Genomic DNA, 123,477 nt, shown 5'->3' on the forward strand with positions numbered 1-123,477 from the left:
ATGATTACATCGTTACTGCATTTAGCATAATACTCGTACTGCTAATACTGGTTTCCATAACATATTGGTAATACCAGAAAAAAACTTGCGATTACAGACAATTGTATTACCGCGACTGAGTTACCATCATTGGAGCTTGTATAATTTACAAGCACTTATGTTATCATTACGTTCCACATTTTGACATGCCGGTATATTTGTTTGTTTAGACATTACATAATGTTTTAGGTCACGATGATTCATCAGTAAGGCAATACGTGGGTTCAATTTGACTACAAAATATAACTGCTAACATATTGTCTAATTGTACTATAACTGATGTAACCGGCGGTTGTTACTGTGTAGAAAACGTTTCGACCGCAAAAGGTCGCAAGTTCGAAATGCGGTCAATAAAAGTATTATAACTAAAGAACGAGTTTTCGTGATTTTTTTTATAATTACATTGAAAAATTTGATTAGATTTTTGTAATTACACACGCCGATATCGTGTACAGTACAATCAATAGACAAGTTAATTAGTGGAAAGAAAGATAAAAAGCAATTGCATAAACCAATTGATTGTGTCGGATTGCGCGGTAAATCGTTTGGTCTGATGCTAATTCTGGTAGCCGGCTGCCACGCTCCAGACATCGTAACGCTATCACGATATACACTTACATAAATTCGCTATTATGGTGTCAACTTTATCACAGCAATTAATTTGTTATCCATTTGCTTAGGCTTTTACTGGTTTAGTTACCCAGATTCTGCGAACGTTCCACTTTTACCTACTTGCTGGATGGCTTATTACACTATTTCCTACGGATATGAACGAGTTCTTACATAAGCCACGGTTGACTGTAGTAACAAGCCGTGGCCAAAAGTCAAGTGGAGCTCAATGGAAACAATAGCTTATTTGTAGACATGTGAGCGCCAATACATGTTATGCTGGAGCTCACTTTCGCCCAACCTGCGTGTCGAATGAGCCGGTTTCACAAGACGCGGCCTATTGTACCCGCCTCATCTTGTCTTGCGACATAACGAATATGATTAAGCTCCTCGCTGACATTATCCTCAATGTTAATATCGAAAACTATCAGCCGGTCTCGTGCGCTTGTTTTCAGAAAGCATGCTTAATGTACAAAACTATCAAGTTCAAAAAGTCGTGATCAGCATTAGAGCCATCTTGTATTAGATCCAGACTCTTTTGTGAGATTAATTAGATTTATTTTTCGGTTATAGGTCGTTTGTGCTGTGTTGTCTCTTACGACAGCTCTTCCCCAAAGGAGAGTGTCGCTAAAACCGGAGCAACAGCAGATAGATGACCAAGAACCAGCTGAGCAGAACTACAACAACTACCAGCCCCAGCAGGAATACAGGCAGCAGCAGCAGCAGCAGCAGGCGCAGCAGGAGTACAGAGCTAAGCCAGTGGAAGACTTCAGGCCTAAAGTACAGCTGGACACCACCACCTTCATCCCCATCATCAGCTTTGACAAGGAACAAGGCACTGATGGCAGCTACAAGACTTCGTAAGTGTTAAATGTTCTTTCTATAACTGTCCTAATAACATGTCAAAATAAAGGCTGAGGAATCTCATGTTGTTAGTGCTATTTTTTAATAAGTAATACAATGCTGTCTTGTTATATACAAACTACGACCAGGCACTATAATTCTATTAAAATCTCAAAAGAATTTAATGTAATGTCAAAATATTAGTGAAATGTAAAATTTGTTAGTACTTAGCAGTCATTATAAGAATTGAGGATAATTACATAAAATTGGATTTTCGCAAAAGTTCAGAAGAAATGTCATGTCAAACTATTCAAAAACACGTAAAATTATGCTGGCACGCAGCTATTATTATTCACTGTAATATTTTGCATAAATCATGAATAAGAATGGGCGTAATATGCGTTATTATGCAAATGAATTGATGGCATAACATCGGTGATTTCAGGTACGAGACCGGTAATAACATCCACGCCGAGGAGCAGGGCTACTTGAAGGATGTCGGCGCGGATCACGACGCTCTGGTGCAACACGGCTCCTACTCCTACACCGCCCCTGACGGCCAGGTCATCACCGTCGAGTACACCGCCGACGAGTTCGGATTCAGGGTCAAGGGCGACCACATCCCCACCCCTCCCCCAGTTTCACCCGAAATCCAGAAAGGTCTTGACCTCATCTACGCCGGAATCAAGGCTAATCAGGTAAGATTGAAAGACTCGCTGAATCAACTTAAGCAATGACACAATATTTTCACCAGAAATGTGGTTATGTAATGTATCCTTTTTGCACAACGTTGGCATTGTGCAACATATTGCGTGCATCATTGTATTGGGAAAAAATGCGGAAGATCATCGTAGGTTTCGTATAGATCCATAGTTTTTTATTATTCAAAAGACCTTGACTCGAATCTAATAAAGATTGAGTGTAATAACCATATATTAAATTCGACCCACTCAGATCAGGTCGTTATTTAAACCAAATTCAAACCATTTTTATTTATTGCTGTAACGAATAGAATAATTTAACATTTACATTCATGTTTTAAATATTTTCAGGAACGTAACGCTCTGGAAGCTAAAAACAACCCTGAAGCCGCAAGAAACCAAGAAGAAAGGGCAGCTCTTGACTACAAGGGACAATACTACCAGCAATAAACACACGGCATGAAACTGCAGAGTCGGACAAGAATTAAGATTATTTAAAGTATTGTTAACACATGCAAGAACAAAACACGCTAACGCCATTACTCGTGCAACCATGTGTTTGCTTTTCCAATGTAATCTCTGAAGTATTGCGACCATGATCTTAATTCATATGACGAATGGAATTCAAAAATATGTATGTGGCATAACTGATTACTTAGGTCGAACTAGGGGCAATCGTAATTCGTAATACTCTGTGAGTAAAACAGTTATCACGATTGTCATTACAGTATTAGTTAAGATGTTGTGAATAGGTACAAATGGGTGCTTTAAATATTGTTTTAACAGTTGTGTTCTGTCAATGGATAACATGTCACCTTTTTTTTTGCAATAATAATATGACTGTAAACAAGATTAGGCTGGGACTTATTGCTGAATGTGTTGAACTTAATACTCAAGGGGTTTCACTATTTTAGTTGTGTTCGAGATTAATCGATTAAGCCCAAGTCCATCCTGGGATGCCTATTAGTTTAAACTGCCTAGTGTAAGTACTATTAAGAGCTGATAACAACAATTTTGTTATTAAAGAGATCACTCACCTGACTGATGACGCGCCTACGTCTTTGTTATCCGCTTTAGTCATGCATCATCAACCAGCTGCATGTCATATAGAATTGTGATAAAATTACGAGGAGGTCTTATACTTATTTCTATACTTTTGTACATACCTTATTAACTTATGTAACTGTTTACATAAAAATAATAAAAATGTTATAATTTGTTTTGTTATTTTCTTGAATCAAAGCCTCAGGTTTTCCTATTTTTAATGATAACTAATTTTATACACTAATAAAATATATGTACCACATTTTCCTAAAGATAACACTTATGCTAATAAATAGGTTAAGCAAATCATAGGTAAGTTGTAAAATTATTAGTACAAATACCTACATACATTTAAGGCGACTGACGAAAGTGCTGTCTACAGAAATTTTGTTGTTCCCCAAAAGTGTGGTTTTGTTCCCCCCAGTCGACGAAGCACATCATGACATCGTGCCCTGCGTGCCCAAACAACTGCACGCGGGAAGATTTAATGAAGATTACTGACAACGCCACTCTTGTAGTGGAGTTTTGGGCTGACACTGTAGGTTTGTAGTCGACACGACAAGAAGAACAGAATAACATTTTATCTTTAAAAATAACTAAGTAAGAGTTTTTTTTAAGTAAGAATAGACGACTTAATTTAGCTTAGTTGAACGTATTATGGTTGGCGTAGTTGAATAAAATGACAACGATTATTGAAAAGCTTTTATTTAATGTAGGCTACGCCTATTGAATTTATCTGCGTTATTCATGTTAGAAGTTTTGTGCAGGATGTCAGTCGTGTGACATTAGACCGCAACATATGGTCTAGCACTTACCTACCTCAGTCAGTGGCAGAGGTATGGGAGCGGCACGGGAGGGTCTTTTGATACGTCAAACGTAAGCGAGACTTCACATAAATGCTTCTTTGTATGCTCTGTAACGCTGCCATCTTTATAAAAATAGCAATATTAGCTGATGTTAGAACTACACCTATTTAAAATGAGTAAAAACGCCTGGCATCATCTCGAAGACAAAATTCACTTCACTGAAATACATTACTGTTCTTTAATGGCAAGGTATAAAAATAAAATAAATAAACATAACAAAGAAACCATAGAATACGTAACGCATAGTTCATAACTTTTGAGGGGTAAGTATTAAATAAGAACAAAATCATGGAGTACTTTGTTATACAAAAATGATTAATAGTTTTGTAGAAACAGCTTGATCCCGTCATCTTGATGCGTCAAAATAACGGGATCAGTACCTATTGATCTTTAATACCGTCTGGACCAATAAGAAAATGGCAAAATTATACGAGTATTTGTAGGTACAAATAGGTGCTAAATGAGTACAAAAAAGATAGTAACGTCTGTTTAAAACAAGAAGTGATCCCAACATCTTGACACTTAAACAAGCAATTAGGTAGGTACATCTAGTATGTTTTCTTCTAAGGATTTTTATTAGGTTATATATTTTCTAATACATAACTTGTAAGTTGGTTCATGGTTTATTTATTTTATTAAAACTTTTTGCACATACATACAAGTAATTAATGCAATGTGGCGGAATTAATGCCGGATGGCATTCTCTGTCAGTCAACCACGGGTTATGCAAAGAAATTTAGGCGGTGCAAAAAAATTACAGTTTGGATAATACAAAAGGTTACATAAAATAAATAACATATAAATATAATACACATAGATACATAAATATAATAATATTATAGGTGTACACATCACTTATGTCTGAGATAACGAGAAATAAGAAAAAAGTCACCATTCTTCAAAATGGTTGCGCAGCCTTTTTGAAAATTTTGGAAGATGTCGTTCCAGAGCCGTACAGCAGAGACTAAGAGATGGACATGAAGCCGATGCTATGATGATGGTTTGTAATGTGCTTATTAGGTAGTTATTGCTCTAGAATTATAGAGCACATTAATAATAATACTAATAACATTAATATTAATAACAATAGTATTCTTGAGAATATACAAAAGTAACTGACTCGTAGAATTTCGTAGGTACTGCCAATAAAAATATAGACTGTATTCATCACAGGCAATATCGAATTCTAATGGTGAAAGAATTTTTCAAATCGGTCCAGTCTTTTCAGAGCCTATTCAATTTGAACAATTAGTTTATGTGTTAATGTGTAAAGCTGATCAGTTATTTGCATAAAATTAATTTCAGACATTAGCCCTGGACACAACAAACGCCCTGAAACAAATTTGATGGGGTATCGCCTTAATTCATCAAACTGCATGAGCAAATTGAAGGGGAGAGTGGACAAAGGTGTTATCTGACAAAACTGAAGAATCGACTTTTTTGCATGAACATAGGTTTCAAGTGATGATAAAATCGACTAATGAGCTCAAAACACGCAATTTTGTTACGTGTCAAACCTTAACAAAGGTGTTATCTGACAAGCATTCATACATTTCAGGATTCAAATGTGGTATGAGCAAATTAACATTTTCAAACACTCATAACTCATTTTGTTAGTTAAGACCTTTGTTACGCATGGAAATAAGTGCGTTATTGGTGGTTATTTCATTATTTCCGTCAAATGCCACACGTAGAACTGGCTTCGGTGGGGTCATCGTTGGTCGCGGTGTGCATTTCACAACACCTTCTATAGTAAGGCTGTCGATTTCGTGTCAGCGAGGAAATTTTAATAGATTTATTTAGGCACTGAGTATTTTATTTACAGTTTTTATTCTAAATAGGTACTTTTATAAAGATAAGATATACCTACCTATGTATAGATATTGCTATATGCATGTACATTGTACACAAATTAAAACAACGAGAGATACAAATAACGATAAAGCTCTGTCAGCGCAAAAAGATTATGATCCTACATGTAAAGGCTCCTGATGAGACTCTTTTTACCCGACTGCGCCAGAAGGAGGGTTACTTAACTACGATTAAGCTTGATTGAAGATTAAGATGAAAGCGAAAGGTCACTCATTGACTGACTCACTCATAACGAAATCTCAGAAAGTACAAGTGCTAGGAGTCTCAAATTCGTAGGTGCTCACTAAGACGGGATTTTGCAAAATTCAATCCCTAAGGGGATTAAACGGGATTCACGCGTACAAAGTCGCGGGCGGCCGCTAGTAACAGATATTAAGGTGTAGGATTTAATTTCACATGAATATATTATAACAGATTGAGTGCCATCATGGTTACATCAACCATTTTTACGCTTAAAAACCAGTTTCTTTGCATTTATTACAAGTATAACCCAAGGCCTTCAAAACACGTACGCATCGGTAGGCTGGCACAATCAAACGTAGAGTGCTAAGAGACTTATTATAAAGCTGAAGAGTTTGTTTGTTGCTTAAACGCGCTAATCTCAGGATCTACTACTACACTACTCAACAGCTTTGCTTTAATATAAGGCTAACGTGCTGTGATGTCCTCTTCAGTAAGTAAATAAATATAAAGTAGGTACTTACCGTACGTATGTTTTACTCAACAAACATGAAGTTACGAGAAAAAGGAGATTATTTATTGGTTAAGTAATTCATTAATGAATGCTCATCTCAGTGTTTTTCAAGGGATCCTATTTGTTCCATATAATGTAGTTAAGGTGTCAATGTCTTTTATAAAAGGAAGCTGGAATGGTTGAATTTTCAGATAGTTCCAGTTTATTCTGTAACATCATTATTGGTACCGTTTGAAAGAGCTCGTGAAGCACTTTCAGAATCCAGTAACCAACTGGTTACACACAACAAACAATAAACTATACAAGATATCGACAAACTTGTCGATATCTTGTATAGTTTATTGTTTCTACCCTTTAGATCCATTAGCCAATGTTGCCCAGAAGACTAGCGATGAGCAGCGGGCGATATGTTGTTGGTGGTGCTGGGTATCCTGGCTGTATGGGTTGTTCAGGGCCACTTGGCTGTCCTGGTTGTATCTGCTCGATCTCCGGTCGGTACCCGTTCTCGTCGGCGGTGTAGGTCACGACGTAGCGCACGCCGTCGGGCCCCACCCACTCGTACGATCCCTCCACCGCCAGGAATTCGTCCTCACGACCCTTGTTCTTCAGGTCGCCTTGGCTTTCATGTTTGGTACCGTCAGACTGCTCGAAGCTGTAAACATATTCATAATTTGACAATAGCTTAATGGTCGGCTTCCGGACTAGCCGAGGGTGAACTACGACACAAACAATAATTAATTATTGTATAAATAAAAATCTTATAATAGACATCTATTGTGAAAATAATGTTAAAATATTTATCGATCTACGCCATGGTCGAGTCACTAGCTAAGTGCGATTTTAGAAAGATTAATATTTTTTTCAAGCTACACAGGCTCGGATCTGAATTTACGAGTAGAGGTTTAATTATTGAATTTTTTTACTAACTCGAAGTGATAGGACCCAGAGCCATCGTTCACGTATTCAGACCATAGGAGCTGGACGTCGGCTGGGGCTGCCGCAGCCAGAGCGACAACACTGAGTAAAATAATCTGAAATTTAATAGTAAAACAAAACAACAATGTCATCAAAAGAAAATTACTTTTTATAAGTTATGGATCACTGTCGTAGCACTAAAACACAATTTTAAAATCAATTTTAACACAGAGTAAATAAATAATAAGACTGAGTTGTACCACCTAACTTTGACCATAACTATGACTATAATCGGTGCTTTTTGTATGGAGTTTGAGATTTTTGACGTTTGTCAAAGTTAAAGTAAGATGGTGCAACCCAGCCTTTATTTGAAATTTAACTGAACACTTATTTTAGTGCACAATTAAAATAACAAAAAAACAATAACTTAGACAACAAATAGGTAAGGTAAAGCTAAATACAATATTATAAATAAAAAATACTTACCAGCATCATTTTAAATAAGCAATACTTTGACCCATCTGATAAAGAAATATGATCATTTTACGAACGCTGCTAGTATTTATAGCCTCGTAGTAATAATTTTATTGTTAGAGGCATGCTAAATATTCATAAGGATGAAGGTGAAGGTCTTCATTGTATAAATATATTGATGATTGGTAATGCACATCATATCACTTTCTTGTGAGATGCAGGACAAACGCTTCTCGATTGAGGGTAACACAACATACCGATTAAGCGGAACGATAAGGAAACATAACACCAAATAGCTCTACATCCTGCAACTGCTGAGCTCTTTGCAAAATGATAGTGAGATAATGCACTATGTTATAAAGGCTCTAGTGCACCTTAGGATCACAATGTTGGGTATTGGAAACAGGCATGAGTCAAAATTATTAAATTATTACAAGATTTATAGTTTTTTGGGTTCCGTAGTCCTGACAAGGAAAGGAACCCTTATAGTTTGGATATGTCTGTCTGTCTGTCTGTCCGAGGTTTTGCTTGGAAACTATTGGCACAAGGGAGCTGTAATTTTGTGGAGGTATGTATATTAATCACGCCGACAAAACGGTAAAATAAAATTTTGATAAAAAAAATTTTTTAGGGTAACAACCCCTACATGTAAAAGGGGGATAATCTTTTTTCATCTTCTGCCCTATCGTGTGGGGTATCGTTGAATAGGTCTTTTAAAATGGCTTAGGGGTTTCTAAGACTATTTTTCCATTTAGGGATCTGTTTCCAAATTATTCTAGTTTAAAGTGCCAATTTTTGCCAATAAAAATATAGACTGTGTTCATCAGATTCTAATGGTGAAACATTTTTTCAAATCGGTCTAGTCTTTTCAGAGCCTATTCAATTTGAACAATTAGTTCTTTCGTTTTTATAATATGAGGTAGAAGTATATTATCTATGTAGATAACAAGTTACAACTAAAATGTAAATGTGTAAAGCTCACCAGTTACCTATTTGCATAAAATTAATTTCAGACATTAGCCCTGGCTGGACACGACAAACGCCCTGAAACAAATTTAATGGGGTATCGCCTTAATTTATTAAATTGTATGAGAAATTTCTTACATTACGCATGGAAACCTCAAAGAAGCAGATGCTTAAAATAAATTTAGTGCGTTATTGGTGGTTATTTCATTACTTCCGTCAAATGCCACACGTAGAACTGGCTTCGGTGGGGTCATCGTTGGTCGCGGTGTGCATTTCACAACACCTTCTATAGTAAGGCTGTCGATTTCGTGTCAGCGAGGAAATTTTAATAGATTTATTTAGGCACTGAGTATTTTATTTACAGTTTTTATTCTAAATAGGTACTTTTATAAAGATAAGATATACCTATGTATAGATATTGCTATATGCATGTACATTGTACACAAATTAAAACAACGAGAGATACAAATAACGATAAAGCTCTGTCAGCGCAAAAAGATTATGATCCTACATGTAAAGGCTCCTGATGAGACTCTTTTTACCCGACTGCGCCAGAAGGAGGGTTACTTAACTACGATTAAGCTTGATTGAAGATTAAGATGAAAGCGAAAGGTCACTCATTGACTGACTCACTCATAACGAAATCTCAGAAAGTACAAGTGCTAGGAGTCTCAAATTCGTAGGTGCTCACTAAGACGGGATTTTGCAAAATTCAATCCCTAAGGGGATTAAACGGGATTCACGCGTACAAAGTCGCGGGCGGCCGCTAGTAACAGATATTAGGTGTAGGATTTAATTTCACATGAATATATTATAACAGATTGAGTGCCATCATGGGTACATCAACAATTTTTACGCTTAAAAACTAGTTTCTTTGCATTTATTACGAGTATAACCCAAGGCCTTCAAAACACGTAGGCATCGGTAGGCTGGCACAATCAAACGTAGAGTGCTAAGAGACTTATTATAAAGCTGAAGAGTTTGTTTGTTGCTTAAACGCGCTAATCTCAGGATCTACTACTACACTACTCAACAGCTTTGCTTTAATATAAGGCTAACGTGCTGTGATGTCCTCTTCAGTAAGTAAATAAATATAAAGTAGGTACTTACCGTACGTATGTTTTACTCAACAAACATGATGTTACGAGAAAAAGGAGATTCTTTATTGAGTAAGTACCTAATTCATTAATGAATGCTCATCTCAGTGTTTTTCAAGGGATCCTAATTGTCCCATATAGTTATTGTGTCAATGTCTTTTATAAAAGGAAGCTGGAATGGTTGAATTTTCAGATAGTTCCAGTTTATTCTGTAACATCATTATTGGTACCGTTTGAAAGAGTTCGTGAAGCACTTTCAGGATCCAGTAACCAGTTTGTCGATATCTTGTATAGTTTATTGTTTCTACCCTTTAGATCCATTAGCCATTATTTCCCAGAAGACTAGCGATGAGCAGCGGGGGATATGTTGCTGGTGGTGCTGGGTATCCTGGCTGTATGGGTTGTTCAGGGACACTTGGCTGTCCTGGTTGTATCTGCTCGATCTCCGGTCGGTACCCGTTGTCGTCGGCGGTGTAGGTCACGACGTAGCGCACGCCGTCGGGCCCCACCCACTCGTACGATCCCTCCACCGCCAGGAATTCGTCCTCACGACCCTTGTTCTTCAGCACGCCTTGGCTTCCATATTTGGTACCGTCAGACTGCTCGAAGCTGTAAACATATTCATAATTTGAAAATAATGCTTCAAAAATAATCAAATGAAGTGACAATAGCCTAATGGTCGGCTTCCGGACTAGCCGAGGGTGAACTACGACACAAACAATAATTAATTATTGTATAAATAAAAATCTTACAATAGACATCTATTGTGAAAATAATGTTAAAATATTTATCGATCTACGCCATGGTCGAGTCACTAGCTAAGTGCGATTTTAGAAAGATTAATATTTTTTCCAAGCTACACAGGCTTGGATCTGAATTTACGAGTAGAGGTTTATTTATTGATTTTTTTACTAACTCGAAGTAATAGTTCCCAGAGCCATCGTTCACGTATTCAGACCATAGGAGCTGGACGTCGGCTGGGGCTGCCGCAGCCAGAGCGACAACACTGAGTAAAATAATCTGAAATTTAATAGTAAAACAAAACAACAATGTCAATTATTTTTATAAGTTATGGATCACTGTCGTAGCACTAAAACACAATTTTAACACAGAGTAAATAATAAATAATATCCGGTGCTTTTTGTATGGAGTTTGAGATTTTTGACGTTTGTCAAAGTTAAAGTAAGATGGTGCAACCCAGCCTTTATTTGAAATTTAACTGAATTAAAATAACACAAAAACAATAAGTTAGATTAGACAACAAATAGGTAAGGTAAAGCTAAATACAATATTATAAACAAAAAATACTTACTTACCAGCTTCATTTTAAATAAACAATACTTTGACCCATCTGATAAAGAAATATGATCATTTTACGAACGCTGCTAGTATTTATAGCCTCGTAGTAATAATTTTATTGTTAGAGTCATACTAAATATTCATAAGGATGAAGGTCAAGGTCTTCATTGTATAAATACAGGGTGGAATTTTGTAATACCACCTGGAGGGAAAGTACTCTTAATACTGTAGATAGAAAATTTTACTGAAAGAAAACATTCCTTTATTTTTGAAAAGAAAGAGAACTGCATTCAAAGATTTTCGATTCTTTGTCGAAAATTCACTACCATACCATACAATTTTCTGTACACAATTAAAATAATTTAAGATTTCATGCTTTTCCTTTCATCTGATTTATCAAGTTTCTTAGAGAAATTTCATCCTTATACTTAACCCTAACGATCGATGTAATAAAAATACAGGGTGTAATTTTTAACAGATTTTAGTTGGTTCGATTCCCGGGTGTGGCAAGCAAATTTTTGGAAATCTTTGAATGCAGTTCTATTTCTTTTAAAAAATAAAGGGTTCTATATTGGCTCACATAAAATTCTAAATCCTATTCTTTGTCTTACTACCGATTTGTGTTCATAATAATCTCTCTTCATAATTTTATTTTTCATACTTTTTTTATTCATACATTTTTATTACTACCATCGGAGCTCATAACAGTTAGTAATCATATTTTTTTTATCAATACTGTTACTACCAAGAACCATTTCAAATACATAATTTTTATTTTCAGATCTGTTTTCTTCATAACATTCATTGATCATATTGTTTTAATTAATAATGTTGTTACTAAGAACATTCTTAAACTCATAATGTTGTTGTTCAGAATAATTTACTTTATAACCGACATACTCGTATCTTTAAAAAAATCAGTATAATTTAATAGAGTAGATAAGCATGCAGAGCATGCAGCATGAAAGCAAGCATGCAGCATGCATTGGTATCTCCTCGTCTCCGGCGCTGCGGGATGTGCAGCCCTTCCGCCCTTGCGTAACGAGGCTCAGGCACCCACGCTTGCTTCCGCAGCTTCGGCTTTTTGGATCGCCATCGGCGCCTTCGGCGCCTCGGCGACCAGCCTTAGCCGCTCCAGCTCACCCGGGCGCCCGAGCCTCGTTACAGCGGGCGAGGGCTGCCCTCCCTCCGCGCCTCCGGCTTTTAAATTACACTCTAGGGGTAGGGCAGACAAGACTACGTGGAGTCGGTTTTGCAGCGATTCGTTTCTGTCACGTTAGTTTTGTGGCACAAAATATTGCCTGTTTTGGACCATTTCAAATTAATTTAATGTTAAAATACGATTTAATACGAATATAGACATCATGATTTTCAATAATATGGATAAATACACTTATGAGTAATAAATTTATGAAAACAAATATTAGGATAAATCACATTTATGAATATTATAGTTATTTATTCGAATGATTATGAGTTTCGATCATTAGGATAGAAAAATGTATGAAAACAAATATTAGTAAAAACTAAGTGTATGATTAGTGACATTATGAATAACAATGATTATGTTTTTAAATATGTACGTTTTAAATTTTTTATGAAGAATGATCATTATGGTATCAAATTGTATGAGAAATATTTTCGGACGTCCAATGATAGGAATTGAAAAGTTATGTAAGAAAATGCGCTACCCAAAATTCCACCCTGTATAGGTATATATTCACACTGCATGCAGTTAGTACCTACATTAGAAAATCAAAATGTGATATATCTATTTCCCCACAAGGCTAGAGTGGAGAAATGGGGGTGAGCCTGGCATTCCTGGCTGTCCTGGCAGTCCTGGTTCTCTTGGCTGTTCTGGTTGTCCAGGTTGTTCCTGCTCGATCTGCGGCTGGTACTCGTCGTCGTCGGCGTTGCGCACGACGTAGCACATGCCATCGGGCCCCACCCACTCGTACGAGCCAGCCACCGCTACGAATGCGTCCTCACGACTTTCGTTCTTAACCCTTAAGTAACATCCTTATTTTTGGTTACACTTTGAACACCCTGGGGTAAAAAAAATACCCCAAACGGAAATTGAAAAATTTTAAGTCAATATTTAATATCAATTTAATTTGTGACTTACAATGTATTAATGGACTCACTTAATTATACTATTGCTTTAAAAGAACGTCTATCTAGCATAAAGAAACATCTTAAATCAATCATAACAAAAAACAAATAATTTTTCATTGGCAACTAATAGTCTCCACAATGGTCTTCTAGAAAAATCTTGGAAAGCTATTGTGGGAACCAAAAATTTACACTAATCTGACATTGAATAGATGTTTTATACATATTTTAAACACAAAATAAAATTAAACGAAAATTTCTGGCTTTATAATAAAGCAAAATAAAAACACTTATTTTTTTGTAAACTTATGAAAAAATATTTTTTATTTATTTTATTCCTAATTATTTTTTCATAACACATCAGACACGCTGAATTATTACGTAATTATTACTTTTGAGTTCTATTACTGTGTCGAATTTATGAACGCTGTGTTCTGAGGGGATGTCTTCAAAGTTCGAAAAATATTATGTAAATCAAGCTCTATTTATTTCTCTGCATTCTCGAGACAACGTGCTACTTAATCGTCATATAAATTTTTAATCATTTTGTTTCAATATTGTAAAAACCTATTAATAACATGTTAGGTGAAGATAAATTAAAGCATGCGTAACTAACACCCTGGGGTAAATTTCCACCCCACCTACCTGTACGAGCCAAACGGATGATTTTTTTCATATCCCGCGTCTACGAGTTTAAAGCGCACACTCTGCATTGAGAATACACAAAACGACATTGCACTAGCTTCGGTAGAATAAAAGATATGTCAACTTTTATGCGCCTGGGGTAAAAAATTACCCCACGGTGTTACTTAAGGGTTAAGCACGCCTCGGCTCTCCCGTCTGGTTCCGTCAGACTGCTCGAAGCTGTAAACATATTCACCATTTGAAAAGAATGCTTCAAAAATGACCTAATGAAGCGACACTAGCCCTATGGTACTTAATTACTACCGGACTTGCCGAGGGTCGGTGGTTTGAACCCCGTGCCAGTACTCGCGCAGTGGATATTACAGATCTCAAGCTCGCGGGACTGACAATGTCAGTCACATTGTTCGCAGTAGTATCTAGTAGTATGCTATAATTAGCAATTAGCAACAAACAATATTTTGTAATGTGAGATTATTTTAAAATAATAACAATAAAACATATTAAAAGTACCTACTATTCAGTAGTTGTGAAATAATATTGAACGAATTTAGAAAGATTTTTTTTCCAAGCTATGCAGGCTCAGCTGAATGTAGAATGTAGAATGTAGATGTTTATTAACTGATTTTTTCGCTTGTTCTTAAAGAGTCACACCCAAACAAGTAACCTGTTACTCGTTGGGAAAAAAAATCCTTTGATATCAGGATATAAGAGCTTTCATTAAAAAGAAACAAAGAACGCGGGTTCGAATCCCACCGCCGCTCGACTATTGTGGTGAGCCCACTCGTAACACAAGCTTATTTAGCTTAACACGAGGGGCTAAGGGGACTATTAGTAATTTGGGCAATACAAATTGCTAATAATCTTTAAAAAAAAACTCAAACCGTCGGAGCTGCACTTCGGCTGGGGCTGCCGCGGCCAGGGCGACAATACTGCATAAAATAATCTGAAATCAACCGACGAAAACCGAGAAACGAGAAAACGTCATCAAAAGAAAATCGGATTACTTTCCTATACTATCTTAGCACTAAAACATAATTTTAAAGACACTTATCAAATAGGTTAGTCATGACAAAGTTGTAATTTTTTTGTTATTTTTAGACAGAGTATTTTAAATATACTTAATTAAACACTTTTATTTTTGTACACAATTAAAATAACAGATACCTAATCAGTAACTTCGAGTGGTAGGTAATGAAATTAAATATTAGGTATAGATAAAATTACTAACCAGCTTCATTTTAAATATGATTTTGATAGGTACGTCTGTTGTAGAAATAACAATATGATCATTTTACTGACAAGGCTAATATTTATATCCTCATGGTCATATTGTTAAAATCATGCTAAATATTCATAAGGATGAAGGTGAAGGTCTTCATTGTATAAATATTATACTGATTTGGTAATGTAATGGTAATGCACATCACATCACTTTCTCGTGAGGTGCAGGACAAAAGCTTCTCTATTGAGGGTAACATAACATACCTACCCATAAAGCGGAACTATAAGGAAGGTAGTTCTAGGTAGGTACAATCCTGCAACTTCTCAGTTCATTGCAAAATAATAGTGAGATAATGCACTATGTAATAAAGGCTCTAGTGCACCTTAAGATCACAATGTTGAAATTGGAAGCAGGCAGGAGTCTAATCAGGCAGGAGGATAAATCTTGTATTAAATTATTAATACTATAAAAGGAGAAACTGACTGACTGACAGACCAACGCACAGCCTAAACGGCTAAACGTAGGCACTTGAAATTTGGAGGAGACGTAGCTTAGGTACCGTAGAGGTGCACTAAGAAAGGAATTCCCGAAATTCCCACGGGAACGGGAATTAGCGGGAAAATCCTTTTGTATGAAAAATCTAAACCGCTTAAGTTAGACGCTTGAAATTTGGCATGCAGGTACCTTAGTAAACTTAAAGCTTAGTTACAACAGGATATTCCAAAATTCCCACGGGAACGGGAGTTAGCGGGAAAAAACGTTTGTATGAATAAATCTAAACCGCGTAAGATAGATGAAGGGGTAAAACGGGATCCATGCGTACGAAATCGCGGGTGGCCGTTAGTATTTTTATAAATGTTTCTTTCGAATGTAATCAACGTAAGGTAGAGCTTTTACTGTAGTTTATGAGTACCTACTTGTTTTCATGTTTATGATAAAGCTGGTGCTTCACCGTAAAATAGATAGACTCCCAGTGCTTTGCTATTGATAATGAACAACTCACCTATAGCAAGGGGGTTTTTTCCAGAAAAATGCATTCAATAACATTTTTATCTACATTTAGTTTCATTTAATTGGATTAACATGAAGTTGTAAACGGAATTAAATAATATCCGGTCGACTATTTTCAGATCATCAGTAAAGAGAATGACATCAGGCTTCGACATCGATTACGAAATTATTTGAAAAGAAATGGACCCGAATGCAAGCCTTGTGAGACGCCCGATGACGTCACAAACGCGTATCAGATGTAAAACCCTTTAAAACCGAGGATCGCTTAACTTGAAAAAAAAAACAGGTAAGATGCAGACAAATTTTATTGAGCAAGCTACTTTAATCTCTTCTTCTTCTTAGTCGGGCACTCTTGTCAGAGTGGTCGTGGTTGCGCTGACGAGGTACATGGTGGCGTGATGTTATCTCCGAGGGTAGCTCTCCTGGCGATGTGCTTCCATTTCTGACGGTACTTTAATACAAACCACTAATTCCACCGTGGTAAAGTTTCGAAGTTAAAATTTTGTGATCCACCCTGTCAAACGCCTTACTAAAGTATAGGTCAACAGACGAACTACAATCAATAGATTCAATAACTTCCGCAACAAAACAAGTTAAGTTCGTTGCAGTCAAGCGAGATTCGACACACCCATGCATGATCCTGCCATTTTTTATTTTTGTTAAGCAGTTATATTAAAAAGTAATGAAAAGCTCATAAAAGTTTATTGTGAAAGTTTAGGTAACAAACAATCAATCATGTACCCGCTCTACGGATATTTATTTTATATACTTTTATAAACATCTTTATAATTATGTAGAACTATTATTAGTTCACAAATTATTTTTATTAATATTTTCATTAAATTAAGTTTGTCAATCAGTTTCTATTACAATGGTCATTGAGTTGCTATGGTGTCATAATACTCATAATATGTCCTTATCAGAGACTACTCAAGATGCCCAATATTTTGTTAATGCAAATTATATCTAACAAGTTCTTATCCAGTAGATTTAAACGGGGAAAATAGCTGTCAATAATTTACAAGGTCAAATAACTCGTTAATGTCTGTTGTTAATAACAAAGGATTGCTTTATTATTTCTCAATCATCAGAAGACACAGTGGATAGTGTATTTTTAAAAATGTAAACTTGTACCGAGTTGTACTTTAACCGTAACTATAACCTTAACTAGTGTTTCTTGTATCTAGTTTGACAGAATTTTGACGTTTGTTAAAGTTCAAGAAAGATGATGGTGCAATCCAGCTATACCTAATGATGCAAATTTTTATTATGATTTTCCAAGTTGAAGAACACTTTGATGTTTATTACCAACGCGACGTCATACTTAAATCTGGAAGTGCGACTCTACACTAATATTACCTATCTAAATGAGCAGACATGCACACAGTTCTCATATTACGATCATTGCCCGCTTGATACTTATCACCCTGGGTGTAAATTCACCATTAGAAAGTTAAATAATACCAGCTTTTATTTTGTAACGATATAAAATGTGATATGTATCTATTACCCCGCCACTAGGCTAGCGAAGACGAGGGCGGGCTTACTATAGTCATAACCTCGAATGGGTGTCAGGCCTATTCCTGGGTATCTTGGCTGTACGGGTTGTTCAGAGCCTCTTGGCTGTCCTGGTGGTCTAGGTTGTATTTGCTCGACCACCGTTCGGTACCCGTTGTCGTCGGCGGTGTAGCGTACGACGTAGCGCACGCCGTCGGGCCCCACCCACTCGTATGAGCCAGCCACCGCCAGGAATTTGCCTTCGCGACCCTCGTCCTTCAGCAAGCCTCGCCTTTCCTGTTTGGTACCGTCAGACTGCTCGAAACTGTAAACATATTCAACATTTGAAAAGAATGCTTAAATTAAAATATAGATACTTAACCCAAATGAAGCAATAGCCCATGTCGGCTGCCGGACTTGTCGAAGGTCACTAGACAATTGCGGTTTTGATTTATATTTTTCCCAAGCTACGCAGTCTCAAGTCTGAATTTAGATGTTTATTATCTGATTTTTTTACTTACGCCAAGTAAAAACTCCCAGAGCCATCGTTCACGTACTCAGACCATAGGAGCTGGACTTCGGTTGGGGCTGTCGCGGCCAGAGCGACTATACTGAGTAAAATAATCTGAAATCAAACGTAAACAACACCATCGAAAGAAAAGAATGACATTAATAATTAACATTTATAATATTTTTACTAATGTTGTATTATTTTTACAATGCTGAAGAGTTTTTTTGTTTGTTTGGTTGACGCGCTTATCTGAGTAACTACTAGTGCAAGAAAGCATTTTTGGCGACCGAAGTTGAACTACTGCCACTGGTATAGATGAGAAAGGTGGTGAGCTGTCAAGACTAATAAGTGGTGTTGAAAGTAAAATAGTTTTTTTCCGGAATGCTGAAATTAATTAAATACCGTTACTACCGTTCCATGTCAAATTATGATTGTCAGAATAAACAATATAAATTAAATGATGTAAAAATCAGAGATGTTATGAATATCCGTAACCGAAACCGGTATAATATTATTCCAATATCAGTAAACCATAACCATAACATCCCTAGTAAAAATAGTTGTATTATGATGAAAAAAAATAACTTACGAGCTTCATTTTTAATATTTTATGATTTTGACAAATCTGTTGTAGAAATATGAAGATTTTACGAATAACCATAATATTTATAGCCACGATTAGGTAATTGTTCGAATCATGCTAAATACCTAATAGCCATATGGATAAAGGTGAAGGTCTTTCTTTTAAATCTGTTAATATCACGTCACTTCAGACGTGAGATACAGGTCAGGTTTACCCACAATGGATTAAGAATTAGGTATTCTTTCGAATGGTGGTAAATACAACATACCTACTGCATAGTTGGTATTTTTGTGTAAACAAAAGGATGCAAACGAAATTACAAAATAATTTTACTTAATAGATAATTTATTTACAGTTTGAGAATTATTCAGTCGTATGTTTATTAGCCTGCAAGGCTGGCGAGGAGGCCTGCGGGGACGCCTCCTCCGGGGCCCTGCTCGATCTCCGGCTGGTACCCGTTCTCGTCGGCGGTGTAGCGCACGGCGTAGCGCACGGCGTCGGGCCCCACCCACTCGTACGATCCAGCCACCGCCACGAATGCGTCTTCGCGACCCTCGTTCTTCAGCACGCCTCGGCTTTCCTGTTTAGTACCGTCAGACTGCTCGAAGCTGTAAACAGATGCTATGTATAAAAATAATGCATATAATAGTCCAATAAAGCGACAATAGCCCAAGGGTGTCAGCGCCCCGATTGCGCTAAAAATTTTCAACCGCAACGCGACTGGACGACGACGAACGAACATCAGCTGTTTTGACAAATTCGTATCGCGGAGCCAGTTCAAACGAAACTGTAACTTAAAAGGGGCGCAACTGCACCTTTACGTAAAAGATGACAGAAAGCTACTTTTTCTCAAACGCAATCAAACGCTCACGTCAATTTGCTGTTTTAGTCATTTTAGTATCAAAAATAAGGTGTTTGGACTTTTAATGGAAGACTTTTAATGTAAATCCGTTGTTTGCGCGTAAACATTACCGCGTTACCAAATTGCATGTCAGCTGGAATGTTATTGGAGTGTGACTGGAAGGTAGACTGGAGATGAATTGGAGACATTACAAATTAGCGCAATCGGGGCCCAGATTCCGAACTAATCGAGGGTAGGTAGTTCGAACCCCGTCGCCAGTACCACAACCAGTACTAACTAGCACAGTGGTTATTGCACACCTTAAGCTCGCGGGACTGACATATTTTTCAGCAGAAGTATGCTGAAGAATATGTCAGTCCCGCGAGTTTATTAGCTGCTCACTAGATTTAATCAATATTGGGTAGAATAAAATTGTAAAATCGTTTATAATTTTCAAAACCTATGTATAAAGCAGACGCGGCAAAACAAAATTTTTATGATGAAAAGGTTATAAAAATAAAATGTTAGTTGTGAAATACTATAGATTTATCAATGTACGCCATCCCAATCCCATCCCAACTAATATTATAAATGCGAAAGTAACTCTGTCTGTCTGTCTGTCTGTCTGTTACGCTTTCCCGCTTAAACCTCGCAACCGATTTTGATGAAATTTGGCATAGAGATAGTTTGAGTCCCGGGAAAGAACATAGGATAGTTTTTATCCCGGTTTTTGAAACAGGGACGCGCGCGATAAAGTTTTTCTGTGACAGACAAAATTCCACGCGGGCGAAGCCGCGGGCGGAAAGCTAGTAGGTCAATAAAAAGTATCGAGTCACTAGACAATTGCGAAGTTAAAGAAAGATATCATATAATTTTTCCAAGTCAAGCAGGCTCCATGGTAAATTTAGTTGTTCATTAAGTAGCAGAATGATTAAATAACTTACGAGGTGTAATAGTTCCCCAAGCCATCGTTATTAAACTCAGACCGTAGGAGCTGGACGTCAGCAGGGGCTGCCGCGGCCAGAGCGACAACACTGAGTAAAATAATCTGAAATCAAATGAAAACGTCATCAAAACTCCACAATTTTCGCAAATAATCACGACAAGTAGTAGGTACCTATCATTATTGTTATTTTTACACAGAATTTTAATTTTATTATTTGTACACTTTCTCTACGAGCTATGTGCCCCGCCCACTGCCACTTGATTTTAGCAATTCTGCGAGCTATGTCGGTCACTTTGGTTCTCCTGCGGATCTCCTTATTTCTGTTTCGATCAGGGAAACTCCGAGCATAGCCCGCTCCATCGCCCTTTGGGTGACCTTGAGCCTTCTTATGAGGCCCATAGTAAGCACACAAAAATTACTAACCAGTTTCATTTTGAATATTATTTTGACGCGTCTCTTAGTAATATGAAGATTCTATGAACACAGCAAATATATATAGCAGTGTATTTAGTAATAGTCTAAGATGTTTTTATAGTATAGATACGTTATACCCGCTCAAGAATGGCAATGCAAAAGAGATACAATTGGACCTCTTGCATTCAGTCGTACATGATCGGTTGCCGCGAACAGCCACGAATGCACTTCCCGATTGCCTTCCTGATTGATTGATAATATGCCTTCGTGTGTTTTTAGTTGATGTACAAATTACACTGCCACTATTATGAACCAGAAAAATGTGTCATTTCATTCGTAAATACAGTTTAATTAGTAAAAAATTAAATTTTAATTTTTATTCAATTTGACAAGGGTTGACGGTTGAATTTGACATTTGAGCTAAAATCTAGAGACCACTGCCACAGGGGAAGTTGGGGCGAATATCTATCACTTAAGAACTCTGCATTTAACTCACGGAATTGTTTTTCTCTAGAAAAGAATATTATTATAATTATGTATTCCTGTGTTGACACGTATTCATCCGAAATCGATAAAATCAATGCTATGGCTATTATTACTGTATGATTATAATGATTTATGATCAAACGAAAAAGACTTACTCGAGGAACAAAATTATAGCAGAAACGAATAATAATAATTATTTATTATTATTATTTATCCTTGGACATTTTTACAATACGCTTCTAGTCCCAAACAAATTTGATGTACCTGTATAAATGTACAGTCTGCTAAATCAAAACTGTGGTTAATATGAAAAATATGGGCGGACTATGTTTTCCTATGGAGGATTATATTTCAAAGCCTGGTTCTATATTGGCTCACATAAAATTCTAAGTCCTATTCTTTGTCTTACTACCGATTTGTGTTCATAATAATTTCTCTTCATAATTTTATTTTTCATACTTTTTTTATTCATACATTTTTATTACTACCATCGGAGCTCATAACAGTTAGTAATCATAATTTTTTTTATCAATACTGTTACTACCAAGAACCATTTAAAATACATAATTTTTATTTTCAGATCTTTTTTCTTCATCACATTCATTGATCATATTGTTTTAATTAATAATGTTGTTACTAAGAACATACTTCAACTCATAATGTTGTTGTTCACAATAATTTACTTTATAACAGACATACTCGTATCTTAAAAAAAATCATACCTATATAAGATAAGCATTCAGAGCATGCAGCATGAAAGCAAGCATGCAGCATGCATTGGTATCTCCTCTTCTCCGGCGCTGCGGGATGTGCAGCCCTTCCGCCCTTGCGTAACGAGGCTCAGGCACCCACGCTTGCTTCCGCAGCTTCGGCTTTTTGGATCGCCATCGGCGCCTTCGGCGCCTCGGCGACCAGCCTCAGCCGCTCCAGCTCACCCGGGCGCCTGAGCCTCGTTACAGCGGGCGAGGGCTGCCCTCCCTCCGCGCCTCCGGCTTTTAAATTACACTCTAGGGGTAGGGCAGACAAGACTACGTGGAGTCGGTTTTGCAGCGATTCGTTTCTGTCACGTTAGTTTTGTGGCACAAAATATTGCCTGTTTTGGACCATTTCAAATTAATTTAATGTTAAAATACGATTTAATACGAATATAGACATCATGATTTTCAATAATATGGATAAATACACTTATGAGTAATAAATTTATGAAAACAAATATTAGGATACATCACATTTATGAATATTATAGTTATTTATTCGAATGATTATGAGTTTCGATCATTAGTATAGAAAAATATATGGAAACAAATATTAGTAAAAACTAAGTGTATGATTAGTGATATTATGAATATCAATGATTATGTTTTTAAATATGTAGGTTTTACATTTTTTATGAAGAATGATCATTATGGTATCAAATTGTATGAGAAATATTTTCGGACCTCCAATGATAGGAATTGAAAAGTTATGTAAGAAAATGCGCTACCTCAAAGCCTACAGTCAGAAATGCTACTTCCCGATCCCAAAAAGATTGCAATTTGTATAAATAATCGAATTTTAATGTCTTTTTAGGGTTCCGTAGCCAAATTGCAAAAACGGGACCCTTATAGGTTCGTCATGTCTGTCTGTCTGTCTGTAGCTAGCTAGAGAATATTCCACTTTTAATCTCAGGGTAAAACCTCATAAATTTTGCACATAAAAATAATCCGGATTTGAAAACTCATTATAAAAGACAAAAAAGGCATAAGACTCAAGTTGATTTAAGGGAAAATAATAAGTTACGTTTTGTCTTGCTTTTGTTTAAATATTAGTTTGATAGTTCATTCGAAAATACAATTTAGGTTCTCTATATCTGTGAGGTTCACTCTACCCCATTCTCCTTTTCTGTGCAAAATGTCAAAATGAATAGCTGTCATAAAATAGGACTACTTGCGCCATTTTAAAATACAATAATGTATAGTTCCAAAATACTGGACTGTCCTGTCGATGACATTGACAGTGGGGCGCCACCGTCAATACCGGATCGCTGGTTCCGATGTTTGCCATGTTGGAAACCATATAGTTGAACGATGGTAGCGCCCCCCTGTCATTGAGTTTGGTGGGACAGTTCAGCGTGGGTCATCTATAGGCGCATAACGTGTCTATTTATATGATATGTCATTGGTAATAGTTCGAATCTTGCTAAATATTCATAAGGATGAAGGTGAAGGTTTTAATTTTAAATGCCTACAGACTGACAATGCCCAACCCAACTCATCATTTCCATCATGTGAGGTCAAGGAGGAGGAGGAGGAGCTTCTTTTCAACCGACTTCAAAAAAGGAGGAGGTTCTCAATTCGACCCGTATGTTTTTTTTTTTTCTATGTTTGTTACGCGATAACTCTGCCAATTATGAACCGATTTGAACAAATTTAACTTTTTTCGGCGTATAGGTAATACCTCAAGGGTGGTCCCATTTAAATTTAATAATAAAAAAACAACCCCCAAGGGTGGAAAATTGGGGATGAACTTTTTTATACGCAATATCTCCGCCGATTATAAACCAATTTGAACGATTATTTTTTTGTTGAATAGGTATTATCAAAAGGGTGGTTTCATGCGAATTTGAAGAAAATATTTCACCCCCAAGGGTGGAAAATTGGGGATGAACTTTTTTATACGCAATATCTCCGCCGATTATGAACCAATTTTTTTTTGGTCTCAGTGTACTGCCTACCTTCAGTGGTAACATCAAGTTAATAATTAGTTAACTAAAAAGCAAGAAATAAGTAAAATTTTATAAAAAAAAATAAAACCGACTCCAAAAAACCTACACTAAAACGTAGAAAAATAATTACTAATTACCTACTTATTTATTAGGACGAATTATTAATATTTATGTAGGTATACCATGATTGATACTTTTGGAGTCGGTGCAGGCAAACTTTACATGTTTCATAATCTTGGCACCGACTCCAGAAGTATCAATCATGGTATACCTACATAAATATTAATAATTCGTCCTAATAAATAAGTAGGTAATTAGTAATTATTTTTCTACGTTTTAGTGTAGGTTTTTTGGAGTCGGTTTTATTTTTTTTTATAAAATTTTTGTGGTAAAATAACATACCTACGACCAAACGGTCTGCACCCTGCAACTTCTCGGTTCTTTGCAAAATAATGGTAATTATTATTATTTTTACCATTATTTATATTATGGAGCCGAGATAAGCCGAGCATCTCACATGATGGAAAATTATTGTGAATATTGTTGTGCATATCGGTCTGTATTTAAAATTAAGACCTTCAACTTATTTATTTACAATGCATTAATTAAGTTATTAAAAGCTCCAATGCACCTTAAGATCAAAATGTTGTATATTGGAAGCACACAATAATCAAAATTATTGAACAATTTTATTTGTAAAATATTTTTACAAAATAATATGTTTCTTTAGAATGTCAATAAGTTAGAGATTTCATTGGATCATCTCGTCTTTCTAATAAGGTATGAAAAGTTTCACTGCACTACTTTCTGGGACACTTGTGACAAAAATACATTTTATTTCTGAAAATATAACCGTTCATTTATTCGAATTTATGATTTATCACGGTTTAGTGTATAAATATAACATGTAACTTTGTGATTTTATATACCTACTCTTTTCATGCTTTGTTTTCATAAATATTTTAATTACTCCATGAGTTTTTAATAGGTATATGACCTGTCTGGCCTGCGTGCCGTAAAGGCCAAAACCACGGTCCCATTGGTATGGATCTGGTAAATTAGACAGAGTCATATTATGCTTCTACAGTGGAAACTGAATGACCTGGTGATGATAAGAAAGTGACCTTAAATTAAGGTAAACCCTCTTATTATCTTTTATACTTACTTTTTGAAATCAAATAAATTAATTATTATTCTATTCTATACTCCTAGAAAAAGCGCATAGCAATAACGCTGCCAGTCTACATTTAATCTGATATATTCAAAAGTTAAGTCACAGTTATTTAATTCTCCTTCTACTCGTAACTATTTAATGTTTTATGAATTTATTTTGCAATATCCTGTTGTAACTAAGCTTTAAGTTTACTAAGGTACCTACATGCCAAATTTCAAGCGTCTAACTTAAGCGGTTTAGATTTTTCATACAAAAGGACTTTCCCGCTAATTCCTGTTCCCGTGGGAATTCTTAAGTATACTATAACCTGCCCAGGAGTATGAAGAATAATTGTACCAAGTTTCGTTAAAATCCGTCGAGTAGTTTTTGTTTCTATAAGGAACATACAGACGGACAGACAGACAGACAGACAAACATTTTACTGGTTGCATTTTTGGTATCAGTATCGATCACTAATCACCCCCTGATAGTTATTTTGAAAATATATTTCATGTACAGAATTGACCTCTCTACAGATTTATTATAAGTATAGATAATTTAAGAAGTTGTTATTGTCTTACTACAACGAGAACGAAACGTCCCATCAGTGATATTGACAGGGGGACGCCGTCAATACCGGATCGCAGTTCCGATTTTTGCATGTTGGAAACTTTAAAGTTGAACGATGGTGGCGCTTTCCTGTCAATGAATTTGGTGGGACCAGTGAATACCTAGGTGCATGGAGGTGTATACGTCAGTGAATAGGTGGGACACTAGAGATGTGTAAATCCGAAGTGTTTGATAATTATCATCATTTTAATTTAATTTTGATACAAAATAAAATTTATAAAATCAGATTTGTATTTAAATTAAAATAATTAAAATAACCCCATTTACCTAACACCCTGTAGAGCTCAGTGGTTTTTAGATTTGTGTTGTGTGTCATTTTAATTTCATTCAGTATTTTCAACTTTGAAACTTCTCCAATCCCCATTTATAAAGCAGCCCAGAGATCCAGTAAAAACAATTCTAATCTATGATGATGACTGACAACTGTGCTGACACAGTGACAACAAAAACTGACATTGAGAAAGTTTGTTATTTCTATATAATTTTACTGAATAATTATTAAATCAAGTATACAATGAAACTCGCAGGACCAAATCATCCATTTGTAGTGTGGGCAGCTTGCTTGTTGTGGCTCACTTCAATGTTTGCTATAGCTTGGTCATTGCTCTTATTTTTTTGTAAGTTACTTACTCTAGTAATTTGATCTCCCGCTACTACCTACTACTGCTTGTGCGTGGCAGGGTGCTCCCACATCGTTATTCAAGTTTTGTATGTAGGTACACCTACGGTATTTGAGATTCTTTTTCAGGCGTTGGTGATATACTATTGATGACTGGCACAGACTTGGTCAATGCATTTGTACTGCTGTCTGGAATTATCATGCTTCCGACGAATGTCAGCATGTTATGCTCCGTTGCAAATAGCAGGAAAATTGAGTTAGACATTTTATCAATCCTGTTATTTTGTTAGGGGCTAAGCTAGTTAGTTTTAATTCATGTATAATTATTACAGCCACAAAGCAAAGGTAGTATGTTGTCCACTATGGCTGAGTATAGTCTGGGTCATAATAATTAATTTAACCGCTGCAATTATCTGCATGATAAAAATATATTCATGTCGTGAATTAACTACCAAATATCTAACTAATGGCATGAAACAATACAGAAGTGTTCCGAAGTACAAACACTTCATGGATAATTTGCAGTGGTCGCTGAAATGTTGCGGGGTAAGGGAAGCAAAACAGTCGTGACTTGCTTTTGATTATGAAATTCCCAATGACTGTTTATTATTTTTATTATTTTTCAGCTTAATTCTTACAGCGATTGGTTTTCGCATGACTGGTATGACAAAATTCGTGATTATGAATGGGATCCTTCTTTGGAGAGACGCAATTCCATCATAAAGAGAAGCCCCTTAGTGGCAGATAGTGTGCCCTTGAGGTTTTTATTAAATACCGAACTGTTTGTTTTTAATTTATTTATTTTTTGGCTCAATTTATTGGTAGGCAGTCAACATCAAATAGTTCGTGACACCCTAAGTAGCCAAAAAGTTCTTAGGTTGTGTTGTCAATACTTTTTGGCCACTTTTGGAGTCGCGAACTTTTTGACGCTGATTGTGCCTTATAACAAAATAACAGTTGCTGTAAGAGTGGATCCTGCATATCGAATTATCTGACAGAATTGGGGACGTACTCAATAAACACAACTGGTTGCGGCCCTTTATTGTATCGTATTGTGATGATCTCCATGAATGGTCACCTCGTAATGTTCCTGTTGATAGTCATTATTGAAGTAAGTTAACCAGCATTTTAGATCGACATAACTTCATAATAATAAGTACTTATCGTTGGTTCGTTCGTTTCAGCCCAATGACGTACACTCGGTACACTGCTGGACAAAGTCCTCCTTCAAGGATTTCCATAACGACTGGTCCTACGCTGCTTGCATCCAGATACTTCTAGCGGGCTGCGACCTTCACCAGATCGTCGGTCCTGTTGGCTTTAGTGGGCCTGCCAACACTACGTCTTCCATCCCGTGATCGAGAATTTTTCTGCCCCATCGGCCATCAGCTCTACGAGCTATGTGCTTTGCCCACTGCTACTTGATTTTGGCAATTCTGCGGGCCATGTCGCTTGCTGTGGTTTTCCTGCGGGTCAACAACAATAAAAACAATCATCACCTTTATTTAGTATATCTTAGAGGGTAGATACAAAACAATACTTAACGTGACGCGTCATGCAACTGTGATTTTTTGTTTCTTTTTTTTAGATTATTATTCTGAAATTAATAACGAAGAAAGAAAAGGAGCTTGGAAAAGTTAAATGTAAGAGGAAAACGGATGTCAGGCATATCATGTCTGTGAAGGATAACTTCGATGCTTCTAGTGGTTCTTGCCAGCTGAACCCTGAAGATAGTGATGAAGTTGAACAACCAATTCTGCCAGATTAATAAATAAATAATTTAGTTGAACTAATTGGTTTAATTTTATTTAACGCGTTCTGCCGCGCGCTGGTGTCTTTGTAAAACAGCTTAGAGCTTACAGGGTGTTACATGCTTTCAAATATAGATGACCTACACTGAAACGTGACTGATCTGTCCCACCAAACTCATTGACAGGGAGGCGCCACCATCGTTTAACTACACAATTTTATCGATGAAAATCATCTATAAAAAATTTCCCTTCCATAAATTACGACCTTAAAGTTTGATCACTACATGCCCGGACACACTGTATAGTTTCCAACATGGCAAAAATCGGAACCAGCGATCCGGTATTGACGGTGGCGCCGCTCTATCAATGTCACGGGTGGGGTTTGGGTCTTTAAACACCATTATTATTATTTATTTATATCGACAAAAAAGATGTCAAAAAATTTTTGAGACTTATTTTTTATAGATTTTTTTTCTTCCAATTACTTATTGTAAAAAAAACGTAATAACTTTTAAACTAAGAGGTATATCCTGATAAAATAAAAACAGTAATAAAGCTAAATAACAGGCGATACTAAAAATACATAGTTAAAACGATCATAGCAAATGTTGTGATAGGGATAAAGACATGAGATTTTTGGTTTTACAAAAGTAATACGATAGATAGAGAATAACACAAAGTAATAAAAACCACCTGATGGGGGCATTATTTGGAGAAATTTATCAAATAACCAAAAAAACACGAATTAAAATGCAGATTTTTCTCAAAATGAATAAAAAAAAATATTTTAATTATTTGTTGCCATTTTCTAAGTACGGTAGGTATACAGGGTGTTTCTTGTAAAGTGTCAAGACGAAGGCAGGTGATAGGTGAGGACTAGACCTATCGATTTCACCCCCATGTATGTTCTACGATTTTTCATAGTTTAGAAGTTATCGTTAATTTTGTGATTTTTTCAAATTGTATGACCCAGTAGGCTTTAAATTTTTTTATCTTTTTTTTGGGTCGACTTTTCTCAGATTTCTTTTTTTTGACAGATTCCCTATTAATTGCAGATTTTTGAAAAAAATGATCAACTTCCTATCTTTGATGCAAGATACAAAATTTTTGCTAGAAACATAAAAAAATATGCTTTTAGCGGAACATCCTAAAATGTTCAACTTAAAAGTTAAAAAAAAAAAGAAATTCCATAGGTCCAAAATAATTTAAAAAACTGCGCAGTTTTCTGAACTTTCATAATAACACAAAAAAACATGTACTTAATAGGCCATTATTTTCTGTAATCGCTCCACTAAAGTGGTAAGTCGGAGATTCCGTTACATGTTTTTGACTTTCTTAGGACTAACTAATGTTTGCAATTCTCTAAGTTTACGTTACGTAGAACACATTTAAAGACAATAACTGAACAGAACATTTTTTTATCCACAACGAGGAATCTCTTGCCATTCATCTGACCTGATGGAAACTGATGGATGATCAGCGAGCTTCACTCGGAATCCTAAACCACAGAGGAGTTGGCTGTCCTAAATAGGTGGCCTTACCACTAGACCACAGTGGTGGTTGTTACTTTACGATTAAATTTGATATACCTACATATTAGAGTGTAAGAGAAAGGGAAAGTGTGTGTGAGTGTGTGTGTGTGTGTGTGTGTGTGTGTGTGTGTGTGTGTGTGTGAGTGAGAGCAAAAATGGGTGTAATAATTTAATTTAAAGTAAATGTTCAAAATGTCCGCCGTTGACCTGAATGCACATTCGACAACGCCGCAAAAAAAATCTTTGTAAAACCTTCTTCTTCATTTTAATTTGGTTTTGTGCTTCAGTCAGCTTTGTCCGCAGTTCATCAATATTTTCATATTCCCTATTGTATACCAGATGAAGGGCAAGAGCTTCCTCGTTGTGGATAAAAAATGTTCTTTTCAGATATTGTCTCTAAATGTGTTCTACATAACGTAAACTTAAGGGATTGCAAACATTACTTAGTCCTAAGAAAGTCAAAAACATGTAACGGAATCTCCAACTTGCCACTTGAGTGGAGCGATTACAGAAAATAATGGCCTATTAAGTACATGTTTTTTTGTGTTATTATAAAAGTTCATAAAACTGCGCAGTTTTAAAATTATTTTGGACCTACGGAAGTTCTTTTTTTTTTCAAACCTTTAAGTTGAAAATTTTAGAATGTTCCGCTAAAAGCATATTTTTTATGTTTCCAGCAAAAATTTTGTATCTTGCATCAAAGATAGGAAGTTGATTATTTTTTTCAAAAATCTGCAATTAATAGGGAATCTGTCAAAAAAAAGAAATCTGAGAAAAGTCGACCCAAAAAAAAGATAAAAAAATTTAAAGCCTACTGGGTCATACAATTTGAAAAAATCACAAAATTAACGATAACTTCTAAACTATGAAAAATCGTAGAACATACATGGGGGTGAAATCGATAGGTCTAGTCCTCACCTATCACCTGCCTTCGGCTTGACACCTTACAAGAAACACCCTGTATATGTATACAGGGTGTAAAAAAACCTATCACGAAGACTGAAACTACGCCTTCTGTACACCCAACCAAGTAATATTACAAAATATTATTGGTGGGAAATATTTTTTATTTTTATGATTAAAAAAAATACAATATTCCGCAGCCCGCAATGTACAGCGCGCCACGCAACGCAATGACCGTGCCTATGTGTGTGTGAGTGTATTGGAGCGTACGCGCTTTCCCGCCACTACCTACCGCGACCGCAGAAGTATTTTGTACACAAAATTACCAGATTATTCACTTCCTACATTTAAAAAACACATTCCTTTAGCATTTGTTTAGGTTTAGAACTAAGTACTTACCGACTAATCCCCTTCGACGTCGTCTGGAATCGGCCGCTCCAACCGGACAAGTTGTGGCTCGAACTGACGGCCTTCCACGTGCAAGCAAACGCGTGCCAGGTAAATCGTGTTTTGATGCGCGCTCCAGTATTCCTTCACGTACAGACCGGTATTTAAGTTCCTCAAATCCGACACAATACACGCCTAGACGAGGCCACAACGAGGCGGACGGAGGCACAATCGGCTGATTGTCCAACAGACGTTGTACAGCCAGAACAATAATACGTGCATCAGTACGGTGGTGCGCTGTAGGATGTTCAGCCCGATACCTACAGCCTGCAGGGCTTCAGATGCGTTTCCACGTGCCCTCCCATAACAGTAAACCATGTTTACGTACTCACGAGCACTGTACGTATGGTTAGGCATCTTTCTAACACACATTCACTATTACCACACTCACTATCACACGTTCACACACTAACTATCCGCACGAGAAAACAATCAAAAGTCGCAAGCGCATTCGACGGCCGAAGAAACCGAACTGGCCGTGCGAGCAACGCGTGGCGCGAGCGGCCCCTCGCAACAAAGGTACTGCCCCGCGCGGCGAGACTGACTGACCAATAACAGTCAAGCAATACGTCTATCGAATGTGTCGTCGTGAATCGGTAGCGCTTTGTTATTACTCTTCATTTTCAACTACAAATTTACGTAATTTTTAACTTAACAAAAATGTAATTTCATCACTTTAGTACAGGCAAGTCTATCAACGAATGAGATTGTAAAAGCGGCGGCAAAAATACTTTGATTAATCTTTGTTAACTAAAGATCCGTCCTAGCATACTTAATAATAATTAATGCTTTAAGCAAGCTTCCAAAATACTCAAATTTGAATGAATTGTAGATGCGCAATCGTTATTAATAAAACAATAAGAATATCAATACATTTTGATAGTTATTCCGTGTAATAAAGTTACGTTCATTTAAAATAATCACGAACAAGACGATGAATCTTTTTATGTTGAAGCTTGGAAGTAATTGGTATGAAAGAAGTGCTTAAAGATATGAAATTTTGTTTAGTTTCTAAAATCAATCGAGTTTAAAAATAAAATCTTATCTTTTAATCTCCCATCGAAAGTGAAGGAGCAAGAGTTTGCCAGTGTGTTATTTCTAGGCGTTCAGATTGCAGTAATAAGTAAGTTAAGTTTTATTTTATTAATTACTATCGTAAAGACGTAAAATTTATTAAGTTAGAGAGCTAGAAATAATGAACCTGTGTGTAAGAGCATTTGTCATTTGTTTACAGTACTTTTTAATGATACAAGTTTATCACATCTGCTTACTGCCTGTGATTAACGATTAAAATTACGTTTATTTAGAATCACGTGCATAACCATTATTTATTTCAAGTAAATTATGAAGAAAGGAAGTAATGAGTATGGAAGGAAGACTGAAAAAAGAGACCTTTTTATTTAGTTGCTGAAATCAATTAAGTTTAAAGAACACACAATCATCACTCCTATCGAAAGTGAATGCCTTAATCAACGATAGGAGTAACATTGCCAGGTGTTTACTCTAGGCGTTTAGAGCGGTGTGGTGTAAGCAATAATTTGAGTTTTACTTTATGAATTTTATTACTATCGTAAAGACTTAAGTTATTGAAGTAGAGAGTTATTAATGTAAAGAATGACAGGCCTCATTCAAAAGATCATTATTCATCTGTTTACGGTACTTTTTAATGATACCTACTTACGCTTATCACACTTGCGTAGCTAATAAGACCTGTGATACTACATTGTGATAGAATAACGGTTATGCGTAAAAGCACGGTTTAGTTAACAACCTAGGTTCTGTAAGATTATTTAATTTGCGGAAAGAAACAAATTCGTGTAAAGGGTTTTCATTAATTAAAATGTAATTTATTATTTTTTAGAATAAAAACTAAACTGGTAAGGTGATATTAAGGTGTAAGTAACTAATTTAGGTACTCATTTCATTTTTACAAACTAGGTAGATTTGGATTAAGCTCAGTTCAGTTGGTCCAGTCGTAGTCGTTGAACTCACAGTAGAGTTGAATGACTCATGGGCGAGCGCGGGTTGCGGTTCGGGGCGTGGGGGCAGCGCTTGAGCGTGTGTGCGCGCGCTGCTATCCATTTCTTATTGTAAAGACAAAAGCCTTATTGTGACGAAAATACTCAAAATTTTAATAAGGTTTCTTAGAAAAAAAAATTTTAAACAACGAATTGAAATTGATAATGTAAAAATCTTGAAAAAAATATTCTGACTTTGACCTTCAATATCTCCTAAACCACAAGTTTCCCAGGTATGGTCCCAAAGAAAAAAATGATCCCCATGATGTGGAGAATAAGTAGTCTTCGGCTTCGGGATAGGTTTTTTTACACCCGTTATTATGTATTTTTTTTAGTATCGCCTGTTATTTAGCATTATTACTGTTTTTATTTTATCACGATATACCTCTTAGTTTATAAGTTATTACGTTTTCTTTACAATAAGTAATTGAAAGAAAAGAAATTGTATAAAAAATAAAAACAAAATTTCAATTTTTTTTACCTCTTTTTTGTCGATAAAAATAGGTCTAGTTTCACCTATTTCCATATAATAATATTATGCACTTTATCAAGACTCGCACTGTATTTTATGACCTACACTCATGGAGATACCTCCATGCCTACACTGAACTGTCCTACCAAACTCAATGACAAGGGGGCGCCACCATCGTTCACCTACAGTTTCCAAAATGGCAAAAATTGAAACCAGCGATACGGTATTGTCGGTGGCGCCCCCTGTCAATGTCATGGGTCGGATAGTTCAGTGTATTGGATCTATGTACGAGGGGCGGCTGAAAAGTTTTGAGCCTAAGTATGTTCAAGTGTTATTATTGACTTTATTTTGATTGAATTAATTTTCCAATAACCTCCTTAGTATATGTACAAAGTTTCATTTCATTAGCGTCATCACGCTTTTAGTAATTAATCCGTAAACATCACCATGTCTCAGTCATCCGCGCAATGTACGAAATTGAAGTACACAGTTGTCATAAAATTCCTCAAAAAGAGGAACAAAAAGCTGACGGTAACATTTGAAGAGATGTCTACAGTTTATGGGGAGTCTGGGCCTTCATTTGCCACCATGAAAGATTGGATCCGATAGTTCAAGCATGGCAGGGAGTCGCTAAAAGATGACCGCAAGTCAGGGCGGCCAGATTTCGCCATTAACAAATAAAATAATGAAAATTTAAAGAATCTTGCTTAAGAGATCAGCGAATTAAGCTGTGACAGATAGCTGAAGCTATAGGCATTAGCAAGGAGCATATTGGCGATATTTTTCATACTCATTTACACATGAAATAGGGGTACGCGCGATGGGTGCCAATAATGCTCACGGCGCTCGACAACCAGCGTCGAGTCACAACTTCGCAGGAGTTTTAGGACATCTTTGGTCATAATCCTAACAAATTTTTTTCTCACATTGTCACGACTGATAAATAATAGATCCGGCAGTACGATCTAGAGTCAAAATAAGAGTCAATGCAATGGATTCAAAAGGGAAAACGCCGCCGCGGAAATTCAAAGTGGAGCGATCGATACCCAAGCTCATAGCCACTATTTTTGGGATTGTGGAGGAATTTTATTCATTGACTACCTACTTAAAAAAAACTACAATAAACGGGGATTATTATGCTGTACCGCTGATAAGAGTACGTCAAGTGGTTGTTGAAATATTAAGAGGCAAACTGGTGAAAGGAAATCTGTTATTGCAAGACAATTCGCCCGTGCACACCGCGCATGTTGCATGACTTGCCCCGGGTAAAACTGGATTTCAAGAAATTAATCACCCACCACACAGTTTAGTCCGAATCCCTAGCTATTTTGTCTAATTCTCAAATTGGAAAAAAGTCCTCCAGGAACGAAGATTTTTGAGTGACAAAGAAATGAAGGCGGCGTTAAAGGCTCATTTCGAAGGCAAAGATTGCGAATTTTTTTTCAGTGGGTTAAAAGCTCTTTTACACAAATGTAAGAAGTCCGTTGTAGTAGAGGGAGATTAAATAGAAAAATATATTTTTTATACTTTTCTATCGGCATTTTTAATAGCCTAGGCTCAAAACTTTTCAGCCGCCCCTCGTATAATGGTGGGGCACCATGATTAAGTCAGAAGAAAATCTTTTGTCACGAGAGGTGCGATTTATTTGACGCGGAGTGTAGATTAGTGGAGTGGGTTATTTTGTTTACATCATTCATTAATGTGCAGTTTTACGATTAATACCACCTTCATGAGACTATCTGTATAATAATGAACGCCTTTGCTACAATAACCTGTGACAATAACCGAAATATTTTTTGGGTCTGTTGATTGACCAATAGGAATGCTATAGATCAGAGCCCCGATTACGGTAACTTTTAACGTCAACAATCCAGACACGCTTCTCGATTCTGCGATACGATTGGTCAAAACAGCTGACGTACGCTGTTGAACGACCAATCGTATCGCAGAATCGAGAAGCGTGTCTGGATTGTTGACGTTAAAAGTTACCGTAATCGGGGCTCTGGGTACGGAAACTTCCATACTACGATCAAACTTGCTTCCAAACAGCGACTTCAGTCGATAAATTCCAATACTTTTTTTTTTTTTTTTCTTCTTTATGGCTCTCGCGGATTGCGTTTAGCCACGACGGGGTTCTTGATTTTTGCGTTCAGTTTTGCCATAAGTTTTGCGGACATTGCGTTTAGACAGGGTGGGATTGGGTTAAAGTTAAAAGGTAGGGAAACGAATCAATTACGGAAGGAAACGGAACAAAGGATGGTTTTCATAGGATCAATTTAGGTGTGATATAAGTACAAAATAATAAAAATAAAATAATATTTACATAAGTACAATATACATTACTATTTACAATTTTATATTATTATGGGTAATAAATTCGGCTAGGATATTATAAACATCAATGTTATTGGTATATAATAGGCAAGTGATGGATGTAGGAAAAGGAATTTTAATGGCTAAAAGAGAACTAATAAAAGAGGAACGATCATATAGGCAACAGTAAAAAAATATGTGATTTAAGTCTCCGACGCCAGAACCACAAGTGCACGAATCATAATCAAGTACTATCGGGGACTCTTCCGCCTGACCACTTTGTAGAAATTTTAGCGTAAGCGCATCGCTCCGGTCACGTGCTCACCCCGTCTCTAATTGGTTACGCATTTTACTATATTTTTACTACGACCAATAAGAGACAATCAGGGCTTAGGTTGCAATACGAAATACCATTGTGCACTTTATTGTCATACGGTTAAGGTTTAAAACGAAATGTTTCTTTTTCTTTAATCTTTCTTAGTTTTAGGCTGAGTTGCACCACTTAACTTTGACCGTAACTATAACAGTAACCGGTGCTTTTTGTATGTAGTTTGACAGATTTTTGACGTTTGTCAAAGTTAAAGTAAGATGGTGCAACTCAGCCTTAGAATTTTAATAATAGAATTTGGTTACAAACAATTAGATAATGTATTTTTTTAATATTGTGTTTTTATACGAGGTCTATCTGCTTTTTCCTTTGGCGAACTGTCAACATATTCTCGCCTTTGTTTTTTTGTGAAGTTTTGTGATCAATAACCGATTGATTTTGTTTTGTGTTGACCCGTGCTATGAATTGGACTGTTTGATTGCCTTTTTATTGACCTCCGCGCGATTACTGAACCATGCCTCTCAAAATAATTCTTAATTCTTATATTTACTTACAAACTTATCTACAATAAACATTGTTAACTGTTTAAGTATTATTTAGTTTGAAGTTTAATTGTTATTGATTTAAGACCTTGTGTTTAGACAATGTGCAATAAAAAATTGTATTTGAAATAAAACTAACTTAATATTATAATATTTACGATAACCAATTACCTGGATCATTGCTACCTAGTGCAATATTTGTATTAAATTGTAATAACGTAGTTAGATAAGTGTTTCTTTAAAACGGAAAACAAAAGTTGCTAATGTATTAAAAATAAATAGAAACCTATTATAGGTTTTTATTTACATTCAAGGATTTAAGAAAGTTATTATGAAGTTATCTTACATGTATTTCTTGCCTTAACTAGCTAAACTAATATCACGAGATTTACACTCTTAATCTTAATATCAACAATAATTATAGAAAGGGCTACTTTTTTCTCAGGAAATTGCACAGTTACCTCGGAATGTGCGATACCAATTTTGTGACCCGAGCGGGCAATCGCTAGTTCAAATTTTACACGAAGCCCCATATAATATTTTGTAGCGATTCTTTATTGGGTTTCAAATTGACTAAAATGCGACGTTGCCAAACGAGCGCTACGGATGCGGGTAATAATCAATACTCAATCCTAAACGCTTTACATAGAGCTTGGTTTGCAAGGGTAAACATCTACAGTGGTGCGCCGACGCCGCTTAGACCCGAAACATGAATGAACGAGGGCGTAGCATAATCGAGCGTGTGTGTGCAAACAATTTAGGCCCTTAAGGTGTCAAGGCGTCCGAGTCCCCGATAGTACATGAATTTTAGCCAAGTGTGCTGGAGTGCACACGTGACCAAGTCGCATTCTAGTTAAAATGGTAGTAACTGTTTTGGAAAGATTAATTTTAACAAACCATGGTTTACAAAGGATGGATGGTTGAATGAGCTTGTAATGTTTCCCCTTAGATTGGCTAGTGAACTCCCAATTCTCATCCCAGGCAGATTTGAGATAAGCTTTGGGAAGGGCTGCCGTTAAGTCATGGCAATAATTTGTGTACGGATGTATATCTCCACACTCAACCGCTTCATTGGCCAGCTTATCAGCTTTATCATTTCCTGGAATATTGGTATGACTAGGAATCCACGCAAAATTAATTAAATGACTGTTAAGACTACATTTGTGAAGTAATTTCCTGCATTCTGTAATAATAGGATAATTAGTATTGTTCTTAAATGGAAATTTATGTAATGCCTGCAAAGCACTTTTAGAGTCACAAAATATTACAGTTGTGTTTAATTTCATAAGGAGAGCATACTCTAAAGCCTTAAACAGTCCAAAACATTCTCCTGTAAAGACTGATGATTCTGGACGGAGTTTTATTTTCTGGACAATATGATATTGTTTAGCGCCAACGCCAACATGACCCGTTGGAGAGTGCTTAGATGCATCGCAATAGATATGATGCCAATCGCCCCAGTGTTCGTCTACGATCTGATTGAACTTAATGTTAGCATTGTAGTCATCCTTATGTATGTCTAGGTTGAAATGAATTGTCGGAGTAAGAATAAGGGATTCAAAATTTACAGAAAATATCGGAAGAAAGGAGGTTCTGTGGACTGGGGCTTGGATTGATATAAATTTACGAAAACTAATAATCACACAAGGAGGAGATTTACGTGACCAATAAGAGGAAGTATCAATTAAATCATTAAGTCTGTTGAGTTTGCTATATATAGGATGGTCAGCAAATTGAAGTACACGGAAAAGATACTTGTCACATAAATATTGGCGGCGTAATTTCAATGGGGGCTCAACACATTCAGCTTGCAAGGCATTGATTGGACTCGATTTCATAGCACCAGCTATAATCCTTAGCGCTTTAGATTGAATCGCATCCAATTTACTTAAACCAACTAAATTACAAGGCTCTAGATAGAAACTGCCATAGTCAAGTACACTTCTTATAATAGCATTGTATAAAAGTCTTAATGACGCTGGGTGAGCACCCCACCAGACTCCAGAAACACATCTTAAAATATTTAAAAGCTTTTCAGATTTTGCAGCAATGCTATAACAATGAGGAAGCAATACTTTTTAACTACCCTAAAACGCTTTAGATGTCGCTGCTCCTGTTTCCTTCATATTTTCATTTTTTTCTTAATTAAAATATATTTCAGAATATTGTTAATTACAATGTGAAAACTTTTTTTAAAATGAAATTAATTTGTTTTAATTTAAAACTGAACGGTGACATTTTTTGTTATAATTTACATAATAGAGTAGTAGAAATTACTATTTAACATATGGCAACTTTGTTTTTCCTCCAAAATGGCCGGTGTTGTTTTTGTTAGGTTGAATGCATTCTTGTTTTCTTAGCCATCGTTTATGAGTTCTGTGGCCCTATTAAAGTATTGAAGAGTCGAGTCAAATTCAAGTTCATTCCTTCGTACCTGCTGCTGTTCTGGTTCATCGGAGTTTTGTTCGTTCCTTCGTGAATCGCGAAGAAACTTTCTGTTATGTTCACAAGTGATCTGAGTTTTCTCAAAGTGCAAATGCTTTTTTAGTGTTGTTGAAAACTTTGCGAAAAGACGCTTTTGGTGTATAATATTATGTGTGTTCATAAATAAAGTAAAATTATTAAATTGAAAAGTTTTTGTTTATTTGCATTTCCATGTGCAATGTAGAATTTTTCCAAATCCATTGTTTTGAAAATAATACAATACGTACACCATAAAGATAAATACTTTCAAAATAATGGATTTGAAAAAATTCTACATTGTACATCAAAAAAACAATAATTCTTTGAAGGTTATGAGGGCCTATGTGTGCGTGAACTGTGTGTATGTGTGCGTGAACTGTGTGTATGTGTGCGTGGACTTTATGTATGTATGTGTGCGTGGACTATGTATGTATGTGAGCGTTACGTACGTAGGTTAAGTACAGGGAATTTAACACCAGGCTGTCAATTAGTAGGTTCAAAAATTTGACAGAGAGGGTTCTCTATTTCCTATGTATTACTTTTCTCTATGCTATAGATGACCCACGCTCACAGATATGGATAGATGCAGCATGTGTCAAAACTTGTATGAAGCCGAGCGTGCCACTTTTTAAACGTCATTAGTGTCATTTTAGCGAATTTTAGTGATTGCCGCAACGTAAAAGTAATCGTATCATCGTACTGCATTTGCATAGTCATCGAATGATATCGTGTGACTCGATTCGAAAATTAATTAATTACTATAAAACTGATAATTTGTTAAATACAAAACCAAAAACATCTTTATTTACCTTTTTAAAATAAATTAATTCTTACAAATCGTCAAATCTCGTTATTTTTTTTACCCTACCAGCGTTTCAAGACATACATTTGTCAAGTGCATGAATACATGCATCAGTGTGTGTCTTATTGTTATGAGTAAGTACGGTTCCTTGGGATCGGTATGAGTGCACCACATACAGGGACCATGGTTTTAACTCTTAAGAGTACATCGCAGGATATGTATTAAAAACAATGCTACTTTATACTTCTTCTACTGCTACTTTATTCTAATTAATTATTTGTTACTTGTGCTGTTTATTATAATTCTCAATCCGTAAATAATTTCTTCTTTCTACCGTGTTCGTACTACTGTCCTCGTAAAATCATCGTAACCGATTGTTGTAATCGGATTACATGAACATCACTCGACCATGTATGTCCATTTGGACATATCGGAATGGCACGCTTTGACGATCAACTTGCTGTATCTACTCTAATCCATATCTGTGCCCACGCTGAACTGTCCCGCCAAACTCAATGACAGGGGGGCGCTACCATCGTTCAACTATATGGTTTCCAATAGGCATGGAAATGATTGCTATTTTTCGTTCATTTTCATTTCATGAAATGATGATTTTTATTCATGTGAAATTTCACAGGCAATGATTTTTATTCGCTGTGTTAAAATGTAGCTCTATCATTTAATGTGCTACTTTTAATGAAGTATGAATTATGATGGATGAACAATTGCCATTTAGCTACCTATATTAAATGTGACTTAATATCTGTTTGATTTTATGTCGCACAAGTCCACACAACAAAAAAACAAACAGTTCCACAGCACAGTACGTATGCTACAATCAATTAGCGCGCGACTAGTGAAAAATATTTCATTTCATTGTAAACAAATAACGAGCACGTTCCGACCTGCTATCTAATGAAATCATAATGAAATCACAGTGAATCATGACAAGGAAATCTAAACCTTACATCTTTGAGTTTAAAGTTCATATTTAAAATGCCCAGTTTCGTCCGTCATCACATCTCTCGTCCTTTTCTAACACGCACATGATCAAATCATTCCTTCTTACTCGCTCGGTCGCTTCGCAGAGCTGCGCTCACGGACTTCGCTCGAATGAATGAATGAAATTCATGTGATTCGTGATTTCGTTGACTGTGAAATTATAGCAGTCTATGTGAAATAAAATAGCAGGTGTGATTAATGAAATTCATTTCATATGATTTTTCACCTGCTATTCATGAAATGTTCCATGCCTAGTTTCCAACATGGCAAAAATCGGAACTAGCGATTCGGTATTGACGGTGGCGCCCCACTGTCAATGTCATGCACAGGACAGTTCAGTATTTTGGAACTATAGTAACTGGAACAGACTGTAAAGATTAACCAACAGAAATCGATTCGGTGACATTTTGCATGTTAGTTCTTAAAAATATCCGGCTGTCACAGGCTGTCAATGCCTACTTGAAGCACAAACTATGTATCCCTATCTCGCTCTCTGTGGGCAGACTCTCTCTTTCTAAATAAACAAAAAATATAAATTTGCTGAAATTCAATGAAACTCAATGTAAAATCTTTATTTCTTGACATAGGTATCATTAAATGATAAGTGTAAATACTGGTAAAACGTTTTAGGAAGAAATTACTGTAAAAAATGAGAAAAATGTTTACAATGATCCAATGTCGGAAATCACGAAATAAACACTTACGCGTGGAATCTTATGTCACTTCTAGAACACCACGTACTACCGCAACCACGCACTACAAAATTTTGCACCATTTCTTGTGATAAAACAATGATTATTTCCTGTAAACAATCTCAAACGAAATTAACTGCATAATAAACAAAAAAGGAAACAACCGCCGGATTGGACCGATGTTGCCACGTTTATGGGCATGAAGCTAAAGATAAAAATGGAGGCCAAACTTGGAACAACAACTTGAGTCAAATACCTACTTATCTCTATCTCGCTCTCTGTGGGCCGACCTCTCTTTTTAGTGTGGACTGTAGTATTGCTATCTCCTTATTGAAATCTCCTAGTAAATTCTTCGAAATAGCCAATTCACTAACCAAATCAGAAGTTAAACAAATAAATAATTAAATATTTGAACTACGATTACCTAGTTAAATTAAAAATCACAAAATTGTCGACCGTTTAGGCTTAATGTGTTGGCGAATCAGGGAATTACAATCCCAATTCCGGGGGAATCGGTACCATGTGGCAACATCGGCCCAATCCGTGCCATCATGGCGGTTGTTTGCTATTTTGTTTATTAGGCAGTTAATTTCGTTTGAGATTTTTTACAGGACAAAATCATTGTTTTATCACAAGAAATGTTTTTTCCTAAAACGTTTTACCAGTATTTACACTTAACATTTAATGATACCTATGACAAGAAATAAAGATTTCACATTGAGTTTCATTGACTTTGAGCAAATTTATATTTTTTGTTTATTTAGAAAGAGAGAGTCTGCCCACAGAGAGCGAGATAGTGATACCAAGGTTGTGCTTCAAGTAGGTATTCGGAGTGTGACCTCCATTTTTATCTATAGCTTCATGGATAGAGGTATGCTCTATCTATGCTGTCAACTAAGGCTGTCAAAAAAAACTCGTCACGAATTTGGCAATATCGCGTTTTGGGTTAGACTTTACCACAAAAACATAAATAGGTAATAAATCTATTACTGTTAACTGTGCTACCAAACTCTATTTTCTGTTGATTGAAATTGGTGTTCATAATTTTATGCTACTGAACATAACCTCTAAACGTTTCAGATTTTAGTACGAGATGGTGTTTTTAACTGTTGCAAATTGGGTGAGAGCTCGTGGACCTGATGAGTATTGGAGAAAACGGAGGATATTCAAATTGGCAGCTCATTATATCGGCAGGCGAAGAAACTGTTACTCAATTGCTGTTCGTAATGTTCATCGTGCCTTAGCTTATGCTACCAAGGCTAGACAATTGAAGAAACAAGATATGATAGACCTGTGGAATACCAGAATCACCGCAGCATGCGAGCAACACAATATCACATATTATACTTTGAAAGAAGGATTAGACCGGGCCAATATAATGCTGGACAGAAAATCATTATCAGACTTGGCTTCTTGGGAACCGCGTACATTTGAATCTTTAGCAGCAGTCGCAAAACAAAAAATTGAATATGATGGCTTTATAGACGGAACAGACAAGAAACATCCTACAGGAGTTAATTTGAACCTGAAAGACGTAATGTTAGAAGCGTGGCTAAAAGAAAAGAAGTAGTTATTTATCTAATTTTGTAATTGTTCACTATAGTACCTAAAATAATAAATAATGTAGTTACAAAAGAGTCAATTTATTTACATTTATTGGTTTTCTATTTCTTTTTTTAATTTGTTTGTTAATTCTTTTTGTTTTTCTAATATGTAAAGATTTTCTATTTTTCTTCTTTGCTGACGTTCTATATCTCTGACAACACCTTCATGCATTTTTTCTCTGAAAAATAAATGGGTCTCTATTATAATATAGTCAATAAACATAAATCTGTATGCGCTACAATATCTGCCGTTTTCAGTTATCAGAATGGAAGTGGGAAGAACAATCATACCAATATGATACAACTCTGTTGTTGTATTTTACCTACATAATCTATACAGCTCTTCCTCCATAATATAGTATTAATGAGAAAGAGAGATGGAGGATTCACTGAATTTCATTGACCTACCTGTCTGCTTGTTGCTTTATGTGTACGTAGGACACTATTCCAACAGTCACAGCACATGATAATCCTAAGACCAGTTTAGATGTTTGGGATGACATCTTATTCTTAAGAAATCGGTTCTAATGTCTGTAATAATAAATGAATATTTAGAAAGTAAGATAATACGAGGGTGCCAACTTTATAGGCTAAAGTTAGTGGTTAGGTAATCTCATTCCCAAAGACGACGTATAAGATAAATGTAGATGAATTACATCAGCATTTAGGATGGCACATTATTTAAAGTTCTTTAATAGCATTAAAATAACTGTTTTTTTTTATTGCGAATCGCGACCGCACATTTGTTTTCCTATTTTGACAAGCCTCTGTCAAAAACATATGTAAGACTGTCAAAATGACATTAACTTTTTTAATTATTTAGTTACAGCGCTGGCCTTAATATTCATGGCCATATTTTAATAAGAAATCCATGCATGTAATTAAATTTACTTTTGAGCTCTGGGCCCCTATTGCGATAAATATTTTCAACTACAACTCAACTAGACGACGAACGAAACTTACAAATTCGTATCGCGGTGTCGCTAGTTCAAACGAAAACAAAACGCAACTGCTTCTTTGTTTAAAAGCCTGTAAAATAAAAGCTATAAAGTTATTATTCCTCCTAAAAGCTGAAAGAAAGCTACTTTTTTCTCAAACTCAGGTCTCGGTCTCAAATCTTCACGAATTTGCTGTTTTAATGAAAAAATAAGGTGTTTGGACTTTTATTGGAAAATGAATTCCAATGGAATCATCGGAAAGAAGAAAAGTTAGAGATGTTTTTATGATCATTGGCAATCCATTATCACCATTTTTTTTAAACCGAATTCTAAGTTGAATTTTTTAATCGTAGTTTGTATTTTGTTCAAGTTTGGCGGCTCGTAAGTCTCGTAACTAGCTATCCAATCATTATCTGGATTTGAAATTTATTTTATTTAACTAAAGATATATTAGATATTATAACAAATAAAAAAATCGGTTGAAAACACGCGAGAAAAAAAAAGAAGCAGTTTTTAGGTTAAATTTCGGAAAAAAATTAATAAAAACATAAATATAAAAAAAAAACCGCGGCTAAAAGTAATATTGAGCCCTTACAGATAGCGCAAAATAAACTAGTGAAAGCTTTGTTCCATTACGATTTTCTGACACCCACAGAGAAAATATACAAAGAAACCAAAATTATAGATGACCCACGCTGAACTGTCCCACCAAACTCAATGACAGGGGGGCGCTACCATCGTTCAACTATATGGTTTCCAACATGGCAAAAATCGGAACCAGCGATCCGGTATTGACGGTGGCGCCCCACTGTCAATGTCATGCATAGGACAGTTCAGTATTTTGGAACTATATGACCGTTAAACAGACATATACGTCATACTTTACCTGTGTATTGGTTCGGAAAATATTTACTAAAGAAATCCATAGTCAATTAACATTTCTACAAAAGAAAAATATGCACACTAAAAGTCTGCGACGCATGAATGACTTGTGCTTACGACCTCCAAGAACAAATTATGGAAAGAAAAACATTATGTATGAGGGTGCAAAATTGTATAATAAACTACCTAAAAATATTAAAGAAGCCAAATCAATGTCTTTATTTAAAAAATCCCTTAAAATTTATATTAAAAATAATTTTGAAAGATAATTTGTAATAAAATATTTATATTAAATTATTTAAAAAATAATTACAACATTAAATATATTTAATTTTTTACACATATATACTTATCTACTAGTTAACTTGAAATCATATAAATACATAACATAAATTAAATCAAAGTTTATTTGAATTTTCTGCACAAAACTGTTGATGAAACACATCTTTACCTGAGCGTAGTTAGAATAGGCCACTTCCATTCCCGCGCGGTTAACTCTGACTCTGTGTTCTACGTTTAGTCGGACTCGGCGCGCGCTAGCTGGCGATATTTACGGATCGCGCGCAATTTGTGAAGTACCCACTTATAGTTAGTTTATGAAATTGTTTGTTTATCTTTTAGTTTGTACGTATATCCAAAGCATTTATATTGTATTATGTATTATATTGTTACAAAATATTGTATCTGGGGGCACGGCAGTGCCCCCACCAAGTCGAGCAAAAAAGCGGCACGGCCGTACCATCCTTTTCTCGAAACAATTCAGGCCATTTTCGACCGCCTGTAACTTCGTTGTGGATAAAACTAGAAGGCTGAATTTTCATTAGCTATGCAGGCATTGTAAAGACACGGTATATTTAAAATTTCATTCAATTTGAACCAGTAGTTTAAGAATTATAACGGGTCAAAGTTACTTAATTTTGTCACTCACTGACTGACTCACTGACTCACCGATCATCAAAACTCTAAGGCACTTCTAGCAGACCTAGAAGCTTCAAATTTGGAATATAAGTAGTGTTTGGTGTATGAATCAAGGAAAAACTAAAATATTTGGGGGCACGGTAGTGCAACCGCCAAGTCGAGTAAAATTTTTCAATTTCGGTCCAGTTTTCTAGATACATAACTGCTGTCTACAAAATACAAAAAGAAATGATATTTGGGGGCACGGTAGTGCAACCGCCAAGTCGAGTAAAATTTTTCAATTTCGGTCCAGTTTTCTAGATACATAACTGCTGTCTACAAAATACAAAAAGAAATGAGATCCCATCAAAAACAATACTTGTCAAAAAAACCAAGTCTCGCAACTCAGTTGTTCTACGGTAAAAAGTTGTGAGATCCATGTAATACCAAGTCCAGGCCAGGAAATCTTTAACGTTTTACATAAATATATTGACTTGGCCATCGCATGAAAACACGTGTAAATAAAATTATTTAGTGCGATGGCCAAGTCAATAATTTATGTAAAACGTTAAAGATTTCCTGGCCTGGACTTGGTATTACATGGATCTCACAACTTTTTACCGTAGAACAACTGAGTTGCGAGACTTGTTTTTTTTGACAAGTATTGTTTTTGATGGGATTTAATTATCTCACGTTAAGTGAATTTAATATAATTCTTGTGAGAAATAATAAAGATCTTAAAAAACCACAAAAAAAGTAGCTCACTTAGGGTCAAATGGGCGAACTTGTATTCTTAAAATTACCTCACCTATACACCCACGAAAGGACAGTGCCAATCCATGTATGGAAGTTGGACCAAGTGCTGCCCAGAATGAAACCATAGTGCATTTTGTTCCTCAGGCCAATACTAATTTATAAACCGAAGCGCACTGAAATCTATACCTGGAGTTAAGAGAAAAAAAGAGTTTTGTTTTGAATTATTTACATACAAAATATCATCGATGTATACGTACTAAGCATAAGATTTTGCGATTGTGGCATTAAATAACACGCGTATCCGTACACCTTACTTTAGTACGACTTCGACATTCTTTATAAACGATCAAGCGCTGTTGCAGTAGTTTACTTACTTGACAGAAATTAATTATTTCCAAAATGGAGCAAGAAGTTTTAGCTTAATAACTCCAATAATCGATTGTAATACACCAATAAATTGATTTTTTGCAATGATCTAGAACTAAAACTTCTTGCTTCATTTTTGGAAATAATGAATTTCTATCAACTTACCAAACAATTAAAACAGCGCTAGATCCATAGCTGGGCACCGTTAATCAAATAGTTAACTTCGTTAATCGTTAAACCGTTAATAAAAAAATTAACTTCGTTAAACGTTAAAACGTCACATTTACCATGATTTAACGCAAGTTAACGTTAATCGTTAATCCGTTAACACATGATAATAAAACGAAAAAAGTAATTGTATGCAAGGTTCAAATAACGGAAGTTAATGAGTCCGTTAAATTATTCTAAGTCCGTTAATCGTTAATCCAATACCTACTATTTACCAAAAAGATACAGCAGGCACGCTGAAAAACACTAGAAAAACGCGTTCTGACAAGTACGTTCGGGCTTCCAGAACTTCCAGAACCCAAAACAACAGTTTTTGTAACCAGAACGAAACGATATAAAAATGCATTTTTTTATTTATTTACAAGCTTTATATTGACTTGACTTGTTAGTATGTGTGGGACAAATCTTGCAACTGAATTTAAGACCAGTTCTCAACCGATTGAGCTGAAAGGATGGTGCCAGGGTCTGGACCAAGTGCTGCCCTGAATTAACCCATAGTACATTTTGTTCCTCAGGCCAATACTTAAGTGCTAACCGGAGCGCACTGAAATCTATCCCGTTAGTTTTGTTTGAATTATTTACATGCAATATAACATCGATATAATTATAGTTACGTACTACGCATAAGATTGCGCTACTTGTGCAGTATATCGATGATATTACATATGTACCTATAATAATATGTGAATAATTGAAAACAAAACTTTTTTCTCTTAACTCCAGGGATAGATTTCAGTGCGCTCCGGTTTACACATTAGTATTGGTACTAGCTCAGGCTACAAAAGACTATTGAACTATATGTAAACTCTAGCATAATAAGTTCTTATAATGTTCTTATTTTATTGAATAAATTATTATTATTATTATTATATGTAAATATATTTTATCTCAGCATTATTATTATTATTATTTGTTCGTATATTTTATCTCAGCTTTGGTGCTGGTAAGGGGGCGTCCATAAATTACGTGACACAATTTTGGCTATTTTTCAACCCCCCCGACCCCCTTGGTGAGATTTGGTGAGATTTTGTCTGACCCCCTCCCCCACCCCCTAATCTCACGTGATATTTTAAAAAAATCCGAAATTTTATAGTTTTGGAGTAATTTAACTGAGCAAGTTTTTTTTGTGTGCTTAGTGCGAGTTCGCATTTACCGTTGTCGCTAACGAGTGCATCAAAAAGATCTATAAAGTTTAAGATTTTAGTTCTTGAAAGTATCTGCTAGGGACGCTGTACAATCATCATACATTTAACGATCGATATAAAGTCGCACTAAGCCCACTGATTACGAATAGATCCAGAAAAACACGTGTATTGACAGCGGTTAGTACTAGGGTCTAATTGTTTTTTTTTTTTTACAGAAGTACCTACCTAGTCTAATTATTGTTCCTTTCTACATAATCTAGCAAAATCGATTTTGATAAAAAAAACTTGTTTTATAATTTTCTTAATTTCGTCATTTATTCTGCATTTTAGTATTCACACATGCAGACGGAAGCATTGTTAGTTTTATTTGTTTAGACGGTATAGAATAAAATGACATTATCATCATAGAAAATATAATTCTTTAGGGTCCCATATTCTTGACAAGGAACCCTTATAGTTTCGATTTATGTCTGTCTGTCCGAGGTTTTGCTTGGAAACTATTGGCACTAGAGAGCTGTAATTTTGTGGAGGTATTATGTATATTAATCACGCCGACAAAACGGTAGAATAAAATTTTGAAAAATCATTTTTTTAGGGTACGAGGGGCGGCTGAAAAGTTTTGAGCCTAGGGTATTAAAAATGCCGATAGAAAAGTATAAAAATTATATTTTTCTATTTAGTCTCCTTCTACTACAACTGACTTCTTACATTTGTGTAAAAGAGCTTTTAACCCATTGAAAAAAAATTCGCAATCTTTGCCTTCGAAATGAGCCTTTAACGCCGCTTTCATTTCTTTGTCACTCAAAAATCTTCGTTCCTGGAGGTCTTTTTTCCAATTTGAGAATTAGACAAAATAGCTAGGGATTCGGACTAAACTGTGTGGTGGGTGATTAATTTCTTGAAATCCAGTTTTACCCGGGGCAAGCCCTGCAACATGCGCGGTGTGCGCGGGCGAATTGTCTTGCAATAACAGATTTCCTTTCGCCAGTTTGCCTCTTAATATTTCAATAACCACTTGACGCACTCTTATCAGCAGTACAGCATAATAATCCACAATCCCAAAAAAAGTGGCTATGAGCTTGGGTGTCGATCGCTCCACTTTGAATTTCCGCGGCGGCGTGTTCCCTTTTGAATCCATTGCATTGACTCTTATTTTGACTCTAAATCGTACTGACGGATCTATTATTTATAGTTCCAAAATACTGAACTGTCCTATGCATGACATTGACAGTGGGGCGCCACCGTCAATACCGGATCGCTAGTTCCGATTTTTGCCATGTTGGAAACCATATAGTTGAACGATGGTAGCGCCCCCCTGTCATTGAGTTTGGCGGGACAGTTCAGCGTGGGTCATCTATATCAATAGTGACAATGTGAGAAAAAAAATTGTTAGGGTTATGGCCAAAGATGTCATAAAACTCCTGTGAAGTTGTGACTCGACGCTGGTTGTCGAGCGGCGTGAGCATTTTTGGCACCCATCGCGTGCTCCCCTATTTCATGTACAAATGAGTATGAAAAATATCGCTGATACGTTCCTTGCTAATGCCTATGGCTTTAGCTATCTGTCACAGCTTAATTCGCTGATCTCTAAAGCAAGATTCTTTAAATTTTTATTATTTTATTCGTTAATGGCGAAATCTGGCCGCCCTCACTTGCGGTCATCTTTTAGCGACTCTCTGCCATGCTTGAACTATCGGATCCAATCTTTCAAGGTGGCAAATGAAGGCCCAGACTCCCCATAAACTGTAGACATCTCTTCAAATGTTACCGTCAGCGTTTTGTTCCCCTTTTTGTGGAATTTTATGACAACTGTGTACTTCAATTTCGTACATTGCGCGGATGACTGAGACATGATGATGTTTACGGATTAATTACTAAAAGCGTGATGACGCTAATGAAATGAAACTTGGTACATATACTAAGGAGGTTATTGGCAAATTAATGAAATTTAGTGCGAGTCAATAATAACACTTGAAGATACTTAGGCTCAAAACTTTTCAGCCGCCCCTCGTAGCTCCCCTACATGTAAAGTGGGGATGATTTTTTTTTCATCTTCTACACCATCGTGTAGGATATCGTTGTATTATAAAATTTCATATCTAATAAAAATTCCTTAGAAGAAAATATTAAAAGCGACTTTAGATGAAGTAATTGCTTGCTTCTGAAATATATTGTGTTAACGACGGACAACTACGGAACCCTACACTGCGCGTGGCACGACACGCACTTGGCCAATTTTTTTACTTAAGATTTAAACCCAGTTTTCTGGCAAACTCTATTTCTCTATTTCTTGCGAAAAAAATTACGTGATATTTCCTGAGACCCCCCTCTCCCCCACGTGAGATTTAGTGAGGTTTTTGTTGACCCCCTCCCCCCCCTAAAAGTCTCACGTAATTTATGGACGCCCCCTAAGATTAAAACCAGATACGGGCCAAGCCAAGTATCTGATCTATAAGTTATTATTATTATTATTATTGGCCTTAGGAACAAAATGCACTATAGTTTCATTCTGGGCAGTACTTGGTCCAACTTCCATACCGATGGCTCCTACGTATAAAGGCGAAACTGCCGCTTACGCCTTTTTCCAATTATTTAAGCAATGATTTCATTTTGCTCTAATCTATATAACGTCAGTAAGAAAAAAAATTTTTTTTCCATTAGATACAAAATAAAATTTTAGGCAAATAGGCGTATGTGCAAAACTACGCCACGTATAAAGCCCAATCATACGATTCGTCAATCTATACGAGTAGTTGCTTACATAAATATATATTTTTTATAATCCAAATCTTAAATAAAGCCACGAAAATATTTAGCAAATTGTTTTATTTATAAATTATGACACATTATACTTATAGTTATTTAATTTTTAGCGTTAAGAGTCGCATCTCAAACTAATTTGAAAATTATAAATAACCTCAGAATACAGAACAAACCAGAAGGAGTGTTCGATAACATTTCTACGCGGCAACTTGTGTCCAAAATACTTCCCCTCCCGCGCCCCTCTACCCCCTTTAGTGTTACTAGCGCCGTGTGACACCCCCATTTTTGGGGTAAAATTATGTAATTTTTTAAAGAGATGTTAAACAAGTAAAAAATAAGTAAGTGAAATAAGTACACACGGCCACAGTGTTAACTATCCATTTCCGTTTTTGCTCTCGCTCTTATCAAATGGTGATTCTTTGCGATAGAACGAGACGACATGACTGGCCATAGGCATAGATAGTACCTACCTACCTATGAATTTAATTTTTACTCCGAAGTAACTAAGTGTAGATGATTATTTATTTCTATTAAATAGTGTAATATACTATATGTAATTATGTAGGTATAATATGTTATTTAAAAGTCAATTACAAAAGTCGAATATAAATTTTAGAATGCCAAGTAAAACAAAAAAGAAACTTAAGGTTCTTTATTATGTAAGTAAACATATCGACAACAAAACATTTGTTTACGGCGCAGTAGTGCTTTTAGTTTAACTTTTCTTGGAGTCAAAAACAGAATCCAAATCAAAAACATCACCAATACTTGAATTTGATTGCGAGGCAACTCTGGCTGTGTATCCTGAAAGAAAATCAGAGTAAGTATGTAAGCAATAATTAATTACTTAAAATTATTATTAAATATACAAATATTGCTGCTGCTGATCTGTTGATACCAATGCCTTACTTTTGAATAAATGGGAAAGTATGAAATTCGATAGTAATTTATTATCTCCTCATTATTAGGGAGTAATATTATAAATTAATTCAATATATTAAAATCATCAAAATCAAAAATATTTATTCAGTTTAGACCACAAGTGGCACTTATAATTTAATTAATCAGGTTGTCATGTCATGGATGAAATTACACTAAAAACTAATTAAAACAAAAAGGATGGGGAAAATATTCCATTATTCTGTGGTAACGCTAACAAAATTAACGCGTGAATTTTTTATAGACAAATGTAATTCAATATAAAAAAGTAGGGTAAAATATTCCGTTGACCTGTGGCAACACTTACAAAATACAACCGTGATTTTTTTTGAAAATTATTATTTAATTAAAATGAATTGGAAATGTGCTACTTACGGATAAAACATGATCCCATGCACTTTCTTCGTAATTCCAGTAGCATTCTTACATGTTGGAACGGCACAAGACGGCATAATTTAATTATAAAGTGTCAATCTGACGGATATGTAAACAATGCGCGCGCCGGCCATTGACTAATTGCTCTAAAGTCAAATTAGTGCGATTTGGAGTAATTTATATGAATACACATTTACGCCCGTTGACGGTTTCTGGTTTGTTCCGTATTCTGAGTAAATAACTTGAAAAAATCTAACTGCCTAAGGCATCGTGGGTTCAATTCCCGCCTTAGGCAGTTCGATTTTTTCAAGTTATTTATAATTTTTGAATATATGACACATTATGTTAAAAGACCTAACTAAATCTCGAGCACAGTATATGGGCGTATTTGCGTTAAAACGTAATAACGATACATTAAACAACTTTTTCTAACTGTTTTTTTATTGATATAGCACATGATAACAATTAAAATAATTACATGCATAAATAAAGAGAGTAATCGCTTAAAATATTATATTTACGTTGTCATTTAAGTCTCTTTACGTTGAACAATATACATGAAATTATAGAAATGTGACGACGTAAAAGGGCAATGCGTAAAATCTCAAAATATATAAGAAAAATATAAAAATTGATAACAGCAGTAGCAAAAGCATTACATGTTAAGGCTAAATGTGAAATTTCATTAAAATCGTTTTAGTAGGTCAGAAGATATGACCCAAAAATATGGTTCTGGCCACTAAAATGGCTCTCCTGTAAAATTTACTTTTTTCACTTACGCCAGTATAGGTACGTAGGAGCCATCGATACATGGATTGGCTGGCACTCTCCTTTGGCATGCAGGTATATGTTATGACGTAGGCATCCGCTAAGAAAGGATTTTACGAAACTCCAAGGCGGTAAAACGAGATCCACGCGTATGAAGTCGCGGGCGGCCGCTAGTACTAAATAATATTCGAAATATTTTTATCGGTTCATTCAAAACTTTAATTTGATTTTGAAACTGTATAATAATACCATTATAACTAATTGAATATGTAATAAAACAAACGTTAGCATTTTTTTGTTTAATAAAATCTGTACAAATATAAGGAATGAGAGTAGGTACGAGACAAGAAATTTTTATTTACACAGTTTATAAATAAAATATAAAGTAAGAATACATTTTATGAGTATTTCAATCAGTACATCGTAATTACAAAATACAATACTATAAAAATAACTCTCACTTAGTCCTATAACAGATTCAACAATTTTTTATAATTTAAAGAAATATATTTCTTTCTTCTCCCTGTAACAACATCACTGAGGACAGTCACGATCACTTTAACAACTTGTCACCAGACTGGTGTCACTTTGTGTCCCTCGTCTGGCGTATTTAAAGCTTTTGGCGGGTCTAAATGTTAGACCTAACACAATAACAAGTCCAATGTTGGTTGTATGGCACAGCTACCTGCCGCAGTTGTCGTAGAAACTGGCGGAGCCACGGTTGGGGATCTCAGCAAATTCACGTTTCGGCGTACACAATTTGCTACTGAAGTCTACGTTTCTTTTCCTGAAAAGAATAAATTACGGTTACGTAATGATATATACCTAGTCGATTTTATGCCTAAAGCCTGGTATCCACCAAGGCGGAGCGCGGAGTGGAGAAGTGTGTGAAACATGCCTCACTCCAACGATGGTCGTATTGTAGCGATTTTGCAACGAGCCGAACGTCCACCGCCGGCTAAACTAAGTTAGTTTAGCTTAGCTCGCATAGTTGAGCCAGCTTTTCATACATGTGCGTCCACCGCAAAATGAAATGAATGAAATGAAAAACTGGCTCAACTATGCGAGCTAAGCTAAACTAACTTAGTTTAGCCGGCGGTGGACGTTCGGCTTTAGTCTGTGAACCTACAACGACTTGATAACCGTGTCAGGGGTGTGGTGATGCGAATGAGTCATAAAAATCAGACCAGGAATCGAACCTGGGACCCACTGCACACAACACGCTACTCGTGTTCTCCACACTTCAGTTATTGTGAAAGTGAGTTATGTTCGTCATTATTTACTAAAACATTAATTAAAAAGGTTATTACCCTCGACTTGGTAATTCCATTTGGTCAACGGTTACCGACTTGACGTAGAGCCGGTCATTGCACCACAGGATGCAGAGCGATCGCGGCTCCAGTACATTCATGTCGTACTCCCACGATAACTCCACCTGGAGAATCAGAAAATGCACAATTTTGTAAGAAAACGTTTCAGTAACGTGTGTCACGTGGTATTCGCTGTGGTCTTGAGTAGGTAGCTTGTATGTTTAAAGCATGATTACGAAGTTGGTGGTAACGACACATCTACAGTTATATATCCAGGATACTAATTGGCTTTTATGATTTGAATGGTAAATCCGCAACTATAATATTTTAAATAACTCAAACTATCAGTCGTATAGGCGCAGTCACTTCGCATTTTATTTCAGCTTGAAGGCATTGACTCAACAAAGAAAGTCGAAGTTGTAAAGAGTTACAAATGATGCAATGTAAGAATTTTACCCCCTAAACTTAGCAATATTCTTGAACTCGTTCAAACACGTTACCTTTCTGCTGTCGAGAAAAAAGTCAGTCTTAGTTGATGTCGGTATAGGACAGCAATATTTTTATACAGGCGAGTAACAAAGCACTGAAACACTGATAATGCAAATAAGTTATGTAATTTCCACGTCACAGACGTGAAAATGTTCACCAACATTACCAGTTCTTTGTTAGTTAGTCTTTTGGCAGTGAGAAACTTTATTTTATTAGATATTCTACATACAATATAAATAAACAATAATTATCACTTTATTTACCTTCCTAACTTTACCTCCCATATCCATGGGATGTGTTACTACAATTGTGTACGATGTGCCATGTTCTAATCTGAAAAATAAATAAATAAAAGTTAAATTAACAGTCGAAGTTAATTTGCTTATCGTCATATAAGTAGGTAATCGTAATTACTTTTCACATAGCACTTACTTAACATAGTTATTTGGTGTTAAGTCCATCCCTCGGATAACCCCGCGATCTGACAGAAGAGTCACTTTTAAAAAGCCCTGAAAAATTACAGCAATTAGTCAAGAATTCAAAGTTAAGTTGAAACAATTTAGTTTAGGTACTTGTTTCACGTAATCCATTACCTGGACCCAAGATTCTGCTCCTTTAGGATTTGCTAGCTGAATAGACACCTTGTAGTGTCGTTCTGAAAGAATAATTTAGATTATTTATTGTATGAATACCTAGTCCTAGGTACTTAACAGTTGTTATTTAGACTACGTACGGCAAAATGGTTGTTCTTTGCCAGTGCTTAGGTAGTACTTGGCCCCAATGGTGTCGTGCTCCTCTGAAGGGTACACTTCGTTCTCGGTCTCATTATCTTTATTTGTAATCAAGCCGGGAGAACTGTCAGCATGGAATCTGCAATAACCTTTGAGTAAGTAATCAACTTGGCTATTAGTTTCAGACTAAGTGCTATTATTCTTAGAGCAAAAGGTACGTACCCCATTATAGCGCAACCATGACCGCAGTGGAAACATTTTCCATCTAAGAAGTGCTGGTATGACGGACATTGGTGTCCTAAAAATATTCATAAATTAGAAACGCATAAAAATACAGGACACAAATAATTTCAGGAGACTTTCTATCTCTACATTTTTTGTCCGTTTCATTACCTATGTAAGGGCATTTCCCGTTTATTGACTCGGTGAAGAGTTTGATAGCCCTTACGTGGTTGCAAGCGACCAGTACTCGAGACGCCTCTTCGAGGCCTTGCTTGACGAGGGTCAGGGGCACTAGCGGTCCCTCCGTGAGGTCGCAGCCAGGCTGCTCCTTGCCGTTGTTAGGGTAAAAGTCCAAATGTCCGACCGGTTGCGACATCCCATATCCTGCCATAAACACAAAATCTGTCGCACGCGCGGAATAAACATGTCGATAATTAGTTGAGATGCAAATAGATATATATAAAACTATACAATGAATGATGAACCTCAAAGCGAAAAGCGTATTTACATAAATACATAAAGTGGGTTAGTACATTATCCAACGAGAGCGATAAAGCTATCTATAATACAAGTTCATTCGCTTAGTTAATATATTACGCATGCATATTGTAATGGAGGTGCGGTATGGATTATAAGAAGCATTCGTGTTCGTAAATTACGATTGTATTGCGTTAGAAGGATTACCTAATAGAAAGATGCTCTTTCCGTCAGTGTGTATAACGTCTACAAACTGCGCGTCGGTGGGGTCCAGCCGAACGTGCGTCGGCATTCCTTGGAAGTATGGCTCGGCGGGGTCTAGCCCTGTTATTCTTCCTAAGCCCTACAAAATCAAATGCTAAATCAAAGACAATATGAAATTCAATATGAAATAATTACCATTTTCAAGACAGTTGGGAACTGTTTCAAGCGGCCACTTACTTGTATTCTCTCTCCGGCGTAGCCAGCTGTGTGAGCTCCTAATGAATGGCCTATGATGTGGACATCCAGTGGATTCAGGCCATGTTCTTTCTGCAATTAAAAGTAGCATCGTGTAGGTAAATACATCAATAACATCTCTTAACTTTAAGTAAAGGCAAAAAAAAACTTCCGGAATCTCAATGTGTTAAATCTGCTCAAGGCTTCGTGTGATTTTAATTTCAGGAACAAAAGTAGGTATTGACATTTTTTTAAATTAATATGCGTTTAAAAGTATCTTTTCTCTACCGTGATCCTTAGTGTTTCAGGGTGTAGGTATGTATGAACCCTCGTTATTACTAGGTACATTGAAACGTCACCTAGCAATACCTGGCTATACGGTTGCGTCGTTTTGTAGATAGGTGCTATTTATAGCTAACGGAAAATTGCCCTATGAGGTCTCCTGAGGTACTTAGTGTCAGTTTACGTCAAACGCATTCGATATCGACTGCGTAAAAAAGGCTGAGTTGCACCAGCTAACTTTGACAGTAAATTTAACGATAACCGGTGTTTTTTGTATGGAGTTTGACAGATTTTTGACGTTTGTCAAAGTTAAAGTAAGATGGTGCAACCCAGCCTAAATGTATGACGGATTGCACAGCGCCCCTAGCGGAAACTTTCAAGAACTAAAATCTTCATACATTTTTTAACGCGCTCACTAGTGAGGACGATTGATGAGTTTACTCACACTTAGCCCACAGTTTTTTTTAACGACTTACCTGTAATGTGTTAATAAAATGCGCCACCTCTAGCCCCACAAGGCGGGTGTTGGCCGTGGCCTGCGTGTAGAGCGGCAGACTGCCGCCCGCCCAGTCCACCACCACCACGTTGAAGTCTCCCGCCTTTACCAACTCGTCTTTCATCTCACTTACCTGTAATATTGTGGTTTGTTAAAACTTTGGTAGCCACTTAGGTGTTAAATTGACAAGAGCTAGTGAACGCCAGACCCACGTCATTTTAAAAAAGCTGAAAGTTTGCCACCTTGATAATGATAATGATTACTAACATTAGCATTTAAGGTGTGTTTACTAACCACACTATGAACTATGAGTTGTTCGAAATAAAAACTTTTTCGTTCGTTCGTTCGTTTCAGCCAAATGACGTCCACTGCTGGACAAAGGCCTCCTCCAAGGTTTTCCACAATGCACGGTCCTGCGCTGCCCGCATCCAGGCTCTTCCCGCGACCTTTACCAGATCGTCGGTCCACCTAGTAGGAGGCCTGCCCACGCTACGTCTTCCAGCCCGTGGTCGCCACTCGAGAACTTTTCTGCCCCAACGGCCATCGTCTTTTTAATTAAAAAACTTTTTGTTTATTATTTTATTTATTTATTCTCCCATTAAAGGTTAGAATGTAAGTAGTTTTCTCATCAGCCAGACAGTTTTGACAGTTCCAACTCCTTGCCAGACAATCTTTTTAGGATAGCTGCCAAAGCCACGATGACCCAAACTTCATGATGCACCAACATTCTAACCTATATTGGGAGCATACGTTGACAAACTTTCAACTTTTATAAAATCACGTCTGGCGTTCACCAGCTCGTAGTCTATTGGTATCTAACGTAGAAAAAAGTGTGGGTGATTCTGGTGCTACAGCAGTCAGTTTTTACATGGGAGTGATTTTTAATAGAGCTTTCGATATTGGTCCTATAAAAAAGTGTTTGTATTTGTTGAAGCCAGGATTGCACCTTTCAGTAGTTTTTGAAAATAATACACGTAGAGGCAAAATAAAGTCAATAGCATCAAAGGATGAAATTCTGCAATAGTATAATCAGACGGGAAACTCGAAACTTTGGGAATTCAAAATGGCGTGATCATCTATTATACTAAGTTCGTTCGTTATTGAACAAACTAGGCCTCCCCCTAGACTAGCGGACCGGTCGCGAGCCACCTGCATGTTAGTAAGCCGTCTTGCCATTTTTATTAGGTCATCGGCCCACTGTATGGTAGGACACACTTATCTACGCTGCATCTTTGCAGTTTAAATAAATAGAATTACCCAGTTGGACAGTGGTGTGTCAATGAACCCGTGTATGATCATCTTGGTGAGCCGCTGTGGATTAAAATTGGACTTCACGATGGTCTTGTTCACATTCACGTTTAGCAACTGTCCGTCTGTGGGATTCTTCTTTGTATAGAGAATGAACCTGAAAAAGAATTTCATAAACTGATTAAATTATTAAAAAGCATTTCCCTACTATATTTTAATGATTAAATTCGTTGAATAAAGTAGATTCTGTCTCATCAAATCGGTCGCATTTCACCGCGTAACAATTGATTTATGTATGTGTCTCGATTCGGGGCTTATTTTGCTAATGCAGTTCAATCACTTAACTAACTACTACCTACATTACTTAGCGTGTTATCTAAATTACAATCAAAGGAAGAATAGTGTAAACATACCTTGTATTGATAACAACTCTGGGCAGAGGAAATACGTTGAAAGGCCGGTGGATTAGGTGGTACCAACTCCTTGTGATGTTGAGGCAACCGAGGTCGTCGTAGCATCTTGTTTCATTTTCAACTGAAACGAAATAATAATAAACCAAGTAGAAATAAAAATACATCAACTGTGACTGATTTAATGTTATTAGACGGAAACATCGTTAAGCTGTAAGTTTAGCGTTAATTAATTTTAACTGTATCAAATTCTCGTGTCGCATTGTTTATAACAAATGGCTTTATTGATTCTTATGAAAATATGTTGTGTGTATCGAAGTGTACATTCAGTCGGTAGGTCTGAGAATGGGACAAACTATTTTTCATACCCCCAGGTTATATGTATACCAGGTTATTTAAGGATTTTTCGCAGCTAGTTATGTATCAAATTATCTCCAGTTTAGAGGTGTAACACTCACATGGTAGCCAGGGTATGTTGACCTCTATTCTGTCAGATCGAGCCCAGTTGAAGGGGTCTAGGATGCCTCCGAAGGCAGGCTGTAGACCGAGCAATATGCACCACAGCATCACCCGTAGGTGCCTGTCAGTCAGGTGCAGCCGTCGCATTCCCTGGATGCACTGAAACAAAAGAATAATGCTATTTTAGATTCTGAAAGAGTACCTATACTCGTAATTTTTGTTGCGTAACTATACCTAGTTGATAATTAACAACTTGTAATATTTGAGTCAGCCCAGAACTTTAGGGTGGTCTCGGCTAATACTGTCGGCCCCACATTAGGTGGGAGCGTGTTGGGTCCCGCCGTGTAGGGCGGGCGGGACGTCCGCGGAAGGCGCCATGGTCGTTTCTAGTACCCAAGGCGCTATGCGGCAGAGTTAGTATACCCCAGGTTTTTAGTGGGTTCGAGCCCCCACATAACATGCCGTCCCCCGGCGGTAGGTATGGATAGGCCATTTTTCTGGGTAAAAAAAAAGAACTAGAGTAGGTACTATATGTTTTTTTTTATGTGGTGTGCAATAAAGAGTATTTATTATTATTATTATTATAGGGTTAAGTTGAGAATAATGTTTTTCATCTTCCCATACAATTCTATTCTACATCGACGTTAAAGTACGGAATTAACTAATCTGAAATATTTGATGATGTAACGTGTCAATATAAAAAATAATGATCTTGAAAAAACTCTACATACTCTGTATTTAATAGCTTATACATTCTGGGGCTCTCGCTATCATTCTTTCCACCAATGCACTACTGTGTAGCTAGGATCTAGATCATGGTCGCCAATAAAACCACCACAGTTATCTGCCTAGTTAGTAATTACGACAAATTAGATTTGATTAATCAAGTTATCATTTCAATTGATACGTTAGCTCCGAATAATGAATGACTGTGTTATTACATTGTTAAAGTTATATAAACTACTGGGACAGTGATTGACTGCACTCATAAAAGTTTAATTTTTATTTTATTAATCCCACTCAGAAAGAAGATTGCTTAACTGATAAAGCTTCTGATATACATCTTGTTACGTAACTTTCATCAATAGCGGTATAACGAGGCTGCAAGTTGTTGAAAGTGTGATAAAAGTGTATTCGATTCGTATCTTTTATGATTCTATTGACCTGAAAATGGGCTACTCGGTCAATTTACGTCGTTTTGCAGTTTGACAAATGCTCAATTATGCCATAATTCTAAGGCAATACAATACAACTTAGTTATAATTTCAATTTGATAAAAAGGCGATCATGAAATCGAATTTACCATAAAGGTAACAATGTCTTGACCCAAAGTTCATTTTAGTGACCATTACCTAGATGTGAAAATATTACTGAAACTTTATAACTTCTGCAACTAAAAAGTACCTATACTATTATTGACAAGTAACTAATACTTACCTATTTGTTTTATAATATTCAGCCTGGATGGAAGAGCATCCGACAAAGAGCTCTACTATTTAAATTCCTATTATGGACTAAGTTAATAAGGAAGTCTATGTTAGCAATATCTATTTATGTATCACTGCATAATAAGTCTTAATCCTTTGTTGCAATGGAGTGGTACACACATAAAGCTACTTGGATCGTGATTAGCGATAAATAGGGACATTACATTACATATCGTGATTGGGAGCAGTTTTCCGTAGCAATACCTGCCACCTAGAATTAGCAGTTTCCTCTAACCCGCGGTATTTCCGCGGTCCCATGCGGAAGGTAGTCACAATTTACATAATAAAATAATAACGATTTTTAATTAGAAAGTTTTCCAACGAAATCATAAGGAAACAAGTCTTCATCTCATTTGTTTTTGTTATTATGGAGTAAGAAGTGAATATTTAGATGAGAGATTCTTCTTCTATTTAAAATTTCTGTAGTATGTAAACTAGTAAACAGCAGTTTCATATAATAACTAATTACTTACTTAATTAAAAGATTCCCATAAAAACAATGACCTTGCAATACAAATGGTAGTTAGGTAATTCTAACATCTTTGCTGATTATGATGTTTTATTAGACAATCACACAAAGTAATCTCGTATCTGTGCAAAAAGATAAGATTTTTTACTGTTCAGTGTGTGAACGTGCCTACATTGTACTAAGTATGGCATTGTCATCACAAATTGTATGCAGGACTTTCTCCATTAAAACAAAAACTGAAAGGCCTTCATATTCATGCGAGCTGCTGCGTAGCTAACTAGCTTCTAACATAATAGTACCTACATTTACAAGTATGTATGTATATCTAAGCAAAATTGGTTACTTACTTAGTTGAAGAGAGTTTTAGGGGTTAGAACTTTCGTTTTTAAAAGACATTGGCGTCATTCATGATGCCCGACATGGGCATCCTATGGCTCCAGCTCTTACTGGAGTTAAATTAACAATGGACATTATGTTAGATACTAGGTGCGTTTGTAATATGAGCTTAAAACCTGTAACGTAACACTTGGAGTAAGCAAGAGAGTTGAAAAATATATTCAGTAGGTCAAATGGTCATATAGTAACAGTAATTATTGCCATTAGTTTCACTTATTGTTTTATGGTAGGTAGGTATTTCGATAGATCGACCTTGGCGTGTTGTTACGGCTTTTTAACATGGGTAGCTATTAAAATTACAGTTATTGTAACGTATCTCACCATTCAGTTTCGTACGTTTTGTCGAAATCCTATACGGTAACTTTCATTTCATTTGTTAATCTTCGAACGTCTAATAGAAATATTGATATAAATATGCTATGCAGTATTTTGTACGTATTCAGTATTTTAATTTAGCGTGGGTATCATTATTTTAATTGCACCATTGATTTGTTATTCTAAAAGCTGCTTATTTGCAAAGAGTCGTGACCGCCTTCGTGTCCTAATAGGCTGGGTTCCATGGACTGATAGTGCGCCAAGGCAACGCCGCGCCGGCCTCTGCGACAAACGATATTATATCGATTATTCGGTTACGATTCTTAATTTACGAAACAGAGTATACATATTTTATAGAACAGGTTTGCTCACATTAAAGAAGAATTCAAAACACGCTCAAAAGCGTTGACTGTGAGGTGGCTCTACATTACATAAATGTGTCTGTTCATTTTAAGGAAAACTCAAAACCGGGAGTAAGAAAAATTGAGCTTTAATTTTTCTGGATAATAGTATGATGTAACCTGGTTCGGTCTTTAGAGATTTGAGTTTCAATTTTTGCTGGTACAACTTATATTGATCAATATTATGAAAAATAGTTGAAACTTTATTTGGAAGGCTTCAGAGAATTACATAATTATCTCTAATTTAGGATTATTTTAATTCAACGTCAAGACAGTTAAATCTATTTCTGTTACTAAAAATAAGATGAAACACATTCTAATATATTTCATCTATACTAAACACATTAATATGTTAAGAAGACTGCCGTTTTGCGCACCCGCGCCTGGGTATGTTGTAATGGTGGCTGCTCTTGTATGGAACACACCTTCATACTAGTGTGCCAAGGCTGGGTGGACTAATTATTTGAAGACTTAAGTACTCGATAAATCGGTCAATGGTACTGATTTTAAAGTATAAATAATCTAAAGCAAGCTTAAACTTCCTACTGAAGACAGAGAGACCTACTTCACGTGATATCAGACTATTATATCATACTATCTATAGTATAAGTTTGTCATGTAAGTTTCCTTAACTGATAGAAACTAAACGATACGCAACTAACCCCTCCTCTCTTTGCCACCATTGCAACTCCAGTATAACCAGCCACCAATCAAACCCAAACACTTGAGAAGAAGACTAATCAGTCATCGATACCCGAGGGGTATTCAGGGAGAAGAATATTGGTAGAGCGAGAAGTATAAAATCAAATTCTCTTCGTTACCAAGCGGGAAAAAGACGCCTGAAAGGTATTAAACTTTTCTAAGACCGGAATTGCTTTCAGGGCATATGGAAAATCTTGACTGGTGTGTTACAAACACCTGGATAGCATTATGTTATATTATAATGCTTATCGTAATGTTAATTCAATTATCGTTCATTATTTCACTTTTCATAATAGCATTAATAAAGTAAAATTAGTCATATCTTTCATTACAGCACAGAATATTATTTATATTTTCTCAAATTGTCAGAAACAGTAAATTGGATTATTGTCGACAACAAGGAGCCACGTAAGCAATTAAAGTCGTACTTAACATTTTCTTGCCGTTAATTAAGTTGATTGATAATGTTGTACTGAATTACTAAACAATAAGGCATATTATGCTATATCGTAATAATGAAAAGCGTAACTTCAGATAGGAAGGAAATACCTGAAAATTGCACAAAATTAGAGTTACATAACAAAGTTGCTTCTAATGGTAGATACATTATAGTTAAACGTTTTGGCACAAATTACTGGAAGGTCGATTAGAATTGCCGTTTTCATGCTTAATTTACTTTAATACTTAATCAATCTTCATAAATCTAACTTGGTATTTACGAGAAGTACATATGACGATACTTTCAGGTAGGTACTTAGAGTATTGAAAAATGTTTATTGATGTAAAGTAAATAAAAACAAAATATAACATTTATAAAAATAACGAAGCAGTTTTTCATGTACGAGTATCATTTAATGCTACTGACGGAATGAATTGTAAACAGTGTCCGGTACCCAATAGTCAATTGGAATTAAGCAAAAGAAATCAGTTTCGATCATCGTTCCTTTGTTTATATTAGACATAGTCACGAGTTGAGTTACAATTAAAATCTGATAGTTAATAAAGCAATAATCATAACAAATTAACTATTCATAGCGTCGATAAGTAAATCTATGACATAATTTGATGAACGCTTTCACTAATCAATAAGATACAGAGTGGAACGATTGAGAGATAAATGGCGGAAGATGGAGACATCATAAGAAGGTGATAAAAAATGTTTGTTCGGGACAAAAACGAGTGGCTTCCCTGGTCGCACGGAAGTGGACCGCGGTGATGCAACGCTGATATAACTGCACTAATGCCACAGTGACATTAAGACGAGTGCTCGCGTAGAACAGGACCAGGTTAGTCTCACGCACCATTGGCTATGGCAAGTAGGGTTATGGCGTAAAACGAGCTACGTAGAAAGCAACGTTATTCTTGCCTTCTTTTTAAGCAAGCATTTTTAAATACTTATGTTGGTGTTATAATAGCTGAATCCGTAGTTTGTAATGCGTCGGTCGAAACTTTAAAATATTTTACATAGATTTTAGTCTAGATTTAATAATGCGAAAGTGTCTGTCACTTTATCTTTACGTTTACCATTGAAAAGATTTCAATAAAATTTTGCAGGGATATAGATTGCAGCCTGGAAATTATCTATGAGTATTATTAATTTATAAGCCAGGGAAGGACTTAATACGTTCACAAATTAGATGTATTAAGGATGCTTTTGGTTCTAAAACCTAGCCAAAGTCTCGCGAAACAGTTCAAGTATGACATAACAAATATAACAATGTTCCAATTTGTGAGTCGATTAAAATCTAGAGATTCCAAGTCTTATACGGTCAATACAATGTAACGAGTTACATTGTTTGTAAAAATATACTTAACAAGAGTGTTCTCAGCCGTTTTCCAATGGATAATGTATAATAAATACAGCCAGGTACTTTCTGAATAATCAATCATTAGCGTGCGACTGCCGAGTGATTGTTGAGGTTTATGACAAAACACTATTAAGCGAGAGTTATGCCATAACCACCATGATACCATACCCATGGTGGTCTGTGTGTAAATATTATGTAATTAGGTAGGTATATTTTAAAAACTTGGCTTGACACGCTACCGCGTGTCTAGATTCTATGGTCTAACTAAGATACTGACTATGGAATTATTATGGAAGCAATAAACCTTATTGAGTATTGACTCTTTATTTACAACAACTTGTTACTTATTTATAAACAGTATTTTAAGGTCGACAGCAAATCAACCTACCACAAAATGTCGAATTTCTCCATTTAGTTTTGAATTTTAATACATTCCATAGTAATAAAGCTCAAAATCAATCTATGTAGACAAAAGTAGTTAGGTTGTTTGCCATAATATAGCGTTTTACCAATTATATCTGTTAAGTCAGATAATAACACCATATTTTTAATGGTCAAACTCGTGTAGTTTCAATCATAGGGATTGAAAAAGGAAGGTTGAAGGTGGTTTATAATGACTGATCTCGAATGATCCTAAAAGTGATGACTAACTAGGATTATTATTACATTCTGTAGCTATACTATAGTAGAGTTTGGTTGGAATTGAGGTTCGGGTTCATCTTTGGGCTTCGGCATGAAAGGAGAGAAAAGAGAACAGACTTTATCCTCATAAAAACAGGAGCGCATTTTGAAACATTTAATTTGTTAAATATATGCGAGCCACGTTTTGTTAATTACATAAGGGCAAATAAGGAAGGAACAAAATAATTAAAAACATGTCTCACGTCTCATTAAATTGTTTCCCTTAGTATCGTGGACCTTAATATTGACCTTCGTTTGTTTTATTTGTTTTGTTTATACTTACTTAATACCTATACATTTCTCGTATATGCCTTACTAAAATAATACAGATTCTACTGTTAATTAATAGTAAAAAATAATACTGGTTTGTAAATAATTAGCAATAAGTACGCGAAAATTCGGTAATGCGTGAGTAAGGATGTTGCGCCTTTTTATGTCTGTCAAATAAATAAGTAAAAAAAAGTTTATAAGTAGTTTACAAGTTACAACAAACTGTACCTATTGCAAGTAATGTAACAACATTAATTGAAAAAATTTTTGTTGATATTTTTCACCGCATTCAGTTTTTATATTCCGTTGGCCAAAATTAAAATCAGGAGTGTAGTAGGTAGTATAAAGAAGTTTTTTTTCCAACCGATGTCACATAGAATTGACCAAATATTACGCATTTGGAGGCACATAAGTAAGGTATATCAAATGCGTTATATAATAATCGCTTGTTTGTTTTCATTAACTCATCCAAACCGCTGCCATAATCATTGCCATTCACTTAAAAACACAATTTAAAGTGAGTCAACGATCGCTGGAAGTGTCATAAAAATAAATCAGGTCATAATGTTTTAAGGGCGTCGCACACTTATCAACCCGGAAAGGGCTCGTAACCGTAATAACTCGAGGCGGTCAGTATTCTTTGTGTGGAACTTCATACTGCAACGCACGCTTAGGCTGGATTGCACCATCTTATTTTAACTTTAACAGATGTCGAAAATCTGTCAAACTCCATACAAAAAACATCGTTATCGTTAAAGTAACAGTCAAAGTTAGTTGCACACAGCCTTAGTCTTATCCGCACCGTAACCTAAACGCCTCGCGATTGACAGCGCGTGATAGGCGATGACAGCTCGCGAAAGGCGATACGGTGTTGATCCCTTTCCGAGTTGATAAGTCTGCTATGGCCTTTATTCGTTTTTATGTAAGTTTGTTTTATGTCCGATTGTTTTTATTTATACGGCGTTGCGTCAGGTCAGCGATCGAGGTAATGGGGCCGCCAGTCGGCCGCAACGTACGTCGATTAAGGTTCACGAACGAAGAAACTATCTCTACAGAGCATATTAATATTAACTAATATTACATTACTCATGTAGATATTATTATAATAATAAGTACAAAATAATAGCCGCCGCTAGCCCGAAACTAAACAAAGCTTGTACTATAGGTACTACAACAACGGATATAAACATTCATAAATACTTTTTAAAAGGATAATATTATTGTACTTGGTTGTATGTATGTGGATAATTTTTTACAATAACAGTCTGATTGTTTTTTTCCTACATTGGTAGAATGAATGTTTAATTTGGTTTCATTCTGATCCCACATTATTCAATAAGTACCTACTTTATAAATTACGCAATTTTAAGCCATAGTTTTCTAATAAAACTAATAGTCTTAATTGATTTTTTGTGTATTTTTATTTCGAAACAAGACGCTTCTAGTAAATCATAATATTGACTGTCTATTCGTAATATCAACGTTGGAAATTTTGGCATGATTACTAATAATAATAATAATAATAATGACGTTTATTTCAAACATACTAATGCGAGCACGTCTGCACTTATGTATATAGATGGGAAGTTCACATTGTGAATCAGCCATGCGTGTTGTGACATTAAGTTTGTAGAATAATATCACATCAATAGGTTTGTTTGTGGAATATTTATCTTCAATTATTTTTATGCAACTGTAGACTGATTGCTCTTATCTACATTTATGATTTATTTAATTATTTACTAAAGACGCAAAACAGATTACAATTAAGTAAGATTTTACAAATTGTATAGCACGTAAACTTATGGGCTAAATTGTAACCTTATATTGCTTTTCTTTTATTCACAACAATAATACATTAGTGAAAAAACATTTTTTCTCAAATAACAAAAACATTTTAACTACTATTTATGTTAATAATGCGTTTTATTTATTTAGATTATTTATTTTACCGTTTTATTGAGTTTCCTGTATTTGACCATTTCTAAACAACTGAATACTAAATTAAAAAATAATAGGTTTTAAAAGAACTCTATAGTACGTATAAATGAACACACAAATATAACAAGTAGTGTTACGTCCGTATTTACAAACATTACTATGAGGTCTCACAGTGCGCGTGGACGCACAGGGTCACACACGAACCAATCACAGAGCTCTATTCAACGCTGTGCGTTCGATTTGCTGCTTCACTTAAGCAAGCATCGTTTGTGAATACGGGCATAAGTAGTGTTAGTAATTTTCAATCGCGTGTTGTAAGCAGCTACCATATTGCGTGTACTTCTGTTTACTAGATCGTTTACCGTTCTTCCCTGTATTATATGATCGGTAAAGCATACGCACTATGATGATAGCAGAGTGTTCTAGAACGAAGTGATTGTTCCTTCATTCCAAAACGAACATTTGGAAATAACCTTGAGGTAGGTACATAACTCCGAGTGATGAAACACCGTTGGGTGCAAAAATGAAATTGCCGGCGTCATTCAAACAAAAGTACGTGCATAATAAAATTGTTTTCATTGCAAAACTTCAGTTGGTTTAGTTACCAAAATTCGGTATAAGATTAGTACCTATTTTCAATTGCATATATTTTGTTATATATTTTTATTAAACTTCCAATAATAAGAGAAAAAATATGGTAATAAACATTCTATGAGTGTATGGAAATCCTTGGCCTTTGTCCAGCAGTATACATTTTTCGGCTGAAACGAACCAACAAACGAAACATTATATGAACATATTTTTACTGTGAAAATCAAGTATTCCAAATGAGTTTAAGACATGAAATAAGATAAAATAAAATATAAATCGTTATTCTCACGAAACGTTGACCCTCCGATTGGGTCGTAATATTCGTAACGGTTATTGAATTACACCATTACGTGCACTACGAAACCGCGGCCTTCCAAATAAATCATTCGTGATTGTTGCATTGACATTGCGCGCGCGCAGCTCCGTACAAGAGACATCAACGCGCTAGCGCTCGCGTGCGCTAAGCGTATAGTTCGCGCTATTAGAGGCAAATTGGCAATTTTGTAAACAAATAATGTCCAGCAGTGGACGTCATTTGGCTGAAACAACAACAACAATGCTGAATAACATTGACACCAAATTATCTGCAAAGTGATACTTTGAGGTCTATCTTATTTAAAAGATAGCCATAATGACATACATTTTATGATCGAATTTCTGAGTGATTTAATTTCCGTTAAAACTAAGTTTAGTCCATAAAATAAGTATGGTAATATACGTAGTTATATTATATTCTTTAAATTTCTTCTTTTTATCTTGGAAGTAACTATCTGTAATGATTAGTGGATCAACCTCATATTCCGTGAACTGTAGCTGCTACGGTGCGCACGCGTCACTTTTCGCATCGTTTGCTTTATCGGGTAATTTTCTAGTTCTAGAAGTTTGACATGTAAATTATAGAACATACAATGTTTCTTTTTCATCGTGTGTCAGTAACGAGTATTTGATTATCTTAATTTTCTAGTTTTTAGCATAGATAATGCTTTTACAAACATTTTTTTTCACTCGTAGCACGCACGGTTCAATGTTTAAGAAATTATTGTTTTTAATGGTTATTCTATTAATATTCAAATAGTAATAAGACTTTACAATTATGTTACTTTATAATCAAATTCATTTTATCTTCACGATAATAAGAACGTAAATAAGGCGAATTAAACGTATTCAAATTATCACTTTCACACTTAATTTTGCTATCAAAACCAAATAATAAGAGCTAATGTAATATTGTGCCTTACATTATACTTTGTTATGCATAGGTAAACATTGATGGCACGGTAATACTATCATACAGTATTGTAACTTCATATAAACGGACGAAACGCGAGCTTTCCTTCGAAATTCAAATCTCGGTATGCGCTCGACATGCAAAAGTCGGGGGTGTCACGAATGTGCCACAGTAATAAACGGACGATGTGTTGTTTTATAAACAGTAAGCGCTCTTTTTTTTAATAAAAATTATTACAAGTACCTATTTATACAGGGTGTTAGGTAAATGGGTTTATAAGCCGACACTAGGCCATGTTAACATTAAATGGTATGGTGAAGTCAGTGATATCATCATTTTATTTTTTTTAATTTTCATACAAAATAAAATTTATAAAATCAGATTTGTATGAAAATTCAAATTATTAAAATTATATTATCAATTTTCTGACTTCACCATACCATTTATAATTATACACATGTTAACATGGGCTAATGTCGGCATAAAAACCTATTTACCTAACACCCTGTATAATAATCAAGCATTTTGTTCGCCTCATTTTACGGTCGCAAATTTATAAGATTTGTTACTAAATCTTAACACAAATATTTTTTTTTTATTAAATCCTAAACAACATGCATGTTTATCCTATTTCAATCACAAAATATGTATTTTGTTTGTCAAAATACAATCACAAAAAACATTTACAAAACTAGATAGAAATTCTAAGTAGGCAGATGTAATGAAAATAGGGTCTGCAGGTGAGCAGCCCTATCGCATGTTGTCATACCGTGGACGTTCCGCGCGGCTGTTGACATTTATTTTAAAAATATGGTCGAGTTGGAATACTGTATAGATAGTATTACCGTGTTGATGGCTACAATGGAAAACAACCCAGAAATAACATAATTTCTATCTTGGGCATCGAGGGGCAATGTGGTCAGCATTGAAAAGAGATTGTCTTCGGAGGTCTAATAATATGTTGGTATTTTATCACAATCGGTATATCGGTTCTATTGAAAATATTTTAAAGTTCACAGGTTTCTAAATGGCTATTGTTAGACGGTGTTTTTGTCGATTATTCTTGTCAAATAAATAACAATTAGCTAGGTACGTAAAATCACTGGCAATTAAATTAAACAACAAATACTATATCAAAATTAGTATGTACTCTAGTTCACAGCGTTAAAGCACATAAAAGTCACTGAAAGCTGAATGGATATCCAATTCTGGTAGCCCAATGGTTAAAGCAGTCGCCGGGCAAGTGAAAGGATGTGAGTTTGTACTCGTAGCTTTGCATCCCAAATTATTATGAAAGTAGATTGTTTCAAGTGAAAAATCGTGTATTACTCGTAAATGAATTACAATTAAATTACCGTTATACAATCAGCGGACCAGCTACATTTCAAATAAAAGGTATAACTTACTTTTTATTTTATCACTGTAAACTGTATAATTAAGGAAAAATCGTAAATGAAATGATTATTAGATACAGGTATTCTTCTGTGTCAAAATTATCTCTTGAAATCATCAGATATGGAACATGGAAAAGTTGTGATCATTACAAGTCTTGACTTGAATGGATTAGCATTTAATCTCACTCATGATCGTAATATTTTACAGTAAATATGTGTGACATGGTGCACGATATGTGCATAAAAGACATGTATGGTACAGTGCAAGCGCAGCTTTCCCTTGCACCTGTCAACGCGGTCACTGTCGCGAATATAGCACACTCGACCGGTCGCTGGGCCGATACTGTGAGCTGGTAAGAGCTTGTCGCTGTACTTACAGTAGTGCAACTACAAAAATGCATAAATGATTACCGTTCTTTTAAAAATGTTTACGGCTACTTTTCTTGTGCGGTAAACAAGTTCGGTTGATGGTAATATCTCGTTCTCTATGATATGTTTTGTTTTAAAAACTAAGTTATGTATTCTGGTAATTATTAGTGGTATATTTATATTGTAGGTATATTTATATAACATTTAATTTCAAGGTGTTTAAAGTACAAGTAGCTATATTATGTAAGTTGTCAATACTTCGCGGCCTTCACCTTTCGTCTCAGTGTAATTAAACATTGTCATTGTATTGATGAGGTAAGGACAAACAATTATATCATCAAGCACGAGTAAGGCCCTGATGCCGGCGTGGTTTTCGTGCCGGCGTGGTTGAAAAATTGAAAGTTCGTGTATTATTGGCCTTATGGGCTGTTGCAGACTTGCCCCAAATAGAGCATTGGGCTCACAACGCTCTAGAATTAAAATTTATAACCCAGCAGGATTCCAGTATTTTTTTGCCAAGACTTCATAACTATAGGTCAGCTTTCGGCACCTTATGTCAATTGTATAGTGACACTCTATCTTTAACATTGGTTGGCCACTTTTTTATACTCCTACTCGTAAGTGCATACAAACGAGCTCATATTTGGACTAACATTACTATTGCGATGTTTTTCGAACTGGGAGACGATGCTCTTGTTTTCGCGATGAGTGACCTGAATCAACAACTTGAGTAAGCTTAAGTTTGACCTAAGTGCTCGCAAAGAATTATAATGATGACGACAGCATGACAAGCTAAATATTGCTGCATCTTACGTAGCTGTAATAGCTGCTATTTTGCAACAAAACTGTGTAGTCTTTTAAGTTGTCGACTGTACCTACTAATCTAGCAAAAGTGTGTTTTTAGTATAAACCAATATGCAGACAGAAATAGCCAACTTTTATTTACCTTGTAAATTGCAGCCAAATATGTGGATCAACGCTCTAAAGTTAGACGTTTAACTCTTGGATAGAATTAATTTACATTGATTTACCTACTTATCTGAACTAAGAGAACGTTTGACGAAAAGTAAGTGAGTAGATACCTTAGGAAAAGCTTTTATTACCCTATGTTGTGTTGATGAATTGATGTGCAATACTTGTGAACTAAGTACATGAACGGAAATGTATGTAACACAGAATTTCATTTGCAACACGCGTAGGTGTTTCTAATATTTTAACAATAGAATTTTCACGAGTAAACCTTGAATTGCTACGGTATTGACAAATTACAAATAACTTTGTCGTTATGGAATATTAGTAATAAGTAGTCGTCGGAGTGAATAGAGAGGGATCTGTGTCAAGACTCTCAACTACAAGTACTCGGGCCAAACATTTACATAACTCGTACTTGGTCATAAACAATATGAATTGTGGCAAATTATACGAACTTTTAAGGGCTCTTATAAAAGAAGTTCTGTATGACTTCAGGGTTTTGTCAAAAGTTTCGAACAAGGATTTTGTATTTTCGTCTCTTTTCCATAAACTTATCTCTTATTTTAGTCTCTTTTGTGAGGTGCAAAGTTTTGCACCTCGTTTGTACTGTGCAATTTCAAACCAATTTCGGTATGAATGTGCTTCGTAAACAGTTTCAAGACGATTAAAAATAGAAAAGTCACTTTGTATTGTAAACACAGTTTGCTATTTACACTCGTAAGGCATAATAAAATAAGACCAATGCTCAATTTCAATCTATCGAACTAGATATATTAGGTAGTTAATATAAACGACAGTCGTAGAACTGCTTTCTAGTCGAAGGCGCAGGCGCAACGGACGTGTTATTTCATCTGTTAGAATTGCAATTCAAATTTTGTACTGGTAATTGTAGAGGCAGTATTTTATTGTATTTAATTTATACCACGCACAAGTACTTTTTTTGATGAAATTCCAATATCCATGTTGGCTTTCTCCGCACGATTTGGTAATAAACCTGTGAACTATAATTATCTAGCTAACTCAACCGGTGAATTAGAATTATAATTAACTTCTCGGGATGATTAGATAATACTTGTAAACTATAGCGTAAGTGATTTTATTAAGTAACTATCACAAGAGAGCGTTTCGTCGGATCAAACGATAAAATTAATTTTAATTGTACTATTGAATTATTACCATCTTTTGCTGCTCTAATACAAACAACTGATATCTAAGTCTACGTAATGATGCCTTGAGAAAATACCTACAGCCAATAGAAAACACATGTTGATTCAAAGCGCTTGCCGCTCAAAGGAAAATGTTAGACATCAAGTAAATGGCTTTAGTGACTTTAGTGCATGCATTTGAGAGTGTCACTTTCTTGCACCTATGTCGTTTGACGAACTGTAAAATCGAAGAGGCAATAAATTACCCGTAGAAAGTGAGGGTTCCCACGCTTTATCAGATGCCTCTCGGGTGAAATTTGGGTCGGGTGAGCCAGGGGCACGCATGAGACCTGTTGGTAATGGGGTCACAGGAGAAAGCTCCTTGTTTCTCAGTAAGATACGAGTACAATAGGCGACAATAGCACATCATTGTCGGTATCAGATCGGACTGGCCGACAGAGATCTGAGGAACGCGGGTTCGGACTCCGTCGTCCGCTGGACCAGTATGAACCACGAGGGGTTAATGGGACTATTAATACTTTGTACCTACTATTTCTTCATGTTGGATGATTCCAACAACATTCCAGCATAATCCAGTAGTATGAGCATTATAATTAATATACTATGTTTATATTTACGAGTATTTGCACTATTAGAGCCAGCCAAAGCATATATCATAGCGTTGTCGCAATTTTTGATTGCCCGATAAAACGTAAATGGCCGTAATTAATGTTTCCAACGTAATGCAAGCAGTTTAACAGCTACATTTAATACTTTCTAAAGTGGATTAGATAATAGATGTGTATATTTAATCCGATAGCCATCGCCATGTGCTCTGGACTGGACTAAGCTCACGCTATGATCAGATTACCGACCAAGAGTTACGGGATTGTTGAATAATAAGTATAATAACACCAAGTAATATCAGTAGCAGGCAGCTTAGGCACAACGGTAATGTCTTCGTTCCGTACAAATTAATTGTATTAAAGGTGTAGATATCGGTAGTCTCGTAGTAACTAGCTAGAGAAATGTTGTTAATAAAAAGCTCTTTTATGCAACACAGAACACACAGCAGCCAACTTGTGATATTCCCAATTACACTCAGTGTGTTAAAGGAAGTATTTTTATGATTTCTGGGTAGATACGAGTATAAGCAACTGGAAACATAAATAAAAAAAAAAAACTTAGTAGTCTGCGATACCACAGGTGATAAACAGTAATTGTGAGTACCACAAGTAGGTATGTGCGATGATGTTTTGTACAACACCGTTACCACTGTCCGTCTTCCTTCATCCAGGTATTTTACCGCAGCTAGTCTTTACTACACATGACACAGGATGACGATAAATACAGCTAGTTAGCGGTCCTTCCTATGCTTTGGTCATGGCAAAATGGCCAGTTATTATAAACGTCATGTGGTAATGAAATGTCAAAGTTAATACGAAATGCCACTAGACAAATTGCACGTAATGACTAGAATTGTCCGCGGGTTTGCTGCAAGTAGTTATTATGAACATGCATCGATCGGTTCTATAGGTTCTCTTCCGTGTTAACGGTTCCTACTTCGGAACGTAGGGTTAGTTATGTAACAGGTGTGTGTTATGTTATTCCAATTAACTTAAAAAGGTTTGAATTAGTAGTGGTGTACCACCATTTACGATGAAAATAGGAGCGTACTTACATTTCACGCGTTGTTATGCCGCTGATCTGGTGAAATATTTCTTTCTTATCTGTAAAGAAAGATATAAAATATTAATTGAGTAAAATTTTCAATAATCCCATCGATGATATCCCATAGGTCAGAATAACATCATCTGTGGGATCAATCTGCCACTAGCGGAACTCTACCATATTTTTTCAAGAGCAACCCCACTTGGATCAAATCAATTAAAATTGATTAGCAATGTTACTACTTTCTTTTGCAACGGAGCTTAGCTGCCCGTTCATAATTGTATTACAATTTAATCAAAAATATGTTACGTATTATCAATATCAATTTATAAGAAGACCAAGGATGGAAACGTTAATGATTTCCGAGTCTCTACATACATTTTAATTATATAAATCACTTGCGACGTCAGGTTTCGGGTGCCGATAAAAAGTCGCCCGGTACCTATCGGTGAAAGTTGTGTTATAAATATAATAATGTATGTGTAACTTAAGCAGTGAAATTGTTATGTCACAACTGCATAATTTAATTAAGATCATCGCAGCAAGTGCAATATGCGTTCGATTACTCGTATATTGATATCACATCGGCTTTGTAAATACGATCCAGTAAATGATGGTTACATCGATTAAACAACATTGTTATTGTTCCAAATGGCTCACGAAAGTTAAAATTGTGTTTGTAAAAGTATTTTTTAAAACAAAACAAAATACTAAGGCAAGGTACTAAAGAAAAAGCAGCTCTACTACCTACTTGTATGCGTAAAGGTCATTTACTTTTTATAATACGGTCCGTTTAAAATTAATTTTCTGTTAACAGAAATTTTCAACGCCCTCTTTTGCGTAATAGACGCCAATATAATTTAGTTACGTAATCTCTTCGCTTCATTTCTTTTCTGTTAAATGTATTTCATTATAATTGAATGTCAATACAAATGTATGGTGATCTGGGTACTTATAATTCAATAAACGATCCTCGTGGGAGGTCTAGATTCTTATCTAACTAAATCATGGTGTTTAAGTACATTTTAAGTGTTTCTATTGAACAATGTGAAACTTATAAAAGGCTCTATAGAGTGTATAATAAGAACATGTCTCTTTTTTACAACGACAATAAGTAGTAACATAATGTTACTACAATTGGAAAAAAATATGTGTGCCTAATTGGCCTGAAATGCTACCAACATAGTAGTATTTCTTTATGAACGTATCTTACGTTTGCTTTTGTCCCACGACATGGTATTCGCAAAATTAATATTTAAATCTTAATTAGCACTTTAGTTTGATCCACTTGCATAGAACATGCCAGTATTTTCCGGAGCTGAGAATGAGTCCACGTTGTACGGATACCGTTGCAAGACACAAAAAGGTGGAATTTTAAAAAGCAATCCGAACGCGCTCATTGATTAGGCAATGATGGAAACTGTGTCGCGAGTCTGAACCAGCGGAGTGCAACGCGGAAAACAAACTTCAACGTCCTTGGAAAAAAAAGAAAAACATGAAGAAAAAAAAAACGCTGCATGCAAAGACAGTCATCTTGTGATCTACCCCAAAAATAAAATGCCAAATGTGACAGTTTTTATGTCGAAAGATGGTCGAAAAGCTATTTTTTTGATGGAGTTTCAACGGATTCGATTTATGATTCTATCAAAAAGTGCCACTGATATCTAGAGTGCTTTAACAGTAGCTTAAAAAAAGTCATGAAAAAATAAACGCAGCACGTAAAGACATCTCGTGATCTGATTTTACAGATTACGTAATAAAATGACAAGTCACAAGATGATAATCCTAATGAGAAGACATGGTTTGAAAATAACGACTCACAAAAATAACAAAAACACAATTATGCACATACATGAGAGTTAGAATTTAACATTATTTAGTTTGTGTCAGCATGTGTAGTAACTTATTTGAGTTTTTTTTAATTAGTAACCAGTAGTTTTGGAGCCTATTCAATACACACAAACAGTTAAATTTTTCCTCTTTGTAATATACGATAACTGTCAGTGTAGTGTGTAATATCATGATATTTTACAATGTGGTTTTCTTCTCCTTTAAGCCATCAGCATAGAAAGCAAGTGCAAGACCGAGGTCAAGTACCTCATTTCTCGAAGAAACATAATATTCTAATACAAAAAGTGATGATCTGTAATAAAACCAAAACCGGGCTTTATTAAAAGTCCTAGTTTTCGTGTGCTCTCGATATTTTATGAGGCTCTAATTGAATTCAGTCATGTAATTTTTTTAATTGCTGAAAACCTTAATTATAACTAGAATCGGTTAGTTAGATCATTTGTTAGTAAAACTGTAGTGGTTGATTTAAATAACAAACAGTGCATCAAGCTGCAGTCCAGTGGGTCAGCCGCAGCGAAAGTATTTGTTTTCTCTAGAGACGAGGTCTGGTTCGGACCGTATTTAATTTCTTTTTCCAGCAGCTTGATGAAAGTAGAAAATCGATTGCTTTCAGGTTGAAGGTGTCGAGTGTTTTATAACAAACATACAACATTTCGACAGCGAAAAATATGTGAGAATTAATAAGAAATTGATCAGGATTAAAATTCAAATTTTTAATCACATGTAGGCCCAAATATAGCTTACCCTATCACCACTTCGGAACAACATTTCGGTTGGTGCTAAGAAGTACTTTGACCACTTACATTAATAAATAAACTTTAAAAACAACTTTCCTACACAGCTAAAGAACAGTGTGCCTACCATGAGTTTACGTAAGGTGAGCTCGCTAGCGAATACGTCAAAAGATTCTATGAAGATTTTATTTCTTGAAAGTAGCCTCTAGGGGCGCTGCACAATATGTCATACATTTAAATGTCATTTTTTTACGCAGTCGCTAGCGAGCACACCTAACGTAAACTCATGGTAGGCACAGTTAATATTTTATTATACTCGTAAGTACTACTATATGACTCAGATATTTTATTTTCATATTCAAATTGCGATTTGCAATAAAGTACTAAGTATTTCTTAATGCTCCAATTTTAGTAACTTGAAGAATTTATGTATTAATTAAGCATTTTTGTTAACTTGTAAATTGCACTTGTATACTAAATTGTGTCGTATTAATTGAACTACAAATAAACCGCCTTTTGCCTGCTTTATTCGCTCTAGTATTCTCATGCTAGTTTTTTAATTGCATTAGGTATGCTACATTACTGCTAAGTTAGTTAACGATTCATACGCTATCACTCATCCATCAAGCAACCATTGGTTGATGTAGATATGGACTATATATTACAAGCTTTTATTAAGTAAAGCATAAATGTGTTGTTAATATTGACGTGGTTTTGTAATATTGATTGTTATTGAAAATATTTCATGTCTATAATGTATTATTTTAAACGAAATGTAAAAAGTTTGTTGGGGTAGTTTGCAAAAAAATCTGAAAAAAAATGCCCATGACTTTATTTAATAGGGCTACGAAGTTTTAAGTTGATAATGAAGAGAATTGGTCGTACATGCAGGTATGATTGGAAACATGAGTGGGCATGAAGTGCATTACGTAATGCGTCAGATAATGTCACACAACAATAAATAGGTCAAAGGACTATGCTTGAAATGTAAGAATAACGCCCGTATTCACAAACATTACTATGAGGTCTCACAGTGCGCGTGGACGCACAGGGTGACACACGAATCAATCACAGAACTCTATTCAACGCTGTGCGTTCGATTTTCTGCTTTAATTAAGCAAGCATCGTTTGTGAATACGGGCGTAAGAACCGTACCTATTATAAGTAGATAGCACCTTTACAGTAACGGCGCCGGCGCCAAACACTCATTATCAAGATCTGACGAAACAGCTGTTCAAAAAACGAACACTTTATTCAACAATGCGTCAAATGCATTAGACATTACTTTGGCAACATTGCAATCCATCTTCGTAATGGATTGTTGCAAATAGACCAACAAAGGGAAGCCTTGCATGAAGATGGGTTACAGTTGCATTTTCGTTTATGAAAAATGTCTTTTGCAACGTGCGGAAACTAAATCCTTTGTTTGGCTACATTGTGAGACACTATACTTTGGGAGCATCGAACTAGAACTCAGTAACGTAACTGCTATAGTGTTATGTCACGATGTGTACCTACTCGGATTGAGGTCGGTAATGCGCCGGTCATTAGGCCGCAATTTTCGAGGTCTCCATTATATTAAATTGTTTAAGTTGTTGATGAATTGTCAAATAAGTGTTTTTGTTGATCCATTTTTACTAAAGAAATTTATTGATATAAATAACAAGTTTACCTATATTTATTGAGGTCGTATTTAACTGTTACGTACCTATGTGCATGCAAACATTAGAAGTTACCAAAATAAACTTATTTAATTAATATGAAGTTTTTTTTTTTTTTTATGTGATAGGAGGCAAACGAGCAGACGGATCACCTGATGGTAAGTGATTACCGTCGCCCATAGACACCCGCAGACCCAGGGGCGTTACAGGTGCGTTGCCGGCCTTTAAGGTAAAGATACGCTCTCCTCTTGAAAGCTTGCAGGTCGTATCCGTCCGGAAACATCGCAGACGACAGTCCATTCCACAGTTTGGTTGTACGGGGCAGGAAGTTTCTAGAGAAACGTACTGTTGTGGACTGCCAACCATCTAAGTGATGGGGGTGGAAGTGCTGTCGGGTAGATCGGTGGCGAAAAGTGGCGGCAGGAATAAGTCCGGATAATTCTTCGGAGCACTCCCCGTGATACATGCGATAGAAGATGCACAGTGAGGATACATCTCTACGCAGCGCCAAGGGGTCAAGCCGATCCGAAATGTCCTGGCAGTCAACGATTCGAGCTGCTCTCCGTTCAATGCGGTCCAGAGGGAGAAGCTGGTACTGGGGCGCACCTGCCCAAAGATGAGAACAGTATTCTATATGAGGCCGAACCTGCGCCTTGTAAAGTTGCAGAGGATGGGCTGGAGTGAAATACCGTCTCGATCTATTGAGCACACCAAGCTTCTTCGAGGCTAATTTAGCCTTACCCTCTAAATGACCACGGAACTGGACTTCGCTCGATATGTCGACACCAAGGATTCCGATATTGGCTGAGGCAGTTAGGGGAGTGCTCTCGAAACAGCGGGATACGACAAACGGCAACTTTTTGGCGGTGAACGCGCAAACTTGTGTCTTTGTAGGGTTAAATTGGACCAAATTGCGTCGACCCCAGTCTGAGACCTCCTTCAAGGAGGTTTCAATTTCGGACACAAGTTTGTTACGGCTCTCAATGACGTTCTCCCGAGAGATATTTGCGCGGCCGGTATAAGCGGCATCAACCGTGCTGTCGTCCGCATAGCAATGAATGCCGCTAATTTGCAGCATATCATTGATATGCAGAAGGAAGAGCGTAGGCGATAGCACACAGCCTTGGGGGACACCAGCATTCACAGACATAGAGTCTGAGCATTTGCTGTCGACAACGACCTTGATGCTTCTGTCTGCTAAAAAGCTGGCGACCCATCCGCATAATTTCTCGGGAAGCCCATAGGAAGGGAGCTTCGAAAGAAGCGCTTTGTGCCAAACCCGATCGAAGGCCTTCGCCATGTCCAAACTGACCGCCAATGCTTCCCCCCTAGTCTCGATCGCCTGTGCCCAACAATGTGTCAAGTAGACCAGAAGATCACCAGCCGAGCGACTTCCACGGAAACCGTACTGTCAGTCACTTAGCAACTGGTGGGCCTCTAGGTACCGAAGGAGCTGGCCGTTGATAATGGATTCCATTATCTTCGAGAACAAGGAGGTGATTGCTATCGGCCTATAGTTGGACGGATTTGAGCGGTCACCTTTTTTAGGGATCGGGTGCACCATAGCTGTCCTCCATGAGGTCGGGACTATGCCAGAGAGGTAGGAGAGCCGAAAAAGGCGCGTTAAAACCGGTGCTAACTCTGGAGCGCACGTCCTCAGCACGATAGGAGGGATTCCATCGGGCCCACTCGACTTATGGATATCCAGGGAAAATAGATCCAGGCGTACTGAGCTTTGGTGGAACCGGATATCCGGCATACAGCTCTCACACCTTGGTATAATCGGTGGCTCATGTCCCCCGTCATCCAGTGTCGAGTTGGACGCAAAGAGTTTGCCCAGAAGATCGGCTTTCTCCTTTGCATCGTGGGCCAACGAACCGTTTCCCATGTGCAGGGGTGGAAATGATGGCGTGCAGAAATTTCCTTGGATAGCTTTGGCAAGAGACCAGAACGCACGAGTTCCAGAAGGAAGACGCTCTAGCTTCCCACCAATTCTACCAATGTGCTCCGACTTCGCCCTTGCAATGACTCTTTTGAAAGACCTAGAGGCAAAGTTAAACTCCTTTTTTAATGCGCTGGTGTTTTTATCCCGTAGCCTCGCTGCATTTGCCCAGGCTTGGTAGGATTCCTGCTTCCGGCGTAAAACCTTTTTGCAGGATTGACCAAACCAAGGCTGAGATTTGCCACCAATGGGAACAACAGAAGACGGTATGAAAAGTTCCATACCCTGCAGCACCACATCAGCAACAAGATCAGCAACGACGCTGGGATCATCCTGCGTGAAGCAAACCTGCCTCCAGGGGTAAGATGGAGGAGGTAAGGGGATTTGACTGAGGGGCAAGTTCAAATAATATTGCTTTTAGAAGGAATTTATCCAATAGCAGGTAAATTGTTGCAGATTTTTACACAGATATGTACACACGCTTATGTAAAACGTAACCCAATGCCCTAATTCTATCTAATTCCTAGAATCTAGATAAATTGGAGTTACTGTTATTGGAAATACTTAGGCTTGGTTCCACCATCTTATTTTGACTTTAACAAACGTCAAAATTCTGTCAAACTCCATTAAAAAAGTGCCGGTTATTGTTAAGGTTACAGTCAGTTAGTGCAACTCATCTTACTCAGCCTTAGTAGGATTTGGGACTTTACCAACACCAGAATCATAAAACGTTAGATAAAATACTGAAATAAAATAAGTTATCTAAACGGAACTGCGATACTCAATGTGTCGTAACTCTTTATTTATAAACAAATTATAGTAACTCCAAAGAGCAATAGTACGATGAATAAAATCTAATGTCTCATTGTTTTCATTGTGCGGTTTCGTTAGCTATACAGTTACTGCAAATTTTATATAGGCTATTAAATATCTGTTTAATAGAAGGCCGTATCAGTTACCTATCTTTAAAGTGCGAGAAACTTTTATCATGTGTATTAATGATCAAGGTCACTATCTAAGAATTTTGAAGGGATTCTATTAATTATTCATTTGAGTTTAGCAAACATGTGCTCAAGTTGTTAACTAGTGGGTTATTAAAGTCCGGTTCAAGCATTTATTTGGTTAAGAGATTATCCTGCTTGCTTTAAACGAAATTATTTAGGCAAACATATGAGGCGAACAGGCGAGTGGCCTTTGCAAATTTTAATGTAAGAGTCAATTTTTCGAGTTAAATGGTTTATTGTTATTGAACTATTTGTACGAATATAACACGATGTGTTAAAGGTTGAAGTAAATTAAGGTTGATGGAATTAAGGTTGGTGGAGTGAATATTTTTGTATCCAAAAAAGGCGGGGAAAATGACAGGCGCCATGACAGAGACCATACTCTTCTCTTCTTATTTTGTTTTTTTTTTCTTCTTTATGACTCTCGCGGATTGCGTTTCTTCCGCTCTTTCTTATTTTGTTTATGGCCAGAAGAGATAATATTCTCTTTAATCTGTGGAAGAGACGTCAATGCCCGATGCAGCGACACTCTACAAAACGTATGATGTAGGTAAATTCCTTCTCTTTGTTATCAGCCAATGACGTGCTCCATTAGTTAGCATATGATATGACTCGAACCCAGGAAAACGAGTAACGTGAGGTTATATAAAATGCAGAGCGGTCACTACCGCCGACTGATTGTGCGTACGTTTTTTGTTTACATTTGCCTTAGTTGCCGACTGCGGCTCGACATTGTGTGGAAATCGAGCATACGTCATAAAATTAAGTACAGTGTACAGAACACAAATCTATAGTTTTTTTGTAATAAAATCGCACTTGTCACAACTGCTTAAAATGCTCAAGAGGTTATTTTGACGAGCAGTCTTCCGAACAAACCACGCTACCAAAATTTTACAATGTTATAAAAATAATCTTCTCAAGAGACGTTGATTTGTATCAGTGATCTCTCACATAGTGGGAAGGTCATTTACTTTGCAATTTTAGCTAGTTTATTTATATCACTAACGTCATAGACAACCAATGTCAATGTTAGTTGCTCTTGCCCCATTTCTATTGGTGCAGACTATACTCATCTGCACACTGACGTGGTTGTTTGCCTTTTGCATAATTTATGTCTGTCTATATCTAAAAGTTGTAGCCTTTAAATAAGTACATATTGTAACATTAAATGAACGAAAACACTGTGGTTCTTTTACGAGTAACTATTACAACTACTTAATGTAATTATTTTACAATAATAACATAGCTTACATAGGTAAGTTACTAAACTACGTAAAAGTGTTACACAGGTGTCCAGTTTTCTTTCAAAACACAATTAACTTAATAATCTTTAGCTGAAGTTATGACTAGAAAATTTCTAACTTGTTTTAAATCTACATATTTCTCTGTAATACCTGAAAGTAGTTTTATGGCGCAATCAAGATTTATGACAAGTTGTAACGCTTATTTAATTTTCTTGCTGTATTACAGGGTTTAGGCTTGTAAGAGTTCTTAATAGAACTTTATTGAATGATAATAAAAATTGTACCAATCAATTTTTACTTAGTGTTCATTACTATCTTAACATGTAGAAATCGCACGGGAGAAACGTAATACAGTAGGTTACTTACATATTATGGTAAAAAGCAGTTTTACTTTTTCAGTCAACTTTCAGAGACGTGTAATAAAGTTTAATTCTTCCGTTGGCGCTACATTCGATTAATTACTCACAATGGTGAAATAAACGAAATCCAGTGATGGGTCGATTTTATGCTGTAATAGCAGTAAGCCCAGGGACGTAATATTCTGCAATGCTTGTGCAACGGTATACATTTGCCCGTTGGTGGCTGTAGTGCCGTATCAAATGATAAGCTGCTTGTGCAATTGCGGTGAACTTTTGACTCGTCGCCTCTTCCTAGGTGACACGGTGTCACCAGTGATACAGTAATTGACCACCTGTGTGACAGGTCTGCGATTGTTAGTCATACCACGCGGAAAGTATCGAATGCACTGAGGTTTGTTTTCATGCCTCTTAAAACTTCGATCATGCATGACAATGACGTGAATGACGTGAATTCTCTCTCAACAATGTATTAACACAAAATGAATGCTTGTCATCACAATGGTAACGATGATGGCCATGATTTATAAGCAGTTTTAAATCAATCTTCTAAATACAAAACGGCCATAAGTTGCTAACTGAAATTAGATTTAAAGTATGGCTATTTATTAGCCAGTATTATAGAGTTATTAGCGAGCTACAAGTTTGGATTGTGATTGTTGTGAGTTTGTCACCTTCTTAGAGTTATGATCAATTTTACAAGTTGCATGTTTACGGCAACGTCAGCTACTAGGCTAGACAAGTGATCAGTGCACTTGTTTTAACAGGTTACTTGTAGGCATAAATACAGTAGCTGGTGAGAGCTTGTTCTGCTGCTGCGAATAGTCTTCATAATGCTATTCGGACAATACATCAATCAGCCATTGTACTTGCGTATTTGGAACTTAAATGATGTTACGTGTTCGAAGAATATCTTCGATATCAGGTCCACGGAAAGTGCACGCACGTTGTTTACTTTAAGGAATTGTCAATTAATTACTTCCTTACTTTGATTTAATAGGTAAGTAAATAATGATTTACGAATCATTATATTTAGGTATGTATTTCATGACAAATCGAAGTATGACCAAATTGACGAGCAAAATTCTAAAAAAGCTCTCATAAAACATGAGAACCTCGTTCAATTCAGTTTGATGTTTTCATCTAAATGGATCTAAAAATAAAATAAAAACCACATGTTGTTTATTACCGTAATGTAAGAATCTCAACTCGTTATTAGTAGACGCAGGTACAGTTTATTTCAGTTAGAAAATGACATATCCTCATCCCAGGAAAAGTTAATTGTAAGTAATGTGCGAAACGTGACAGGAAACCGCCGGTCGTCGGTACCTACACCTATTCATCTAGCTATGACGGACGTGTGTGGACTTACTTTTAAAATAATCTTTACTATCCTTAGGATCTATTTCACTACTTTTTTTATGCAAGACAAGGCAGGTATTTGACCGCAATTGCACCTGGTGTTAAGTGATTTGTCAGCTGCAATTTGCAATGGAGGGAAGTCGAACCTTAACTTTGAACTCCTCCTATGTTCTTCTGAATTACATATTTCGTTGCGGGTGCAATGACAGTTTAACTTTCCCCCAGGACAAACTTGACCTTCACTGGTTGGGTTTTATTGGCGGTCAAGCTGTAGATCCTGGCTACACAGGAGTTGCAGCGGTGGGAAAGAGAAGTGGGAATAGTCCCGTTACTTATTTATTAAAGCTGTAGATCCAGGCTACACAGGATCTTATTTATTAACGTCTTATTGGCCTGGAGCTTCTAAAAAATAAACTAAAACTTTTGGTTTCTGTACATAGAGATATGATAATCACTAATCATGCAGTAACCTTAATTTGCCAGATAGCTATCAGACACTTTACAAGGTAAATTACTGTTTTTTTCAGCAAGTATAGATATACCGCTCGTCTGGCCTCGTGTTTGTGTTCCGGATTAAAATTCATATACATACAAAAATTACTATACTTGTATTATAATATGTTACCATTACTTGCATATTTCAGGCGTGGTCTTGACTGATGATTTGTGAAGTCATGGGTCAGCAGTATCACGCGCGTCGTGGCTATTAATGCCCAAAAACTGGTAATGGTATTAGCGATGCTGAAGGCTATTAATGATCTAGACATCATGATATTAACTCATTCTGATTAGGTAACAAGAAATTTGAAAGTGCCGATTATTTCACTACTTAGTGGTTTATGATTACCCCAGCTTCGTAAAATGCAAGACTATGAACTCGCTTGAAAGTTTATGAACCTCTGGAAATGCGACGCGTCTCTATGAGTGCGTGAATAGAATAAATAATTGCTTTTATCTTGTGGTAAGAGGGTTTCGAAAGAAAACGCTTAATAGAAGATTTTTCGAAATATCTAGAAACAATCTTCATTTAAATAACTAATGGAAAATGGCGGATGGAACCCATTTGTCAAATCTAATTTTCTTTTCCAATCGAATTAAGTAATATGACATGACCAGCATTTCGATAAATTACAAAAATATTGATTGAGAAATTAATGATTTTAGGCACACTTTCTCCGTTTCTCGACGTCTCCCACATTCATCACGTGGAAGTAGTTAATAACGGACTACGGTTCTTCCTGCCATTCAGTGGATGGACGATGAGAAAAATGGAAGTTAAACTAGTGGTTGAGTTTTATGTAACAAATGCGTGTGAAGCGAGTGCAATTATATCAGCACTAAAAAGCACCTATAAGTGTATGAGCACAGAACTGTTTAGGTTTTTGTGGTTAGGAAAGCGGATTATCTCAATGGTATATTCTAGATTGCAAAATTTTCTGATGTAATAAGAACTTACACGGGAATAATTAGTTATGCTTTGCTGAAAGTAATCTTGCCTACTTACTCTTGTTATGAATTTTGAATGGTTACTCGGTATTTACAATTACTTGTTATTTATTATTACAAAAGTGTTTTAATTTACTTTATTATTTGCTACATTGTGAAGTAGAGTTTATTATTATGAGTATCTACTCGTAGTCTATCTAAAAGACAATGACTGAAAAAGGTAATAAAATAAGAAATAAACGTCTGATATTTCAGAAGATTTACAGCTGTTTGTTTTTCTTCAATTTCATGGAGTGTGACAGTAGATATAGTTTTCAGACTTTTTGAGGACTTTCAAAGCATGATGTTATTATGTTAATCCACTTGCCTTCTTTAGGGTAAGTACTTTAAACGCAAGCCTACGTACTTTATTTGTGTGTCAACTGTATTTTCCTCAAGTACCACTGCAAAATTTTCCCATATTGAAGAATGTAGTTGATTAGAAAGCGATGCGTTTTGGAAGAGGCTCGGGGCGCCTTGCCTAACGCGCACGTGCCTCGCCTTGCTAGCACGGCGAAGGTTCCAGGACGACGCTTGCGCAATACCCCTGATAACGATCTGTCCTAACGGTCTCTTTGTTCTGGATTCAATTCGTCGGTAAAGTTTTATCACCACGAAAGTCATTTTTGGCAGTTTTGACATTTGTATGCCATTCGCTAGACTAGAGAATCGAAAGACGCGTCGTTTCGTCCAATCTCCTGAAAAGTTGCTAAAAATGAGTTACATGGTGATAGAACTTAAACGAAGAAGTGTGAATTGGTTATCTATACTTATAATAAATCTGTAGAGAGGTCAATTCTGTACATGAAATATATTTTCAAAATAACTATCAGGGGGTGATAAGTGATCGATACCGATGCCAAAAATGCAATTAGTAAAATTTTTGTCTGTCTGTCTGTCTGTCTATCTGTCTGTCTGTCTGTCTGTCTGTCCGCCTGTATGTTCCTTATAGAAACAAAAACTACTAGACGGATTTTAACGAAACTTGGTACAATTATTCTTCGTACTCCTGGGCAGGTTATAGTATACTTAGGAATTCCCACGGGAACGGGAATTAGCGGGAAAATCCTTTTGTATGAAAAATCTAAACCGCTTAATTTAGACACTTGAAATTTGGCATGCAGGTATCTTAGTAAACTAAAAGCTTAGTAACAACAGGATATTGCAAAATTCCGACGGGAACGGGAGTTATGGGAAAAAACATTTGTATGAAAAAATCTAAACCGCGTAATATAGGAAGGGGGTAAAACGGGATCCACGCGTACGAAGTCGCGGGCGGCCGCTAGTTCAAAATAAAAGGCGGTCGAGAACTGTGGATGAGTTAATAAAGATGTTAAGAGCCTCTCTGGTCTAGTGAAGCTCTTCGAGTCTCCAAGTTAGTTGGCGTGATGCACAAGAGAGCTTTGATCACCATGTCAACTCGATCTACTACTATGGGAGTCACAGTACTGCATAGGTATTTATTAACTGCATCATTATCTGTTTTTTTTAGTCCTGGTCTTATTCTTAACCCTCCCTTAATATCCCACAGTGGTAGTTAAGGTAGTCGTAATGGGTCCTTATTTTCCCAAAAAAAATTAGGTAGGAACTTACACGTTGTTGTGTGCAAAGTGTTCAGTCAACACAGCTTTTCTTCTCTAAACGTTGCCAACAAAACTGGAGGGCGTGCAGCGATCCAAGACGTGGTATAAATATAAAAGAATAATGTAGGTAATAAATGTCCGTCATTGCAACAAAAAAGGATAATTAGAAGCGATGTTACAGATTGTGTATTCTCTATCGGACACCGAAGTTCCAATTAGGTATTCGTTTTCATATTTCCTTAATGCTTGAATGAGTATTCCGTGAGCGGAGCGACGTACCCGTAATGTTGGTAACGTCACAAATTTCGTAGCAGCGATTGTAATTTCAGACAGTCGGTAATGTTTGTAATAAATGCATTATTTCAAGGCTCTTCCTACATTTCGCGCTATGTACGAAATTATTAAAATATTATCTTGATATGGTCAAGCGCCTCGTAAAGTTGTAATTCAATGCTTTTAATCTGGTAAAGCATACGGATTGAAGGTAAATTTTAAAGTAGGTTACACATTATTTTAAGGCTTTAATAAAGTTCCCTTTTGTTACTGTAAAAACTAGTAATAAACTGAGTATAAAAATTAATATAATTGGTATTGAGTTTATTTACTGTGATGTATTTAGTATCTACTCCAAATATTATTTCAGAGAAAGCTGTACGACAAGAGTAGCTTACTGTCCTTCCGAAAGTTGTCTTGTATCTTATGTAATAATCTGTTGATATAATTTGAATTAGTTGTAATGTCCGCCTCAGCCTTGATACCATAAGCAGCACCTTGTTATCCGATAAAAAAGAGATAAACAGCTTAGTAGCGTGTATTGTAGAGACGAAGCGATATTTCAGTCAGCGTCAATAGTTCGTGATACTCAAAGTAGTCCAAAACTTCGCAACGCGTCTTTGTTACAATTGGAATCAAGTTGTGTTGTGAACTTTTTGGCCGCTTTGGGTGTTACGAACTACGAGTATTTGACGCTGACTCTAGCAATTTATTTTGTTAATTTTCTTTCATATTCTCTTATTTTTATCATGAAGTCTATAATAGTTCGTCGTACGAGTCATACATTTCGCGAATCGCGATGCGGATTCAATTAATATTCAATACGTGATGTTTGTTTTAACTGCTGTAGACTGGTTTATTTCTCGGAGCTTGTATGGTCTTCCTATGTCATTCTTAAACGTTTACAAGCCATTTGTTTGCATTGCACCTACATAAAGAAATATATATTTTTTTAATATTACAAATAATTATCATTTTCCATACCAATAAGTGCTCTATCTCGATGGATTTTTTAAAACTCTTTTCAGACTTTTTACATAGGTACCTACTAGCTTTGGTAAAGTATTTTGTGAGCTTTTGCTCGATTTCGATTATTATGACGAAAATAATGTATGCCTTTTGCTCCAAGACATGTCTTATTGGAAAATCAAAGTTATTAATTTTATTATCTACATTAACTATCTAATTAAATGATGAAAATAACATGCTTTTGTTATATTACATTACATTATTTGCACGATTAGCTAGGTATAAAGTTATTATTTCAATAGTTTCAACAGATGTACTCAGGAGCTAATTACGTAATGATTTTTGGTAGTTAACCTTCATTTAAGTAGCAAAAATATTTGAAATCTAATGTTACCAATATCTGTGAGGAAGAACGGGAAATTATTAAATGAAGTAAGTATGTAAGTCTTTACATAAGGTGTAGCAGACACTTCAGCGAATTTTCGGTATGCATTTATCTTGCTATTAGCCAGCCTCGAAAGAAGGTCTCATTAATAATTTCAGAATAGAGATACAAGGTTTTCGACCCAAAAGTTTTATTTTGCATCTCATACTTAACTATGTAAAAGTGTAAACAAAATGAACATTGTTGATATTATTTAAAATAATTAGCGTTAAAACTCCTTGACGATTTGTTAAAACTAAAAGTTGTTCTTTCAAGTCTGTCGGGTAGAAACATGTTATTTCTTAAGAGTCCAAGACGGCACTACAAATATTGCTGCACCTTTGGCAGCCAGTTCTTGAAAATATGTTGACAGTAAGTAGGTAATGCTGAATGAGTTAACTGTCGAGCGTATTATTTGAGCTTTGGACTAGATAGCAAGAAGTTTAGAATAGATTACATTTAAAATATGTCAAAGTAATTAAAAATAACAGGATTCTAATAAAAACTTGAAACTTGAAAAACATATCGATGGGACATCACATTTAATATGTTTACTCAACAATAACAAAGCAACCAAAACAAACAAGAACATTGAGAAAAAACAAGTAATTAGAGCCACCGTACACACACATCGTAGTTCCTATGATGTATTATATTTGTAATTGTTTTTACTTTATTTAAGATAGACAGGACATGATATGGCGTAGTTTTTAATTACAATTAATTATAGTTAGCTTTCGACTTTTCAGGGGCTTTTACCAGGCCTGTTCATCTCCGCGAGTTTACATCGAAAACAAAACACGCACGATGGCCCACCTACAGGATACTATTCGACAAGGCCTCACATATGAGCGAACATTGACTCACGCACGCGTATTCTTGTGTATGATGGAAGAAAATAAAGAAAATGGTGTACTAAATGCTGTGCAGTATTTAACTGCCTAAATAATAATAAAAACACAAAATGCCTCAAGATAAGTTGCCTCAAGATACTGAGAGGTAAATAAGTAGTAAATATTATTCATGATAATTCATGCTAAATCATGTATTTCCTCCGCCATTTTCCACAGTTTGACACCTCACGTCACATCATTTTACCGAAGTCAGCCCTATAACTTCGGCGCAGTGCCGATCACTGACGTTTGTCAACAAAATGGTGCTTGACTCTTGAGACAGGCTAAATTACACCATATTGTTAATGACATTGAGCATACATTTTTTTAAATACCTTCGCGAAGTAAAACTTCTGTACGTAGTACTTATTATTATTCTGTGCTTTTACTAACAATGTTGAACCATTAATATCTGAGTAAGTTATCGATAACTTTAAGTTCTGTTTATTTGCTGTCAAAGTGTTATTATAAATTTAACGAGATAATTATATGTATACAGGGTGTCCCAGAATGGGTGAATCAAACTGATAGGGGAGGTAGCTCTACTAATGTACTATCCCTAAAAAATATGAAAAAAAAATAAAGCGCATAAGGAAACAAAAAAGATTTTTTTGAAAAAGTGAAAATAAATCAGCTTTGCCCAAGTATCTGGCTATTTTGGAGTTTATTTGTACTTTTTTCTTACTTATATTAATTGCACATGGTCGTTTCGTTTATCTGTAAACAAACTTTTGAAAATAACGACTAGATATCGAGTTTAGAGCACTTTATTAAAAAAAATCCGAGCTCAAAAATTTTTTTTCATATTTTTTTGGGATAGTACATTAGTAGAGCTACCTCTCCTATCAGTTTGATTCACCCATTCTGGGACACCCTGTATATTAAGGTAAAATGATTATCATCCCATAACAAAACATTTATTAGGAAGTAACAAGAGTTTCTTTGAAAGAGGTCGCGCTCCATACACGTTGTAGAGTTAATTTTCAGAAGCAGTAAATTGTCTATTGTCATACATTATGTTAGTACACGTAATGTAGTTATTATTGAATAACAAGCCTTCGTCGCCGGTCCAAGTACCAACAACTATGGAACAACATCCCTACCATTGTTTTTGAAATGTCGATGTTGTCCCATAGAGAAAGTTGTTTTCTTTCAGCAGCACCAAACAAGACAACTTATTTTCAATGAAATATTTGCAAAATACTTATATTTTAAGCAAGATTGTTAGTGATGATGATCCATCCGATATATGTATTATTGAAAACAAAAAAAAATGAAGTTTAGAAAAGAGAAAATTCAATTTAGAAATAAATGTATAAAAAAGTAAAAATCTGAGCTACTTGACAAACCGTAACAGATTTTACCACCACCAACCGGCCGTTGGGGAAATCATTAGGGGAGGCCTATGTTCTGCAGTGAACGTCCTATGGCTGAAATGATGATGATGATGACGATGCATGATGAACAGATTTTAACATAATGAGTGTAATGTCATGTTTGTCAGTCACATTATAGCTTTTAATAAATCGTAGAGCTTTGTCGCCTTTCAGAAAAGCGTAATTCAGCGGTTAAAGCGTTTAAAGCGCCACTGTTTTCCAGATAGTCTAGATAATAAATCATGCCTTGTTGGTATAATTTTCAGCATTTCACTGTTGACTGCTGAATTGAAGGAGGTATCGCACGTAACGTAACGATCGGTTATCGGTTACGTGGGCAAGCGCGCGCGCAGGCTATCACAGGACTTCCGACTGCTTCCTTGCTTTGTTATTAGTACTTAGTTTTTATTACAGTTACAGTTTGTAACATTTGCAATTTTATGGTTTTCGTAACAGTTATTTGAGCTCAGAACTTCCGAAGTTCAATCAACTGTGAGCACATTATTATTAGGTACTTTAACCAAAAACGCAAAAGTGCCGAAGACAAAAAAAAAAACAGTTACAATTTGTAAAATTTAAATAAAAATGCTGATATTGGATTAGTTTTAACCTTATTCATCATAGATACACGATTTTTTCCTGTTTATTTAGGAACTCTTACTTAATACTCAATAATTTATTGCATCCATAATGTTACAGAGGTGGTATGGTAATTTACGTTTTTACGAAGGTACTTAAGTCAAAAATTTTGAAACAAAACGTTTAATATGCTTAATGTGCTAAGAACGCATCAAATACCTACATAACAATGAATATAGTTACGTATACAGCGTGTGTAAAAACGTTGTGTGCAAGTGCATGCGATGTAAACTGGTTCAAAGTTCTAGAAGTTGCAGTACAGCTTCAGCATGATTTAACAGTGCGAAATATTATGGAACTTACCCAGGAACTCGCGATCAGCTGTTTACGCCACCCCTAAGCTTCCGCTTTCTTCAACCGCTAAATCACCTCTGAAAATGTCGTATGCAGCGGTGCACGCACATAAACAAACACGCGAAGTTTGAAAAGTTTTAAATGGGCGGGAGGTAGCGTTGTATACTGTATACTTTGAATGGGAATGGGTTTAAATGGGCTCACGTAATTTCGGTATCTTTGCGAGTGTTGTAACTGGTGCGCGAACGCGTGCGATGCGCGGGAAAGTGCTGCGCGGACTGCGCCGGCGCATGAGCCGCAGACCGCTCGCAGACGCGCGCCACTTTCATCACTCTAGGTGCATTCTACTGATCGGTCTTTAAAAAGATATTAGTTTGTTTTTTTAATGAGCCGCAGCCGCAGACGATTTGTAGGTACATAATGTTGTGTTAGCCAAGGTATTTTGTAACATACATAATAGTGTGTAACGTTAGATTAAAGCTCTTGCTGCGATGTAGAGATGAAGCAACGCTTGATCTGCAAACACTAACAGAGGCTGGGCTGGCGCGTGGAAATACGTTCTTTTCAGTACTTGAAGTTTTAAAGGTATTGTATTAAAGCTGATTTATTCGTTTTAATAAATAGTCATAATGTTATTTCTACGTATATCATCGGTAGGTAGATTGTTCAATTGATTACTTACATAAGCAATTAATTTTTGTACTTAAGTGTACAGGCGATGCGATGTTTGATTTTTATTGTTTTATTGATTATAAGTGATTGAGCAACTCGAAAGTAGCAGGAAATGAACAATAATATGAATTAATTTAAATAAAAACGTTAGATAAGTTTTCGTTTGTAGAGCAACCTGCTACAGTTTCTAATCGTTATCATTGGGTACCGAAGTATAAATAAGTCAATAAGGATGTTTTGCGTAATTCAGCAAATCGGTTCAATTTTGGAAAAGTAAATGATGGAGTAAGTAACATTCACTTTTTAAAAGTGAGGATAAGATACCGACCGAAGTAAGCGGCTAAGAACAAATTAAATTTAATAGCTTGAGTTGAGGTAGAGCCTGGTAGAACTCAAAGACATACACCGATAAATGCCTTTGCATTTAAAAAATGCATGTTGCAATCACCCTGATATGCCTTTACATCTGAAAAAAAAAATGCATAAATTGTATCTTTTTTTATGGCATTACACGACCAGTGCATCAGAATTCTTCTTTTGAATTTGGAAGACGATGGTGAAATGAGCTTAATGTCTGCTATTAAGACCGCAGACATTGTTTTCTTTTGCCACTGCAAGGGAACGTTAACAGAGCGTGAACCATCCAAACTGATGCTCGCTACCTTGACACAGAAATGTGTGATTATGATTGTAAAATGTGTTACGGACAAAGCCCTAAGGAATTGTCAAGTTTTGAATGATCTTAAGTTAAACCAAAAAACATTAACTTGTAGGTCTGCAAGGGCCTGTTTCGTCTCTTATCCCTTATATCCTATCAGGATCTAATGTGTCAGATTAAAATTCGATGTACTTAGTAGGGGAAGCCCGGGCAAGAAGCATAATGTGGGTAAGAAGACAAATCGATTTTACTAAAAACCTACAACACATGGCGCTACTGGACGTTTGCGGGTCTGTAAAACAGCAACACAGCCACGCCATGATAGTTCCACCAAAACAATACGTGCGTGAACTTTTTGTCAATTCGAAATCAAAAGTGTTTGGCTGTTTTTTTACGATTTTTGGCAAGGTATGTGTGTTGATTTCTTGTATTACGTATTAAGTGTTGACTTATAGACTCTGTTTAGTTGATTGCATGTTAAATTAAGTTTAATTTGTGTGTGTTGCTTTTTTCACAGGTAGAAATTTAACGGGTGGGTACACAACTTTTAAATATTGGTGCTTTGGGCAAGACGGATATGGGCAGAACGGATAGGTAAAGACAGCCATAACTGAATAGCAGGCCCTAACAAAACCACACATCTGAAAACAAGAACTTCCAAACAAGACTTGTCAAGAGGAAAAATGACCAAAAACAAAAATCAGATAGAGAAAACAAAATATTTATGTTGTGCTGAGTACACCACCCACTATATTCAGGCATAGGCAGTGATTATTGTGATGATTGCAATGATTAAAGCAGTTATTACTGTACATATCCGTCTTGCCCAGGGGGGTCGGGCAAAATGGATAATTGGAACTTTTTTTTAATGACATTTTTATTGTAGAATTTGTTTAAGTTTCTAAGTTTATTCTTTACAATTCCAAAGATGATTACCTAAGATACAAATTATTAATTAAGAGACTGCTGTTGATTGCATATTTATGTGGTTTTTTGCCACTTTTCTTAAGGTATCCGTGCTGCCCGGGCTTCCCCTATGTGGTTTTCTTTTGTTATCATAAATGGTCGGTCTTCTTCTTTGCCTGGCCCATTCCCATTTTATTTGGGGTCGGCCCTACGTATCATGCGTTTCCAGGCGTCGTCTCGCTGTTTAAGTACTTGGGACCCTTTAAGGTCCCTATTTACTACGGACATCCATGTGATTTTTTATCATATGGTCGGTAATGTAATAAAACTGAAAATGAAGAATGTGCTATGTATACCTACAATGTACCATTATTACCATTATTTGTGGCAATTATAAGTGCTTGGGTAGTAGACGATGCAATCTCTATTTCAGTTGCATAGCAGACTTACAGCGAAGTCTATGTGGTTTAGATTTGTGGCGATAGTAGTTTTAAGTACTTAGGGTTATATAACAGCGTATGTTGCTACAGCTCGCTGACCTAGCTCAATCTACACGCAATATCCAACCAATAGGTCTTGCTGCAATAATCTTACAATGGCACCAAAACATGAGGTTGCTAAATTCGATTATGAAAAATTCTTTTTCTAACCACTCGATAATAGTTATCGAGACCTTGGTATGTCTGGTTAGCAGTTCAATAATCGCCCAAAATTATACTTTCATCGATTGTTAGCGGGTGAGGTCGGTCATACAGTCCAAAGTTTAAAGTAATAAATTGGGTTTATGTAAGACATCTTACGTTGAGTTGAAAACAATCTCCTGGACATGTGTGTCCGATTTTAACATACCTATATTAGTTATCGTTACTAATCAACATCTTGTAAGATAATAGCGCTTAAAATGAACTTAATTAATATTGCCAGCTATGTAGAAACGCCTAGGCGCCTGCAGGTAGGTACATTATATTGAAATTGTAGAAATGTATGCAACTCTCCTTCAGTTTCGTTCGCTGGTTTCCAGTTATCTGTGAATTGCATGAATGCACAACCAAGCATAATATTCAGGTTACTGGCCCAGGTTTATTTAGGTTCTTCTCTATTTGTATCTTATTTCTGTAATGCGATCGGTCGTCTGCAATACTGCATTATATCACTATACCAACGAATGTGTTACGACATGTAATATGTGTTCCATGTATGTTTATTGTGATAGTTCCAATGCGGCAGTGAGTATGAAGCTTTATTTATGAGGTTTAGCCTTATTTTAAATTATTTGCTCATGTTCATAAATCATTCGTGGCAGCTTTTAATTAAGGCTACACTATAGACACGTATTGTTTTCAATGTTTTTTTTCCCTGTTAATTGTGTATGTCTTGTTAGCTGTCCTTAAATAAATAAATAAATAAATTTGGTGAACCGTATAGGCTGAAACGAACGAATTTGAACCATTGCGGCATGCATCGTCGCGTCAGACATCGACTGGGGTGCATCACTATCATTGGTAAATGGGTGCGATTTATTCTTTGAAGACCTCTATTGAGATGAAGAAAATCAGAATAGGTTCTGGTCGTATTCTTTGCGAATACATAGAATAGGGAAGTTGCATTCCGTTTTGCTTACGTATTACGTAACCTCTAATCAATCTAGGAATCTCTGCAACGCCTAGGTACCCTTAGATCACCTAGCGCATTCTAAACCATTGAAAGCGTTTGCGACAGACACTTGAGAAATGTCCGGAGAATGTCTCCCTCATTAATAAGTAATTAGGTTCATGTTCGCATGACTAAACCCTCCACTTCCCATATGATGTCACGTCTTGCAAGGCAGTTGGTCGAACAACCATGGTTGGTAATTTTGTTCTCAAGTGGATAGTGTGAGGCGTGCCACTATTACGGTCCTTATTCTGTATAAAAACAAATAAAAAGAAAATAAATCGGGTCTTTTTTTAGGTACTTGGTTTTTATTATTCTGATGTAAAAACAACAATACTGTATGTTTAATTAAAATCCGTTCAGTAGTTTTTGCGTGAAAGACTAACAATCATTAATACTCACAGCCTTTCGCTTTTATAATAATACTAGCTTTCCGCCCGCGGCTTCGCCCGCGTGGTATTTTGTCTGTCACAGAAAAATAATATCGCGCGCGTATTTGCTCACCGTTTAGACCTACCCTGGACTACGACAAACATTTTAAAACCAAAATCAGCTCAATCGGCCCAGTCGTTCCCGAGTTTTAATCAGACTAACGAACATCAATTCATTTTTATTTATATACAGGGTGTTAGGTAAATGGGTATATGAGCCGACACTAGCCCATGTTAAGAGCCATTTCACAAAAATATTCCGCGCGAATTTAGGTAAAAGCTGTCAACGCAACGTCAAAAGAGTAAAAAGAACGCTGAAATGGACAAAAAAATCTTGAGCCGTGACCGTATTAAGACTTGATTTAAGTTATTAATTTTAAGGTAGAATGAGGTATTCAAACTTGATAAATTAATTTAATTTTTTAATAGAGTTTATTAAGTCTTTTATATTTCGATTCATAATGAAACACGAATAGGTATAATATGTAAAATATATATTAGGTACAATATAAAGACAGTCACATAGTGAAAAAAAAATCTGCCCCCTTACAGCTCCATCATCGGACCCTGGATACGAATAATGAAACACGAATAGGTATAATATGTAAAATAAGGGAGAGTCTGCTAATTTGGACCAGTTTTTTTCAATCCCATTTTACACATAGTTTTCTTTTGTTTTTGCTAATGTCCATGGTATACAGGGTGACTAGAACTGGACCCGCCATAGCTAATACGCGTATAGAGGAGGTCATTTGCTAATTATTGAACCTTACTTTCTATGACTAAAGTTTTATAGTTTAGGAGATATGTCAATTTTTATACTTTTTTCAGATTTTTCCGAAATTTGACCTAAAAACTGCTTCAATTTTTTTTCTCGCATGATTTTAGCAGATTTTTTAATTTGATATTAATATCGAATAAACCTTTAGTCAAATAAAATAACTTTCAGATCTAGATAATGATTCAATAACTAGTAACGAGCCGCCAAAGTTCAACAAAAGTACAAACCACGATAAAAAATTCAAGTTCGAATTCGATTTAAAAAAAAGTTATGGTAATAATGGATTGCCAATGATCTTAAAAATATCTTTATCTTCTCTTCTTTCCAATGATATATCACACGTAGTAATTAGATATTGAAATTTATTAAAAATCCAAAGTTTATGGAAGAAAATGGAGTAATAATACGAAAATTATCCATACAAAGTTTCATCAAACATCTCATATTTTATTTTCTGCTATACTCCTTTTCATAACTATTTTTGTGTGTTTTTGTAAAAATAGTTTAAAAATAATAATCACATTATGAAGAAAAGTGTTTAAAAAAATTCAAAATCAACTTTGTATTCAATAATTTTTGTATTATTACTCCATTTTCTTCCATAAACTTTGAATTTTTGACAAATTTCAATATCTAATTACAACGTGTGATACATCATTGGAAAGAAGAGAAGCTAGAGATATTTTTAAGATTATTGGCAATCTATTATCACCATTAATTTTTGTTTCAATCGAATTGGAAGTAGAATTTTTTATCGTGGTTAGTACATTTGTTAGACTTTGACAGCTCGTAACTAGCTATTCAATCATTACCTGGATCAGAAATTTATTTTATTTGAATAAAGACATATTCGATATTAATATCAAATAAAAAAAACTGTTGAAATCACGCGAGAAAAAAAATTGAAGTAGTTTTAAGGTCAAATTTCGGAAAAATCTGATAAAAGTATAAAAATTGATATATCTCCTAAACTATAAAACTTTAGCCATTGAAAGTAAGGTTCAATAATTAGCAAATGACCTCCTCTATACGCGTATTAGCTATGGCGGGTTCAGTTCCAGTCACCCTGTATAATAAAAGATAAATTATTCAACTTACTATTTCATAAGTATTAATTAACATGTTTGTTGTATATTTAGCACAAATCAGCAAAATACGAGCTCAGAGCTTCGGTCCAATTTAGCCAACCGGTTCGATAATTTGTACCACAGGGTTACTAAATTGGATTTCAATAAATTTCAAGCCTATAAAAAAACTATGCCAAAATATTATACGATACATTCTTAACAAATTAGGAAACGAAAAGGAACAGTAGTTAATAACATAGACAATCGATATTGTTTTACACGTTATCACGATTTTGAGTACAAGTTTTGTAATTCCAATTATCGTAACGCACACTTGTACCTAATCTACTTTGCCAGTATTTTGCTTTCATTTATTGTTAGTCAAACATAACTACACTATTATAACTTCAAAATATGATTTACTAAAAAAAAATTCAAAATCCTTTGGTAAAGTTCCATACAACTTGATGTGGTACAATTTAGCCGACTAGGTGATAGTGCTTTTAAAAAATCGGTAAAAAATATAGCTTATAAATATCGAAAAATGTTTCAAATAATTGTAATCCGCACTAATTTACGCTTCTAAAAAATATATTAGAAACACCCTGTGATTAAATTTAACAAAATTACAAACTAAACATGCATTGTCAAAAGTTACTTGAAAACAATGAAAAAATACTTTTCAAAATAAAACACACGTGTTCGTTGTCACGGCAAAAACAACATGGCCGATATTAATTGAATTTAGTTGTGTATCGCTGAGTGTTGCAATTACAGACATTCAATAAATACTTTACGAAATATGAGGGTGGTACAATTTACCCGGCGGTACAATATACCGAACTCTCCCCTATAATATTAAGTACAAAATAAAGACAGTCACATATGAAAAAAAAATCTGCCCCCTTACAGCTCCATCATTGGACCCTGGATACGAACTATTCGTCAAGGCGAATCACACAAGCCCAAACTCCATAGGGTTCTATTGTTTTGTTACGGAGGTGGCCATTGCATCTCCTCCAGATCCATTATCAGACAGAGCTAAGAAATAAATAAATAAATATTATTATAAGTAAACAAATAACTAAAATAATTCATCTTACTATCTTACTTCTTACTAGTCTTACTAATATTATAAATACGAAAGTTTGTGTGGATGTCTGCGTGTTTGTTACACTCTCACGCAAAAACTACTGAACAGATTTTGATGAAACTTTACAGTACAGTACAGCAGTACTAGGCAGTCTGTGTTCAACTATCACTCGGGTCGGACGTTCCTATCGCAAGACCTTTGGTTCACTCAGTTCCGATACGACTCTAGTGCTGTGTGGAATCATTTTCGTGAATACACTGAGTTTATTAATTTCTACGAGTGGATTTCATTTTGACTGAGACCTACGCCATGAACCCTGAACCAGAAGACCCTGTCGCCAGCGACAGCGACGCTCATCCATCCCTGGCGTCGACCAGAATAACAATGTATAGGCTATAATTTATGACGATCTGTGACAAACTAAATTTCAAGCGGGTGAAGCCGCGGGCAATGCTACATATTTCATGCTAGCTTTTTGCCCGCGACTTCTTCTGCGATGAAGTGGAAAATGGTTCTAATAGAATTAAAATATTCTAAGAAAATTAATTTTGTTAAATGATTATATTTTTTGATATAAAATCTACAAATTATTATGTTTAAATATTTGAATACTTACAAAATTATGAGATCTTTCTAAAACAAAATTAAAACACTACACCTGCCGCAGACTTCTTTGTAAACAATGTTTTTTTGTTTTTCCTTCAGGTGCTAAAATCACCAGGCTATTGTGTGCGCATACTCTGGAGTATTCCACATACAACTGGTCGTCGGAGAAGCATAGATTTCCATTAAGTCTACTCCCGCTACTATATAGAACTCCGCTAAAACTCGTGAGGGCGCCAACACTTACTTTTGTATCGAAAATTAGTATGAGCAGCTGCGCACTCGGTTGCCCGTTGCAGGCTCTATGCAACCACACTATTTTAAACCGTGGTCCATAAGCATGAGATGGGAAACTGCACTCTCTTGAATTCTCTTGAATTTGATGGTGTTAGGGGAATCCTAGGAATGAATACAGACTTTCCAATGGAATCTCCTCATCAATATTGCGAAATTGCGAGTTGCAATGCAATGTTACGTTTTCACTTGTTATTTTATTGTTATCTGACCTTGATTTTTCAAACACGTGTCAAAATAAAAAAAAATAATTTAAATCAAAAGTACTAAGGAATATTTCATTGATATCAACTTAGAAACAAGCACAGATCACAGCAACTAAAGGGAAATGTGACAAGGGACAAATTGGAACATATTGCTTGTGAAAGCAATGATGACAGTAGCGACGTCATTATGTAAACAGTTTATATTGCTTGCATAGTACTAAAGATTATTCGACCGTTGAATACTGATACCGCAGTGGATAATGAGCACATAATTTGATTTCTTTGTGTGTGTGAATTTCTAATACGACACTGAGTTTCGAACTCAGCGCATTACTTAGCATCTCTCTATATTTCTATGGAACCAAGTTATCTCCAAAATAACATTCCACACCTTTTTAACCTAGTCAGGTAATAATTTTAATAAAATACGAAGCACGTCATCTATCAATAGGATATATGTATATTTTAGAAGTTAATAAATTATGCATAAAATATAAACACTTAAGAAGTTTAGTTAAATCGTAGAATTTCTGAAAAACAAGTACTAAAATCGTACTGAAAAAAAAAAGTATTAATAATATGTTATCTAATTTATTTATTAAACGTCGAATTTTATCAAAGATTTTGGACTAAAGTTTTTGAAAATATTTTATAGCCTACATAGAAAAAAATTAGGATTCTAAATCGTGAAAGAATTTTTTTCGGAGCCTATTGCCTCCAAACAAACAATTAAATCTTTCCTCTTTTATTAGTATAGATTTAACAACAAAGCTTCCCTCTCGAAACAAAACGCTTCTTTTTCTTCTTCACGAAACAAAACTCAAAGCGGATAAATAAATAAACAAATCTTTGGACAATTTCACAGCGCCATCTAGTCCAAAAGTAGGCAACCAATATGCTTGTGTTAAGGGTGCTAGCATAATGGATATACTTTTTTATAATTTATTTATTAAACTAAATACATGGTACCTACATATTATACATAGTTACACCCAGATCCGTCAAAGAAATTAAAATTCATCATTTCAATTTCTGCTCGGCCGGCCGACTCGAAACAGCCTCTCGGCATAGTATCAAATGCATTTGGTCGCCGTACAAATCACCGCTTCACGACACGAACGCACGTAAACGTCACGGCGGGAAAAATGACACAGGTCCTGCCTTGACGGGCGCTCGCGCCATACTAATCGATGTCGGCTTGCGTATTGTAATTTATACTGATATTCACATCAATATTTTGACAAAGTGGTTACTAATATTTAAACAATAACTGTAGAAATCAATTCTACAATGAATATTCTTTATTTTGGGATACTTTTATTGCAGTTATTGCTGTGTTTTTAAACCAAAAACCACGATCAAAATGTGACGTTAATCTTCAAATTTGCCAAATTATTTTTAGATTTTACTCAATAATGGTAATGAAATTCAAGAATCTATTTCATTAATGGACTACAAGAATATATGTCCGATGATTACTGTATATTTTTAAGCTTATTATATGAGCATAAATAATAGATACAGGACTTTGAAAATGAGTCTGCGGCAATTTTTCCGTAAAATGGTTGTGGGAGATGGGGCACTGTGAATTAAGCAAAAGAGTTTTAGTAAATCCGTTTCATTAATGGTCAACACCAAGGATTGACCTATCTTTCGCAGTTATTAAATAATCTCTGGGTGTTGCTTAAGATAGTAATTCATGCTTCCAAAATCTTAGAAATTCGCACGAAAATGTAAAATGGCTCTTAACATAGGCATATAAATGGTATGGTGAAGTCAGAAATTTGATATCATGATTTTATTTTTTTTAATTTTCATACAAAATATTTTTTTTTAAATCCGATTTGTATGAAAATTAAAATAATAAAAATGAAGATATCAATTTTCTGACTTTACCATACCATTTATATGACCATGTTAACATGGCCTAGTGTCGGCTCATATACCCATTTACCTAACACCCTGTAGATAGATAGATTATAGTAGGATTAATAGTGGTGAGTATATGATTTGGTATGATTAAGGTTCTGGCACTTTACTGGGATTAGATAGGTACGTAAGCTGTGTTGGATGTCTTCATAGTGTTTAGAGAAAATAGCAACACTCCAAGATTACTTCATTGCACTCTTGCGCAGATTAACTATAAGTAGGTACCACATCATATTCATCACAATTTCTAGTTGCGAAACTTAATTTACTTTTAAGTTGTGTTCATGTCTTCATATCTCTCTCAGAATTAGACTTGGATTATAACTTCGCAGCTTTTGCGTTGGCGACTAATGTTGTGTAAAACTGTGTCTACTTACACAGATCCCACGAATTTAACTTTTCATATTCATTACTGAAAATATTTTCTCTTGAATTAACTGACAACAGTTTTCTATATCTACCTATTCCATTACTGAAAAAATGGTCTTGAATATTAACGTTGATGAGTAATAGGTTTTAGGTTCCTACACCTACTTAATCCATCCGCGGGAAGTTCATACCTGGATACGGGTAGCGTAAGAATGGGAATGGTTGTTGTGGAAATAGGCTTAGGGGGAGGCCCTTCATCATCATCATCATCATTTCAGCCATAGGACGTCCACTGCTGAACATAGGCCTCCCCTAATGCTTTCCACGTTGATCGATTGGTAGCGGCCCTTTGCATGCGCGTATTTAGCAGGGGGTCGGCCGTGCTCAGCCCAAAATGGTCTAAGTAGTGCCCACCTTAGGATGTTGGTCTTAGAAGATAACTTAACTTTTAAGTAACAACAACCTGGGGGACCCTTCTCCTCTCTTCGGTCATGGCAATGGCCAGTCAGGGGCCAGTCACCCCTTTGTCCAGCAGTGAACGTCATTTGGCTGAAATGAACGATACCTACCTCTTCTATTACTGAAAACTTTTTCCTCTTACCTACCTATGGTTAGGACTTGCGACACACAGACAAAACAAATATTGATTTGGAATGCGGGTAGACGAAATGTTTTGGTACTAACACACTATCGTTTGTCATTGCACGCAATCTGCTGTTAGGCAATCCTCTATCGAAACTGCTTCACTTGGGTGTGCATATGTTTGCATACATTATTATGTTTATTTTTTATTCAAATGCTCTAGATATTGTTAGCTAGAAGTAAGGATTAACGACGTGAACCATTATTTTGATTACAGTCATGTCGAAAAGTTTAAGAGGAAAAAACATTTTGTTTTCATTCGCCATAAAAGGAGATCATTGGGGGAGGCCTATGTTCAGCAGTGGACGTCCTGTAGTTGAAATGACGATGATTCTCAAAGCTGAGGTCGCAGGCCATGATCACTAAGAAGAGTCCAAGGGTCATTATAATAAAAATATTTTTCATGACAATTGAGTCAAACGTGAGGATGAGGACCTGTATTTAAATTATTATCTTGACACTTCTATAAAATATTATTATAGATATTGTACTTATGGAATATTATTGAGCAGGTGTTCATACATTTGGATATGGTTGCCATGTAAGCCATGTATTATGTGTGACTTAAATATTAGCTTAAAAAGTCGGTGTCAAGGTCTGCAATATTTGTAGTTAGCTCTAAACTAATATCACATCTTATTTTTCCTTATAACTCAACTTTTAGTACTGTAAAATTATCACTTCACGGGATTTTACAACTTTTATAACGGTAAATTAGATATTAACGTGAAATGATAATTTTATAGAAAAGTGCAACAGTTTAAAATATCTGTGTCACTTGAAAAAACGAATTTCTCATTTTAATAGGAATAGGTACCATGTATCTTCTAAAACAAATTCGACATAGATAAGGTCCGTAAAGAAAAAGGGGAAACAATGGATTTTTTACTTTGTTCACGCGAGCGCTGAATGAATGGCGGTAAAATTTTTAGGTCTTATGTAAAAAGACGTTATATACTACTTATGATGAATAAGTACTTCCAATGTGCGTGACTAAAATTTAAAGTTTTGAGTTGAACACTTATCAGTAACACTCAGATCAGTGTTGCATATAAACGACCGATATGATATATTTTTTATAGCTTACGCAACGCTGGTTGTACTTACGGTTATTTTGTTTGTTTCGTAGCGAGTAGTGTTATGAAATTAAGCTCAAAACTAGATTCGCATTGGATTTAGATTTAGGCCTGTGATAGATCAAGTTTCAATATTTGAACCAATTCTGTATCTCGAATTCATATAATATTGAGTAACTTGAAGAAATTGCACCCACCTTTCACGACCCAAGGACCATTCGACAGGTTATCTGATCGCTGTAGTTGGGTGGTCAGAGCAGTCACCGCAAGCCAGCGTTCGTGGGTTCAATTTCCACCTGAACAAGTCCATTTTTTCAAATTTTAAATCAGTTTGAGACATAATTATGTTCATGCTATAGTCCTACACTATACATGCAAACATCCTAATTAATAGTTTAAAAACTTGTGTACTCTGTAAACAAGGGAAAAGAATTAATTTTAAGACTCACTTTATCAACTGGGGGCGTAGTGTGAGTTTACGTCAAACGCATTCGATGTCGACTGCATAAAAAAGTGACATTAAATGTATGAAGGATTATACAGCGCCCCTAGCGGAAACTTTCAAGAACTAAAATCTTCATATATTTTTTTAACGCGTCACTAGTGACGACGTTTGATGTAAACTCACACTAAAGCTAAGCGTCCACTTGTCGGTATCGTACGCAACGGACGCATCGTACGAAACACATCGTATCGGATGTGCGATGCGTACGATGCGGACAGGTGGACGCACTTGTATGTGTTTCCATATAAATAATACTACGATCCGTTGCGTGCGATACGTCCGATGCGTACGATACCGACATGTGGACGCTTAGCTTTAGCCCTCTGATTACACCTGACATCGTTGTAGGAGTTTCTAAAAGACAACGAGAACTTGCAGTAATAAAATATATTATTTAAATGAAGTATTTACATGTCTGACTATCCGAGTGTTATCATATTGTCCGTGGTCTCCGCGTGGAGCTGATGGTTGCTAGTGGTGGAGGCGGCGACTATGTGGTGGGGACCGACGAGGCAGTGCTGTAGGGAGCAACCGGTGTCTACGGTCGCGCCGGTGTATATCACGCTATCTTGGAGGACGCAGCTGAAAAAAAGACAATGTGTTTAATGTTTTCGAAGTAAATCGCAATCGCAATCTTGTATACCCATTCTTATAAGATACACCATACAAGAATGCATGGTAAATTCAGTGAACTGCTCCTGAATCAAATGTACCTAATACTACTATTTCTATTTATTTATATTAACCGGCAGACAGTGGTGACTGAGTTTGTTGCGGCGCTTCTTCTCAGCACTTGCCAAATGTTGGTCTCGAAGCGCTGGTAGGGTAAAAAGATTATGAGACATGTAGAGGCTCCTTAAGAGCAAAATGACGATTTGTAAGAACTATTTATTAGTCTAAACAAATAAAGAAATTTTGACTTTGACTTTTGACTTTAAAAGTTGGCTATTATGCATAGCAAAAATTATGCAGAACATTTGAAAGTAGATTTTTGTCGACGCAGTTTAGGCGCTTTGAAGATGTCGGTGCGGTGTTGACTTTTATTGGCGACAACGCCTTTCCGATTGTATTAGCAAATAAACTTCTAGGTAAATTATTAGGTTGAAAATAGTATTCAATCTTAGGAAATTGCTGAATAAAGAAAGAACCTCTACAGACTATACAAGTATACAGTTACGAAAAAAAAAATCTTTATAATAATTATTATCTTTCGTAACAATCATCATACAAGAAACCTCTGTGTGAATTACTAAACAGATAGTTTACTATATTTATATTTACTAGAAATATTATTATATTGTTTTGTTGAAACCTGAATAAATTAGTTCTTCATTATTTTAACAGATAAACAGGCTTACCCATCTTTAATCGTAACATTATTCATTAGTATGCAGTTAGTCAGCCTGACTTTGTTTTCGATGGTGCAATTGGCACCAATAAATGTATTCTTGATGGAGGTTTTCTCACTGACAACACTCTTCTCTCCTACAGTACTTGTTTCATCTATTTGTTTAGTTTTCACTTCACTATTCGGATGGAATCTATCGACAAGGGGTGCCCCAGTTATTTCTTCCCATTTTGACCATATCTGAAAGAAATACACAATTATAGCTTTATTTACTTATAACTTCTTCTTTATCACTTGAACTTAGTAAACACAAATAATTATAACTTTATTTATTTGTGACTGAGTTTGTTGTGGCGCTTCTTCTCAGTACTTGTCAAATGTTGGTCTCAAAGCACTGGTAGGGTAAAAAGATTATGAGACATGTAGAGGCTCCTTAAGAGCAAAATATTTGGCGATATGTAAGTACTGTTTAAAAAGTCTATACAAATAAAGAAACTTTGACTTTGAAGTGTTATCAAAATTTGGTGTAAATTTGTAGACTGCTGTCATCTATATTCTATGAAAATGTGTGGAATATGCTACAAGGTAAAGGAACCACCTACAGTAACTACACATTCACATTTACCTGTATAATATAAAGAAATAACTTAGCTCACTCACACCTGGGCAAACATTTTACATGAAACATAGTCTTCCTCTATAAATACTGCAGTAATTAATTGTTGTTCAAAAGATCAAGGGAGCTTACATTTACAACCTTATTGAACAACAACAAAAAAGATGTAAAAAAATTACCTTGCTATTACACAAATAGAATGAAGAAAGAGTGTTCACTCTCATGCCAAAAGTATTTTTATCAGGTATGTGAGCATAGCATCTGATTAAATCATTATAATAAACTCCTTTAGTTCCAAGCTTATGATCATTGTACGAAGACATTTCCCTGATCTTAGATTCGTACCCACTTTCTGTGGCAAAATCAAAGATTTCTTTAGTGATATCTACATTTTTCTCTGAAGTGCCCTTCTTCTCTGCTGGGTTTTTAGGTTTTGAGAGCTGCTTCTTTATTATATGGGGCACGAGTTCTCCTTTGACAGATGTAAATTTATCTGTTTCTACAAGGTAATTGAGCACCCACTTTTTCATGACATAAACATGGGCATCTAAGAGTCTACTGTACATACTAATTGAGTCAAACTTCTTTACAAGCAGTCTTGGTACTGTAACATTTTCTTCGAAGTCACTGGCACTAGCTAGGAAGACAAGTCTTTGAGTTTCTTTATCTATGCAAACCAGGTCCTTGTCAGGTTTTGTTTTTGACTTGAGTCCGGGCAACTCTATCCATTCTTCGGGGCCGTTATTGAAGAACAAAGTAGTGAGTGCTGCATCATGTTTTCTGTACAAATTCAGTACTTCATTAAGGTTGATACTTGATATCAGATCTCCAGAGACTACCAGAAGATCAGTAGTGACTCGGCTGCTGATGTGTTTGAGGGAATTGGCTGTGCCCCAGTCTTCTTCCGATGGAATGACTATTAGATCATATTTGATTTTAAGAGGGCATCTTTCTAATGCATTCAAAATATTTGATTTATCTTCATCAAGCACTACCACCATTGTTTCTGAAAATTAGAAATTAACACATTTTATTTTATCACAATTTTAAGTACTTAACGATGTTTACAATTGGGTATATTACAATTATTATTACAGATTGATAATTAGTGTTTTATAGGTGTTTAGGGAAAGGTAAGATTTGTATTCCAAAAATATAGAGAGGGCCGTGTCATATAAAGAAAAGTTGTGTAATAAGTTCCTGTAAGGTCAAATGCTAAATTATTAACATGATAACATAGGGAATGTGCTATTAATGTTATTGAAAGGTTTTAAGCTTACCCTGAAAGCCAATCCTCTCAAGCATATTCAGGGAATACCACAAGACTGGATATGGTCCCACAGGTAAGAGGCATTTCGATACTTCTCCACCTACATCTGGCATTCGCGATCCTCTGCCAGCTGCAAGCACCACAGCTTGGAATTCGAGCAGTTTGTGCATTTTCACTTTGCTTTATCGCCCTGTGGACACGTACAGTGTAGGTTAGTTTTCGTAAGTTATGAACATAAGACACAATGTGCATAAAACAAATAATTCAGACAGTGAATTGTTTTCTTTGAAAGCTTAGTAATATTAAGATGTTACATACTTTTATTTCTCAATATTTACTTTCATTTACACACACCAAATTACTTCCTTTGCAATCCATCCGTTCCTTCCATTGACAGCTAACGTCAGAATTGACATTTGTTTGATTTTGACGTTTGTTGACAGTAGACAGACATGTTCCGTAACTACCTGAATGTCTCCAACTTCCTCATTGGCCCTAGAGCAATTCCAAGTATACCATCAATAAAAGCCTAATTAGAGTCATCAAACCTCTCAGTCATTCAATTAGAGCCATTAGAACTTCATAACTATGAGTTGTTTTCTATGTGTAAGCTGAGGACACGTGTCTCCAGCTGACACATCTGTATCTTCGTAAATATTTATGCTACGATAATGTATTATACCTCAAAAATTACAGTCGAATACAAATAGTAGGCTTTCCACTTTTCAAGACTTTAGCTCAAATACTGTTAAAACCACGATCAAAAAACTATGTGCGAGCTGGAGTACCGTGTCTCCAGCTTACACATCTGTATCTTCGTAAATATTTAAGCTACATCAATGTTTTATATCTCATAAATTAAAGTCGAATAAAAAAACCCGACTTCAATTCTTTCAAAGCTTTATTTCGAACCGTTTTCGAACTACGAACCGATACGTATGTGTAAGCTGGTGACACGTAACACACGGTGGATTATTAAAACCGTATAAGTTAGAGTTGCGTTTTAAAGATCAAATAATTCGTTATAATTAAAGTACACACGAGACATAATTTCAAATCTCTAGGCCTCTTAGTTTCAGAATTAAAAGCCAAAAACTATTTTCCCGCCAAATAATTCAAATAATATGGGTCGACTGCGACGTTGCCGTTCCGTGCGTCCACTAGAGCAGTCGAATTTGAACCTAAAAACTAGTACTGTTTGAATCATTTTTATTTGTAGTCTATATCATATAATTTAGATTATAAGAATTTTAGACTAGGAGCCGGCTGATTTCTGTATTGAGTACCTAATAACCTATAAAATATTTTGATAATAAGTTTTTATTTTGATCACAATGTTTTATTTAATCGAGGCAAAAACATTGCATCTATACTAATATTATAAATGTGAAAGTAACTTTGTCTTGCTTTCACGCCTAAACCAATGAACCGATTTTGATGAAATTTGGCATAGAGATGGTTGAGTCCCGGGAAAGGACGTAGGATAGATTTTATCCCAGTTTTTGAAATATGATAAAGATTTTCATCATTATCATATCATCTGAAAATTATAAATAACTTGAAAAAATCGAGTATTCGGGTAGCCCTAGTGATACTCTACCTCTGGGCTTCGGCTTAACAGTACTTTTTGGGAAACCTTGTACAGGTGAACAATGGTGGCGCCCCCTATCAATGTGTTTGGTGGGACAGTTCAGTTTAGTGGGTCTTTTATAGCTGAGACGGTTCATTGTTCAATACAATCAATTCTTTCCTCTCTATTATTTTAGGTGCCTTATGTACGTATAGATTACGCACATTCTTTTTATATGAACGTAAGGGTGGGATTTAGGGGGTCACAAAACCGGTTTTACCGAAACCGAAAAAAAAACTGTATTCAGACTGTATCATGGCCCCGGGCGGCATATGAAAGGGGGCGGCGGATAAGAAAAAAAAACATTGCATGAACAAGAAAAAAAAAGGTCGACTATGTCTACGTTGAGACTAACAAATCTAGCTATACTGGCAATTGAAAATGAGATACAATTTGATATCGACGATTGTGTAAAAGATTTTGCTTTGAAAAAAGCACGAAGAGTAAATTTTTAATCTATTTTTTTAAGTAATAGTAACAAAAATATTTAAGGAGCTTACTTACCCCTCTAAAACTTGCGCCACAGATAATCTTTCGTGATTTTTCTTGTTACAAACCGAAATAAAAAAGTGGTTTGTAAATAGTTAAAGCCATATCTAAGCTACTTTTAAAACCGTGTATTTATTATATTCTGCAAATTCGAAATTCAAAATGAGATAGCTAAAATGGTAACTTTTAGCAGTAATTAAATCTGTAACTTGCTGCAAATATGTAATGAATTCAAACAAATTATTTTAAAAAATAGCTTCTATACATAATATACATTTTTCAAACCACTTTTTTAATTTCGGACGGGTCGCGAACTTGTAAAAAAAAAAATGTTAATCCGGCATGCTCGAGCGCGATTTTTTTTATTTTTATTTTGAAGAATATAATCTAAAACTTACTAAAAATACAAAATCTGCCGGTTTCCGCATGACCGAAAGTGTGGAGAAGCCATTTCGTCTTCCTAAGAACGCGTTACGGCATATAAGTCGCGAACGATACATTTTACAAAAAAAAAGTTTAAATAAACATTTACGTTGGTTGTATCTATCGCTTTATTGGCATAAATTCCCCATTTTATCAAGGAGAAAGAAAGGAAAAGAAAGAAACCAAAAACCTTTTTCGGTCAGATTAAGAGTACCCACCCACCAACATTTTTGTCAGATTAAAAAAATATGCTTTCAGGATACCGAGATAAACCTCCCCTATGAAAATCTGACGCGCTCGAGTATTTCAAAAAAACTTTTTTTTTTGCATTTTCATAAATTCATCGTAACTTATCGTCATCACGCCGAAATCGTCAGTTTTTTTAAAGGGAGCTTCCTTGGGGCCTACTTAACACCCCTTCCGAAAATCTGACGCGCTCGAGTAAATATATTTTTTTTTCATTTTTGACTACTTTATATGCCTACCCCCACCACGCAAACCGGCAGATTAGTATACCGTTGTTATCAGAGGCACTCGGGGCATACGTAGTATGAATATCTGACGCGCTCGAGAATGCCCAAGTAACTGTTTTTTTTTTAACATTTTTGAAAAACCGTACACGCCAAACCCACCGCTAAAATGGTTTTTGCCATACGAGCTTTTCTTTTCGAAATTATTTTATCTTTCGATTTTGATAGGTCTCGACGGCGCCGTTGAATTACGCCATTTAGCTACCTCGCCTCCCTAACTATAATAAAGCTGAGCTATTTAAGAAAATCAAACTTCCTGTGGGTTTCAAGCAATTGCTTCTCTTTAATGTATTTTCCTTCTGAAGCAGTGCGTGGTAGTTTATTTTGACTTTCAACAAATAAGGTGAATAGTGTACCTGAAGTCCATTCAATATAATATTTAAACTTTAAAATATTTATAATTAAAATAAAGGGCGGCGGATTTCCGGACGGCCCCGGGCGTCGAAAAGCCACGCTACGCCACTGGATCGGGCCGTAGATTCCGGCTACTGGGACCGCAATTAACTGGGACAGTGGTCCCAGTCGCTGGATCGATAAAAATTAAATATTTTTCTTCCAGCGACTAGGTTCACTCATAGATAACTTAAAAAAATATATTATTCAAGCCAAAATCGGTATCGTACTAAAAGGACAATGACCAAAAGTGGTCCAAATGTCCACCACTAATGAGACCTATATTGGCTTATGGTCCATTAAATAGAGATTAACTTTCAGTATGGGACGAAAAATAAATAAACTGTCAGTAAAAAGTTATGACTGTATGAAAAATTGTAGTAGTTTACGCGCTAATCTCAGGAACTAAGTACTGGTCCGATTTGAAAAATTCTTTTTGTTATGGATAGCCCATTTATCAAGGATGGTTTTAGGTTATATAACATCACCCTACAACCAATAGGGGCGGAGCAGCGACCACCCGACCATAATTCCAATATTGTTGTCTTTCTTCTGAGTTTTTTTTTTCTTTTAGCGAGAATCTAACACGGCACACTAAGCGACATGACATAACATGCATAGATTAATCCGAAATGTGCGATGGATAGAATGATATCAAGAACATTAATTTTCAGATGAAAAGGTAAAAACATGACTTTTCATTCAGTCATAACTTTTTACTGACAGCATATTTTTGATTGCGGTTTGGTTATAATGAATCAGTATTTAGTAGACTATTTTACTACATAGGTGGTGGTTGACATTTGGACCACACTCCATACATTTTTGGTCATTGTCCTTTATGAATGGTCCCAGAAAAGTATTTAATTTTTACTGATCTGGCGATTGGGACCGCGGTCCTAGTTGATTGCGGTCCCAGTTGGCGGAAACCTCGGGTCGGGTATCACTCATCCATCAGAGATTCGTAAATCTAATTAATCTATTTAATTACCACAGATAAATCATATTTTACTAACTAAATCACCTAAAAGTAACCTTTTCATTAGTGTAACCTAAAAGTAAACCAAAGCAGTTCAAAAATCAGCTAAAAGGTTACAAAAGTAACCTTCTGGCAGCACTGACTGTTTCTCAATATTGCAGTCAACTGTCATCTTTTTTTTTAATACAAGTTTTACGGCTATGGATATAGATCCTTACGGCCAATTCTGTGCAAATGCTGTGTTTCGTCTATTTTGTGATGTCTTAGTAGTGATTGTGATTTGTGATGTTAATGTTGTTAATTTTTTTTTTTTTCAACAAAAGAAGAAGAATTCAATGAGGGCTTTCGCGATTGGAAAATCCGCCAGATGGCAATACGTAGACGCGAGGTCCAAATGCTGCGTGATTGGTGGATTTTGACATATCTGTCAATGTCATGCAAAATCTGTTTGTAACCATAGAGCAAAATACAGGGTGGAAACGATAAGTGATCTCACTCGATTATTTCTAAACTATACAAGATATCAATAAACTAGTTATTGATCCTGAAAGTGCTTCATGAGCTCTATCAAACGGTATTAATAATAGGTTACAGAATAAACTGGATCTATCCGAAACTTCAATGTTTCCAGCTTCCATACATTTGGTAGTCACATTATTTTAAAAACTACATATGATATCGTAAAACTGATTACTGATTCTAAAAGTGCTTCACAAGCTCTATCCAATGGTATCAATAATAGGTTACAGAATAAACTGGATCTAACCAAAAATTCAATGTTTCCTTCTTCCATACATTTAGTACTACCACAGTCATGACACTCATCTCTTGACAATATTATAGCTAGAGATGGGTTTCCACCCGGGTAAAAACCCACATGAGGGTAAAAACCCAATAAAAACCCGTTTCATTCCACCCGTGGGTGTTTACACCGGGTGAAAACAAATAATTTTATAATTATTTCAATTGGTATCTTTTCTTTATTTTTATTGAATTTTTCTCATTTAAGTTTATTGCTTAATAAATAATAAGTCAAATTTAACACTATATGCATTTATATCGTGGGCCAAATCGTAAAATTGATCACGTTATGATGATGTGACCAATTATTTTATAAAATGGTGTTATTTCAAGAATCGTTGAACCGATTTAGAAGAAATTTAGTAGGAACACAATAATAATAATTTGTGATCATGGCAAAGACATGGAGGGGGGGGGGGGGGAATGCCAAAGATGCCAAACTCTCTCTTTGATGACAATACGGTATAAAGTTACAAATAACAACACCAACTACAAAGTACTTCTGCTTAAAAACTTGAAATCGAACCACTCTTCCGCCACTGTAACGCATTGTAACGTTTTTCAAGACCTCCTCTCCCCCCAGATTGCATTACGTAACACTAGAACGCCCCCTTAGCAACAAATACCACTTCTCACTTTAAAAAAAACGCTATTTTTGTTTTCACCCACCAGAATGGGTGATAATGGGTAAAAACCGGGTTTTTACCCAAATCACCCAGTTTTAACCCAATCGGGTGAAATGGGTTTTTACCCACTACCCATCTCTAATTATAGCAAGTAAAGCCTAAAACCAATGTTTTTCATTAATAATTTAAAATAAGAATACAATTTACGAGTTTATTTTAAGTATTTATTATTAAATTAAAAAAATTACACTTCTAATATTGTGTGTCTGGCATACATTTAGTATGGAAGCTGGAAACATTGAATTTTCAGATAGATCCAGTTTATTCTGTAACTTATTATTGGTACCGTTTGAAAGAGCTCATTAAGCACTTTCAGGATCAGTAACCAGTTTTTTAATATCTGGTATAGTTAAGAAATAATCGAGTGAGATCACTTAACGTTTCCACCCTGTATAGTTGTTGCCCATTTTTGCCACTTGACGTGGCAGAATCGTGGGACTTCACGGCATGGACCTATAAAAAAAGTCGGACGGATTCTCATCAACAAAATACTGTGACATTAGGATACACCAGCTTGCCTGTACGTATAGGCCGGCACGCACACATTCACACCCTGATACACCATTTCGAGTGCAAACTTCACACAGTTGACACATTTAAGCAGCGAAAAAACAACACGAATACGACATGTCTTGTGTGATGAAATTGTGTAAAAACCGTTCTGTTCGAACAAACAAAAATTAAGGAATCACATTTCACAGGCAAAATAATAATCCAATCACTTATTTCCCGACATTAAAATATTGAAATTAATTGAAATCAAACGTCATTGACTCGAAAAAATAATACGTCAAAGACCAGTGTTCTCAGTTATTTACGTGGGAAAATTACCCGAAATGTGGGAAATTAATAATAATTTTAGGACTTTTTAGTTATTTATTACGCATACTATGGAAATAAAATAATTTATCATAATAATTGTGTTTTAATGAGATATATTTTCATAGGCAAATTTGATCCTTCCCAAAAACGTGGAACTGCGAAATTCAAATTTTCTTACATTGATTGCAAGTCAGTGTCAGGTTGTATGTAAAATCTATCAGAGATAATAATAATAATTATATTGATGATGCATAAGATTATGATTATAATGTACACAAGATTCGTAATTTGTAACTGCGTGAATCATTTTTGATCAACATTATCATTCAGGGACTGGGTAGTCAATGCGAAAAAACGCTCAACGGTTGGAATGTGCAGGTGTCAAAATGTCCATACGGACCGGTTGTTAGTGTGGCAAAAAGTATGAACGTCGAAATGAGCAATGGTTAAAATGATCTGAAGTTAAAATGTCTTCGAGTTTATTTGAACAAGCGTCTTATTGTATAATAGCTAACGTGAACACGTGTTTAAATGCATCAAGGTAAAAATGTCCAAAAAAACTTTATTGACTAGACTACAAGAACATTGAACATTTTGACATTTAATTTTATTAATTTATTCATGAGCACAATATATCAGTTGATCATTTTATCTATCACACCTTTTGTTGTACTTGTATTTTGTGATGTGTACCATTTGTCACTAAACCATAGTAACCATGGTAACAATGTACATTTTGGCACTGGGACTTTTTGACGTTCATACTTTCTGCCACACTAACAACCGGTCCGTATGGACATTTTGACACCTGCACATTCCAACCGTTGAGCGTTTTTTCGCATTGACTACCCAGTCCCTGAATGAACATTATGTACATACCCTGACACACTGACTTGCAAACAATGTAAGAAAATTTGAACATTGAAAATTTCGCGCCTACCTCAACGCATTCACCTTTCATCCTTTTAAAATGGCACGGAATAATTCTGTCTACATTTCCAAGTAACATCTGCCGATCTATGTTTTTCTTAAAATAAATGGGTAAAATGTTTTGGCTAACATGGCATCCCTAAATTTACTCACACAATAGACAAACGCCAAAATTTTGCGTCACAGTTTTGTTGTAGCGCGAGTTCCGTCCGCCTTTTTTTATAGGTCCATGCTTCACGGTATTTAAATAAAAATTAAAGTGGTTGCGTTTAGAAACGCCACAAATATTTGAGTCTTTGGAAACAAGTTCGTTATTATACTTGTATATTAAAATATAATTTTGTTTTACCTAGCTTTTTCTTATTAATAAAATATAGGTTATTAAGTACTCAATACAGAAATCAGCCGGCTCCTAGTCTAAAATTCTTATAATCGAAATTAAATGATTTAAACTACAAATAAAAATGATTCAAACAGTACTAGTTTTTAGGTTCAAATTCGACTGCTCTAGTGGACGCACGGAACGGCAACGTCGCAGTCGACCCATATTATTTGAATTATTTGGCGGGAAAATAGTTTTTGGCTTTTAATTCTGAAACTAAGAGGCCTAAAGATTTGAAATTATGTCTCGTGTGTACTTTAATTATAACGAATTATTTGATCTTTAAAACGCAACTCTAACTTATACGGTTTTAATAATCCACCGTGTGTTACGTGTCACCAGCTTACACATACGTATCGGTTCGTAGTTCGAAAACGGTTCGAAATAAAGCTTTGAAAGAATTGAAGTCGGGTTTTTTTATTCGACTTTAATTTATGAGATATAAAACATTGATGTAGCTTAAATATTTACGAAGATACAGATGTGTAAGCTGGAGACACGGTACTCCAGCTCGCACATAGTTTTTTGATCGTGGTTTTAACAGTATTTGAGATAAAGTCTTGAAAAGTGGAAAGCCTACTATTTGGATTCGACTGTAATTTTTGAGGTATAATACATTATCGTAGCATAAATATTTACGAAGATACAGATGTGTCAGCTGGAGACACGTGTCCTCAGCTTACACATAGAAAACAACTCATAGTTATAAAGTTCTAATGGCTCTAATTGAATGACTGAGAGGTTTGATGACTCTAATTCGATGGCTCCTACGTATACTGGCGTAAGTGAAAAAAGTAAATTTTACAGGAGAGCCATTTTAGTGGCCAGAACCATATTTTTGGGTCATATCTTCTGACCTACTAAAACGAATTTAATGAAATTTCACATTTAGCCTTAACATGTAATGCTTTTGCTACTGCTGTTATCAATTTTTATATTTTTCTTATATATTTTGAGATTTTACGCATTGCCCTTTTACGTCGGCATATTTCTATAATTTCATGTATATTGTTCAACGTAAAGAGACTTAAATGACAACGTAAATATAATATTTTAAGCGATTACTCTCTTTATTTATGCATGTAATTATTTTAATTGTTATCATGTGCTATATCAATAATAAATCAGTTAGAAAAAATCGTTTAATGTACCGTTTTACGTTTTAACGCAAATACGCCCATATACTGTGCTCGAGATTTAGTTAGGTCTTTTAACATAATGTGTCATATTTTTAAAAAATATAAATAACTTGAAAAAATCGAATTGCCTAAGGCGGGAATTGAACCCACGATGCCTTAGGCAGTTCGATTTTTTCAAGTTATTTATAATTTTCAAATTAGTTTAAGATGCGACTCTTAACGCTAAAAATTAAATAACTATATAATGTGTCATAATTTATAAATAAAACAATTTGCTAAATATTTTCATGGCTTTATTTAAGATTTGGATTATAAAAAATATATGTTTATGTAAGCAACTACTCGTATAGATTGACGAATCGTATGATTGGGCTTTATACGTGGCGTAGTTTTGCACATACGCCTATTTGCCTAAAATTTTATTTTGTATCTAATGGAAAAAAATTTTTTTTCTCTTACTGATGTTATAGATTAGAGCAAAGTGAAATCATTGCTTAAATAATTGGAAAAAGGCGTAAGCGGCAGTTTCGCCCTTATACGTAGGAGCCATCGAATTAGGCTTTTATTGATGGTATACTTGGAATTGCTCTAGGGCCAATGAGGAAGTTGGAGACATTCAGGTTCCGTAACTTGCTAAACTCGGTTCTGAAACGTGACTTGGCCTACAACTTGGCCATTACACAACTGGAATCGATTCCTCAACTGCATTGCGTCTTAAGATTGTGTCCGTCCAATCATTTGCAAGTTCGGCAAAACGAAGGCACTTTGAATGTAATATAAAAATACCATATCAGTTGATTTTGACGGGCGTAGTCTGTAGACAACGCGAGTTTTATATACAGGGTGTTTGGCGGAAAGTTAGACAAACTTCGTGGGTGTATAGGCACAGAATACTTAATGGTATAGGTAAGGTTACTACAAGTTCGCCCATTTGACCCTAAGTGACTTTTTCTTTAATTGATATTTTTGTTTTTATTTAATTTTTTCCGAGGATGTTGCCAGGGTCTGGCAGGTGCTGCCCAGAATTAACCCACAGTGCATTTTGTTCCGCAGGCCAATACTAATGTGCTAAACGGAGCGCACTGAAATCTATCCCTGGAGTTGAGAGAAAAAAAGTTTTGTTTTGAAATATATTACATGCAAAATATCATCGATATATAGGGTGGAATTTTGTAATGCCACCTGGAGGGAAAGTACTCTTACGCCCGTATTCACAAACATTACTATGAGGTCTTACAGTGCGCGTGGACGCACAGGGTGACACATGAACCAATCACAAAGCTCTATTCGACGTTGTACGTTCGATTTGCTGCTTCACTTAAGCAAGCATTGTTTGTGAATACGGGCGTTAATACTGTAGATAGAAAATTTTACTCAAAGAAAACATTCCTTTATTTTTGAAAAGAAAGAGAACTGCATTCAAATATTTTCGAAATTTTTTCGAAAATTCACTACCATATATTATTATCATAAAATTTTCTGTAACATAATGAAAATAATGTAAGATTTCATGGTTTTCCTATCATTTAATTTATCAAGTCTGTTAGGGAGATTTCATCCTTTTAATTCACCCTAACGATCGATGCAATAAAAATACAGGGTGTAATTTTTAACGGATTTTAGTTGGTTTGATTCCTGGGTATGGCAAGCAAATTTTTGAAAATCTTTGAATGCGGTTCTATTTCTTTTAAAAAATAAGGGAACGTTTTCTTTGAGTAAAAAAATGTTCTATCTACAGTATTAAGAGTACTTTCCCTCCAGGTGGCATTACAAAATTCCACCCTGTATAAATACTACGCATAATAATATGATTTCGCGATTGTGGCATTAAATAACACTCGCTATGTTGAACTTATTATAACCGTACTGTATTCGTACACGTTACTTTAGTGCGATTTAGACATTCTTTAACCGATTTAGCGCTGTTTTAATAATTTCTCACCTTTAGCTTATCCAGCTGCTTGTGCATGGCTCTTGTCTTCTAACCTTCATCTTGTCCAGCTGCTTGTGAATGGTGTCAACTTACCTTACGCTTGTGCAGCTGCTTGTGCATTAATTTTGTCTTCACACCTTCAACTTGTCCAGCTACTTGTGCATTGTTCTTATTTTTATCATCTCACCTTCAGCTTGTCCAGCTGCTAGTGCATGGCTCGAATTTTCTCTTCTCTCCTTCAGCTTGTCCAGCTGCTTGTGCATGATTTGTCTTCTCACCTTCAGCTTGTCCAGCTTCTAGTGCATGGTTATTGTCAAACTCACCTCAGCTTGTCCAGCTGCTTGTGCATGGTTCTTGTCAACTCACCTTCAGCTTGTCCAGCTTCTAGTGCATGGTTATTGTCAATTTTGCCTTAGCTTATTGTCCAGCTGCTTGTGCATGATTCTGGTCTTCTCACCTTCACCTTGTCCAGCTTCTAGTGCATGATTATTGTCAATTTTGCCTTAGCTTGTCCAGCTGCTTGTGCATTATTTGTCTTCTCACCTTCAGCTTGTCCATCTTCTAGTGCATGGTTATTGTCAAACTCACCTCAGCTTGTCCAGCTGCTTGTGCATGGTTCTTGTCAACTCATCTTCAGCTTGTCCAGCTTCTAGTGCATGGTTATTTTCAATTTTGCCTTAGCTTGTCCAGCTGCTTGTGCATGATTCTGGTCTTCTCACCTTCAGCTTGTCCAGCTTCTAGTGCATGGTTATTGTCAATTTTGCCTTAGCTTGTCCAGCTGCTTGTGCATGATTCTGGTCTTCTCACCTTCAGCTTGTCCAGCTTCTAGTACATGGTTATTGTCAATTTTGCCTTAGCTTGTCCAGCTGCTTGTGCATGATTTGTCTTCTCACCTTCAGCTTGTCCAGCTTCTAGTGCATGGTTATTGTCAATTTTGCCTTAGCTTGTCCAGCTGCTTGTGCATGACTTGTCTTCTCACCTTCAGCTTGTCCAGCTGCTTGTGCATGATTCTGGTCTTCTTACCTTCAGCTTGTCCAGCTGCTCGTCGCACTAAAGTAAGGTGTACGGATGCAGTGCCCCGATTACGCTAATTTTTAACGTCTCCAATACAGACACGCTTCTTCGATTCTGCGATACGGATTTATACGGTACGGTACGGGTTTAAAAACAGCTGACGTCAGCTGTTTTGACCAATCGTATCGCAGAATCGAAGAAGCGCGTCTGTATTGGAGACGTTAAAAATTAGCGTAATCGGGGCCCAGTATGGTTAAGTTCAACATATCGAGTGTTATTTAATGCCACAATCGCGAAATCTTATGCGTAGTACGTATAATTATGTATATCGATGATATGTAAAATAATTTAAAACAAAACTTTTTTTCTCTTAACTCCAGGGATAGATTTCAGTGCGCTCCGGTTACACATTAGGGCATTTCTACTGTACGGTGTATTTTTTCTCAATTCGGTGCTAAAATTTATATTTAGTTTTTTAAGTAGTTTCAATACAAAAAAATAAATGTTACTGCATTCTGAATGTAAAAATAGCATTGTCACTAAATATTGTGAAGTGGTTTATGAGAAATGTTAAGCATCGAATTGAGAGAGCACCGAATTGAGAAAATGAATCACGGAATTGAGAACTGAATCTCCAAATATAAAAATCGCTCCGCAAACTTAGGATTGATGACATTATGAAGAAATACCTAATGTATTTCAATAATTAATATAATAAATACTTAAAACGTTTTGATATCTGATTGCTGGTCTATTAGTTAGATGGTTCATTTCAGGTTTATGTGTCTGAAATACCAATGGAATAAAACAAAAATCCTAATCAATTTATGTTTAATTTTTTAATAAGGAACTATAATAAATTCTTAATTTTTATATATTATTTTAATTTTATTTAAATAAAACAAATAAATACACAACACAGGGTCTCTTTCTTGTCAGGGACCTTAAACATAAAACAAATATTGCAAAACCCAAGAGCTAGATTGACCTGACACT

At 35.8% G+C, this 123,477-nt stretch overlaps 9 protein-coding genes and 1 long non-coding RNA gene across 13 annotated transcripts in view; 3 read left to right on the forward strand and 7 right to left on the reverse strand.

Moving 5' to 3' along the window:
• Window positions 1-3,411, forward strand: part of LOC135071114 (endocuticle structural glycoprotein SgAbd-2) — a 5,611-nt gene extending 2,200 nt beyond the window's left edge. Inside the window, exons 2-4 of the mRNA XM_063964883.1 lie at window positions 1,222-1,508; window positions 1,937-2,189; window positions 2,544-3,411. Of these exons, the coding sequence (XP_063820953.1) occupies window positions 1,222-1,508; window positions 1,937-2,189; window positions 2,544-2,642 (639 nt within the window). The 3' untranslated portion in view covers window positions 2,643-3,411. The remainder of the gene's footprint in view (window positions 1-1,221; window positions 1,509-1,936; window positions 2,190-2,543) is intronic.
• A 3,298-nt stretch (window positions 3,412-6,709) lies between these two features.
• LOC135071122 (endocuticle structural glycoprotein ABD-5-like) lies at window positions 6,710-8,680 on the reverse strand. The gene is made up of 3 exons (XM_063964893.1): window positions 8,070-8,680; window positions 7,596-7,699; window positions 6,710-7,320 (listed from the first exon to the last, which is right to left on the reverse strand). Exons 1-3 carry the CDS (start codon window positions 8,076-8,078, stop codon window positions 7,032-7,034), a joined length of 402 nt encoding a protein of 133 aa, XP_063820963.1. The 5' UTR covers window positions 8,079-8,680; the 3' UTR covers window positions 6,710-7,031.
• Window positions 8,681-10,301: 1,621 nt separating this feature from the next.
• Window positions 10,302-11,491, reverse strand: LOC135071121 (endocuticle structural protein SgAbd-6-like). Its single transcript, XM_063964892.1, has 3 exons — window positions 11,437-11,491; window positions 11,037-11,140; window positions 10,302-10,729 (listed from the first exon to the last, which is right to left on the reverse strand). Exons 1-3 carry the CDS (start codon window positions 11,443-11,445, stop codon window positions 10,441-10,443), a joined length of 402 nt encoding a protein of 133 aa, XP_063820962.1. The 5' UTR covers window positions 11,446-11,491; the 3' UTR covers window positions 10,302-10,440.
• Window positions 11,492-16,696: 5,205 nt separating this feature from the next.
• On the reverse strand, window positions 16,697-19,330 carry LOC135071119 (larval cuticle protein 65Ag1-like). The gene is made up of 3 exons (XM_063964890.1): window positions 19,007-19,330; window positions 18,428-18,531; window positions 16,697-18,231 (listed from the first exon to the last, which is right to left on the reverse strand). The coding sequence occupies exons 1-3, from the start codon at window positions 19,076-19,078 to the stop codon at window positions 17,916-17,918; spliced, it is 492 nt and encodes a 163-aa protein (XP_063820960.1). The 5' UTR covers window positions 19,079-19,330; the 3' UTR covers window positions 16,697-17,915.
• Window positions 19,328-21,255, reverse strand: LOC135071124 (endocuticle structural protein SgAbd-6-like). Its single transcript, XM_063964894.1, has 3 exons — window positions 21,211-21,255; window positions 20,786-20,889; window positions 19,328-19,608 (listed from the first exon to the last, which is right to left on the reverse strand). Exons 1-3 carry the CDS (start codon window positions 21,217-21,219, stop codon window positions 19,383-19,385), a joined length of 339 nt encoding a protein of 112 aa, XP_063820964.1. The 5' UTR covers window positions 21,220-21,255; the 3' UTR covers window positions 19,328-19,382.
• Window positions 21,256-26,587: 5,332 nt separating this feature from the next.
• LOC135071505 (peripherin-2-like) lies at window positions 26,588-28,586 on the forward strand. Of its 2 annotated transcripts, none has more exons than XM_063965284.1 (6): window positions 26,588-26,791; window positions 26,923-27,049; window positions 27,126-27,339; window positions 27,420-27,574; window positions 27,751-27,904; window positions 28,382-28,586. In XM_063965284.1, the coding sequence occupies exons 1-6, from the start codon at window positions 26,689-26,691 to the stop codon at window positions 28,559-28,561; spliced, it is 933 nt and encodes a 310-aa protein (XP_063821354.1). In that variant the 5' UTR covers window positions 26,588-26,688; the 3' UTR covers window positions 28,562-28,586. The 2 variants fall into 2 exon arrangements, with proteins under 2 accessions (XP_063821354.1, XP_063821355.1); XM_063965285.1 differs by having other exon boundaries at window positions 26,593-26,791; window positions 27,420-27,553.
• Window positions 28,587-42,923: 14,337 nt separating this feature from the next.
• LOC135071506 (large ribosomal subunit protein bL20m) lies at window positions 42,924-43,696 on the forward strand. Its single transcript, XM_063965286.1, has 2 exons — window positions 42,924-43,032; window positions 43,139-43,696. The coding sequence occupies exon 2, from the start codon at window positions 43,152-43,154 to the stop codon at window positions 43,626-43,628; it is 477 nt and encodes a 158-aa protein (XP_063821356.1). The 5' UTR covers window positions 42,924-43,032; window positions 43,139-43,151; the 3' UTR covers window positions 43,629-43,696.
• An 8,578-nt stretch (window positions 43,697-52,274) lies between these two features.
• LOC135071507 (uncharacterized) lies at window positions 52,275-53,189 on the reverse strand. Its single transcript, XR_010257264.1, has 2 exons — window positions 52,952-53,189; window positions 52,275-52,441 (listed from the first exon to the last, which is right to left on the reverse strand). It is a non-coding gene; the product is annotated as an uncharacterized LOC135071507 (long non-coding RNA).
• An 814-nt stretch (window positions 53,190-54,003) lies between these two features.
• Window positions 54,004-94,513, reverse strand: LOC135071100 (pancreatic triacylglycerol lipase-like). 2 transcript variants are annotated; one of them, XM_063964862.1, is made up of 16 exons: window positions 94,221-94,513; window positions 76,132-76,180; window positions 60,281-60,440; window positions 59,826-59,946; window positions 59,422-59,569; window positions 58,145-58,297; window positions 57,390-57,479; window positions 57,156-57,291; window positions 56,643-56,855; window positions 56,472-56,547; window positions 56,252-56,388; window positions 56,112-56,173; window positions 55,951-56,027; window positions 55,782-55,851; window positions 55,030-55,154; window positions 54,004-54,506 (listed from the first exon to the last, which is right to left on the reverse strand). In XM_063964862.1, exons 3-16 carry the CDS (start codon window positions 60,426-60,428, stop codon window positions 54,401-54,403), a joined length of 1,662 nt encoding a protein of 553 aa, XP_063820932.1. In that variant the 5' UTR covers window positions 60,429-60,440; window positions 76,132-76,180; window positions 94,221-94,513; the 3' UTR covers window positions 54,004-54,400. The 2 variants fall into 2 exon arrangements, with proteins under 2 accessions (XP_063820932.1, XP_063820931.1); XM_063964861.1 differs by having other exon boundaries at window positions 56,643-56,873.
• A 12,289-nt stretch (window positions 94,514-106,802) lies between these two features.
• On the reverse strand, window positions 106,803-110,755 carry LOC135071508 (translation initiation factor eIF2B subunit gamma). 2 transcript variants are annotated; one of them, XM_063965289.1, is made up of 6 exons: window positions 110,649-110,755; window positions 110,341-110,520; window positions 109,240-110,066; window positions 108,455-108,684; window positions 107,508-107,678; window positions 106,803-106,887 (listed from the first exon to the last, which is right to left on the reverse strand). In XM_063965289.1, exons 2-5 carry the CDS (start codon window positions 110,498-110,500, stop codon window positions 107,516-107,518), a joined length of 1,380 nt encoding a protein of 459 aa, XP_063821359.1. In that variant the 5' UTR covers window positions 110,501-110,520; window positions 110,649-110,755; the 3' UTR covers window positions 106,803-106,887; window positions 107,508-107,515. The 2 variants fall into 2 exon arrangements, with proteins under 2 accessions (XP_063821359.1, XP_063821358.1); XM_063965288.1 differs by lacking the exon at window positions 106,803-106,887 and having other exon boundaries at window positions 107,469-107,678.
• Window positions 110,756-123,477: the final 12,722 nt, after the last annotated feature.

Source organism: Ostrinia nubilalis, chromosome 4, assembly GCF_963855985.1.
Source record: "Ostrinia nubilalis chromosome 4, ilOstNubi1.1, whole genome shotgun sequence".
NCBI classification, from domain to species: domain Eukaryota; kingdom Metazoa; phylum Arthropoda; class Insecta; order Lepidoptera; family Crambidae; genus Ostrinia; species Ostrinia nubilalis.

Bases quoted from the DNA above. Each gene is read 5' to 3' on its own strand.
- LOC135071124 (XM_063964894.1), bottom strand. The intron at 19,609-20,785 runs GTAAGTTATTTA...ATCTGTTTACAG, and splicing joins TTGGGGAACTATTACACCTC to CTTCGAGCAGTCTGACGGTA.
- LOC135071122 (XM_063964893.1), bottom strand. The intron at 7,321-7,595 runs GTTAGTAAAAAA...ATATGTTTACAG, and splicing joins TCTGGGTCCTATCACTTCGA to CTTCGAGCAGTCTGACGGTA.
- LOC135071121 (XM_063964892.1), bottom strand. The intron at 10,730-11,036 runs GTTAGTAAAAAA...ATATGTTTACAG, and splicing joins TCTGGGAACTATTACTTCGA to CTTCGAGCAGTCTGACGGTA.
- LOC135071100 (XM_063964861.1), bottom strand. From the start codon at position 60,428: ATGCGACGGCTGCACCTGACTGACAGGCACCTACGGGTGATGCTGTGG. The intron at 57,292-57,389 runs GTAAGTGGCCGC...TTGATTTTGTAG, and splicing joins ACGCCGGAGAGAGAATACAA to GGCTTAGGAAGAATAACAGG. The intron at 55,852-55,950 runs GTAAGTGCTATG...TTTATTTTTCAG, and splicing joins ACACCAAATAACTATGTTAA to ATTAGAACATGGCACATCGT.
- LOC135071119 (XM_063964890.1), bottom strand. From the start codon at position 19,078: ATGGTTATTCGTAAAATCTTCATATTTCTACAACAGATTTGTCAAAAT. The intron at 18,532-19,006 runs GTAAGTTATTTT...GTTTGATTTCAG, and splicing joins AAATATTAAAAATGAAGCTC to ATTATTTTACTCAGTATAGT. The intron at 18,232-18,427 runs GTAAGTAAAAAA...ATATGTTTACAG, and splicing joins TCTGGGAGTTTTTACTTGGC to TTTCGAGCAGTCTGACGGTA.
- LOC135071505 (XM_063965284.1), top strand. From the start codon at position 26,689: ATGAAACTCGCAGGACCAAATCATCCATTTGTAGTGTGGGCAGCTTGC. The intron at 27,050-27,125 runs GTTAGACATTTT...TAATTATTACAG, and splicing joins GCAAATAGCAGGAAAATTGA to CCACAAAGCAAAGGTAGTAT. The intron at 27,575-27,750 runs GTTTGTTTTTAA...ACAAAATAACAG, and splicing joins TTTTTATTAAATACCGAACT to TTGCTGTAAGAGTGGATCCT.
- LOC135071506 (XM_063965286.1), top strand. From the start codon at position 43,152: ATGGTGTTTTTAACTGTTGCAAATTGGGTGAGAGCTCGTGGACCTGAT.
- LOC135071508 (XM_063965289.1), bottom strand. From the start codon at position 110,500: ATGCACAAACTGCTCGAATTCCAAGCTGTGGTGCTTGCAGCTGGCAGA. The intron at 110,067-110,340 runs GTAAGCTTAAAA...TCTAATTTTCAG, and splicing joins TGAGAGGATTGGCTTTCAGG to AAACAATGGTGGTAGTGCTT. The intron at 107,679-108,454 runs GTAAGCCTGTTT...TCTTTTTTTCAG, and splicing joins AATGTTACGATTAAAGATGG to CTGCGTCCTCCAAGATAGCG.